This window comes from Coregonus clupeaformis, chromosome 10 (assembly GCF_020615455.1).
Source record: "Coregonus clupeaformis isolate EN_2021a chromosome 10, ASM2061545v1, whole genome shotgun sequence".
Lineage (NCBI taxonomy): Eukaryota > Metazoa > Chordata > Actinopteri > Salmoniformes > Salmonidae > Coregonus > Coregonus clupeaformis.
In genome coordinates, this window is record NC_059201.1 from 61120726 (window position 1) to 61264904 (window position 144179).

The 144179-nt window shown below is 43.0% G+C and overlaps 1 protein-coding gene across 2 annotated transcripts; it reads left to right on the forward strand.

Annotated features, from left to right (window-relative positions):
- The first annotated feature begins 10979 nt into the window (after nucleotides 1-10979).
- On the forward strand, nucleotides 10980-116856 carry mmp24 (matrix metallopeptidase 24). 2 transcript variants are annotated; one of them, XM_041888849.2, is made up of 9 exons: nucleotides 10980-11248; nucleotides 36396-36544; nucleotides 38896-39012; nucleotides 66363-66667; nucleotides 69000-69161; nucleotides 85375-85589; nucleotides 106597-106735; nucleotides 112436-112702; nucleotides 115261-116856. In XM_041888849.2, the coding sequence occupies exons 1-9, from the start codon at nucleotides 11123-11125 to the stop codon at nucleotides 115596-115598; spliced, it is 1818 nt and encodes a 605-aa protein (XP_041744783.1). In that variant the 5' UTR covers nucleotides 10980-11122; the 3' UTR covers nucleotides 115599-116856. The 2 variants fall into 2 exon arrangements, with proteins under 2 accessions (XP_041744783.1, XP_041744784.1); XM_041888850.2 differs by having other exon boundaries at nucleotides 85387-85589.
- The last annotated feature ends 27323 nt before the right edge of the window (nucleotides 116857-144179 follow it).

Genomic DNA, 144179 nt, shown 5'->3' on the forward strand with positions numbered 1-144179 from the left:
AGTGCTTAATTTGAGAATAGGATCGGAGCACAGGATCTGGCACCTCTCCGTTTTGGACTGTTTAGTTCCGGAACCTATTTGGCCGGATCCAGTACCTCTACATGAGAAAATAAATCGCTGTTTGCAATGTAAAAATTATAATAAAGGCGATCAGATTTCCTTTGAGTTGCCTCCTCATTAATTCTCCTGCCCCCTAAAAAAACGTAATGTGAAAAACATAGATTTTCAGCCCACGCCTGTAGCTTGTGGCCATCCCTGAATTGTATTTCCAAAGTTTACTATATCTGATGAATGTACATTTGGTTGTGAATTTTATATTGAGTGATAACTCACCTTTGTTTACAGGTAATGTAGTACTAGGCCTTTCTTCAGTAAACTTTAAGGTGCATTTTCATATAATAGTTAATGGTTCCAGGAGCTTGCTCGATTGTCTTAAGAGAGATCAGCAGATTTTTTTTCTCCAGTTTACTCCATACTGTCTTAAATGGGTTTCTGGTTTTTCGCTTCCCTCTAGAAAATCAGTTGTTAATATTAAATACACAATACTATATATATATAATATATAATAATATACTAACTACTACATTATTTCTGTTGCCATTTGTCATTATTGTTAACTTTTACTTCACTTTTATTGTTAAAACTAACTAATTATAAACTGGGTGGTTCGAGCCCTGAATGCTGATTGGCTGAAAGCCGTGGTATACCACGGGTATGACAAATTATGTAGGTAACCAGTTTATAATGGCAATAAGGCACCTCTGGGGTTTGTGGTATATGGCCAATATACCAAGGCTAAGGGCGGCGAGTTGCATTGTGCCTAAGAACAGCCCTTCACCGTGGTATATTGGCCATATACCACAAATTAATGTAGGAGAATATAACACATTAGATCTGGTCAAAGATAATACAAACAAAAAAACGTGTTTTCTATATATTTTGTTGTTCCATCATCTTTGAAACGCAAGAGAAAGGCCACAATATAATATTGCAGTTTAGGCGCAATTTAGATTTTGGCCATTACATGGAAACAGTGTGTGTGCAAGGTTTCAGATTGATCTAGTGAAGCATTGCAATACTGAACTATTTTGTATCAAGTCTGCCCAAATGTGCCGAATTGGTCAATTGATACATTTTCAAGTACATAACTATAGAGAACATACAAAAATTATAAGGTACAGTGGGGGAAAAAAGTATTTAGTCAGCCACCAATTGTGCAAGTTCTCCCACTTAAAAAGATGAGAGAGGCCTGTAATTTTCATCATAGGTACATGTCAACTATGACAGACAAAATGAGAAAAAAAAATCCAGAAAATCACATTGTAGGATTTTTAATGAATTTATTTGCAAATTATAGGGGAAAATAAGTATTTGGTCAATAACAAAAGTTTCTCAATACTTTGTTATATACCCTTTGTTGGCAATGACACAGGTCAAACGTTTTCTGTAAGTCTTCACAAGGTTTTCACACACAGATCTCCTCTAGAGCAGTGATGTTTTGGGGCTGGGCAACACGGACTTTCAACTCCCTCCAAATATTTTCTATGGGGTTGAGATCTGGAGACTGGCTAGGCCACTCCAGGACCTTGAAATGCTTCTTACGAAGCCACTCCTTCGTTGCCAGGGCGGTGTGTTTGGGATCATTGTCATGCTGAAAGACCCAGCCACGTTTCATCTTCAATGCCCTTGCTGATGGAAGGAGGTTTTCACTCAAAATCTCACGATACATGGCCCCATTCATTCTTTCCTTTACATGGATCAGTCATCCTGGTCCCTTTGCAGAAAAACAGCCCCAAAGCATGATGTTTCCACCCCCATGCTTCACAGTAGGTATGGTGTTCTTTGGATGCAACTCAGCATTCTTTGTCCTCCAAACAGGACGAGTAGAGTTTTTACCAAAAAGTTATATTTTGGTTACATCTGACCATATGACATTCTCCCAATCCTCTTCTTGATCATCCAAATGCTCTCTAGCAAACTTCAGACGGGCCTGGACATGTACTGGCTTAAGCAGGGGGACACGTTTGGCACTGCAGGATTTGAGTCCCTGGCGGCGTAGTGTGTTACTGATGGTAGGCTTTGTTACTTTGGTCCCAGCTCTCTGCAGGTCATTCACTAGGTCCCCCCGTGTGGTTCTGGGATTTTTGCTCACCGTTCTTGTGATCATTTTGACCCCACGGGGTGAGATCTTGCGTGGAGCCCCAGATCGAGGGAGATTATCAGTGGTCTTGTATGTCTTCCATTTCCTAATAATTGCTCCCACAGTTGATTTCTTCAAACCAAGCTGCTTACCTATTGCAGATTCAGTCTTCCCAGCCTGGTGCAGGTCTAGAATTTTGTTTCTGGTGTCCTTTGACAGCTCTTTGGTCTTGGCCATAGTGGAGTTTGGAGTGTGACTGTTTGAGGTTGTGGACAGGTGTCTTTTATACTGATAACAAGTTCAAACAGGTGCCATTAATACAGGTAACGGGTGGAGGACAGAGGAGCCTCTTAAAGAAGAAGTTACAGGTCTGTGAGAGCCAGAAATCTTGCTTGTTTGTAGGTGACCAAATACTTATTTTCCACCATAATTTGCAAATAAATTCATAAAAAATCCTACAATGTGATTTTCTGGAAAAGAAATTCTAAATTTGTCTGTCATAGTTGACGTGTACCTATGATGAAAATTACAGGCCTCTCTCATCTTTTTAAGTGGGAGAACATGCACAATTGGTGGCTGACTAAATACTTTTTTTCCCCACTGTAATACAAAATGTAAGTTTACACACTCCCGGGAATGTCATACATGATGGATCATTAGCTTATACACTAACTTTCACACATCTAGATGGCCGGGCGGGGTGGGTGTGGAGCAAGAGACAGCAGGGGTTCAAACTGTAGAACCCAGTTCCTACATTTGAATATAAAAATGGTGCACCTGTGTAATGATCATGCTGTCCAAGATGGCGTAGTAGTGCAGTTGTGTTTTTATCGTATGTCTGTAAATAGCCTGTAAATACCCTATTTTTCATACATATTTCCCTATCAGACTTTTCATCCTTCTACAAGATATACTTTCCTGCAACCCGCCTCACTCAATGTGGAACGGATTCTATTATTGACTTACCTTTATCTAGAATCTAGAATCTCCAGTTGAAACTAGCTAGCCAGCTAACTAGCTACTTGCTATTAGCCACAGCTAGCGGTGTTTCACCCAGAACATTGGATTTTTTTCCGCGGGATTAATTTTAATCACTGGACATTGATCACCGGATATTCGGCCAGTCTGCACAGCGCGTTATCGACCCAGAACATATCAGTTTTTCCGCCGGAATCACTGAATCACTGGACCTTTAACTCCGGATTCATCGCTACCAGCTGGCTACAACAAAACGGACGCTGTGGTCTGGCTAATCATCCTGAGCTAGGCCCATCTCCCGGCTATCTACCTCTCTGTCAACCGGACGGGACCACCTAGTGTTGACACGGAGCCCCGCCGATCCTACACGACTGGTCTGCCGACGAAATCGTCTGATGTGGTTACGACGTTAACCACGAAGATTCCATCCATCTGCTAGCCCTGGCCCGCTAGCACACGCTAGCCGTGGCCTCTTACTCACTAAACTGAACTAGCTACTGAACTAGCTACTTGCTATTAGCCACAGCTAGCGGTGTTTCACCCAGAACATTGGATTTTTTTTCTGCGGGATTAATTTTAATCACTGGACATTGATCACCGGATATTCGGCCAGTCTGCACAGCGCGTTATCGACCCAGAACATATCAGTTTTTCCGCCGGAATCACTGAATCACTGGACCTTTAACTCCGGATTCATCGCTACCAGCTGGCTACAACAAAACGGACGCTGTGGTCTGGCTAATCATCCTGAGCTAGGCCCATCTCCCGGCTATCTACCTCTCTGTCAACCGGACGGGACCACCTAGTGTTGACACGGAGCCCCGCCGATCCTACACGACTGGTCTGCCGACGAAATCGTCTGATGTGGTTACGACGTTAACCACGAAGATTCCATCCATCTGCTAGCCCTGGCCCGCTAGCACACGCTAGCCGTGGCCTCTTACTCACTAGTGCTTCACCACCGGACCTTATGATAACTCAGCTATACAGCTGATATCTGCTGGACTGTTCCTTTTTACGGTACTACATCCTGTTTATGTTTAGCCTCAGCCCAAACATGGTTAGTTTATTGTTGTTTTGGTTATTTCTAATTGTACTATATCACTGTAGACCCCCCAGCCTAGCTAAACCTGCCTTAGATAGCTCCTTTGCCCCTCCCCCTATACACGCAGAGACCGACTCAATTGATGCCTCCAGCGATGCTATCTCTTTCATTGTTACCCAACGCTTAGGTTTACCTCCACTTTACTCATATCCTTCCATATCCTTGTCTGTACATAATGCCCTGAATCTTTTCTATAACACCCGGAAATCTGCCCCCTTTATTCTATGTACCCAACGCAATAGAAGACCAGTTCTTAAAGCCTTTAGCCGTATCCTTATTCTAGTCCTCCTCTGTTCCTCTGGTGATGTAGAGGCTAACCCAGGCCCTGCAGCCCTCAGTATCACTCCTACTCCCCAGGCGCGATCATTTGATGACTTCTGTAATCGCAAAAGTCTTGGTTTCTTGCACATAAATATCAGAAGTCTACTTCCTAAGTTTGAGTTATTCACTGCGTTAGCACACTCTGCCAACCCTGATGTTCTAGCAGTGTCTGAATCCTGGCTCAGGAAGGCCACCAAAAATTCTGAAATTTCCATCCCCAACTATAACATTTTCCGTCTAGATAGAACTGCCAAAGGGGGTGGAGTTGCAATCTACTGTAGAGATAGCCTGCAGAGCTCTATCATACTATCCAGGTCTGTGCCCAAACAGTTTGAGCTTCTACTTCTAAAAATCCACCTTTCCAGAAATAAGTCTCTCACTGTTGCCGCTTGCTACAGACCCCCCTCAGCCCCCAGCTGTGCCCTGGACACCATATGTGAATTGATTGCCCCCATTTATCCTCAGAGTTTGTACTGCTTGGTGACCTAAATTGGGATATGCTTAATACCCCAGCCATCCTACAATCCAAGCTAGATGCCCTCAACCTCACGCAAATTATCAACGAACCTACCAGGTACAACCCTAAATCCGTAAACATGGGTACCCTCATAGATATCATCCTGACTAACATACCCTCTAAATACACCTCAGCTGTCTTCAACCAGGATCTCAGTGATCACTGCCTTATTGCCTGCGTCCGTAACGGGTCCGCGGTCAAACGACCACCCCTCATCACTGTCAAACGCTCCCTAAAACACTTTAGCGAGGAGGCCTTCCTAATTGACCTGGCCCAGGTATCCTGGATGGATATAGATCTCATTCCGTCAGTAGAGGATGCCTGGTTGTTCCTTAAAAGTAATTTCCTCTCAATCTTAAATAAACATGCCCCATTCAAAAATACAGAACTAAGAACCGATATAGCCCCTGGTTCTCCTCAGACTTGACTGCCCTTGACCAGCACAAAAACATCCTGTGGCGTACAGCATTAGCATCAAATAGCCCCCGCGATATGCAACTTTTCAGGGAAGTTAGGAACCAATATACACAAGCAGTCAGGAAAGCAAAGGCTAACTTTTTCAAACAGAAATTTGCATCCTGTAGCACTAACTCCAAAAAGTTTTGGGACACTGTAAAGTCCATGGAGAATAAGAGCACTTCCTCCCAGCTGCCCACTGCACTGAGGCTAGGAAACACTATCACCACCGATAAATCTACAATAATCGAGAATTTCAACAAGCATTTTGCTACAGCTGGCCATGCTTTCCATCTGGCTACCACTAACCCGGCCACCAACTTTGCACCCTCTGCTGCAACTTGCCCATTCCCCCCGCTTCTCCTTCACACAAATTCAGACAGCTGATGTTTTGAAAGCGCTGCAAAATCTGGACCCCTACAAATCAGCTGGGCTAGACAATCTGGACCCTTTCTTTCTAAAACTAGCCGCCGAAATTGTCGCAACCCCTATTACTAGTCTGTTCATCCTCTCTTTCATAACGTCTGAGATCCCCAGAGATTGGAAAGCTGCCGCGGTCATCCCCTTCTTCAAAGGGGGTGACACTCTAGATCCAAACTGCTACAGACCTATATCCATCCTGCCCTGCCTTTCGAAAGTATTCGAAAGCCAAGTTAACAAAACAGATCATCGACCATTTCGAATACCACCGTACCTTCTCCGCTATGCAATCCGGTTTCCGAGCTGGTCACGGGTGCACTTCAGCCACGCTCAAGGTCCTAAACGATATTATAACCGCGATTGATAATAGACAGTACTGTGCAGCCGTCTTCATCGACCTGGCCAAGGCTTTCGACTCTGTCAACCACCGCATTCTTATTGGCAGACTAAATAGCCTTGGTTTCTCAAATGACTGCCTCGCCTTTTTCACCAACTACTTCTCAGATAGAGTTCAGTGTGTCAAATCGGAGGGCCTGTTGTCTGGACCTATGGCAGTCTCTATGGGGGTGCCACAGGGTTCAATTCTTGGGCCGACACTTTTCTCCGTGTATATCAATGATGTCGCTCTTGCTGCTGGTGACTCTCAGATCCACCTCTATGCAGACGACACCATTTTGTATACATCTGGCCCTTCATTGGACACTGTGTTAACAAACCTCCAAACGAGCTTCAATGCCATACAACAATCCTTCAGTAGCCTTCAACTGCTCTTAAACACTAGTAAAACTAAATGCATGCTTTTCAATCGAACGCTGCTGGCACCCGCCCACCCGACTAGAATCACCACTCTCGACGGGTCTGACCTAGAGTATGTGGACAACTACAAATACCTAGGTGTCTGGTTAGACTGTAAACTCAACTTCCAGACTCACATAAAGAATCTCCAATCCAAAGTTAAATCTAGAATCGGCTTCCTATTTCGCAACAAAGCCTCCTTCACTCATGCTGCCAAACATGCCCTCGTAAAACTGACTATCCTACCGATCCTTGACTTCGGCGATGTCATTTACAAAATAGCCTCCAACACTCTACTCAGCAAATTGGATGTAGTCTATCACAGTGCCATCCGTTTTGTCTCCAAAGCCCCATACACTACCCACCACTGTGACCTGTACGCTCTTGTTGGCTGGTCCTCACTACATGTTCGTCGTCAAACCCACTGGCTCCAGGCCATCTATAAATCACTGCTAGGCAAATCCCCGCCTTATCTTAGCTCATTGGTCACCATAGCAGCACCCACCCGTAGTCTGCGCTCCAGCAGGTATATCTCACTGGTCATTCCCAAAGCCAACACCTCCTTTGGCCGCCATTCCTTCCAGTTCTCTGCTGCCAATGACTGGAACGAATTGCAAAAATCTCTGAAGCTGGAGACTCTTATCTCCCTCAATAACTTTAAGCATCAGTTGTCAGAGCACCTTACCGATCACTGCACCTGTACACAGCCCATCTGAAATTAGCCCACCCAACTACCTCATCCCTATATTGTTATTTATTTTGCTCTTTTGCACCCCCAGTATCTCTATTTGCACATAATCTCTTGCACATCTAGCATTCCAGTGTTAATACTATTGTAATTATTCTGCACTATAGCCTATTTATTGCCTTACCTCCATAACTTGCTACATTTGCACACACTGTATATATATTTTCTGTTGTATTTCTGACTTTGTTTTTTACCCCATATGTAACTCTGTGTTGTTTTTATTGCACTACTTTGCTTTATCTTGGCCAGGTCGCAGTTGTAAATGAGAACCTGTTCTCAACTGGCTTACCTGGTTAAATAAATGTGAAATAAAAAATAAATAAATAAATAATCAGCTTCTTGATATGACACACCTGTCAGGTGGATGGATTATCTTGGCAAAGGAGAAAGGCTCACTAAAATGGATGTAAACAAATTTGTGCACACAATTTGAGAGAAATTAGCTTTTTGTGTGTATTGTAAATGTCTGTGATCTTTTATTTCAGCTCATGAAACATGGGACCAACACTTTACATGTTGCGTGTATATTTTTGTTCAGTGTATATATCATTTGGCTGTATGTATTTTTAGACCGAAGCCTATTGTAAATGTGCATTATATTTGTGTCACCATCTTTTGTTGCAAAAATAAATCAAGTACAAACTTTAAGGGACATTATTTTACTGTGCTGTCCATTGATCAGCACAGCAATTGATAAAACAGGACCATGTTTGAAACACAAGTGGTTCTGAGCTGGCAATGAGCACTCGGCAGGCAGGCTGTCCTCCAACGTGATGGCGCAGTGCAGACAGAACATGCCTTCCATCCGATCCTGCAACCTCTGCTACAAGTAGGCCATATGGTTGTATGATTTAGCTTGCTCTGGACTCCAGAGATGTGACTTGATGTATACCTACAGTACCAGTCAAATGTTTGGACACACCTACTCATTCGAGGGTTTTTCTTTATTTTTACTATTTTCAACATTGTAGAATAATAGTTAAGACATCAAAACTATGAAATAACACATATGGAATCATGTAGTAACCAAAAAAGTGTTAAACAAATTAAAACACATTTTATATTTGAGATTCTTCAAATAGCCACCCTTTGCCTTGATGACAGCTTTGTACGTTGATGTTTTACATGTGTCACGGAACATAGCTAGCTTAATGTAAGGTTTTTGTCGACGTCTGGCTACCTAACGTTAACATCGTTAGCTAGCTAGGTAGCTATGTCAGTGCCTGTAGAAAGCTAGCTAAGGCTGATATTTGACTGGTGTCGGACACTTTCATGTTGCTTCCATTCAGCCACGAGCAATAGTGAGGTCGGGCACTGATGTTGGGCGACTAGGCCTGGCTTGCAGTCGGCGTTCCAATTCATCCCAAAGGTGTTTAATGGGGTTGAGGTCACACCGATCTCGACAAATGTTAATGTGCTTTCTGAATTGTCTGGAATTGACCCCAACCCTGATACTCATACTTGTCAGTAGGCAGAATTAAATGTATGATTTAATTATTCTTGTGCCAATTTCATTGATGTACAAAAGGATATGCATTACAGCTTATATTTTGCCATTGAACGTGCTACCTTTCAATCTACCCTTCTAATCTAAATTATAAATAAATTCATAGATTTGTTTGTGTCTACCTGTTTTCCAGATTGCTCCAGATTTTGATTTACTCAACTTTGGATGTTCAACAAAGCTCACCGAAAAATAGTTTTCACTGAGAAGATACTGCGTCAGGCCCGCAAGGATATTCATGCTGAGAACCTGCTATCAGAGCTGGAGGCAGATGTGATTACTGCAGGTACATATTGAAATATGTACCTGCTAAACCTTATGACAGATAAAAAAGGGTGACGTGGCCCGATGGTGCTGCCAATGCTGCTCCCACCACCAATGTACCGAGTTAGGAGGAAGAATGTCCGCTCAACCATCCATTGACTTGCAGCCTGTAAGTATAGATCTGAAATATTATGTATGTCTTAAACTGTAAACCACGGACAAAGTGGCAGAGACTACATTGACTCATTGTGGAACAGTGCATACAGTGCAACAGGAAATACTGTAGATGCATAATACATGCTATCATGGCCAACTTCAAATACCGACATCAATGTGAAAGTAACCACAGTATAAAACAGCTGACTGCGAATGCAAACTATGCCAGATAAATCCTACACATGCATTGAAATAAAAGGCATACATCAAAGGAATTACTTAGGCCTATAATCGACAAGGACGCATAAAGATAAAACAAACTCGACCAAGGAATGAAGAAAAATCTACACATTAAGGCTGCTCCCGTGATTCAGCACCGCTGAATGGACAGTGCCTCGGTACAGGTAGGCATAGTGGAGCTTCGTGGGGTGTGGCTGAATGGACAGCGTCTATGTCTAGTAGCCAGCTAGAATTAGGCTATTCAGTTTGTGGGCAGTTAGACATTTTCTGGGCACAGTTGAGTAGCCTACAATGCTATATGAAATTCATAACTGGCACGCAGATCTTTAGAAATTGTAGGATCCATTGTAAATTGTCACTCCTATGAAAAAGGTTGCAGACCCCTGCTATAGGCTAAGTGAAGTCACCCTTGTGGAAAGGCACATACAGTGTTCTATGACAGTGTCATTGTCTCAGGTGCTTCACACCAAAATTGTTGATCTGCATTCAGAGATGTTCCTTATAATGTGGGCGCCCAATTCATTTTTGTTTTGCCTGTCTGCATTATTCGCTAGGGAAGGGAAACATTCTGTGAATATTGAAACATTGCATCAACAAGGTGTTTAGGAGAATATTGAAACATTGTATCAACAAGACTGCTCTGAGAATATTAATATTGCAACCTAATAGACAACTGGCATTACAAAAATTACATTTTTCTTCAAGCAATTATTAATTTGGGAAACAATTATTGCACTAAAGATCCTTTTTTTATTCCGATTTTTCAGGCTTCCTGCGGCTATTGGTGAGTCAGTGAAAGTGGAAAGCTTTTCTAGGACTATAATTTCCTCCTCATATTGTACAATATGTGTCTCCACACACCTAAGCCTAGGCTATTGTTGGATTCAAGAGGTCGTTTTTATTGATCTTGCATTCTCAGTTTGTCAGTGTCAAAGTAGCCTGTCATTTCGATCATTTGTGCGGTATTAAAAAATATTCTGCTAAAGTTTCCAGTCATATAAAATGATGTAGAATTGCATGAAATGTGATTATAAAAGGCCAGATTCTTCCCGGACCCAAGTACACTTTTTTTCTCCCATTTGTGCAACTTCAGTAAGCACCTCTACTCCAATGTTCTATGTCACTACCCAAATGCGATGATATGCATGCACTGCTTTATTTTTAGTTATTTTTATCCATTCCGGTACCTCAGAGTCCCCCAGGTCACCCCCCTCTCGCGCTCACATTTTGTTGTGGCACCTCCCGGTTTACAACTTAAGCATTGGAGTGCAGGCAGAAATACCTTCCGTTTTGTGTGACGCTTTAAGAACAGAGTCTGCGCAATGAGAGCCCGAGTATAGCAGTTGGTCTGCGTTGAAATTCAACCAGAGAAAGAAATATAGGTAAAAGGATCATCATTTTCCCCGGGAATGAAGCACAGACACAGGACATAAGACTGGAACTCAAACGCGGACTGAGGGGGGAATTTGGGGACAGTCATGGCGGGGCTTGGAGTGAAGAGGAAGAAAGCGGGGCTCCCTGGTTTTTGCTGGAAAACCTGCTACTTTCATATTTTATTCTGGATTGTCTCGGTCTGTGGTGAAGAGAAGACGTTCATCGTTGAGGTAGGTCAGATGCACAAATAGGGATGCAATTGATTTATTCTATACAGCATCCTTACCGAAACGGACGGGGCAAAAGCGCACAGCACTGTATTGCGCTTCTTTATAGCGCAGGTGGAAATAAAATATAATCGTGCGTTTGAATGTTTTTGTGCGTATTGTTTAGGAATAGCTTATCCGAACTGTTAGACCACAATAACAGTTCTATAAAAAGAAAATTAGCCAAATAAATAAACCACATAAACAAGATGTCAGGCAGCTCTACCATTTTATTTATTGATATTTTAGTGGCATTAGCCTATGTATCACCTCACCTCAAAATATCTATATATTAACCTAGATCTACATTTTCAACTCATCTACACATTTCCACTTTAATGCATGTTGGAGAAAACATTGAAAGCTGTTCTCCATCGAATGTATTGTTTATGAACATAGCTGCCTTGACGATCATTACGTTTAATTTTCGAATGAGATTTTTATAACCTTTCTAGTCGCATATTCATCCACTAGTGGTAGCCTATTATATGGATTGCAATGACAAACGACATACAGAGAGACTGATTGTATGTTTTGCTTGTATTGAAGAGGAGATTCATTGCGCCACAGCACATGTAGCAAATTCCAATTCGGTATCACTGTCTATGTAATGTCACCTAGCAAACATATGATTTCCCATATTTGGAGCTGATTGAAACATGGCTAATGTTAAAATCAAGGTTACGTGGGTCAATGCTAAACACAACAGTCAACATTCATATTTGATATGCGCAATGAGTTGAAGCACAAGCTACAAAAACATTGGCCCTTTCACAGTGTTCCCAGTTATCTAAAACACTGTTATTATCATAAGGTATTTTGTCAATAACAGCAGATCAACAATATGCAAATAAAATAGGTCCTTCCACACTGGAAAAAAAAAAACCTCCTATGCTTTGCTTTCATGTGTGCAGAACAAAGAATCCTGAATTTGTTCATGATTCCAAATATAGCTTCCTCCATAATTTATCGTAATAGCAGGGAGTTGTATGCGAGTAGAGAGGGCACTGGTGGCATATAGAGTTGGATATGAAAGTGTGCTGTGTTTTGAATAAGCTGTTTGCAGTGAAAGTCTTGCTTGCCAATTGCTTGTAATGTAACGATCTCATGATGATACCTACACACACAAAGATAGTTATTTATAGGTGTTGGACAAAGCATGGCTGGTGAGTGTGGACAGTAGGATGAAGACAACAAATAAAGAAACGGGAACATGAAAAACAAATAGTAACTGAATGGATGGGCTTTTGATTATTTGTGTCAGTCCTTCTGCCTTGTTGCTTTGTTTGTTCTTTCATTCAGCTCAAAGGAAGTTGATGTCGTAAACTGTTTGGTCAACATGTTTTGTTTTTGTTCTTTCTCAATAAAATAGCCCTATGTGGACTATTGGGTGGAGCCTTATAACATGATGTGTTTTCTTGAATTGTTGAATGAATCTGATGTGTCACATTCTACGATCTTTGAGTGAGCTTTAAATCAATTGGATGAATCCTCATTTACATTATTTTTTATTATGTATGAATGAATAGACCATCATGAAGAGTCCATCATTTAGCATAATCCTCACTCAATCCTTTTCTGTGACATCACATGCGTACCTGAGATTATTGTATTGTGGCTGAACTTTCGCCTGGTGGCTCAGTCTGGTTCTCCTTTGTTAGGCATGACAATGACAAAGGAGTTGGCTAAAGGAGAAACACATCTGGCTACCAGGCTAGATAAAGCTGCTGTTATAGCCTACTGAATTTAGCCTACTGATAATCATGGAGGACCCTTTTAAACAAACATTAAACCCTCTCATTAGGCTCCCTTAGAAGGCTATAGACATTTCAAGATTGATTATAGAATTCATGACCATTGGCCAGACTATAGCTAATTATGAATGCAAATAAACAATTTAGAGATATGTTGTCAGTCACCATTGATAGCCTACAATGGACTCTCTAGTATGCTTCCTCTCTCTCTCTCTCTCTCTCTCTCTCTCTCTCTCTCTCTCTCTCTCTCTCTCTCTCTCTCTCTCTCTCTCTCTCTCTCTCTCTCTCTCTCTCTCTCTCTGCCTCTCTCTCTCTCTCTCTCTCTGCCTCACACACATACACACACACACATCATTATTTCTATTTTATGCTCAGAGAATGCATGTATTCTTAATCATATTTATATATTTCAGTGTTTCTCTTGAGGATACTGTACTGCTAACAATAGGCCTATTTGTTCAGCCGTATTCCTATCGGACACCGCCATCTCGTTCTAATTAAAGAGAATTGATTGACCAGTGTTTGCTTAATTACAAATTGACATTGGCTGATTGATGAGAGGTGACTTGACACTGTCAAGATTCAGAGGGGGCTTTTACTGACATTAACCTGAAACCTGCCTCCTGACCCAAACCAAACAAGAGGGAGACAAAACAGCTGAGGGAAAGGATAGGACTTGGTTGGTTACTAAGTTCAGCAAGCTAAATTTACATCACTCACATTCACACTGAATTCACAAGATGTTGCACAGCTCCAGTCATGCAGATTTTTGGGTTCTCCCTGGTACAGTAATTGATCAGTGAATGTCACTGATGCCCTGAGTGCACACATCGAATAAAAGACAAGAATAAAAACAAGTCGACTCGGGAGTTATGCAACCTGCATCAAGGGCATAGCGCTTGACTCAATCATTTCAGTCATGTGTTTAAGATGTAATATCCACTGATGATGACAGAAGCTTTTATGCTTGCAATATCATTTCAACACTTTGTGCTCAATAGAATTATGTGGTGTACTGTAGCTTGCTAGCTGCTCTGGATTGGATCTAATACGTTGTCTTCTTGAATGCATGTCAGGCAATTTGGAAATCAGCCAGTGAGGTTATGATATAACAAGGGTTTCATGGTAGTTTGGTAAGATTAGACTGAAAACTGGGTTGTTGAGAATCCAGTGATACTGCAACGAGTTGTGTAATATTTAAACACTTGGCCTATATAGCCACAGTACAGTAACTGTAAGATATTTATTTCCGCTGTCTATTTGAGGATGATTTGCCCACCAACCAAACTGGAAATCTCAAGAGCTGAACACTTTATAATAAATGTCAGCTAGATGTACAGTTTTTTCCCCCATCAACCAAACTGGAAATCTCAAGATCTGAACACTTTAAAAGAAATGTCAGCTAGATATACCATTTCCCCCCCTATATTAATACAGTCTAAAACTGCAGTATGTTACTAGTCTTTGTCTTCAAAGTAGTCTTTACCTCCGTTTTTAGAGGGCCGTGTTAGTATGTTTGATATTTTGTCTGCTTTGTGTTACGCTTTAATAAGATCCTTTGCATGTGCACAAACCATAGGCTGCTGCCAGTTTTGGAAAGATGGCACATCTTTGGAGAATGTTCCTCCCCAAATAGTATAAAGAAGGTTGTTTCAAGATATCAAATCTATGTGAATTCACTCATTTCATTACCTTGTATCGCTGTCATCTACAACGCAGTTTTGCACAGTTTATTGGAATCAAGATACCACCACAACCATTCGACTGTTAGTCATTCTCCCATTGTTTACGTGCCAAAAGGCAATTTTAAAAAATGCCACTGATCTTGCCAACAAATACAAGATTTTACGACTAGCCCAAATGCTGCTCTATCATGAACATCATAATCAATCGCTACAGTCAGTGGTAATACTTAATGATCTAACTATTATCACTAAAATAAATTGAACACCCTCCCCCTTCATAGAAATAACTCAAAAATAATGTTTACGACCACAAATTAGAATAACTGTAGCGACCCTGTGTTTATGAATGTGGATAACGACTTTGCCACTTCAGCATGCTTTTGTGGCACGGTCGATGCCATGCAGGGCTACGGGCCAGAAGGTTCGCCGACCACCACGGACGAGCTCACTCTCCCTGCCTGTTTCATTACACTACGATGAGAGCCGGCTGCAGACAATGATCAGCTAGGGGGAAATCACATTTTCAACATTTTGATGCCATATTTATAATCATATGAAATATATGCAATGAATTTTCCACCAACAGGTTTCTGTGCCAATGCACCACACAACCAATAAACAAAGCATACCGACTTCAGGCACTTAAATATTATGGTTTGCGTTTTCAACACCACAATAATTAGACTATATCAATCTCGACAAACAGAAGATACATCCCTCCGTACCTTGTAGGCTTACCCAGTATCGAAGGATTGGCTTGACGATCTCCGAATATCATTAAACTTTTTGGTGTTTTGTAACAGATGTCTCTTTCCATTCATCAATTGGCAGCTGCACAGTTTGAATTGATTGATTGATTTTATTTGTCAGTAAAAACAATACAGATATACATACATTTTTTAAAAGTGACATATTGCACAGTAAAGTCAGGGACTTATTTCCATTGTGATCCCTATTTTTTTACAAAAATACATACCGTACATACATATAGGCCTACAATTACATATATGCAGACGTTACAGAGATAGAGACGAAAAAATGCTCAACCTCCAGATGAGTATGAGGGGGGAGTTTAAGTACAGTTCTTATAAGCTTGTTTGGCTGGTAGCTTATTCTTTTGAATTGGGGCTGCTGGTGAACCATGATGTGCAGGCATAATCAAAGTGACATTGAACTAGCGCACTTGCCAGAGTCTTTAGGAAGTCTATAGCTACAGTGCCTTGCAAAAGTTTTCATCCCCCTTGGCGTTTTTCCTATTTTGTTATATTACAACCTGTAATTTAAATTGATTTTTATTTGGATTTCATGTAATGTACATTGGTGAAGTGAAATGAAAAAAAATACTTGTTTAAAGAAATTCGTAAAAATAAATAACGGAAAAGTGGTGCGTGCATATGTATTCACCCCCTTTGCTATGAAGCCCCTAAATTAGATCTGGTGCAACCAATTACCTTCAGAAGTCACATAATTAGCTAAATAAAGTCCACCTGTGTGGAATCTAAGTGTCACATGATCTCAGTATATATACACCTGTTCTGAAAGGCCCCAGAGTCTGCAACACCACTAAGCAAGGGGCACCACCAAGCAAGAGGCACCATGAAGACCAAGTAGCTCTCCAAACAGGTCAGGGACAAAATTGTGGAGGAGTACAGATCAGGGTTGGGTTATAAAAAAAAACATCCAAAACTCTGAACATCTCATGGAGCACCATTAAATCCATTATGGCACCACAACAAACCTGCCAAGAGTGGGCCGCCCACCAAAACTCACAGACCAGTCAAGGAGGGCATTAATCAGAGAGGCAACAAAGAGACCAAAGATAACCCTGAAGGAGCTGCAAAGCTCCACAGCGGAGATTGGAGTATCTGTCATTAGGACCACTTTAAGCCATACACTCCACAGAGCTGGGCTTTACTGAAGAGTGGCCAGAAAAAAGCCATTGCTTAAAGAAAAATATAAGCAAACACGCTCTGTGTTCGCCAAACGGCATGTGCGAGACTCCCCAAACATATTGAAGAAGGTACTCTGGTCAGATGAGACTAAAATTGAGCTTTTTGGCCATCAAGGAAAACGCTATGTCTGGCACAAACCCAACACCTCTCATCACCCCGAGAACACCATCCCCACAGTGAAGCATGGTGGTGGCAACATCATGCTGTAGGGATGTTTTTCATCGGCAGGGATTGGGAAACTGGTCAGAATTGAAGGAATGATGGATGGCGCTAAATACAGGGACATTCTTGAGGGAAACCTGTTTCAGTCTTCCAGAGATTTGAGTCCTGCTGAAAGGTTCACCTTCCAGCAGGACAATGACCCTAAGCATACTGCTAAAGCAACACTCAAGTGGTTTAAGGGGAAACATTTAAATGTCTTGGAATGGCCTAGTCAAACCCCAGACCTCAATCCAATTGAGAATCTGTAGTATGACTTAAAGATTGCTGTACACCAGATTGCTGTACCCATCCAACTTGAAGGAGCTGGAGCAGTTTTGCCTTGAAGAATGGGCAAAAATCCCATTGGCTAGATGTGCCAAGCTTACCCCAAGAGACTTGCAGCTGTAATTGCTGCAAAAGGTGGCTCTACAAAGTATTGACTTTGGGGGGGTAAATAGTTATGCACGCTCAGGTTTTCTGTTTTTTTGTCTTATTTCTTGTTTGATTCACAATAAAAAATGTTTTGCATCTTCAAAGTGGTAGGCATGTAGTGTAAATCAAATGATACAAACCCCCCCAAAATCCATTTTAATTCCAGGTTGTAAGGCAACAAAATAGGAAAAATGCCAAGGGGGGTGAATACTTTCGCAAGCCAGAGTAGGTTTCCATCCAATTGGCGACAGATTGTCATGTGAATATTCTAAAATTGTAATAAAAACACTATGCTATTTCAGAGTTTCCTTTAGGAAAATTTGGTACCGGACAACATGACAGGGAAGATTTTATTGTACCGGACATTTGAGAAATGCAATGCCCATATGCATTCAGATCCAACCTGGCACAGCCAGCACCATCAATAAAAGAGGGATGTTGGCCAAATGAGCCACATTTACATGTCCTTAAAAACAGCCTATAACAAATTACAAAAAACACAATTCCTTGTGTTTCGATGTGTAGCATATGCAAAACTTTATAGCCTAGTTTTAAATAGGTTTTTAGGCTACTTTCCTAAAACAATAATTGTCCACCTCACGGTTCAGCTGTCAGAGATTTGAGCAGTAAATGTATCAGGGCATCGCATGCATAGGCCTATAGGCTTAGGTGTCCACTGTATGATATTAATATTTTAATAAATATGTACAGTACCAGTCAAAAGTTTGGACAGACCTACTCATTCAAGGGTTTTTATTTATTTTTACTATTTTCTACTTTGTAGAATAATAACTATTAAATAACACATTGGAATAGTGTTTTAACCAGAAAAGTGTTAAACAAATCAAATCTATTTTATATTTTTCAATGTAGCCACACTTTACCTTGATGAAAGCTTTGCACACTCTTGGCATTCTCTCAACCAGCTTCATGAGGAATGCTTTTCCAACAGTCTTGAAGGAGTTCCCACATATGCTGAGCACATGTTGGCTGCTTTTCCTTCACTCTGCGGTCCGACTCATCCCAAACCATCTCAATTGGGTTGAGGTCCGGTGATTGTGGAGTTCAGGTCATCTGATGCAGCACTCCATCACTCTCCTTCTTGGTCAAATAGCCCTTACACAGCCTGGAGGTGTGTTTTGGGTCATTGTTCTGTTGAAAAACAAATGATAGTCCCACTAAGCACAAACCAGATCGGATGTCGTATCGCTGCAGAATGCTGAGGTAGCCATGCTGGTTAAGTGTGCCTTGAATTCTAAATAAATCACAGACAGTTTCACCAACAAAGCACCCCCACACCATCACACCTCCTCCTCCATGCTTCACGGTGGGAACCACACATGCAGAGATAATCCGTTCACCTACTCTGTGTCTCACAAAGACACGGCGGTTGGAACCAAAAATCTCACATTTGGACTCATTAGACCAAAGGACAGATTTCCACCAGACTAATGTCCATTGGTCGTGTTTCTTGGCCCAAGCAAGTCTCTTCTTTTTATTGGTGTCCTTTAGTAGTGGTTTCTTTGCAGCAATTCGACCATGAAGGCCTGATTCACGCAGTCTCCTCTGAACAGTTGATGTTGAGATGTGTTTGTTACTTGAACTTTGTGACGCAGATATTTGGGCTGCAATCTGAGGTGCAGTTAACTCTAATGAACTTATCTTCTGTAGCAGAGGTAACTCTGGGTCTTCTTTTCCTTTGGCGGTCCTCATGAGAGCCAGTTTCATCATAGAGCTTGATGGTTTTTGCAACTGCACTGAAGAAACTTTCGAAGTTCTGGAAATGTTCCAGATTGACTGACCTTCATGTCTTAAAGCAATGATGGACTGTCGTTTCTCTTTGCTTATTTGAGCTGTTCTTGCCATAATATGGACCTGGTCTTTTACCAAATAGGGCTATCTTCTGTATACCACCCCTACCTTGTCACAACACAACTGATTGGCTCGAACGCAGGAAAGAAATTCCACAAATTAACTTTTAAAGTAATTCAAATGTCACTTCACTTTAAATTAAGTTGCTTGCTCCTGGGTAAGTACAGAGTCCTGGAATTACAGAGTTTGTTGTTAAAGATTGTTACATTGTAAGTACAATGTAACTAGAAGGGTTATACCTAATGTTCTCATATCTCCAAATTTCTCCTACAAAGGTTGTTATATTGTAACTACATAATAATTATAAAGGTTATACCCTACTGGGTTTCACTTTACATTAAGTTGCTTGCTCCTGGGTAGGTACATGATAAATACAAGTATATTCTATGTAACTACATTGTTCTTACATTACACTTGATTCGGTATAGCCTTTGAGCCAGGTCATAACATAGAAATAAACAAATAGAAAATGACCGGTAGTTAATGACAGGGTGTGCTTTGTTACAATTGTTGTCACCAGGTCCTAGCCTATTTATCAACCCTGGTATTACATGTGGATTCGATGGTAGTGGCACCTTGTGTAAGGTCATATGGTGTAAGGTCATATTTTGGTCTGAGTTATTAACATGGAATTGACAGGTGACTTTCAAGTGTGTAATTACAAAACATTAGTTACATAGTGGAACAAGAGAATGTGTAATAACATCAGTAGTTACCAGGCACATGCACAGATAGGGGTCTACCTGTGCCCGAACACCTGCACCTTTGCCCTCCACTTGCCAAGTGCCCTTTTGGGTGGTGGTATAATATTTGTTCGTATACAGTTTTTGTCGTTGTTGTTCTGAACCCACTGCCACTAAGTCATCGTGTCGTCATTACATTTGCCACCCCAACCCCCACCCCTACCCCTACCCCTACCCCTACCTCGTCTGTTGGTCTGCCCTGTACGGAGCTCACATGCGCCCAGTTGTGCCTTTTTTCCAGTCTGCCTTGTATGGAGATTGCTTGCGCCCGGTATCCAAACATGTATGGCGAGATGCGGTCACTGGTCGAGTGTGTGTAGCACGTTACCTAGTTTAAATATCAACAGTACTGCCACAGCAGCATACCATTTGATTAAAACTTGATAACACTTGATTTACATCATCATCAATATTCGTTCTGGTTGGCTGATAGCCTACCCGCACACTCTTTCATGCCACTTCGATACAGCTACGACCGGAAGTGATTTTCGTAGCAGGTTTGGAGTGCATTTTCGCTAAACCTTTCCCAACCTTAACCTAATTCTCCTAACCTGCTACGTTAATTATCCTAACCTCCTGAGTATGTTCTCCTAACCTGCTACAAAATGTCACTTCTGGTCGTAGCAGTTTAGAAGTGGCATGAAAATAGTGTTTCTCTACGCGCAGCAGCACTTAATGTATTTCCTTGTATAATCATAGCCGCGGGAAGGTGCTAGAGCACCCCTGATAAATTGAAATACATTTACCAAAGTTATAGAGTTACTGCTGTCTGTTCAGAAAGAAATGAAATCATTCAGAACAGCCTACTACACCATGAGTTGGCCTATAATTTAGCCACAGTGGATCAATAGCTTCATTTTTTTCCTAGCCTAGCTGTGGATTGTGTGTAGCCCAATAACAAGGCATAGACTACAGTCGGGAATGCACATCAAATCTGTCACTGAACAGCATGAAGACAAAACCGGCCTTTCACAATATTTCTAATACAATCGCGGAAAGGTTGGAAAGCAAATGGCTCTTGCTGAAAAGAGAAGACTCAAATCAGTCGGCTGTAGGCTACCAAAATATTTTATGAACTTCCAAATAGGCCTATTGAGCGAACGTTGTTTTACAAAGTAAAACAAGAGAGAGGTAGGCTTTTGGCACGAGGAGCTGCGCCTCATTGGGTAAATCAGAGAAACGGGAAAGCTTTTTAAGGACTATAGTTTCCACACACCTAGGCCTAGGCTATTGATGTATTCAAGACAAGGTTGTTTTTATTGATTTCAGTTTGTCAGTGTTACATTAGCCTGTCATTTCGATCATTTGTGCAGAATTAAAAAAGATTCTGCCAAAGTCTCCAGTCATGTAAAATTACGTAGAATTGCATGAAATGTGTTTACAGTATAAAAGGCTAAATCTTTACCAGACCCATGGCTACAAAAATAATTCCCCATGTGTGCAAATTCTCTAAACGCCTCTAACGTTACTCTACTGCTCTATGCCACTAAGCAAATGTGATTATATGCATGCAAGATTTTATTATAAAGGTGGATTTTCTTTTTCATGCGTTCTGGTACCTAAGAGCTCCCCGGGTCACCCCCCTTTCACACTCACTTTTTGTTCCGGCACCTCCCGATTTACAAATTAAGCACTGAACACAGTTATTGACCATATACTAACATATCCACACAAGCCACTAGCCAGCTAGCCATATATCATGAGTTAGAAGATTATGAATATTAGGCTATATTAAGATAAATCACAATCAGTAAAAAATTATCGAGCTAGCTAACTGATTGTCACGATCGTTCATGAACGGGAACAGACCAAGGCGCAGCGTGATATGCGTACATGTTTATTTTAATGAATAAACAACTGACAAAACAATAAACAAATGAAACGTGAAGTCCATGGTAGAACACAAAACATACCTACACGGAACAAGATCCCACAACCCACTAGTGCCAATAGGCTGCCTAAGTATGGTTCCCAATCAGAGACAACGAGCTACAGCTGCCTCTGATTGGGAACCACCCCAGCCAACATAGAAATACACATATTAGATCTAAACATAGAAAATACAACATAGAAAATCACACCCTGACTCAACAAATAAGAGTCCCCAGAGTCAGGGCGTGACAGTACCCCGCCCCCAAAGGTGCGGACTCCGACCGCGCAACATAAACATAAAAGGGTAGGGGCCGGGTGGGCATTCCGCCTCGTAGGCAGGGAACAGGCTGGGCCGGACTGGCGACGCGCACCACTGGCTTGGTGCGAGGGGCAGGAACAGGCCGGGCCGGACTGGAGCGGAGAGCTGGCACAACCCGTCCTGGCTGGCTGCCCACTTTCGCACTACACGTGCGGGGCGCTGGCACAGGACGCACTGGGCTGTGCACGCGCACTGGCGATACAGCTTGTAGGACTGGCGCAGGATATGCGGGACCGAGGAGGCGTACTGGAGACCAGGAGCGTTGAGCCGGCACACCCCGTCCTGGCTGGATGCCCATCTTCGCACGGCATGTGCGTGGTGCAAGCACAGGACGTACAGGACTGTGCCGGCGCACTGGCGACACAGTACGTAGCTCCGCATAACATGGAGCTTGCCCAGTCATATGCCTTTTCGCGTGAGTACGGGGAGTTGGCTCTGCTCTAATCCTAGGCTCCGCCAACCACCCTCTTAGCCCCCCCAACATTTTTTATTGGGGCTGTCTCTCGGGCTTCTTCCTCGATCGGCTTCCTCTGTGCTGCCGTTGCTCCTCTCCTGCCTGGGCATCTACCTTTGCCCATCGCCCTTTCCCCGCAAATATCTCCTCCCATGACCACCATTTGCCCACCTGTGACATGGCAATTCGCTCTTCCTGGGCACGCTGCTTGGTCCTCGTTTGGTGGGATCTTCTGTCACGATCGTTCATGAACGGGTCAGACCAAGGTGCAGCGTGATATGCATACATGTTTATTTTAATGAATAAACAACTGACAAAACAATAAACAAACGAAACGTGAAGTCCAAGGTAGAACACAAAACATACCTACACGGAACAAGATCCCACAACCCACTAGTGCCAATAGGCTGCCTAAGTATGGTCCCCAATCAGAGACAATGAGCTACAGCAACCTCTGATTAGGAACCACCCCGGCCAACATAGAAATACACATAATAGATCTAAACATAGAAAATACAACATAGAAAATCACACCCTGACTCAACAAATAAGAGTCCCCAGAGTCAGGGCGTGACACTGATCAGCAGATAGCCTTCCCTCTTTTCCCGATGACAATCATGTCTTTAGGAGACACTTTAAAGCTGCAATATGTACTCTGAACAAAAATATAAACACAACATGTAGAGTGTTGTTCCCATGTTTCATGAGCTGAAATAAAAGATCCCAGAAATGTTCCATACGCACAAAAAGCTTATTTCTCTCCAATTTTGTGCACATATTTGTTTACATCCCTGTTAGTGAGCATTTCTCCTTTCCAAGATAATCCATCCACCTGACAGGTGTGGCATATCAAGAAGCTGATTAAACAGCAAGATCATTACACAGGTGTACCTTGTGCTGGGGACAATAAAAGGCCACTCTAAAACGTGCAGTTTTGTCACATAATAAAATGCCACAGATGTCTCAGGTTTTGAGGGAGCGTGCAATTATTATTATTTTTTCTTTTTTTCACCTTTATTTAACCAGGCAAGTCAGTTGAGAACAAGTTCTCATTTACAACTGCGACCTGGCCAAGATAAAGCAAAGCAGTGCAATAAAAACAACAACACAGAGTTACATATGGGGTAAAACAAAACATAAAGTCAAAATACAACAGAAAATATTTATACAGTGTGTGCAAATGTAGCAAGTTATGGAGGTAAGGCAATAAATCCCGACTGCAATTGGCATGCTGACTGAAGGAATTAACTCCAGAGCTGTTGCTAGAGAATTGAATGTTCATTTCTCTACAATAAGCCGCCTCAATGTCGTTTTAGAGAATTTGGCAGTACGTCCAACCCAGTGGGGGCTCCTCAGAGGAGGAAGGGGAGGACATCCTCCTCAGTGAATTTCATAAAAATGTAAATAGTGAAACATTAAAAAAACATATATTTTGTCGATAAAACTATACTAAATATATTCACATGTCACCAAATAATAGATTAAAACACACTGTTTTCCAATGAATGTCTACAGTAGCCTCAACAGCACTCTGTAGGGTAGCACCATGGTGTATCCGGAGGACAGCTAGTTTCCGTCCTCCTCTGGGTACATTGACTTCAAAACAAAACCAAGTAGGCTCATGGTTCTCACCTCCTTCCATAGACTTACACAGTAATTATGACAACTTCTGGAGGATGTCCTCCAACCTATCAGAGTTCTTGCAGCATGAGCTGACATGTTGTCCACCCAATCAAATGATCAGAGAATTAATCTAGTACTGAAAGCATAAGCTACAGCTAGCTAGCATAACATGTGGTGAGTAGTTGACTCAAAAAGAGAGAAAGATAATAGTTGAACAGTTTTGAACAATTAATGTATTTAAAAATGAAGGAGAAGCGCGCGCGAGAGAGAAATATATTTCATTGTATTTTTTTCACTTTCACTTAGCTAGCGAATACAGCTAGCTAGTTTAGCCTACTCAAACACCTGGCTCGAACAAAGAGGGATGCTATGTTAGCTTGCTGGCTATGACTATCCAACACTGGAACTCTTCTAAGTCAAGGTAAGCTTTTAGTTTTATTAATTTATTGCCACCGGGGCCTGCCAGTGTAACTGCTAACCTGCTTGATGACTGTACTGCAAGATTATAGCGGGTTTACTAACGCGTTAGTTGTTGTAGCTATGTTGACTAGCTTTGATGTTAGCTAATATACTTACAATGATGTAGCCTGTGTGTAGTGGTTGGCGGTTATAATATGAAGGTTTGGGTTGGAAATGTTTTTTCGCCTGGTCACAGACAGCTGATGTGTTGTGCACTGAAGTCCACAAGGGAAGGGAAAAGGTGAGAGGAGGAGAGTGCGTAGATGCAAGAAGGAATTCTACAACGAGCAAAATGATCATGCTGTTTCTATGTGGCTGCTACGAAAGTGAACTGTTTTTGCGTGTGATCAGGGGTGTATTCATTCCGCCGATTCTGTTGAAAAGTGTTTCTTAAACGGAAGCAAACGGAACGAAACGGGGATAAACATATCTGAATTTGTCCAATAGAAACTCTCGTTTACAACTGTTGGACTAATGATTACACCCTAGATCAGCTAGATGCAGGCAAGAGTGTGCAAAGCGGTATTGAATCTGTCACCTTGATTACTCCAATTTTTCCTCTCGTCCTGTGCGTGTGAACTTTCATTCATAGGCTGGGTTGTAGCAACCTCATGATAGATATTCGAGTATCATGTAGTAGCCTAAACCTATCGATGTTACATTGAGCTGGGTGAATGGAAAATGAATGACAGTCATCCAATATGCTGTAATAGAAATAGGGCCATGCTAATTTAAAAAAAATACGTCCTCCCTCATCTTAAACGTCACTGACCGCCACTGGTCCAACCAGCCTCACAACCGCAGACCATGTGTAACCATGCCAGCCTAGGACCTCCATATCCGGCTTCTTCACCTGTGAGATTGTCTGAGACCAGCCACCCAGACAGCTGATGAAACTGTGGGTTTGCACAACCGAATAATTTCTGCACAAACTGACAAAAACTGTCTCAGAGAAGCTCATGTGCGTGCTCGTCGTCCTCACCAGGGTCTTGACCTGACTGCAGTTCGGCGTCGTAACTGACTTTAGTGGGCAAATGCTCACCATTGATGGCCACTGGAATGCTGGAGAAGTGTGCTCTTCACAGATGAATCCCGGTTTCAACTGTACCGGGCAGATGGCGTTGTGTGGGCGAGCGGTTTGCTGATGTCAATGTTGTGAACAGAGTGCCCCATGGTGGCGGTGGGGTTATGGTATGGGCAGCCATAAGCTACAGACAACAAACACAATTTCATTTCAGCGATGGCAATTGAATGCACAGAGAAACCATGATGAGATCCTGAGGCCCATTGTCGTGCCATTCATCCACCGCCATCACCTCATGTTTTAGCATGGCCCCATGTCGCAAGGATATGTACAAAATTCTTGGAAGCTGAAAATGTCCCAGTTCTTCCATGGCCTGCAAACTCACCAGACATGTCACCCATTGAGCATGTTTGGGATGCTCTGGATCTACTTGTACGACAGCGTGTTCCAGTTACATTTACATTTTTGTCATTTAGCAGATGCTCTTATCCAGAGCGACTTACAGTTAGTGAGTGCATACATCATTTTATTTTTTTTATTTTTATTTTTTCATGCTGGGAATCAAACCCACAACCCTTGCGTTGCAAACGCCATGCTCTACCAACTGAGCTACATCCCTGCCGGCCATTCCCTCCCCTACCCTGGACGACACTGGGCCAATTGTGCGCCACCCCATGGGTCTCCCGGTCGCGGCCGGCTACGACAGAGCCTGGATTCGAACCAGGATATCTAGTGGCACAGCTAGCACTGCGATGCAGTGCCTTAGACCACTGCGCCACTCGGGAGACAGTTCCCACCAATATGACTAAAATGTAATGTAAATGTAATATTCAGCAACTTCGACACAGCCATTGAAGAGCAGTGGGACAACATTCCACAGGCCACAATCAACAGCCTGATCAACTCTATGCGAAGGAGATGTGTCACGCTGCATGAGGCAAATGGTTGTCACCAGATACTGACTGGCTTTCAGGTTTTCTGGTAGTTAAACATGTGGAATAACCTTCAGCAAGTGAATGTGTAGTTATACATTCCTTGTTCCAATTGTGTAATACCTGATTCCACAACAACCCTATTACCATGTAATTACATAGTAAAATGTATGTAACTACTATGTTGTTAACACAGTTATTACTGTGTTAGTTGCATAATAATAAGGGTAACTTAATGTAAAGTGTTACCTTATTTCATAATCCCAAAATGAACCTCCACAGCACCACATGGGCTTCATAGATACTACTGATTCTACTTTATTGTAGCAAATATATATATTTTTTTTTTCTATGACATAATGGTAATGAAGAACAATTGAATATATGTTATTCACTTCATATGGTCAGGTCAGGTTTGGATAACATATCAGCTTTTAATTGTGAGTGAGAGTTGTACCTATTTCTCATCTCTTCTAACCTTCCACCCACTAATGATGAGTTACTGATGTTGTTATTGTTGCTGCTGTTGAGAATTGGTCTCACCCCTCTTACTGTAGCTGGCTTCCTTTGTTTGCTGTACCATGTGATTTTTTTTCCTTCAGCTCTAGCAGACTGCACTCCCCTCCCCCATCATCTTCACTCTCCTTCCCTCTCATCTCATCTCTCTCTCACTCTCGCTCTCTCGCTCCCTCTTGGATGGTTTGCTCTCGTATTCCGTCCCTCATCACTGCTCTGCTGCTCATGCCTTTTTCCGGGCTCCCTCCCCCACACACAAGCTCTGTGTGTGTGTGTGTGCGCGTGTGCGTGTGTGTTAAGAAGGGAGACATGTCATTGCCGGGCATTGGGGTAGGGTAGGGTGGGGTTGGTCTTACATCTAGGGCTATGAATGAAGACCCTGAAAATAAAATAACGGTCATAACTGTATGTCTAGTGCCTTCAGAAAGCATTCACACACCTTGACTTTTTCCACATTTTGTTGTGCTACAACCTGAATTTAAAATGGATTAAATTGAGATTGTGTGTCACTGGTCTACACACAATACCCCATAATGTCAAAGTGGAATTATGTTTTTCAACATTTTTACAAATTAATTAAAAAGTCTTCAGAAATGTCTTCAGTCAAAAAGTATTCAACCCCTTTTATATGGCAAGCCTTAATACGTTCAGGAGTAAAGATTTGCTTAACAAGTCATATAATAAGTTGCATGGACTCACTTTGTGTGCAATACTAGCGTTTAACATGATTTCTGAATGACTACATCATCTCTTTACCCCACACATACAATTATCTGTAAGGTCCCTCAGTCGAGGTAGATGGGTAAAAATAAAAAAAAGCTGATATTGAATATCCTTTTGTGCATGCTGAAGTTATTAATTACACTTTCATTTCAGTCATTTAGCAGGAAACCGCTCATGGATTTCACCATGGAAGGAAGCCTGTACAGAATACAAATATTCCAAAACATGCAACAAGGCACTAAAGTAATACTGCAAAATATGTGGCAAAGCAATTAACATTTTGTCCTGATTACAAAGTGTTACGTTTGGGACAAATCCAATACAAAACATTACTGAGTACCACTCTCCATATTTTCAAGCATAGTGGTGGCTGCTTGTAATCGTTAAGGACTGGGGAGTTTTTCAGGATAAAAAAGAAACAGAATGGAGCTAAGCACAGGCATAATCCTGGGGGGAAAATTGGTTCAGTCTGCTTTCCACCAGAAATTGTGTAACGTATACTCAGGGAGTCAGGAAGCAGGTACAGAAGGTGAGTTTAATAATAAGACAAATGAAGATAAACAAAACAGGAGTAGCGTACTGAACGTAAACAAAACCAATACAGCCTGAAGACTAGCTGATGTCCTGAAAGAGCTGCTAAATCTAGACCCCTACAAATCAGCTGGGCTAGACAATCTTGACCCTTTCTTTCTAAAATTAGCTGCCGAAATTGTCGCAACCCCTATTACTAGCCTGTTCAACCTCTCTTTCGTATCGTCTGAGATCCCCAGAGATTGGAAAGCTGCCGTGGTCATCCCCCTCTTCAAAGGGAGTGACACTCTAGATCCAAACTGTTACAGACCTATATCCATCCTGGCCTGCCTTGACTCTGTCAATCACCGCATTCTTATTGGCAGACTAAATAGCCTTGGTTTCTCAAATGACTGCCTCGCCTGGTTCACCAACTACTTCTCAGATAGAGTTCAATGTGTCAAATCGGAGGGCCTGTTGTCTGGACCTCTGGCAGTCTCTATGAGGGTGCCACAGGGTTCCATTCTCGGGCTGACTCTATTCTCTGTGTATATCAATGATGTCGCTCTTGCTGCTGGTGACTCTCAGATCCACCTCTATGCAGACGACACCATTTTGTATACATCTGGCCCTTCATTGGACACTGTGTTAACAAACCTCCAAACGAGCTTCAATGCCATACAACACTCCTTCCGTGGCCTCCAACTGCTCTTAAACGCTAGTAAAACTAAATGCATGCTCTTCAATCGAACGCTGCTTGCACCTGCCTGCCCCACTAGAATCACTACTCTCGGCGGGTCTGACTTAGAATATCTAGAATCGGCTTCCTATTTCGCAAGAAAGCCTCCTTCACTCATGCTGCTAAACATGCCCTCGTAAAACTGACTATCCTACCGATCCTTGACTTCGGCGATGTAATTTACAAAATAGTTTCCAACACTGTACTCAGCAAATTGGATGTAGTCTATCACAGTGCCATCTGTTTTGTCACCGAATCCAGGATGGCACGGACCGAGTACGCCGGTGCCCCCTCGATGTCGAGTGGGGGTGGAGGAACCTCCCGCACCTCAGACTCCTGGAGCGGACCAGCTACCACCGGCCTGAGGAGAGACATATGGAACGAGGGGTTAATACGGTAATCAGGAGGGAGCTGTAACCTATAACATACCTTGTTCAATCTCCTCAGGACTTTAAATGGCCCCACAAACCGCCGACCCAGCTTCCGGCAGGGCAGGCGAAGGGGCAGGTTTCGGGTCGAGAGCCTCACTACGGTGGCAGTCGGCGCTCGCCTTCTGTCACCTGATAGCCCCATTGCAGGCGTACATGGGCAGCGTTTCAGGTCTCCTCCGAGCGCCAAAACCATTCATCCACCGCAGGTGCCTCGATCTGGCTCTGATGCCATGGTGCCAGGACCGGCTGATAACCTAGTACACACTGAAATGGAGACAGGTCAGTAGAGGAGTGGCGGAGGGAGTTTTGGGCCATCTCTGCCCAGGGGATGTACACCGACCAATCCCCCGGCCGGTCCTGGCAATATGACCTCAGAAACCTACCCACATTCTGGTTTACTCTCTCCACCTGCCCATTACTCTCGGGGTGAAACCCTGAGGTCAGGCTGATTGAGACCCCCAGATGGTCCATGAACGCCCTCCAGACCCTTGATGTGAATTGGGGACCCCGATCAGACACTATATCCTCAGGTACCCCGTAGTGCCGGAAGACGTGTGTAAACAGGGCCTCAGCAGTCTGTAGGGCCGTAGGGAGACCAGGCAAAGGAATGATATAGCAGGACTTAGAAAACCGATCCACAGCGACTAAGATCATAGTATTCCTCTGTGACGGAGGGAGGTCCGTAACAAAATCCACCGATAGGTGTGACCATGGCCGTTGTGGAACGGGTAGAGGTTGTCATTTCCCTCTGGGCAGGTGTCTAGGTGCCTTGCACTGGGCGCACACCGAGCAGGAGGTAACATAAACCCTCACGTCCTTAGCTAAAGTAGGCCACCAGTACTTCCCACTAAGACAGCGCACTGTCCGAACGATGCCAGGATGACCAGAAGAGGGTGACGTATGAGCCCAATAGATCAATCGATTGCGGACATCAGACAGAACGTACACACGACCCACTGGACACTGGGGGGAGAGGGCTCCGTGCGTAACGCCCGCTCGATGTCCGCGTCAACCTCCCATACCACCGGTGCCACCAGACAAGAAGCCGGAAGTATGGGAGTGGGCTCCCTGGACCGCTCCTCTGTGTCATACAGTCGGGACAAAGCATCTGCCTTAGCATTCTGGGAACCTGGTCTGTAAGAGAGGGTGAAATCAAAATGTGTGAAAAACATGGCCCACCTTGCCTGGCGAGGGTTCAGTCTCCTCGCCGCCCAGAAGTACTCCAGATTGTGGTGGTCAGTCCAAATGAGAAAAGGGTGTTTTGCCACCTCAAGCCAATGTCTCCACGCCGTCAGAGCCTTAACAACAGCTAACAGCTCCCGGTCTCCCACATCATAGTTTCCCCTCGGCTGAATTCGTGACATTGCACATAATCTTCTGCACATCTATCACTCCAGTGTTAATACTAAATTGTAATTATTTTGCACTATGGCCTATTTATTGCCTTACCTCCATAACTTACTACATTTGCACACACTGTATATAGATTTTCTATTGTGTTATTGACTGTATGTTTTGTTTTATCCCATGTGTAACTCTGTGTTGTTGTTATTTTTATCGCACTGCTTTGCTTTATGTTGGCCAGGTCGCAGTTGTAAATGAGAACTTGTTCTCAACTGGCTTACCTGGTTAAATAAAGGTTAAATAAAAATTAAAAACTAAAAAAATTGAAAGAAAATCATTAGGCCCTAATCTATAAAATGCACATGCCTGGGAATACATATGCATCTGTTGGTCACAGATACTGTACCTTAAACAAAAAGGTAGGGGCATGGATCAGAAAACCAGTGAGTATCTGGTGTGACCACCATTTGCCTCATGCAGCGTGACACATCACCTTCGCATAGAGTTGATCAGGCTGTTGATTGTGGCCTGCGGAATGTTGTCCCACTCCTCTTCAATGGCTGTGCGAAGTTGCTGGATATTAGTGGGAACTCGAACACGCTGTCGTACACGTTGATCCAGAGCATCCAAACATGCTCAATCGGTGACATGTCTGGTGAGTATGCAGGCCATGGAAGAACTGGGCCATTTTCAGCTTCCAGGAATTGTGTACAGATCCTTGCGACATGGGGCTGTGAATTATCATGCTGAAACATGAGGTGATGGCGGCAGATAAATGGCAAGACAATGGGCTTCAGGATCTCATCACGGGATGTCTGTGCATTCAAATTGCCACCAATAAAATGCAATTGTGTTCATTGTCTGTAGCTTATGCTTGCCTGCCCATACCATAACCCCACCGCAAACCGCTCGCCATCTGCCCAGTACAGTTGAAAACGGGATTCATCTGTGAAGAGCACACGTCTCCAGCGTGCCAGTGGCTATCGAAGGTGAACATTTGCCCACTGAAGTTGGCTACGATGCCAAACTGCAGTCAGGTCAAGATTTGTCAAGGGTTTGTGCAGAAATTCTTCGGTTGTACAAACCCATAGTTTCATCAGCTGTCCGGGTGGCTTGTCTCAGACAATCCTCCTGGTGAAGAAGCCGGATGTGTAGGTCCTGGGTTGGCGTGGTTACACTTCGTCTGCTGTTGTGAGGCCTGTTGGACGTACTACCAAATTCTCTAAAACGACATTGAAGGCTGCTTATGGTAGAGAAATTAACATTAAATTATCTGGCAACAGCTCCGGTGGACATTCCTGCAGTCAGCATACCAATTGCACGCTCCCTCAAAACTTGAGGCATCTGTGGCATTGTGTTGTGTGACAGAACTGCACATTTTAGAGTGGCCTTTTATTGCCCCCAGCACTAGGTGCACCTGTGTAATGATCATGCTGTTTAATCAGCTTCTTGATATGCCACACCTGTCAGGTGGATGGATTATCTTGGTATAGGAGAAATGCTCACTAACAGGGATGTAAACAAATTTGTGCACAACATTTTAGCGAAATAAGCTTTTTGTGCGTATGGAACATTTCTGGGATCTTTTATTTCAGCTCATGAAACATGGGACCAACACTTTACATGTTGCGTTTATATATTTTTTCAGTGTATATATTATAGTAATATTTATTTTAAAAAAATGTGTGGAACAAACAGCTGACTGAAGACAGGATGACCGGGCATTCGTGCGGTTGAGTCCGTTTCTGCGGTAACATGGACTTATAACGTGATGAAACTTTGTTGCTCCTTGTTGACAGTTGCCTTCGTTGCGCCCCCCCTCCCTGCAGCAGAAGCACACATAGAAATAGAATGAATAGCACGGGCTTGGAACCTCTAACCCTGGCAATTTGACAGGTACACTCATGGGTACACTTGCAATGGCTGCCTGGTATTGTGATGCAATCATTTCCATGGTAATGTAGAATGTTCATTCGAATTATGTTAACTGATATGGCTCATGCAATATAATTTATTTTTTTGTAATGTCAGTTGAGTTGAATCAAGAAATCACAGCACATATTGATGGGTACACTTCCTGCTTTTACTTCGTCCTTTACTTCCTGCTTTTACTTCCGGTTTTGCTCCTCACAATGGCCGCCAGTCCACCTATTATGCTATCATTGATATGAATGGGGACACCTATTCTATTCATTCTATTTCAATGGCAGCACATGCAGTCAAGAGCGGAGTAGAGGAGAAAATTTGTGTCTTTATTTTAAAAAATGGTATTCAAACTGTTATTACGGTGACCGCACTCACAGCCCTATTTACATCATCCATACCTTGGCACTTATTGATCCCCTCTCTGCCCTGCACACGACTGTGTGTGTGGGCTCCCTTTTTGCTGTGAAGTAAGAGACAGCAGATGTGAAGTCATGGTGCTGTGGCCATCGATCTCCACATCCCTCGTCTCGCATGACATTCCATGCTCAGTGCTCATATCAGACCAATGATCACCCACCCTGCGTGTTTGGCCCAATGATCTTCCAACTGCCCTCCACACAGATGGACACACCTTAGATACAGCCCGATCCTGCTCAACCAAACATGAAATCAATTGTCAGCATGGGAAATCATTGACCTGCTTTGTTTTTGCGTCTTAGGCCCAAATTGATGATGCATCAGCAGCTCCATATTCAATCTCCTCTAACTCACTCTCCATTCATTTCATTGACTGCACACTTCAAATGACTGTCGAGAATCAGATACATTAGGGGTAGTGTTTTTTATAACGAAACAGCAATATGATATGGATGCATAGGAGACGTGTAGGAATGTGCCGTGCTTGCATTCCTGGCATGATATAGTTGTTGTTGTTGTTGTTGTGGTGGTGGTGCCTAGGTGGGTGTGTGATGCTGCTGTTCTGTCTGAATGAAGCCAAGTAGAAATGTGGGGGAAAGAGGACCTGCTGTGAATGTAATTAGACGAGAGGGAGGCAAAGACTCACAGCCTCTTCTACTTGGTCAGGGACCAGACAGACCACCATGTTGGAGAGAATAGTCTTTACTTTCTTTGTGTTGTGTTGTTACTAGCCCTTTTCGAATACCTCAGAAATGCACAATTCCTTTCTAATTTCCTTGAGATAATCACAGATCTATTAGTGGTTACCAACCTATTATTTTCACCAATCCAACCAATTCAGATCTATGATTACTGCAAGGGAGGGAGGAAGGAAGGATGCATTTCAAACAGGGCCATAGTGTTTCTGGGGAAGTAGCCTAGCTGGAAATGTCCTAAGGTCAACTGTGGTGTAGCAAGCCTGGATAAGGATTGTGAGGGAGTTAAATCCCAGTTTACGGCCCATAATTTGAGTTATTGTTTATTTTCTCCAGGGCTTTCTTATAATCAAATTGAGAAGGAATTGTAGTTATGTTGCATAGACTTCAATATCATTACCCTCAATCTAATGTACAATCTACATTTTCATTCATGGTTGATAAGGTCCCATATAGCTCAGTTGGTAGAGCATGGCGCTTGCAACGCCAGGGTCGTGGGTTCGATTCCCACGGGGGGCCAGTATGAAAAATGTATGCACTCGCTAACTGTAAGTTGCTCTGGATAAGCGCGTCTGCTAAATGACTCAAATGTAAATAAGGGAATTCTTTCTGCAAGAATGAGAAAATACTGTATGCCAACTCTTTCAAATAAAACCACAACCCTCTTGAGCAAATATTCAATAATTTATTTGTTAATCTGCTACTATCCCATATTTTCCTCTATTTTTCACACTATATTGCAGAACTACATAATGAAGTGGCCTGTCTTACTACCTGCTCATATTCAGTCAACATTTCAATTGTTAAGCGAGTGAAGCATGTGGCTATTTGTATTTTTACTGTGGAAACAATAAGCCCACTGAAGCCTGTCCAAATGACTTACTGTCTGTTTTGCTTGATATGGGGGATAAGGAACCCATTGTCTTGGTTTGTGGTGGCTTCATGCTACTGACTTTGCCTGTGTGTTGAGCTTTAATGATGCTGTATAACAGACACTGGTGAATTATTTAATTTGAGTCATTTCCCCCGAGCAGCAAGCAGCTGCTTCAGTTGAAAGTGTTCTACATGCACATACACACAGGCACGTGCGCAGCAAGCACACACGTACACACACAAACACACACCTACACACATGCACGCACAGTATTCGGAGGCTTTAAGACTCCATTATCAGGGGGAGGTTGTAGTACATTTGCTCTGGACCGGCTAAATGAGACCCAAGATAAAAGCAAGGTTTTGTTCCTAAGTGCAAAACACAGCAATTGAAATGAAATCCTATTAAACATTTTCATTGTAATTGATGTAATTGATCTTGTGTGTTACCAGACCATACTTTCAGTTTTATAATTTACAGTAAACCGATATGATTGTGCATAAATCACTAATAAAGTGTCTTAAAAAAACACCCTCAAAATCTAGACACCCAGCACCTCTCTTCTCACTTGACCGAATATTTACCAAAGATTGATAGCTGTCAAGGGTGCAAAGGTCAAAATGGGCCCCCATTAAAATGAATGGAGCTAGATGAAAACAAAACAATTTGATAACAGACAAAATTCAGTGTAGAAAACAAATGCATTATAAATCATCGGGGTGCTAAGCCTAGTTCATTTTAAGCCTCTAAGGCTTGCATCCCTTGTGTTGTGTTCTATATCAGCTACCTTGCAGTGTTGTTATTGGTGCAGTGGTCTAAGGCTGTGCAACCAGAGATCCTGGTTCGAATCCATGCTCTATCATAGCCGGCCGCGACCGGGAGACCCATGGGGCGGCGCACAATTGGCCCAGCGTCGTCCAGGGTAGGGGAGGGAATGGCCGGCAGGGATGTAGCTTAGTTGGTAGAGCATGGTGTTTGCAACGCCAGGGTTGTGGGTTCGATTCCCACGGGGGGCCAGTATGAAAAATAAAAAAATTATGTATGCACTCACTAACTGTAAGTCGCTCTGGATAAGAACGTCTGCTAAATGACTAAAATGTAAATGTGCTGGATCCCCTACAGAAAGCACAGATCAGATCAAATTTGATTTGTCACATGTGCCGAATACAACAGGTGAACAGTGAAATGCTTACTTACAAAGCCATTCACCAACAATGCAGTTTTAAGAAAAATAAGTGTTAAGTAAAAAATGGATAAGTAAAACATGAAAAAAGAGCAGCAGTAAAATAACAGTAGCGAGGCTATATACAGGGGGTACTGGTACAGAGTCAATGTGCAGGGGCACTGGTTAGTCGAGGATATTTAGGTAATATTTACATGTAGGTATAGTTAAATTGACTATGCATAGATAATAAACAGAGAGTGGCAGCAGCGTAAAAGAGGGGGTGACCAAAATGAGCTCAATTGAGGAGGGCCTTTTATACTGTGGCATGCAGTTAAAGGGGACCCTGCTTCCGCGTCTGCTCTTCCCGACCGCCACCGGAGAGATGAAAGAGGGACACCCGAGAGGGCTGTCAGTTTAAGTGCAGTGATTTTGTTCTTTTTCCTCCACAGACATGGCTGAAGAACTATGGCTACCTGCTCCCCCATGACATCCGAACATCAGACCTGCGGTCGGAGAAAGCCATGCAATCGGCGGTCGCTGCCATGCAGCGGTTCTATGGCATCCCAGTGACTGGGATCCTGGATCAAACCACCATAGAGTGAGTGTCGTTGTCACTTTCTCATTAGCTTTAAAGGGGTAATTTACCTAAAAATCAGATCCTCCTACACAAACGAGACGTGATGTTTTTGTAGTTTTTTTTTGCCATAATTATGCATTGTCCTAGTACACTTTTTGAAATACTTTCTGACTTGCCATGCTGTCTGTATTTTGGACCTATTCAGTACAGGGCCATGGCGATAGACCCATTTCACTGTTTGGATCAATAAAGTGTGTAATGAGAATGAGACCCAATCTAATATAGATGCTGGCTTTGTTTTATGACTAAAATATTAGAAAATTAGTGCTAAATATGATAAGAAAACCTTGCCTGGCTACCCAGACTCCTTGCTCCGGCTAAACGCTACATCAGCCCACGGAAGTTAGTTTATTCTCTGCATCGAGTCTGGATCTGAGTACTTCCCCGACTTTTCACCGAATGCAAACACATTCGGGGCCGTCTTCAAAATCCCTCATTGGCATTGATACTCTGATTGGTTAGAGACAATCCAATCGCTGATGACTGTTTTGTGAAACGCCACTTTGTGAAACGCCACCAGAAACGACTTCAATGATGGCAGTCTTTTTTATGGGGGGGGTAGAATGATTACTGTTATACTATTCCAGGTATTCCTTAAAGAGGTAGGGTTTCAAGTGTCTCCGGAAGGTGGTCAGTGACTCCGCTGTCCTGGCGTCGTGGGGGAGCTTGTTCCACCATTGGGGTGCCAGAGCAGCGAATAGCTTTGACTGGGCTGAGCGGAAACTGTGCTTCCATAGAGGTAGGGGGGCTAGCAGGACAGAGGTGGATGAACGTAGTGCCCTCGTTTGGGTGTAGGGTCTGATCAGAGCCTGAAGGTAAGGAGGTGCCATTCCCCTCACAACTCCGTAGGCAAGCACCATGGTTTTGTAGTAGATGCAGGCTTCAACTGGAAACCAGTGGAGTGTGCGGAGGAGCGGGGTGACATGAGAGAACTTGGGAAGGTTGAACACCAGACGGGCTGCAGTGTTCTGGATAAGTTGTAGGGGTTTAATGGCACAGGCAGGGAGCCCAGCCAACAGCAAGTTGCAGTAATCCAGACGTGAGATGATCCTCCCATCTGCAGATCCTCTCAAGCTCTGTCAGGTTGGACTGGGAGCGTTGCTCCACAGCTATTTTCATGTCTCTACAGAAATGTTTGATCTGGTTCAAGTCCGGGCTCTGGCTGGGCCACTCAAGGACATTCAGAGACTTGTCCTGAAGCCACTCCTGTGTTGTATTGGCTGTGTGCTTAGGGTCGTTGTCCTGTTGGAAGGTGAATCTTCACCACAGTCTGAGGTCATGAGGCTCTGGAGCAGGTTTTCATCAAGGATCTCTCTGTACTTTGCTCAGTTCATTTTTGCCTCGATCCTGACTAGTCTCCCAGTCCCTGCCACTGAAAAACATCCCCACAGCATGGTTGCCAGCACGTGCTTCACCGTAGGGATGGTGCTAGGTTTCCTCCAGACGGGACGCTTGGCATTCAGGCCAAAGAGTTCAGTCTTGGTTTCATCAGACCAGAGAATCTTTAGGTGCCTTTTGGCTGCGGGCTGTCATGTGCCTTTTACAGAGGAGTGGCTTTCGTCTGGCCTCTCTACCATAAAGGCCTGATTGTTGGAGTGCTGCAGAGATGTTTGTCCTTCTGGAAGGTTCTCCCATCTCCACAGAGGATCTCTAGAGCTCTGTCAGATTGACCATCGGGTTCTTGGTCACCTCCCTGACCAAGGCCCTTCTCCCCCGATTGCTCAGTTTGGCCGGGCGGTCAGCTCTAGGAAGAGTCTTGGTGGTTCCAAACTTCTTCCATTTAAGAATGATGGAGGCCACTGTGTTCTTGGGGACCTTCAATGCTGCAGACATTTTTTGGTACCCTTTCCGAGATCTGTGCCTCGACACAGTCCCGTCTCTGAGATTTACGGACAATTCCTTCGACCTCATGGCTTGGTTTTTGCTCTGACATCCAAATCATGTCCAATCAATTGAATTTACCACAGGTGGACTCCAATCAAGTTGTAGAAACATCTCAAGGATGATCAATGGAAACAGGATGCACTAGAGCTCAATTTCGAGTCTCATAGCAAAGGGTCTGAATACTTATTTACATAAGGTATTTCTGTTTTTTTATTTTTAATACATTTGCAAACATTTTTGTCATTATGGGGTATTGTGTGCAGATTGCTGAGGGAAAATTTTTATTTAATCCATTTTAGAATAAGTCTAACGTAACAAAATGTGGAAAAAGTAAAGGGGAATACTTTCCTAAGGCACTGTACACGTTATACTTTAGGTGTGGTTCCATCTGTGATTATGTATTTTGGATTGTGTCCCATTCTCTAAAGGTGGATGAGGAAACCTCGATGCGGCGTTCCCGACCACCCCCACATCAGCCGACGGAGGCGGAATAAACGCTATGCCCTGACGGGACAGAAATGGAGAGACAGAAAGATCTCTTACAGGTAAAGTAAATGTTTCTATTATTCTGAATAGAAATATTAACACAACATGCAACAATTTCAGTGGTTTTACTGAGTTACAGTTCATATAAGGAAATCAGTCAAGTGAAATAAATAAATTAGGCTCTAATCTATGGATTTCACATGACTGGGCAGGGGCGTAGCCATGAGTGGGCCTGGGAGGGCATAGGCCCGCCCACTGGGGAGGCAGTTTTTCCCCACATAAGTGCTATATTACAGACAAAAATACTCCTCAGTTTCATCAGCTGTCCGGGTGGCTGGTCTCAGACGATACCACAGGTGAAGAAGCCGGATGTGGAGGTCCTGGGCTGGCGTGGTTACACGTGGTCTGCGGTTGTGAGGCCGGTTGGACATACTGCCAAATTCTCTAAAACGACGTTGGATGCAGCTTATGTTAGAGAAATTAACATTAAATTATTTGGCAACAGCTCTGGTGGACATTCCTGCAGTCAGCATGCCAATTGCATGCTACTTCAAAACTTGAGACATCTGTGGCATTGTGTTGTGTGACAAAACTGCACATTTTAGAGTGGCCTTTTATTGTCCCCAGCACAAGGTGCACCTGTGTAATGATCATGCTCTTTAATCAGCTTCTTGATATGCCACACCTGTCAGGTGGATGGATTATTTTGGCAAAGGGGTATTTGCTCACTAACAGTGATGTAAACACATTTTTTAAAGAAAAATAAGCTTCTTGTGCATATGGAACATTTCTGGGATCTTATATTTTTGTTCAGTATATATACACTACATGACCAAAAGTATGTGGACAGCTGCTCGTCGAACATCTCATTCCAAACTCATGGGCATTAACCTCTACAGGATCGGTGTCCCTGGCGTTGTAAACAACAGCCAACTTTCCGGGACATAGTCATGTCTTATATGGGCAGAAAGCTTAAATTCTTCTTAATCTAACTGCAGTGTCCAATTTACAGTAGCTATTACAGCAAAAAAAAATGCCATGCTATTGTTTGAGGAGAGTGCAAACCAACAAAACACTTTTGTCACGGCAACTGGTTTGATACATTCACCTCTGAAGGTACATAATGTACTTACATTCAGTAATCTTGCTCTGATTTGTCATCCTGATGGTCCCAGAAATAAAATGTAGCATAGTTTTGTTTGATCAAAATTAATTTTTATATTCAAATGTAGGAACTGGGTTTGACAGTTTGACCCCCTGCTGTCTCTGGCTACTGGCAGACTTCATACAAAATATTGTGTAGTGATGTAATCCTTCACTGGATCAGTCTGGAACTTTGCACACACAATGCTGCCATCTTGTGGACCACATCTGAATTACACCTAGATTCCTACATCACTGTCTGGCCTTTCTCTTGCATTTCAAAGATGATATTGTCTTTCACCAGATCTAATGTGTTATATTCTCCTAGATTAATTTTACATTTCCACAAACTGCAAAGTGTTTCCTTTCAAATGATATCAAGAAAATGCATATCCTTGCTTCAAGTCCTGAGCTACAGGCAGTTAGATTTGGGTTTGTCATTTTAGGCGAAAATGGAAAAAAAGGGTCCGATGGTCCCCCCTTTGCTGCTATAACAGCCTCCACTGTTCTGGGATGGCTTTCCACTAGATGTTGGAAAATTGCTGTGGGGACTTGCTTCCATTCAGCCACAACAGCGTTAGTGAGGTCGGGCACTGATGTTGGGCGATTAGGCCTGGCTCGCAGTCGGCATTCCAATTAATCCCAAAGGTGTTCGATGGGGTAAAGGTCAGGGCTCTGTGCAGGCCAGTCAAGTAATTCCACACCGATCTCGACAAACCATTTCTGTATGGACCTCGCTTTCAAGCTGAAACAAGAACAGGCCTTCCCCAAACTGTTGCCATAAAGTTGGGAAGTGCAGAATCGTCTAGAATGTCATTGTATGCTGTAGCGTTAAGATTTCCCTTCACTAGAACTAAGGGGCCTAGCCCGAACCATGAAAACAGCCCAGACCATTATTCCTCTTAAAAACAAACTTTACACTTGGCACTATGCGTTGGGGCAGGTAGCGTTCTCCTGGCATCCGCCAAGCCCAGATTTGTCCGTCGGACTGCCAGATGGTGAAGCGTGATTCATCACTCCAGAGAATGCTTTTCCACTGCTCCAGAGTCCAATGGCGGCGAGCTTTACACCACTCCAGCCGACGCTTGGCATTGCACATGGTGACCTTAGGCTTATGTGCGGCTGCTCAGCCATGGAAACCCATTTCATGAAGCTCCCGACGAACAGTTCTTGTGCTGACGTTGCTTCCAGAGGTAGTTTGGAATTAGGTAGGGAGCATTGCAACCAAGGACAGAAGATTTTTATGCGCTACGCGCTTCAGCACCCATTCTGTGAGCTTGTGTGGCCTACCACTTCGCGGCTGAGCCATGTTGCTCCTAAACTTTTCCACTTCACAATAACAGCACTTATAGTTGACCGGGGTAGCTCTAGCAGGCCAGGAATATGACGAACTGACTTGTTGGAAAGGTGGCATCCTATGACGGTGCCACATTGAAAGTACCTGAGCTCTTCAGTAAGGCCATTCTACTACCAATGTTTGTCTATGGAGTTTGCATGTCTGTATGCTTGATTTTATACACCTGTCAGCAACGGGTGTGGCTGAAATAGCCGAATCCACTAATTTGAGGTGGTGTCCACATACTTCTGTATATATATATACACACAAAACTCAGCAAAAAAAGAAACGTCCTCTCACTGTCAACTGCGTTTATTTTCAGTAAACTTAACATGTGTAAATATTGGTATGAACATAACAAGATTCAACAACTGAGACATAAACTGAACAAGTTCCACAAACATGTAACTAACAGAAATGGAATAATGTGTCCCTGAACAAAGGGGGATGAAAATCAAAAGTAACAGTCAGTATCTGGGGTGGCCACCAGCTGCATTAAGTACTGCAGTGCATCTCCTCCTCATGGACTGCACCATATTTGCCAGTTCTTGTTGTGAGATGTTACCCCACTCTTCCACCAAGGCACCTGCAAGTTCCCAGAAATGTCTGGGGGGAATGGCCCTAGCCCTCACCCTCCGATCCAACAGGTCCCAAACATGCTCAATGGGATTGAGATCTGGGCTCTTCACTGGCCATGGCAGAACACTGACATTCCTGTCTTGCAGGAAATCACGCACACAACAAGCAGTATGGCTGGTGGCATTGTCATGCTGGAGGGTCATGTCAGGATGAGCCTGCAGGAAGGGTACCACATGAGGGAGGAGGATGTCTTCCCTGTAATGCACAGCATTGAGATTGCCTGCAATGACAACAAGCTCAGTCCGATGATGCTGTGACACACCGCCCCAGACCATGATGGACCCTCCCCCTCCAAGTCTATCCTGCTCCAGAGTACAAGCCTCGGTGTAACGCTCAATCCTTCGACGATAAACGCGAATCCGACCATCACCCCTTGTGAGACAAAACCGCGACTCGTCAGCGAAGAGCACTTTTTTCCAGTCCTGTCTAGTCCAGCAACGGTGGGTTTGTGCCCATAGGCGACGTTGTTGCCGGTGATGTCTGGTGAGGACCTGCCTTACAACAGGCCTACAAGCCCTCAGTCTAGCCTCTCTCAGCCTATTGTGGACAGTCTGAGCACTGATGGAGGGATTGTGCGTTCCTGGTGTAACTCTGGCAGTTGTTGTTGCCATCCTGTACCTGTCCCGCAGGTGTGATGTTTGAATGTACCGATCCTGTGCAGGTGTTGGTACACATGGTATGCCACTGCAAGGATGATCAGCTGTCCATCCTGTCTCCCTGTAGCGCTGTCTTAGGCGTCTCACAGTACGGACATTGCAATGTATTGCCCTGGCCACATCTGCAGTCCTCATGCCTCCTTGCAGCATGCCAAAGGCATGTTCACGCAGATGACCAGGGACCCTGGGCATCTTTCTTTTGGTGTTTTTCAGAGTCAGTAGAAAGGCCTCTTTAGTGTTCTAAGTTTTCATAACTGTGACCTTAATTGCCTACCATCTGTAAGCAGTTAGTGTCTTAACGACCGTTCCACAGGTGAATGTTCATTAATTGTTTATGGTTCATTGAACAAGCATGGGAACAGTGTTTAAACCCTTTACAATGAAGATCTGTGAAGTTATTTGGATTTTTACGAATGATCTTTGAAAGACAGGGTCCTTAAAAAGGGATGTTTCTTTTTTTGCTGAGTTTATTTATATATATACTACCAGTCAAAAGTTTGGACACACCTACTCATTCAAGGGTTTTTCTTTATTTTAAAAAATTGTTTATATTCTAGAATAATAGTGAAGACATCAAAACTATGAAATACCACATATGGAATCATGTAGTAACCAAAAAAGTGTTAAACAAATCAAAATATATTTTATATTTGAGATTCTTCAAATAGCCACACTTTGCCCCTTGTCAGCTTCATGAGGTAGTCACCTGGAATGACTTCTTAAAAGTTTGTGGAATTGATTTCCTTCTTAATGAGTTTGAGCCAATCAGTTGTGTTGTGACAAGGTAATGGGGTATACAGAAGATATCTCTATTTGGTAAAAGACCAAGTCCATATTATGGCAAGAACAGCTCAAATAAGCAGAGAGAAACGACAGTCCATCATGACTTTAAGACATGAAGGTCAGTCAATGCCGAACATTTCAAGACCTTCGAAAGTTTCTTCCAGTGCAGTCGCTAAAACCATCAAGTGCTATGATGAAACTGGCTCTCGTGAGGACCGCCACAGTAATGGAAGACCCAGAGTTACCTCTGCTGCAGAGGATAAGTTCATTAGAGTTACCAGACTCAGAAATTGCAGGCCAAATAAATGCTTCACAGAGTTCAAGTAACAGACACATCTCAACATCAACTGTTCAGAGGGGACTGTGTGAATCAGGCCTTCATGGTTGAATTGTTGCAAAGAAACCACTACTAAAGGACACCAATAAGAAGAAGATACTTTCTTGGGCCAAGAAACACGAACAATGGACATTAGACTGGTGGAAATGTGACCTTTGGTCTGGAGTCCAAATGTGAGATTTTTGGTTCAAACCGCCGTGTCTTTGTGAAGACAGCTTTGCACACTCTTGGCATTCTCTCAACCAGCTTCACCTGGAATTCCCACATATGCTGAGCACTTGTTGGTTGCTTTTCCTTCACTACGCCGTCCGACTCATCCCAAACCATCTCAATTGGGTTGAGTCCAGGGGATTGTGGAGGCCAGGTCATCTGATGCAGTACTCCATCACTCTCCTTCTTGGTAAAATAGCCCTTACACAGCCTGGAGGTGTGTTGGGTCATTGTCCTGTTGAAAAACAAATGATAGTCCCACTAAGCCCAAACCAGATGGGATGATGTATCACTGCAGAATGCTGTGGTAGACATGCTGGTTAAGTGTGCCTTGAATTCTAAATAAATCACAGACAGTGTCACTAGCAAAGCACCCCCACACCATACCACCTCCTCCTCCATGCTTTACACCGTAAAGGTTGTGGAGAAGTACAGATCAGGGTTGGGTTACAAAAAATATCAGGAACTTTGAACATCCCACGGAGCACCATTTAAATCCATTATAAAAAATGTAAAGAATATGGCACCACAACAAACCTGCCAAGAGAGGGCCGCCCACCAAAACTCACGGACCAGGCAAGGAGGGCATTAATCAGAGAGGCAACAAAGAGACCAAAGATAACCCTGAAGGAGCTGCAAAGCTCCACAGCGGAGATTGGAGCATCTGTCCATCGGACCACTTTAAGCCGTACACTTGACAGAGCTGGGCTTTACGGAAGAGTGGGCAGAAAAAAGCCATTGCTTAAAGAAAAAAATAAGCAACCACGTTTGGTGTTCGCCAAAAGGCATGTGGGAGACTCCCCAAACATATGGAAGAAGGTACTCTCGTCAGATGAGACTAAAATTGAGCTTTTTGGCCATCAAGGAAAACATTATGTCTGGCGCAAACCCAACACTTCTCATCACCCCGAGAACACCATCCCCACAGTGAAGCATGGTGGTGGCAGCATCATGCTGTGGGGATGTTTTTCCATTGGCAGGGACTGGGAAACAGGTCAGAATTGAAGGAATGATGGATGACGCTAAATACAGGGAAGTTCTTGAGGGAAACCTGTTTCAGTCTTCCAGAGATTTGAGACTGGGACGGAGGTTCACCTTCCAGCAGGACAATGACCCTAAGAATACTGCTAAAGCAACACTCGAGTGGTTTAAAGGGAAACATTTAAATGTCTTGGAATGGCCTAGTCAAAGCCCAGACCTCAATCCAATTGAGAATCTGTGGTATGACTTAAAGATTGCTGTACACCAGTGGAACCCATCCAACTTAAAAGGAGCTGGAGCAGTTTTGCCTTGAAGAATGGGAAAAAATCCCAGTGGCTAGATGTACCAAGCTTATAGAGACATACCCCAAGAGACTTGCAGCTGTAATTGCTGCAAAAGGTGGCTCTACAAAGTATTGACTTTGGGGGGGTGAATAGTTATGCATGCTCAAGTTCAGTTTTTTTGTCTTATTTCTTGTTTGTTTCACAATAACATATTTTGCATCTTCAAAGTGGCAGGTATATATATATATATATATATATATATATATATATATATATATATATATATATATATATATACACACACACACACACTGTACATAGGGCAAGGGTCATTATTCGTTTTTGGACCAAAGGTTGCTCAGATGCCCGTGATCCATTTGTTGTCCCTGGGTGATGGGCTCCAAGATGGATGGGTATGATGGACTGAGATCTGTGTTTGCTGGCCTCCTATGGTTCGTTCATGGAATACATGTATTTTTTACTATAAGCGTATGCTACCTTATTTAGCATTCTAGTCAGGACCTGCTCCTGTGTTTCTGATTAAATCTGGCAAGAATATTAAACGTATCTGCTCCATAAGGAAGATGCTGCCGCTGAGACACCTAGACATCCCATTTACCGGACCCACCATTACTGTACATTTCTACTCATCTATTTATTAATCTATTGTCTGTTGTTTTTCCAGATCAACCTTGCGGCCTACACATTATTTTTGCTATATTTTCAGTACAGCTTATGCAATCCAGCAACACTTGCTGAAATTCTTCCTGAAGACAGGGATATAAACAAATATTGTCTTGTGGAGTAGAACAGGAGAGATGGGGAAATACATTTTTACTGCACCTTTAAATGTGTTTTCTTGACTGGCTGCGCTCTATATTTAGTCTGTCTGGGCAAGTGAATCTGATTTGATCTTTGAGGACTGTCACCCAGCATCAGAGTGATAGTAAGAAGGTCAGGCTCACTGTCATTCCTCCAGCTTCTCCACTGTTATTTCACTATTAGTCTTTTTCTTCGGAGGACAACAATAAACTTTGTTTTTACAGCTTTTTCTTTTGTTGTTACATGTACATTCTGCACACATTTTACATACATGACACTTAATTTTTTTACAGTAGCAAGAATAAAGTAATTTAATATACAGTTGAAGTCGGAAGTTTACATACACATGGTTGGCGTCATTAAAACTCGTTTTTCAACCACTCCACACATTTCTTGTTAACAAACTATAGTTTTGGCAAGTCAGTTAGGACATCTACTTTCTGCATGACACTAGTAACTTTTCCAACAATTGTTTACAGACAGATTATTTCACTGTATCACAATTCCAGTGGGTCAGAAGTTTACATACACCAAGTTGACTGTGCCTATAAACAGCTTGGAAAATTCCAGAAAATGATGTCATGGCTTTAGAAGCTTCTGATAGGCTAATTGACATCATTTACATTTTAGTCATTTAGCAGACGCTCTTATCCAGAGCAACTTACAGTTAGTGAGTGCATAAATTTTTCATACTGGCCCCCCGTGGGAATCGAACCCACAACCCTGGCGTTGCAAGCGCAATGCTCTACCAACTGAGCTACAAGAGGCCCCATTTGATTCAATTGGAGGTGTACCTGTGGATGTATTTCAAGGCCTACCTTCAAATTCAGTGCTTCTTTGCTTGACATCATGGGAAAATCAAAAGAAATCAGCCAAGACCTCAGGAAAGAAAATGTAGACCTCCACAAGTCTGGTTCATCCTTGGGAGCAATTTCCAAATGCCTGAAGGTACCACGTTCATCTGTACAAACAATAGTACGCAAGTATAAACACCATGGGACCATGCAGCCGTCATACCGCTCAGGAAGGAGACGCGTTCTGTCTCCTAGAGATGAACGTACTTTGGTGCGAAAAGTGCAAATCAATCCCAGAAAAACAGCAAAGGACCTTGTGAAGATGCTGGAGGAAACAGGTACAAAAGTATCTATATCCATAGTAAAATGAGTCCTATATCGACATAACCTGAAAGGTCGCTCAGCAAGGAAGAAGCCACTGCTCCAAAACCGCCATAAAAAAGCCAGACTACGGTTTGCAATTGCAATGGGGACAAAGACCGTACTTTTTGGAGAAATGTCCTCTGGTCTGATGAAACAAAAATAGAACTGTTTGGCCATAATGACCATTATGTTTGGAGGAAAAAGGGGGTATCTTGCAAGCCGAAGAACACCATCCCAACCGTGAAGCACTGGGGTGGCAGCATCATGCTGTGGGGGTGCTTTGCTGCAGGAGGGACTGGTGCCCTTCACAAAAGAGATGGCATCATGAGGAAGGAAAATGATGTGGATATATTGAAGCAACATCTCAAGACATCAGTCAGGAAGTTAAAGCTTGGTCGCAAATGGGTCTTCCAAATGGACAATGACCCCAAGCATACTTCCAAAGTTGTGGCAAAATGGCTTAAGGACAACAAAGTCAAGGTATTGGAGTGGCCATCACAAAGCCCTGACCTCAATCCTATAGAAAATGTCTGGGCAGAACTGAAAAAGTGTGTGCGAGCAAGGAGGCCTACAAACCTGACTCCGTTACACCAGCTCTGTCAGGAGGAATAGGCCAAAATTCACCCAACTTATTGCGGGAAGCTTGTGGAAGGCTACCCGAAACGTTTGACCCAAGTTAAACAATTTAAAGGCAATGCTACCAAATACTAATTGAGTGTATGTAAACTTCTGACCCACTGGGAATGAGCTGAAATAAATACTTCTCTCTACAATTATTCTGACATTTCACATTCTTAAAATAAAAGTGACCTAATAAGTGACCTAAAACAGGGAATTTTTACTAGGATTAAATGTCAGGAATTGTGAAAAACTGAGTTTAAATGTATTTGGCTAAGGTGTATGTAAACTTCCGACTTCAACTGTAGATAGATAGTACTTATACATTGTGTGTTCAGTCATAACTAATATAGAACATTTGCTTTTAACTATTAGTCTTTGTTAAAAGCTAAATTATGAGTAAGTCAAGTGAGCTTAATTTCATTATGTTAAGGCATGTGGAACAATGGTATTGCACGTCGTTAAGGCCTATATTCTTTAGATTTTCTTCACTTGAGAAATGTAGATTTCCTTAACACTCGGAGCGCCAGAATTCCATGTCTACTAGAATGGCCATTAATGACCGTTGATATTTCAGTTGTGTAAATATTCCCTCAAATATAATAAATTGCTAAATGAATGCATTTGTTATGTTAAAATTTGCCATAAGAAACCAAATGTAAATTGTAATGAGTCAGACAATTTATTGATTGATCCAGATGCGCATATACTGTAAATACTAAAATAAGACAATACTGTATTTTCTGACTGTACAATTTGATTTGAAATTCATTTTATTTTGTTGTTTTAAAAACACAAAGTTGAAACATGGGAATAAACGGTTTCATGTCATTGTAACAGGTGTCAAATGTAAAATGAAAATACATGGATAATTTCCATAGTGGTCAATCTGACCATCACCAGGGACAAAAATATAATTCATTAAAATGCTGCAAATTAGCTGATATATAAAGCAATCATAGCAATACAACTCAGTTGAACAAAATTAACATTCTTTTTTTTACATTTTATTATGTTGGGCTCAAACATTTGAACTGGATGGCTAATTATTGGCTAAACTTTGTGCACGCAATGCACCCTGGCTCATACCGTTTAGTCTCTATAGCCTACTCACAGTTAACACAAGTAAATCACTAACTTCGTTGTGCATTTCCCACACACAACCTTCTGGCAAGTGTTACAAGTCGTGTGTTTTGTTCTGTTTGCAATGCCTGCGCACTTGGAACTGCCTCCGCTTCTGCTCTGGTCGCGTATCCTCCGGATGCTGCAGCCGTTTATGCCATCCAGGTCAAAGATGTTGTAGAACACTGCCACTGGCCATCTTCGAGTACCGCCTTGGACACCGTACTTGCACGCCATTTGGTCCAGCACATCCAAGCCAAGTTTATTAGTCGACTGCACTGGAATACAATACAGTACACCATACGCTACAATTATATTATTACTTGCAAGTTATAGGCTACACAAAACAGTGCCAGTGTAAACAAAGAATCAATGTAAACACAGCAAGAAAAAAAAGATATACCTTTGTTGCATTGTAGTGGGTAATCGTCTCATGCTTCGCCTTTTGGCAACAGTTGGGTGCATCGTGCTGATGAGGCAGACGTTCTTTCATTGCTTACCCTGGTAAATTGTTAGCATGGCATTCTCACATTTCAGCACCTGTGTGCTGAACAGCTCCGCCTGCTCCTTAGCAGAGGGGGGGACAGCTTCTGTCTTGCCTTGTTTACTGTGCCCACCAGGCTGGTGTTTTTGGAGAGCAGTGCTTTCGCGATGTCAAGTGAGGTGAAGTTGTCCGCAGTGATGTTTCTTCCCTTCCCCAGGTAAGGATCAACCACCTTCAGCACCATCTTTGACCAGGTCTCCGCATCTCATGCTTTCTCAGCTATGACACGCCATTCAACATGTACTTGCTCTTCACATCCGCAGCCAGCCAAAACTTTATACCAAACTTGTCTGGTTTGTTCGCCATGTACGGAGTAAAGCGGCAGCATGCTTTTGTGGGGAACAGTTGCTCATCCACAGTGATGTCGGTACCGGGCTTGTAGCAGGCGATGCTGTTCTCAACGAATTTCACCCACACCTCGGAAACCAGGGCAAATGTGTCTTCTTGGAGATGTCTGCCTCGGGTCTCTCGCTTGTCAAAATGCAGTTACCTCATGATCTCCCTGAATCGATTCCGGGACATGGTCTCTTTGAAGAATGCGTAGCCCCAGTCAGCCAACCAGAAGCTCTCCAAATCCAAACTCTTTGCGCCTTGTACACCACAGATATACAAAATCGCAACGAAGGCTTTTAGTTTGACAACAGACATATCCCACAAACTGTCCTCCTTTACTCTGTGTGCCTCAGCCATGTGGTTCAGCATCCCATTATCAAATACACACAGGAAGGCGGTGAGTTTATCATCGATATTGCAATTGGCGTGCGCTGTGGGTCCTGCAGCTTTAGTCATGACATTCTTTCCTTGTCGTCTTCCTACATTTTCGCCTGGCTGTACAAGCTTCCAGACTGTTCTGTCATTTCCCAATTCCTGTTCTTAGGTGGCGGTGGATTTGGCACGACAGGATCTATAAAAAATATATATAATTTAAGCTTAGTTGGCCTGTTTGTAAAAAAAATACAAATAAAACATTTCATCAGACGACCAAGTATACCCTAACGTAGAATAATAATAAAAGACAACACTAAAATACAAAAAGACAACAACTCACAATATTGGCCTACAAAGTGTGTCCTTTTTGGAGAGAATTGCCTACCTCGGTGCATTCAGCATGTAAACACTTCTTACAAAAACAAGTAGTGATGAAGTCAATCTCTCCTCCACTTTGAGCCATGAGAGATTTACATGCATATTATTAATGAACATTTAATGGCCAGCCGTGCTGCCCTGTTCTGAGCCAATTGTAATTTTCTGAGGTCCCTCTTTGTGGCACCTGACCACACGACTGAACAGTAGTCCAGGTGCGACAAAACTAGAGCCTGTAGGACCTGCCTTGTTCATAGTGTTGTTGAAAGGGCAGAGCAGCACTTTTATTATGGACAGACCTCTCCCCATCTTAGCTACTTTTGTATCAATATGGTTGGACCATGACAGTTTATAATCCAGGTTTACTCCAAGCAGTTGAGTCACCTCAACTTGCTCAATTTCCACATTATTTATTAAAATATTTAGTTTAGGCAGAGCAGCACTTTATTATGGATAGACTTCTCCACATTGTATCTACTGTTGTATCAACATGTTTTGACCATGACAGTTTACAATTCAGGGTTACTCCAAGCAGTTTAGTCACCTCAACATGCTCAATTTCCACATTATTTATTACAAGATTTAGTGAAGGTTTAGTGCATGATTTGTCCCAAATACAATGCTTTTAGTTTTTGAAATATTTAGGACTAACTTATTCCTTGCCACCCATTCTGAAACTAACTACAGCTCTTTGTTAACCTCTTAAGGATCGGACCCTTTTTTTCAATTTTCGCCTAAAATTACATACCCAAATCTAACTGCCTGTAGCTCAGGACCTGAAGCAAGGATATGCATATTCTTGATACCATTTTAAATGAAACACTGAAGTTTGTGGAAATGTGAAATTAATGTAGGAGAATATAACACATTAGATCTGGTAAAAGATAATACAAACAAAAAAACATGTTTTCTATTTATTTTTTTGTTCCATAATCTTTGAAATGCAAGAGAAAAGTCACAATATAATATTGCAGTTCAGACACAATTTAGATTTTGGCCACTAGATGGCAGCATTGTGTGCAAAGTTTCAGATTGATCCAGTGAGGCAATACTGGACTATTTTGTATCAAGTCCGCCCAAATGTGCCGAATTGGTCAATTGATACATTGTCAAGTACATAACTATAGAGAACATACAAAAATGATATGGTAATACAAAATGTAAGTTTACACACTCCCAGGAATGTCATACATGTGTTAGACAGGTAACTCTTTATCCACAATATAGCAGGGGGTGTAAAGTCATAACATACATTTTTCCGTAAGCAGACTATGATCGATAATGTCAAAAGCCGCACTGAAGTCTAACAAAACAGCTCCCACAATCTTTTTATCATCAATATCTCTCAGCCAATCAGTCATTTGTGTAAGTGCCGTGCATGTTGAATGTCCTTACATATAAGCGTGCTGAAAGTCTGTTGGCAATTTGTTTACAGTAAATAGCATTGTATCTGCTCAAACACCATTTTTCCAAAACTTTACTAAGGGTTGGTAACAGGCTGATAACTGGCTCAAATAGCCGCCCAAAGGGGGCTTTACTATTGTTGGGTAGCGGAATGACTTTTGCTTCCCTCCTGAGGGCACACACTTTCTAGTAGGCTTAAATTGAAGATATGGCAAATAGGAGTGTCAATATCGTCCGCTATTATACTCAGTCATTTTACATCCAAGTTGTCAGACCCCGGTGGCTTGTCATTGTTGATAGACAACAATCATTTTTTCACTTCTTCCACACTCACTTTACGGAATTCAAATGTATCATGCTTGTCTTTCATAGTTTTACATCTGCTAATAATAATAATAATAATAATAATAATAATAATAATATCCTAATAATAGAAACAATAAGGCCTACAACAACCAGTGTAAGCCGATAAATGCCAATAATAGGCTAATTATAGACAGTAATAGCAGTGACTGACCAACAATGATAATAATAATGATAATAATAATAATAATGATAATAATAATAATAATAATAATAATAATAATAATAATAATAATCTCATAATAATAATATTTAAAAAAGGAAAATAATAACGATCGTTTTTTATTCTGTTGCAGTTTTTACTATTTTATTCTGTTGCACCTAAATTAGGTGTAGCATCCCGGAGTCGCCTCTTCACTGTTGAGACTGGTGTTTTGCGGGTACTATTTAATGAAGCTGCCAGTTGAGGACCTGTGAGGCGTCTGTTTCTCAAACTAGACACTAATGTTTTTGTCCTCTTGCTTAGTTGTGCACCGGGGCCTCCCACTCCTCTTTCTATTCTGCTTAGAGCCAGTTTGACCTGTTCTGTGAAGGGAGTAGTACACAGCGTTGTACGAGATCTTCAGTTTCTTGGCAATTTCTCACATGGAATAGCCTTCATTTCTCAGAACTAGAATAGACTGACGAGTTTCAGAAGAAAGTTCTGTTTCTGGACATTTTGATCCTGTAATCGAACCCACAATTGCTGATGCTCCAGATACTCAACTAGTCTCAAGAAGGCCAGTTTTATTGCTTCTTTAAAATCAGCACAACAGTTTTCAGCTGGGCTAACATAATTGCAAAAGGGGTTTTCTAATGATCAATTAGCCTTTTAAAATGATAAACTTGGATTAGCAAACAAAACGTGACATTGGAACACAGGACTGATGGTTGCTGATAATGGGCCTCTGTACGCCTATGTAGATATTCCATAAAAAATCTGCCATTTCCAGCTACAATAGCCATTTCCAACATTAACAATGTCTACACTGTATTTCTGATCAATTTGTTGTTATTTTAAAATGGACAAAAAAATTGCTTTTCTTTCAAAAACAAGGGCATTTCTAAGTGACCCCAAACTTTTGAACGGTAGTGTACAGATGAAATTAGTAAAAAAATATGTAAAAATTACTAAAGTAACCAGTGTTCCATTATTCAAGTGACCAGTGATTCCATATCTATGTACATAGGGCAGCAGTCTTTAAGGTGCAGGGTTGAGTAACCGGGTGGAGGCCGGCAAGTGATGGCTATTTAACAGTCTGATATCCTTGAGATTGAAAAACAGCTTCTGTCTCTCGGTCCCAGCTTTGATGCACCTGTACTGACCTCGCCTTCTGTATGACAGCAGGGTGAACAGGCCATGGCTCGGGTGGTTGATGTCCTTGATTATCTTGTTGGCCTTCCTGTGACGTCGGGTGCTATGGGTGTCATGGAGGGCAGACAGTGTGCCCTTGGTGATGCGTTGGGCAGACCGCAACACCCTCTGGAGAGCCCTGTGGTTGCGGGCGGTGCAGTTGCCGTACCAGGTGGTGATACAGCCCGACAGAATGCTCTCAATGGTGCATCTGTAAAAGTTTGTGAGGGTCTTAGGGGCCAAGCCTAATTTCTTCAGCCTCCTGAGGTTGAAGAGGCGCTGTTGCGCCTTCTTCCCCACACTGTGACCAATTCAGATTGTCAGTGATGTGTACGCCGAGGAACTTAAAGCTTTTTACCTTCTCCACTGTGGCCTCGTCGATGTGGATGGGGGCATGCTCCCTCTGCTGTCTCCTGAAGTCCACGATCAGCTCCTTCATTTTGTTGACGTTGAGGTTATTTTCCTGGCACCACTCCGCCAGGGCCCTCATCTCCTCCCTGTAGGCTGTCTCGTCATTGTTGGTAATCAGGCCTACCACTGTTGTGTCGTCTGCAAACTTAATGATTGATTTGGAGGTGTGCTTGGCCATGCAGTCATGGGTAAACAAAGTACAGGAGGGAGCTGAGCATGCGTTGAGGATCAGCGTAGTGGAGGTGTTCTTTCCTACCTTCACCACCTGGGGACGGTCCGTCAGGAAGTCCAGGACCCAGTTGCACAGGGTGGGGTTCAGACCTAGGGTCCCGAGCTTAATGATGAGGTTGGAGAATAGTATGGTGTTGAAGGCTGAGCTGTAGTCAATAAAACATAATTCTTACATAGGTATTCCCCTTGTCCAGATGGAATAGGGCAGTGTGCAGTGTGATGGCGATTGCATCGTCTGTGGATCTATTGGGGCGGTTTGTAAATTGAAGTGGGTCTAGGGTGTCAGGTAAGGTGGAGGTGATATGATCCTTAACTAGCCTCTCAAAGCACTTCATTATGACATTAGTGAGTGCTACGGAGCGATAGTCATTTAGTTCAGTTAACTTTGCTTTCTTGGATACAGGGACAATGGTGACATCTTGAAGCAAGTGGGGACAGCAGACTGGGATAGGGAGAGATTGAATATGTCCGTAAACACTCCAGCCAGCTGGTTTGCACATCCTTTGAGGACGCGGCTAGGGATGCCGTCTGGGCCGGCAGCCTTTGAGGGTTAACACTCTTAAATGTCTTACTCACGTTGGCCACGGAGAACGAGAGCCCACAGTCCTCGGTAGCAGCCTGCGTTGGTGGCACTGTGTTATCCTCAAAGCGGGTGTAGGTGTTTAGCTTGTCCGGGAGCAAGACATCGGTGTCCGCGACATGGCTGGTTTTGCCTTTGTAATCCGTGTTTGTCTGGAGTCCCTGCCACATACGTCTTGTGTCTGAGCCGTTGAATTGCGACTCCACTGTCTCTATACTGATGTTTTACCTGTTTGATTGCCTTACGGAGGGCATAACTGCACTGTTTGTATTCAACTAAATTCCCAGTCACCTTGCTGTGGTTAAATGCGGTGGTTTGTGCTTTAAGTTTTGCACGAATGCTGCCATCTATCCACGGTTTTTGGTTTGGGTAGGTTTTAATAGTCAGTGGGAACAACATCCCCTATACACTTCCTGATGAACTCAGTCACTGTGTCAGTTTATATGGCAATGTTATTCTCAGAGGCAACCCGAACATATCCCAGTCCACCTGATCAAAACAATCTTGAAGCATTGATTCCAATTGGTCAGACCATTATTGAATAGACCTTAGCACGGGTGCTTCCTGTTTGAGTTTCTGCCTATAGGAAGGGAGGAGCAGAATGGAGTCGTGATCTGATTTGCCGAAGGGAGGGTGGTGGAGGGCCTTGTATCCATCCCGGAAGGAAGAGTAACAATGGTTGAGAGTTTTTGAAGCGTGAGTACTACAGGCAATGTGTTGTTTTAACTTTGGTAGCGTTTTCCTCATATTTTCTTTGTTAAAGTCCCCAGCTACAATAAATGCGGCCTCAGGATGTGTGGTTTCCAGTTTGCACAAGGTCCCGTGTAGTTCCTTGAGGGCCGTCGTGGTATCGTCTTGAGGGGGAATATACACGGCTGTGACTATATCCGAGGAGAATTCTCTTGGGAGGTAATACGGTAGGGCATTTGATTGTGAGGTATTTTAGGTCGGGTGAACAAAATGACTCGAGTTCCTGTACGTTATCACAATCACACCATGAGTAGTTAATCATGAAACATACATCACCGTCTTTCGTCTTCCCGGTGAGTTCTTTATTCCTGTCTGCGCGATGTACTGAGAACCCAGCTGGCTGTATAGACAGGGACAGTATATCCGGAGAGAGCCATGATTCTATGAAAGAGTATGTTACAGTCCCTGATGTCTTTCTGGAAGGAGATCCTCGCCCTTAGCTCATCTACAGTTGTGGTCAAAAGTTGACCAGTATTGGTCTTCACAAAGTTTGCTGCTTCAGTGTTTTTAGATATTTTTGTCAGATGTTACTATGGTATACTGAAGTATAATTACAAGCATTCCATAAGTGTCAAAGGCTTTTATTAACAATTACATTAAGTTTATGCAAAGCGTCAATATTTACAGTGTTTGACCTTCTTTTTCAAGACCTCTGCAATCCGCCCTGGCATGCTGTCAATTAACTTCTGGGTCACATCCTGACTGATGGCAGCCCATTCTTGTATAATCAATGCTTGGTGTTTGTCAGAATTTGTGGGTTTTTGTTTGTCCACCCGCCTCTTGAGGATCGACCACAAGTTCTCAATGGGATTAAGGTCTGGGGAATTTCCTGGCCATGGACCCAAAATGTCGATGTTTTGTTCCCCGAGCCACTTAGTTATCACTTCTTCCTTATGGCAAGGTGCTCCATCATGCTGGAAAAGGCATTGGTCGTCACCAAACTGTTCTTGGATGGTTGGGAGAAGTTGCTCTCAGAGGATGTGTTGGTACCATTCTTTATTCATGGCTGTGTTCTTAGGCAAAATTGAGAGTGAGCCCACTCCCTTGGCTGAGAAGCAACTCCACACATGAATGGTCTCAGGATGCTTTACTGTTGGCATAACACAGGACTGATGGTAGCGCTCACCTTGACTTCTCCGGAGAAGGTGTTTTCCGGATGCCCCAAACAATCGGAAAGGGGATTCAGAGAAAATGACTTTACCCCAGTCCTTAGCCGTCCAATCCCTGTACCTTTTGCATAATATCAGTCTGTCCCTGTTGTTTTTCCTGGAGAGAAGTGGCTTCTTTGATGATCTGAAAAATGGTTGATTTAGGTGCACTCTTACTAGCAGCAATATCCTTGCCTGTGAAGCCCTTTTTGTGCAAAGCAATGATGACGGCACGTGTTTCCTTGCAGGTAACCATGGTTAACAGAGGAAGAACAATAATATCAAGCACCACCCTCCTTTTAAAGCTTCCAGTCTGTTATTCTAACTCAATCAGCATGACAGAGTGATCTCCAGTCTTGTCCTCGTCAACACTCTCACCTGTGTTAACGGGAAAATCACTGACATTATTGCAGCTGGGCCTTTTGTGGCAGGGCTGAAATGCAGTGTTAAAGTTTTTTGGGGATTAAGTTCATTTTCATGGCAAAGTGGGACTTTGCAATTAATTGCAATTCATCTGATCTCTCATTACATTCTGGAGTATATGCAAATTGCCATCATCAAACTAAGGCAGCAGACTTTGTGAAAATTAGTATTTGTGTCATTCTCAAAACTTTTGACCACAACTGTACTTTATTGTCCAGGGACTGAACTTTAGAGAGTAATATACTGGGAAGCGGTGGATGGTGTCCGCTGGCGGTGTCTTGGAGCAGCCTCTGGGATAAGTTCAGTTGCCTTGGGCGGAACGAACAAAGGATCCAATTCGGGAAAGACGTATTTCTGGTCGGAATGCTGGTGAGTTACCGCCGCTCCGATATCCAAAAGTTATTTCCGGCTTTACTTAATAACACAAATAACATTCTGGGCTTATAACGTAAGAAATAACACACAAAAAACAAAATACTGCAAAGTTGCTTAGGAGCAGAGCTGCCATGTCGGTCGGCGCCTGTCAGTCGGAAGAGCTCTCCCACACCCATTAGACATTACTCCCTGCATCAGATTCAATGCCTCACTCTCCCTCCTCCAGATCCTGGAGCATGACTAAAGCCTGTGCGGTGTTCAGCTACTCCTTTCCTGACATAGCTAGCCACTATTTCGTTTTGATCAGAGTAGCCATCTGTTCATTTTTTATTTTATAATTGTTATAGGCCTATTGTATTCTGTTGTGTTTCTATTATATTATGTTCCAATTCTATTTCTATTTGCCATTGTATTCTATTTATTCGGTATTCTTCAATCTAAAGGTTACTTTCCATTGTGCTCATTTGAAAGCAAGTAAACAACAATAGTTCCTAAGTAACATCCAACTCGGGAAACACAAGACGGGAAAAATAACAAAGGAATAGCAACACATACAATAGTTTTGTGGAAGCCTACAGTGGGTAACAGTGGCAGTCGGTGCCATTTAAGATGAGGGAGGATTATTTTATTTTTTTATGAGCATGGCCTTATTTCTATTACAGCATATTGGATGGCTGTCATTCATATTCCATTCCCCCAGCTCAAAGTAACATTGTGTCACGATCATTGAGAGACGGGTCAGACCAAGGTACAGCGTGGTATGCGTACATGTTTATTAAGACAACTAAACACTTGACAAAATAACAAAACAACGAAACATGAAGCTCAAACAGTGGCTACACACAACAAGACAAACACGAGTCAAGATAATAATAATAAATAATAATAATATGCCATTTAGCAGACGCTTTTATCCAAAGCGACTTACAGTCATGCGTGCATACATTTTTGTGTATGGGTGGTCCCGGGGATCGAACCCACTACCTTGGCGTTACAAGCGCCGTGCTCTACCAGCTGAGCTACAGAGGACCACAATCCCACAACTAAGGTAGGCAACCAGGCTACCTAAGTATGATCCCCAATCAGAGACAACGAGCGACAGCTGCCTCTGATTGGGAATCACACCCGGCCAAACATAGAAATATCAAACTAGATCTAAAAAATAGAAAAACAATAACATACATCTCAACAGAAACTCACACCCTGACCCAACCAACAAGAGTTCTCTAGATCAGGGTGTGACACATTGATAGGTTTAGGCTACTACATGATACTCTAATTTTCTTTTTACCCATCATGAGGTTGCTACAACCTAGCCTATGAATGAAAGTTTACAATGTAGGTGCACAGGTCGAGAGAATCTTCAGTAATCAACGTGACAGACAGTGACACATTCAATACCGCCTTGCACACTCGTCTGCATCTAGCTGATCTAGGGTGTAATCATTAGTCCAACAGTTGCAAATTAGAGTTTATTGGACAAATTCAGATATGTTTATCGTTCGGTTTGCTTCCGTTTAAGAACCTTTTTTCAACTGAATGGGGGAATGAATACACCTCTGATCACACGCAAACACAGTTTACTTTCATATCAGTCATTTAAAAACAGCATGATCACTTCCAAATATGTTTTTACAAAGTATTGACTCAGGAGTGTGAATACTTATGTAAATTGAATATTAGAGTGTGGAAAGCTGTCATCAAGTCAAAGGGTGGCTACTTTGTAGAATCTCAAATGTAAAATATATTCTGATTTGTTTAACACTTTTTTGGTTACTACATGATTCCATATGTGGTATTTCATAGTTTTGATGTCTTCACTATTATTCTAAAATGTAGAAAATGGTAAAAAAAAGAAAAACCCTGGAATGAGTAGGTGTCCAAACTTTTGACTGATATATATATATATATATATATATATATATATATAAATTATTATTATTACGTGACCGCGGTCATTTGGCTGGACAATTACCGTCATCCAAAATTCCATTACCTTCACAGCCCTCATCACCAGGAGGTAAATTGGTTAATAGACCATTAACAAACCTCTCTGCCAATAATAGCTAGTTTTCAGTTTTCCCCTCCCACTCAGACCACTCCCAGACAGTCCTAGCAAAATTATTGCTTGAGAAATTGTTTTTGGCTAAAAAGCTGTTGTTTGTCCTAGGCCCCCCCATTTGGGAGCCAGGCCCAGCCAATCAGAAAAGGTTTTCCCCACAATAGGGCTTTATTACAGAAATAAATGCTCCTCAGCACCCCCTCAGACGATCCCACAGGTGAAGAAGCCAGATGGAGGTCCTGGGCAGCCATGGTTACAAGTGGTTGTGAGGCCAGTTAGATTTACTGCTAAATTCTCTAAAACGATGTTGGCAGTGGCTTATGGCAGAGAAATGAGCATTCAATTCTCTGGCAACAGCGTTGTTGGACATTCCTGCAGTGAGCATGGCAATTGCACGCTCCCTCAACTTGAGGCATGTATGGCATTGTGTTGTGACAAAACTGCACATTTTAGAGTGGCCTTTTATTGTCTAGAATGGCATTGTATGTTGTTCTTCCACACCGATCTCGTCAAACCATTTGTGTATGGACCTCTGTGCACGGGGGCATTGTCATGCTGAAACAGGAAAGGGCCTTCCACAAACTGTTGCCACAAAGAAGGAAGCACAGAATTGTCTAGAATGGCATTGTATGTTGTAGCGTTAAGATTTCCCTTCACTGGAACTAAGGGGCCAAACCATGAAAAACAGCCCCAGACAATTATTCCTCCTCCACCAAACTTTACAGTTGGCACTATGCATTGGGGCAGGTAGCGTTCTCCTGGCATCCACCAAACCCAGATTCGTCCGTCGGACTGCCAGATGATGAAGCGTGATTCATCACTCCAGAGAACGCGTTTCCACTGCTCCAGAGTCCAATGGTGGCGAGCTTTACGCCACTCCAGCCGACGCTTGGCATTGCGCATGGTGATCTTAGGCTTGTGTGCGGCTGCTCGGCCATAGAAACCCATTTCATGAAGCTCCCGACGAACAGTTATTGTGCTGACGTTGCTTCCAGAGGCAGTTTGGAACTCGGTAGTGAGTGTTGCAACCGAGGACAGACGATTTTTACACGCCGCATTCTTTAGCACTCAGCGCCATTCTGTGAGCTTGTGAGGCCTAACACTTTGCGGCTGAGCGGTTGTTGCTCCTAGACGTTTCCACTTCACAATAACAGCACTTACAGTTGACCGGGGCAGCTCTAGCAGGGCAGAATTTTGACGAACTGACTTGTTGGAAAGGTGGCATCCTATAACGGTGCCACGTTGAAAGTCACTGAGCTCTTCAGTAAGGCCATTCTACTGACAATGTTTGTCTATGGAGATTGCATGGCTTTGTGCTCGATTTTATGTAACGGGTGTGGCTGAAATAGCCGAATCCACTAATTTGAAGGGGTGTCATACTTTTGTGTGTATATATATATATATATATAGTTATTTAGGAGAAGTCAGGGACAGGTGGGTTCAAGATTTTTATTGAAATAAAGTTATTAAAATTACAAAATGTTAAACTGTCAGATTGACCGTCTTGTGGTTCTAGTGTTAATTAGTTTTTGGTCATGTCCTCCCATTGCTCTCATGAATACAGATTACAGACTAGAATCACTCACTTTATCCAATGTTGCATAGTTTGAAGTGGAGATTTATCTTGCTTGCCAACCACAATGTATTACAAAAGGGACCATCTGCTTACCACGGTCATAGCTAAATTGGCTGCATCTGCATTTTTCACATTTCAGATCATTTATGCAGATAAACTATTACACAGCAGATGAGGCATCGTGTTCATATAATGTGCATGTTTTATTAATTGTATGGGTTTTGTATGCAAAAATAAGGCAGTTGGTCACTGCATTTGTCTCATATTGGGTTACAGATCCAGCAATCTGCTCTCGATCATCTTCTACTTGGTTATACGTTATAAGATTAAGCAAATTGTTGTCACTCTTAACTAGTTTATTACAGAGCACACAATCAGCTGTGTTACAGTTGCTGGAATAAGCTTGTGATGTGTATGTTTTGCTAACTCTCTAGTATCCTTCTTTAAAATATTAATATTGTGATATTCATTCACTCCTGAACCCCAAATTAGCTTATTTGGTAACCCCGTGCTGAGTAAGTATTGGACAGAACACACGCTGGGTTATTTTGACCCAGCCAGTTGAGTTGTGTGAATAACGCAACATGTTGGGTTGTTTGGAGTACCCAAACATGGGTTAATTTAACCATCAGTTGTTTTTTTTGGTTGACCCAGCAGCTGGGTATTTTTTATGTAATCCCAATATTGGGATATGCATTGGCTCTTGAGAAACTCATACACTTGTGTAAGCCTCATTAAAGCTTCAAAAGTCAGTTTTCAACCTTAACATGTATTAACACTACAACAGAACAGATGAACCGGAATTACATTTACTCTCAAGGGTGGCCCAAAATAACTCTGAAAGCCATGCCCCTACTAAGACACACCTCTAGTCTTCATATCTGAATAACCCAGCATCAATAACCCCACAGTTTTTAAAGAAAACAACCCAACTAAGTGACCGAACGCCTGCAACCCAGCAGTTGAGTCAACCAAACAACACAGCATTTTTTAGAGTGTATGGCATCCTTTTTAAAGGCAGCCACACCATACTCTAAAAAATGCTGGGTTGTTTGGATGACCCAACTGCCGGGTTGCAGGCACTGGGTCACTTAGTTGGGTTGCTTACTTTAAAAAGGGCAAGGTTTGGTTGTTGATGCTGGCTTATTGAGATATGACCCAGTGGGTCAGATCAGATGACTGGAGGTGTGGCTTAGCAAAGGTGTGGCTTTCATAGTTATTTTTGGCTACCCGTGAGAGTAAATATCATTCCAGTTGATTTGTTCTGTTGTATTGTTATCACATGGTATGGTTGAACACTGACTATTGTGTAGCTTTAATGAGGCTTGCACAAGTGTTCTTTAAAAGCCTGTGCTAATCCAATGTTGGCATAGTTACCACTTTGTTACAATATGTACATAACAATGTTAGGAATATTAGATAATGTAAAAAAAAAAAATTAAAGGAAGATAAAAATGTGCATTGTACAAACTTAACATGATGAACAGGGATGACATTTACTCACGGTTGGCCAATAATAACTATCTGAAAGCCAAGGCCCTTTTTTTAAAACAAGATATTGAGACCTAGGTCGCTTTTACAAATGCGCCCTGTATATACACACACACACACACACACACACACACACACACACACACACACACACACACACACACACACACACACACACACACACACACACACACACACACACACACACACACACACACACACACACACACACACACACACACACACACACACACACACACACACACACACACACACACACACATCATAAATGAACACAACCAAACTGTGTTTTTGTATTTTAATGAATGAATGAATGAATGAATGAATGAATGAATGAATGAATGTATGTATACTACCGTTCAAAAGTTTGGGGTCACTTAGAAATGTCCTTGTTTTCGAAATAAAAGCAATTTTTGTCCATTAAAATAACATCAAATTGATCAGAAATACAGCATAGACATAGTTAATGTTGTCAATTGCTATTGTACCTGGAAACGGCTGAAACAGGCGTACAGAGGCCCATTATCAGCAACTATCAGTCCGGTGTTCCAATGGTACGTTGTGTTTGCTAATCTAAGTGTATCATTTAAAAAAGGCTAATTGATCATTAGAAAACCCTTTTGCAATTATGTTAGCACAGCTGAAAACTGTTGTGCTGATTAAAGAAGCAATAAACTTGAGACTAGTTGAATATCTGGAGCATCAGCAATTGTGGGTTCGATTACAGGCTCAAAATGGCCAGAAACAAATAACTTTCTTCTGAAACTCGTCAGTCTATTCTTGTTCTGAGAAATGAAGGCTATTCTATGCGAGAAATTGCCAAGAAACTGAAGATCTCGTACAACGCTGTGTACTACTCCCTTCACCGAACAGCTCAAACTGGCTCTAACCAGAATATAAAGAGGAGTGGGAGGCCCCGGTGCACAACTGAGCAAGAGGACAAATACATTAGTTTGTCTAGTTTGAGAAACAGACGCCTCACAGGTCCTCAACTGGAAGCTTCATTAAATAGTACCCTCAAAACACCAGTCTCAACATCAACAGTGAAGAGGCGACTCCGGGATGCTGACCTTCTAGGCAGAGTTGCAAAGAAAAAGCCATATCTCAGACTGGCCAATAAAAAGAAAAAAGGTTAAGATGGGCAAAAGGACAGACACTGGACAGAGGAAGATGGGGAAAAAAGTGTTATGGACAGACGAATCGAAGTTTGAGGTGTTCGGATCACAAAGAAGAACATTTGTGAGACGCAGACCAAATGAAAAGATGCTGGAGGAGTGCTTGATGCCATCTGTCAAGCATGGTGGAGGCAATGTGATGGTCTGGGGGTGCTTTGGTGGTGGTAAAGTGGGAGATTTGTACAGGGTAAAAGGGATCTTGAAGAAGGAAGGCTATCACTCCATTTTGCAACGCCATGCCATACCCTTTGGACGGCGCTTGATTGGAGTCAATTTCCTCCTACAACAGGATAATGACCCAAAACACAGCTCCAAAACTATGCAATAACTATTTAGGGAAGAAGCAGTCAGCTGGTATTCTTTCTATAATGGAGGGGCCAGCACAGTCACCGGATCTCAACCCTATTGAGCTCTGGAGGGAGCAGCTTGACCGTATGGTACATAAGTGCCCATCAAGCCAATCCAACTTGTGGGAGGTGCTTCAGAAAGCATGGGGTGAAATCTCTTCAGATCACCTCAACAAATTAAAAAACTGAACATTAAGAACTTTGAAAGTTTCTTCAAGTGCAGTCGCAAAAACCATCAAGCGCTATGAAGAAACTGGCGCTCATGATGACCACCACAGGAATCAAAGACCCAGAGTTACCTCTGCTGCAGAGGATAAGTTCATTAGATTTAGCAGCCTCAGAAATTGCAGCCCAAATAAATGCATCACAGAGTTCAAGTAACAGACACATCTTAACATCAACTATTCAGAGGGGACTGTGAATCAGGCCTTCATGGTTGAATTGCTGCAAAGAAACCAATACTAAAGGACACCAATAATAAGAAGAGACCTGCTTGGGCCAAGAAACACGAGCAATGGACATTAGACTGGTGGAAATGAGTCCAAATTTGAGATTTTTGGTTCCAACCGCCATATCTTTGTGAGACACATTGTGGGTTAACGGATGATCTCCACATGTGTATTTCCCACCGTAAAGCATGGAGGAGGTGTTATGGTGTGCTTTGCTGGTGACAGTCTGATTTATTTAGAATTCAAGGCACACTTAACCAGCATGGCTACTGCAGCATTCTGCAGCGATACGCCATCCCATCTGGTTTGGGCTTAGTGGCACTATCATTTGTTTTTCAACAGGACAATGACCCAACACCTCCAGGCTGTGTAAGGGCGATTTTACCAAGAAAGAGAGTGATGAGTGCTGCATCAGATGACCTGGCCTCCACAATCCCCCGACCTCAACCCAATTGAGATGGTTTGGGATGAGTCGGACGACAGAGTGAAGGAAAAGCAGCCAACAAATCCTCAGCATATGTGGGAACTCCTTCAAGACTGTTGGAAAAGCATTTCAGGTGAATCTGGTTGAGAGAATGCCAAGAGTGTGCAGAGCTGTCGTCAAGGCAAAGGGTGGCTATTTGAAGAATCTCAGATATATTTTGATTTGTTTAATACTTTTTTGTTTACTACCTGATTCCATATGTGTTATTTCATAGTTTTGATGTCTTCACTATTATTCTACAATGTTCAAAATAGTAAAATAAAGAAAAACCTGTGAATGAGTAGGTGTCCAAACCTTTGACTGGTAGTGACATTAAAACACATTAATGGGAAGCACTAATAAAACATTACAAATCACCCAGAATTAGTTGCATTCCTCCACAATCAGTCCCCAATCAATACTTTAAAATCCCTGAACACATTGATACCTGCCATTGGTCAGTTCCGGTGTTATGAGACGGATGTTTTCAACACAGATGATTTGTTTACATAGCAGGTTAGGATAACTAATGTGACAGGTTAGGATAATTAACGTGGCAGGTTAGGTGAATTAGCGTGGTAGGTTAGGAGACTGAGGTTAAGGTTAGGAAAAGGGCTAGCTACAATGCTACAGTTGTGCCCGACATGATAGAAACGGCCACCGACCAATGACAAACATCAATAAGTGTAACATCCCCCCCCCAAAAAAAAATTCAATAAAAAAAATCAATAGGTGTTCATATCAAGAAACGCCAGATATCAGAAAATGCCCCTAATTGCGTTCTGCAATTACAGCCTTCTCAGCTGCTGGGTCAATCCAGCATGAAAGTGAACAAAAACCCAGCTGATGGTTAAATTAACCCACGTTTGAGTAATCCCAACAATCCAACAAGGTGGGTTATTCATGCAACCCAACTGGCTGTGTCAAAATAACCCAGCGTGTGTTCTGTCCAATATTTACCTAGCGCTGGGTTACCAAATAACCCAATTGGCACTTACTCTTCCTTCTCTTTTTCCTACTACCATACTGCATACAGTACTCCATACTCCTGTATTACCATACTTCCCCTTTTCCCATTCTTCTTTACTGTAGCATACACAACTTTACCCCTAAAGTGGGGGAGAAGGACACGCAGAGAGCCATACGGCAGGCCTTTGACGTGTGGCAGACGGTGACCCCACTCACTTTCCAGGAGGTGGCCTACTCCGAGATCAAGAACGAGGGGAAGGAGGCCGACATCATGATCTTTTTCGCCTCTGGTTTCCATGGTGATAGCTCGCCCTTTGATGGGGAGGGGGGGTTCCTGGCCCACGCCTACTTCCCGGGCCCTGGGATCGGAGGGGACACTCACTTTGATTCGGACGAGCCCTGGACACTAGGCAACGCTAATCATGACGGTAAGTAATACTGACTACTTTGGCTTGTTCAGGTGTAGTGTTGAACCATCAGGTTTGAATGGATTATTAAATGTTGAATGGGTTTTACAAACTGGTTTATGCCACCGTAGCGCTTTTTTCAAAGTGCTCCTGATTCTATATACACACACTGAACAAAAATATAAACGCAACATGTAAAGTGTTGGTCCCATGTTTCATGTGCTGAAATATAAGATCCCAGACATTTTCCATAAGCACAAAAAACGTATTTCTCTCAAATTGTGCACAGATGTGTTTACATCCCTGTTAGTGAGAATTTCTCCTTTGCCAAGATTATCCATCCACCTTACAGATGTGGCATATCAAGAAGCTGATTAAACAGCATGATGATTACACAGGTGCACCTTGTGCTGGGGACACTTAAAGGCCACTCTAAAATGTGCAGTTTTGTCACAATGCCACATGTCTCAAGTTTTGAGAGAGCATGCAATTGGCATGCTGACTGCAGGAATGTCCACCAGAGCTGTTGCCAGAGAAGTTAATGTTCATTTCTCTACCATAAGTTGCCTCCAACATCGTTTTAGAGAACTTGGCAATACGGTCAATTGTGGTCACAGATACAGGCTGGTTTTCTGATCCACGCCCCTACCTTCTTTTTAAGGTATATTTGACCAACAGATGCATACCGGTGTTCCCAGTCATGTGAAATCCATAGATAAAGGGCCTAATGAGTTTATTTCATTTACATTTTAGTCATTTAGCAGACGCTCTTATCCAGAGCGACTTACAGTTAGTGGATACATATTTTTTTTATACTGGCCCCCCGTGGGAATCAAACCCACAACCCTGGCGTTGCAAACGCCATGCTCTATCAACTGAGCTACATCCCTGCCGGCCATTCCCTCCCCTACCCTGGACGACGCTGGGCCAATTGTGCGCCGCCCATGAGTCTCCCGGTCGCGGCCGGCTGCGACAGAGCCTGGATTCGAATCAGGATCTCTAGTGGCACAGTTAGCACTGCGATGCAGTGCCTTAGACCACTGCGCCACTCAGTTGGGTTGCATGAATAACCCACCTTGTTGGATTGTTGGGATTACTCAAACGTGGGTTAATTTAACCATCAGCTGGGTTTTTATTCAATTTCAATTGAATGATTTCCATATATGAACTGTAACTCAGTGAAATTGTTGCATGTTGCGTTTATATTTTTGTTCAGGTTATTGGTTAACAAGTGTTGGCCTACTCAAAAGCTACCAAAGTATAGTGAATATCAGGATGAAGAAAACCTCTTTCATTGGCTGATGGTCATTGCTGAACGATTCAGTGATCAATGATCAATAGTTGAATACCAGTGACCTCTTGATCAGCTGAAAGACCTAGAGTGCTGAGTGAGCAGCAGGAAAAAGGCCAAGTGTGTGTGTGTGTGTGTGTGTGCCATCACACTGGACCATATGAACAAGTAAGGGGGATACTCTAGGCTCATCATTCAAAAGAGCAGTGTCCAAAATGTATCAGTGAAACCATGCTGCAAAAATACATAGGAAGTACGAATTGACTCCCAATGATTGAATGAAGAAGTAGGCCTACATCAAATATTAAGGCATGGGAATGGAAGGATGACATAACATTAAGAGCAAAAGCAGACAGCATAGGTCCGTAAGGAATTCAGTGCATGAAGCTGAAGATGAAAAGACATTCAGCTATTCTTGGTAGCCCAATGCACGTTTGCTTGAAAAATCTGTATTTTGTTCTTAAAACCAATGCATCCTTTATTTCAAGCAAACGTCCATTGTGCTACCAAGAGATGCTGAATACCTTTTCATCTTCATTTTTTCCACTGTTCAAGTGCCTTGGTTTGAAGGGGAGGTAACAATAGGAGTTTTTATTTTACTCTGCACTCTACTTGAAGCTCAAGACAGCACAGGTATCAACAGGGGTATTACGCTGTCCAGAACGTCAATCTCAACGCGACTGCCCAATGAAATAAAAGGACAATGTCAAATAATTAGGTTCAAATAGTCAAATTATCACGGTGATGAAAATATGAATACCGCTCCCACTCTGAAGTTGAGATATTATTAAGCGTTTTAAATTAAGCATTCGGATCTATTTACAAGGGGAGATGTCTAACGAACAAATTTCCACAGTATCTCTGTGACGCTGACATTTGCTTACACACTTTACACTCTCACAGATTAAAAAAACCCAAAAAAACACATTTAGTCTAATTCACGTGGTAAAACCTTTGCAGCATGGTTTCACTGATACATTTTCGACTCTGCTATTTTGAATGAAGAGCCTACAGTATCCCCCCTACTTGTTCATATGGTCCAGTGCAATGTTTTTTCTCCAGGTAATGACCTTTTCTTGGTGGCGGTACATGAGCTTGGGCACGCCTTGGGGCTGGAGCATTCGAATGACCCCAGTGCCATAATGGCTCCCTTCTACCAGTACATGGAGACACACAACTTCAAACTGCCCCTCGATGACCTCCAGGGCATCCAGAAAATATACGGTACGTTGTCACTTATATATTTTTCACTACTTAGCCAAGCTAAGCTAGTGCACTGGGCCTTTACCAGTCATGTATTAACGGTTCGATATAACCGTCTGTAGCGTGCGAAAAACAAAAATCTAGCGCCACGCAGGAATTGTGAATTAGGAGGTGGGGAGCCCTCCTTTTTAGTGACCATTTGAAACCAAAAGCGGTTTTATTTCTATTAAAATATAGGTTGAGATAGCTGTAAGCCTAATTGTTATTTTTGTTTATGTAGGCCTATTGGTATGAAAATAAACTGAACTTGCTATTTAGAGCGTTTCCCAAAATTACATGTCTTGTTTTTGTCTTCAAAGACAATAACAATTGTAGGCTATAACAAATGTGCATTGTCATGCAGTGACAGAATGATAATTGAGATAATGCAAATAATTACCTAGTTGGACTAACTTCTTTAACTTCTTGCTGTAGGGCTACATCATCATCCTCTGCCTGCATCCCTACCTGTAGCCTAACTGCCTCTGATAGAGTGAGAGGTGGAAATGCATTATACCAGTCTTGCTTGTCCATCTTCCTGAATTAAAATTAGATATTCTAACAGATCAATCTTGCTGGCAAAACGTCATTAAAAATGGCTAAATTGGCCTCCCGAGTGGTGCAGCGGTCTAAGGCACTGCATCGCAGTGCTAGAGGCATCACTACAGAACCAGGTTCGATCCCAGGCTGTATCACAACCGGCCGTGTTCGGGAGTCCCATAGGGCGGCGCACAATTGGACCAGCATCATCCGGGTTAGGGGAGGGTTTGGCCGGGGGTGGCTTTACTTGGCTCATTGCGCTCTAGTGACTCCTTGTGGCGGGCCAGGTGCCTGCAGGCTGACCTCGGTCGTCAGTTGAAATGGTGTTTCCTCTGACACATTGGTACAGCTGGCGTGGTTTGGCGGGTCATGTTTCGGAGGATGCATGACCCCGTTGTGGAGTTGCAGCGATGAGACAAGATTGAAATCAGAGAGAAAAGGGGGTGAAAGTTATACTTTTGAATCATCTGTCCATAGAACGTTCTTCCAAGAGTCTTGATGATCATCCAGGTGCTTTTTGGCAAACTTGAGTCAACTCTTTGAACGAGATGGGTCCCATTATGCCTGGCGAAAACCAAACACTGCATTCCACAGTAAGAACGTCATACCAAAGGTCAAGCATGGTGGTGGTGGTGTGATGGTTTGGGGATGAAACATTTGCACGGGCCGCCTCCGTGTTGGCTACTAGGTTGCAATATTAATATATGACCGACCGGCTCGATTCAGTCTTATGTAGCAACATTTGAAATTGTGTTTTTTACATTGGATAAAATTAGAGACTCAGAGCTAGAAAATTGTATATCATACACTGCAGTTGAGGAACAAATGGGAAAGTAATTCTGCTTTGAAAGTTTACTTTATGGTAGAAAGTTAAACTTTTGAGAAAATGGTTTGGCATACCTACTGGAGAGCTCTTCTTTGTCTACACCCATTCAGAATCTTTCACAGCCTTTTAAGCCCCACCCATCTCTTTAAGGATTCACATGTGAGGCCATGTGCTATACAGAGTGAGTATGGTAGTGTAGTAAACAACCAAAGATTTCAAAGGCTGGTCTATCGACTTATCTGTAGACAGTTGTCACAGTGACATCATGAACATGCTATTGTCGTCCGACATCAAACTTGTCATTGTCGTTATGAAAAAGTATAAACACAAAAAAATGACAGGCTGCATGACATCAGCAGCCTGGTGGTTCAGAATAGCATATATGGTGTGTTTTAGCACCAATAAACCCATTAGTTTAAAAATGAATTTAGTAGATGTCAATCTAGCAAAACAGGAAATGAAAACAATGTTTTGGTTCGTGTCTAGCTTGTTAACAAGCTAGCTAATATTAAGTTAGCTGGCTAGCCAGTTCAAATAATGACCATATCATACAGCAGACAAAGTCTTAACTTTAGCTAATTTGTATTAGATTTTACAGGAAAATAAACTCACAACAAGATAATTATTTACAGGTTAATGGTGAGCTAATTACAGAAAATAGCTTACAGTTGTGAGTGTGACGAAATTAAAGCAGGGCATTCCACCTGAGAATTTTAGAACTTGGACACTGTCTCGTTGGCCTAACGTTATACCCTAATTTGATTTTGGTGCAGGTCATGTTGTTCTTCACATTACAGTCTCTGCTAAACAAACACTATATCAAATCAAATCAAAGCTTATTTGTCACATGCACAGGATACAGAAGGTGGAAACGGTACAGTGAAGTGGTTACTTGCATAGTGGAGTCTTTGTTTAGACATGTAGCTAGCTAGCTAAACAATGAACCATAATCCCAACTCATGTTACTACCCTGCATGAATCTGCTGGTAGCTAAAGCTAACCAACTAACTAGGTTCAATGTTAGCTAGCTAGCTAACATTAGGCTATAACTAGCAATGCAAATGGCTCTGAGATACAAATAATATTACTACACAGATCATACACGTAATGTTAGCTAGCAAGCCAGCCAGCCAGCTAACATTAGCTAGCTAGCTAGCTAACAGTATGCTTTAACTTGCAAAGAAAACAACTTTGACAAAAACAAATTATAATATAGTTTGAAGATATAATCCGGAGACAGGTGTTTTATACAACAGCCTCTTCTGGGTGTTCTCTTTTCGATTACCTCCACATTGTTTGCAATCAAAACGCCAGAATTGGATCTCCTTAGCTATCATACTTCCACCAGGCATTCCACGGATTTCAAAACTCTGTCCTCCAGAAAGTGAAGAGCATTAGCAACACTTTCAAAAAATATGCGTTAGAAAGGATTACCGACACACACACTGAGCAGCTCATGTTATAGACAGAAGCGTGCTACATGGCAGATCAATCCGAACACATCTCCCGGCATGTCCAGCCCATTCATTATCTCAGTCAATCATGGCTAGCGGGAAGGTTCCCGTTTTTTTCCGTGACTAAACCAACAAGGCTTGTAATTTAACATGTGTTTTTCGTATTTACAGATGGCATACAACTTTGTTATTAAGGCACATGAAAGTTCATGTTCCAGAAGGTATTTCTGGCAAAAAAGTGCCTCTCCTGTGAAGTAGTGACATACGCCTAGTTTCCTAAAATGAGTCAAAATGTTTCAATATTCTCTGGGCCGCCTCGTTCGTTGATACAATGTTTCAATATTCTCAGAAACACCTTGTTGATGCAATGCTTCAATAGTCACAGAATGTTTCCCTTCCCTAGCGAATAATGCAGACAGGCAAATACAAAAATGAATTGGGCGCCCACATAAGGAACATCTCTGAATGCAGAGCAACAATTTTGGTGGGACACGGCCGAGACAATGACACTGTTTGCCGTTCCACAAGGGTGACTTCATATAGCCTATAGCAGGGGGTCTGCAACCTTTTTCATAGGAGTGACAATTTACAATTGATCCTACAATTTCTAAAGATCTGCGTGCCAGTTATGAATTTCATATAAGCATTGTAGGCTACTCAACTGTGCCCAGAAAATGTCTAGCCTAATTCTAGCTGGCTACTAGACATAGACGCTGTCCATTCAGCCACACCCCACAAAGCTCCACTATGCCTACCTGTACCGAGGCACTGTCCATTCAGCGGTGCTGAATCACGGGCGCGCCTTAATGTGTAGATTTTTCTTCATTCCTTGGTTGAGTTTGTTTTATCTTTATGCGTCCTTGTCGATTATAGGCCTAAGTAATTCCTTTGACGTATGCCTTTTATTTCAATGCATGTGTAGGATTTATCTGGCATAGTTTGCATTCGCAGTCAGCTGTTTTATGCTCTAGTTACTTTCACATTACATTTAACATTTTAGTCATTTAGCAGACGCTCTTATCCAGAGCGACTTACAGTTAGTGCATACATTATTTTGTTATTTTTTTCATACCCCCCGTGGGAATCGAACCCACAACCCTGGCGTTGCAAACGCCATGCTCTACCAACTGAGCTACATCCCTGCCGGCCATGCCCTCCCCTACCCTGGACGACGCTGGGCCAATTGTGCGCCGCCCCATGGGTCTCCCGGTCGCGGCCGACTACGACAGAGCCTGGATTCGAACCAGGATCTCTAGTGGCACATTACAGTCGGTATTTGACATTGATGTCGGTATTTGAAGTGGGCCTTGATAGCATGTATTATGAATCTATTTCCTGTTGCACTGTATGCACTGTTCCACAATGAGTCAATGTAGCTTATGTATGATGAGGTTGAGTAGTAAGTACATTGTACACGTCATTCTACAGACCTTTAAACCTAATATTGAGGTGATAATGTCTGGGGGACATTTGTTTTTGCTGTTCTCCAAATTGCATTAGAGTTAAAAGGTACAGTAAATGAGCTTCAACTGGTAGGTGTATTTCTACACACCCCACTTTCCATACTCTAGGTTTAGCTGAACTGACACCACTGTTTTTTGGGGCTATTTTCTTCTAAACCATAGGTCTATTTACTAGAAACACATGAACAACATTGACAGAAAAAATATGAATACAACAAAGTCATTTAGGTATAAATTACCAACGTTTCCATACATTTCCAAAATTACCTGTTAATTAAACATTTCAGAAAATGCTGGTACATTTAGTAAATTACTGGGAGTTTCGCAACCCTAGAACTGACATTCTGTACATTACCTTGGAGATAATGAATGACGCAGCGGGACGAGGCGGAGCCAAGTCCCTTTGCAGAGTTTATTTTCCCAAGGTAATGTACGGAATGGAGTCATTTATACCGCCTATACCACAATTGCCAAAGAAAACAATACTAAAGCACACATTTACCTGTACAAATACATGTAATGCTCTGCCATATACACTGCTCAAAAAAATAAAGGGAACACTTAAACAACACAATGTAACTCCAAGTCAATCACACTTCTGTGAAATCAAACTGTCCACTTAGGAAGCAACACTGATTGACAATAAATTTCACATGCTGTTGTGCAAATGGAATAGAAAACAGGTGGAAATTATAGGCAATTAGCAAGACACCCCCAATAAAGGACTGGTTTTGCAGGTGGTGACCACAGACCACTTCTCAGTTCCTATGCTTCCTGGCTGATGTTTTGGTCACTTTTGAATTCTGGCGGTGCTTTCACTCTAGTGGTAGCATGCGACAGAGTCTACAACCCACACAAGTGGCTCAGGTAGTGCAGCTCATCCAGGATGGCACATCAATGCGAGCTGTGGCAAGAAGGTTTGCTGTGTCTGTCAGCGTAGTGTCCAGAGCATGGAGACAGGCCAGTACATCAGGAGATGTGGAGGAGGCCGTAGGAGGGCAACAACCCAGCAACAGGACTGCTACCTCCGCCTTTGTGCAAGGAGGAGCAGGAGGAGCACTGCAAAATGACTTCCAGCAGGCCACAAATATGCATGTGTCTGCTCAAACGGTCAGAAACAGACTCCATGAGGGTGGTATGAGGGCCCGACGTCCACAGGTGGGGGTTGTGCTTACAGCCCAACACCGTGCAGGACATTTGGCATTTGCCAGAGAACACCAAGATTGGCAAATTCGCCACTGGCGCCCTGTGCTCTTCACAGATGAAAGCAGGTTCACACTGAGCACATGTGACAGAGTCTGGAGACGCTGTGGAGAACGTTCTGCTGCCTGCAACATCCTCCAGCATGACTAGTTTGGCGGTGGGTCAGTCATGGTGTGGGGTGGCATTTCTTTGGGGGTCCGCACAGCCCTCCATGTGCTCGCCAGAGGTAGCCTGACTGCCATTAGGTACCGAGATGAGATCCTCAGACCCCTTGTGAGACCATATGCTGGTGCGGTTGGCCCTGGGTTCCTCCTAATGCAAGACAATGCTAGACCTCATGTGGCTGGAGTGTGTCAGCAGTTCCCCAGACCTGAATCCAATTGAGCACATCTGGGACATCATGTCTCGCTCCATCCACCAACGCCACATTGCACCACAGACTGTCCAGGAGTTGGCGGATGCTTTAGTCCAGGTCTGGGAGGAGATCCCTCAGGAGACCATCCGCCACCTCATCAGGAGCATGCCCAGGCGTTGTAGGGAGGTCATACAGGCACGTGGAGGCCACACACACACACACACACACACACACTACTGAGCCTCATTTTGACTTGTTTTAAGGACATTACATCAAAGTTGGATCAGCCTGTAGTGTGGTTTTCCACTTTAATTTTGAGGGTGACTCCAAATCCAGATCTCCATGGGTTGATAAATTTGATTTCCATTGATAATTTTTGTGTGATTTTGTTGTCAGCACATTCAACTATGTAAAGAAAAAAGTATTTAATAAGATTATTTCATTCATTCAGATCTAGGATGTGTTATTTTAGTGTTCCCTTTATGTTTTTGAGCAGTGTATATAGATATAAAAAAGATTTTTTATATACTTTCATTTTCATACGCAAATTCATACTTTCTCATCTTCTCATTCATTCGTTCAATTAGTTCTATATTTATGGACGCAACCCAGTTGTTCGTACTATATGTTTCGTTGCCTTACTCGATTGCAACATTCTTATCCCTTGCTTGCTAGCTAACCAACTAGCTACGGCTAACACCGCGACATTCATTTGGATACATTAAATCAATGAAATGTGTTTATAAAGCCCTTTTTACGTCAGCAGATGTCAAAAAGAGCTTATACAGAAACACAGCCTAAAAACCCAAAGAGCAAGCAATGCAGATGTAGAATCCATAGCAATAAGTTGATGATGCCCAATTTTTCCTGGCATAGCTAGAAAAGTTTGCCTTCTCGTCAACACTAAACACTGTTCATTACGAGGAGATTTTGGTCAAAAAACACAGTCATTGCAAGTAAATCATTTCTGTAATGTTACTGAATATGTTAAAATGTTGTTGTAGTTAAGGATACACTGGTCTTCAAAATATTTGTAATTACAACAAGATATCTTATGATAGCTTTATCTCTGGATAGTGCCAATACATTAGAGATATTCACAGTAACTTGATGCCAACTTACAGTAAATGTCTATAACGTCAAAGTAATGAAACAGTCCAATACTGTAAAACTGTCTAGTATACCAAGTTATTTTTACAGTATTTTACAAGGGAATTACAAGGGATTGGAGCGAGTAGGTTGGCTGCTAGGCCTTTGCATATTACAGCATGTTAATGAATACCAGGTGTTTTATATCACTTGCAATTCTAGAGGCCTCCAAACTGGCTGTGATTACATGGGCAAAACAGATCAAATGGACATGGTTAAATATTCAACCATTAAAAGGTTTAACACCTGCTGCCACTCTGATCTGTCTCCTATATAGTCCCGTGTGGCTCAGTTGGTAGAGCATGGCGCTTTTAATGCCAGGGTTGTATGTAAGTATGAAAATGTATGCACTGACTACCGTAAGTCGCTCTGGATAAGAGTGTCTGCTAAAATGTATATAAATGAAATTGTTAGGGAACTACTACCACAAACAGTGCCTTTGGAAAGTATTCAGATCCCTTGACTTTTTCCCCTCATCAATCTACACAATACCCCATAATGATAAAGGAAAAACAGGTTTAGAAATGTTTCATTTATTTAGCGTGGTCTGAGCGTGGTCCTCTGTAGCGTGGTCCTCTGTAGCTCAGCTGGTAGAGCACGGCACTTGTAACGCCAGGGTAGTGGGTTCGATCCCCGGGACCACCCATACACAAAAAAAAAATGTATGCACGCATGACTGTAAGTCGCTTTGGATAAAAAGCGTCTGCTAAATGGCATATTATTTATATTATTATTATATTATTTGTAATAAATTAGCAAATATCACATTTACATAAGTATTCAGACCCTTTACTCAGTACTTTGTTGAACAACCTTTGGCAGCGATTACAGCCAAGTCTTCTTGGGTATGACGCTACAAGCTTGGCACACCTGTATTTCGTGAGTTTCTCCCATTCTTCTCTGCAGATCCACTCAAGCTCGGTCAGGTTGGATGGGGAGCATCGCTACACAGCTATTTTCAGGTCTCTTCAGAGATGTTCGATCAGGTTAAAGTCTGGGCTCTGTCTGGGCCGCTCAAGGACATTCAGAGACTTGTCCCGAAGCTACTCCTGCGTTGTCTTGGCTGTGTGCTTGGGGTCGTTGTCCTGTTTTTTTTGTTTGTTATTTTTTTTTTTTGGGGGGGGGGGTGGATCAGCTTTATATTGCAGATAGAAGATACAATCTATCAATGTAATTGTCTGCATCACTTCCAATCCCCCATGTTTTTTATATATATACTCCCCTTTATTACTTTTCAACCCCGCCATCCTTTCCCTACTTGGAGTAAATTAGTGAACAACAATGCCCAGGCCTCTACTTCCGATCTACAGTGGGGAGAACAAGTATTTGATACACTGCCGATTTTGCAGGTTTTCCTACTTACAAAGCATGTAGAGGTCTGTAATTTTTATCATAGGTACACTTCAACTGTGAGAGACGGAATCCAGAAAATCACATTGTATGATTTTTAAGTAATTAATTTGCATTTTATTGCATGACATAAGTATTTGATACATCAGAAAAGCAGAACTTAATATTTGGTACAGAAACCTTTGTTTGCAATTACAGAGATCATACGTTTCCTGTAGGTCTTGACCAGGTTTGCACACACTGCAGCAGGGATTTTGGCCCACTCCTCCATACAGACCTTCTCCAGATCCTTCAGGTTTCGGGGCTGTCGCTGGGCAATACAGACTTTCAGCTCCCTCCAAAGATTTTCTATTGGGTTCAGGTCTGGAGACTGGCTAGGCCACTCCAGGACCTTGAGATGCTTCTTACGGAGCCACTCCTTAGTTGCAATGGCTGTGTGTGTCGGGTCGTTATCATGCTGGAAGACCCAGCCACGACCCATCTTTAATGTTCTTACTAAGAGAAGGAGGTTGTTGGCCAAGATCTCATGATACATGGCCCCATCCATTCTCCCCTCAATACGGTGCAGTCATCCTGTCCCCTTTGCAGAAAAGCATCCCCAAATAATGATGTTTCCACCTCCATGCTTCACGGTTGGGATGGTGTTCTTGGGGTTGTACTCATCCTTCTTCTTCCTCCAAACACGGCGAGTGGAGTTTAGACCAAAAAGCTATATTTTTGTCTCATCAGACCACATGACCTTCTCCCATTCCTCCTCTGGATCATCCAGATGGTCATTGGCAAACTTCAGACGGGCCTGGACATGCGCTGGCTTGAGCAGGGGGACCTTGCGTGCGCTGCAGGATTTTAATCCATGACGGCGTAGTGTGTTACTAATGGTTTTCTTTGAGACTGTGGTCCCAGCTCTCTTCAGGTCATTGACCAGGTCCTGCTGTGTAGTTCTGGGCTGATCCCTTACCTTCCTCATGATCATTGATGCCCCACGAGGTGAGATCTTGCATGGAGCCCCAGACCGAGGGTGATTGACCGTCATCTTGAACTTCTTCCATTTTCTAATAATTGCGCCAACAGTTGTTGCCGTCTCACCAAGCTGCTTGCCTATTGTCCTGTAGCCCATCCCAGCCTTGTGCAGGTCTACAATTTTATCCCTGATGTCCTTACACAGCTCTCTGGTCTTGGCCATTGTGGAGAGGTTGGAGTCTGTTTGATTGAGTGTGTGGACAGGTGTCTTTTATACAGGTAACGAGTTCAAACAGGTGCAGTTAATACAGGTAATGAGTGGAGAACAGGAGGGCTTCTTAAAGAAAAACTAACAGGTCTGTGAGAGCTGGAATTCTTACTGGTTGGTAGGTGATCAAATACTTATGTCATGCAATAAAATGCTAATTAATTACATATAAATCATACAATGTGATTTTCTGGATTTTTGTTTTACATTCCGTCTCTCACAGTTGAAGTGTACCTATGATAAAAATTACAGACCACTACATGCTTTGTAAGTAGGAAAACCTGCAAAATCGGCAGTGTATCAAATACTTGTTCTCCCCACTGTATACTTACTATCTACACCTTATGGACAGAGTTAATTTTACAATAATTCTATTATATATATATATATATAATGTATTTATTTTTTGCTCCTGAACTTCTACTCTCAACCTCTCCGATCATTTTCATGATGTCCATCCGGTTTGCTTCTATATGCCATATCTTTCTAACTGTGCTCTTTCCCAAAAGCTCCCAACATACAACCTATATACTTATTATGGACACAGTATGCTTACATTATTAGCTATCTTTGTTATTATTTGTTGTTATTTGTTATTTGTCCCATCCTTCAACTCTATTCAATACCTCCCATCTATCTCTTAACACCATCCATATAGGATTTCTATTTGCCATATATATTTCAACAGTACTGTGATGTTTTACAACAGTTCTGAACCTTTCTATTCTCATTGCTTCTACAGATTGTGAATTAAAAATAAACATTTTTGCTAAAAGTATTATTATATTATTGATTGATTGACTATGACTTTTCAGATCACCCAGTAATGCTATCTGCAAGGTTAGCTCCAGGTAAATATTGCAATCCTTTAGCCATTCCTGGACCTGTGTCCAATAACAAGCTACAAATGGACAGAACCAAAACAAATGATCTAATGATTCTGTCTCTTCACAGCAAAATCTGCAGAGCTGGGAAGATTGTATCCCCCATATAAATAACATTCTATTGGTAGCAAGAATTTTATATAATGATTTAAATTGAAAGATTCTAATTTTTGAATCCGGTGTTGTTTTGCGTGTCAGTTCATAAACACTATGCCATGGGATCGGTACGTCAAAGATCTCTTCCCAACTATTTTGCAATCTATATGGGACGGCTGTCAATCCTTTGGTCCTTAAGTGAAACTGATATACTTTTTTAGTTATCACAGTTTTCCTTAACCAATTATGTTCTTTAATGCAAGGCCGACAGACAAGTTCCTTACTTTCTCCCCCTTCCACTTTCCTCTTCCACTTTTGCGGTAAGGCTGCAATTATTTGGTTGTAATTTTGGGTAGAGCAGACATTTCCATATGTTTTTGTTAGCTGCATGTGCGACATATCTCCACCAGTCCTACCGATGATATCATTTACGAAGATTATACCTTTTTTAAACATTCTGTCAAAAAATAAAGGTTTTTTGTCAATTAGTATATTTGAATTTAACCACAATATTTGTTGCATTATTTGTTCTGTCGTTTCTGGAGGATTAAATTGAAATTGCAACCAACTTTCTATGGCTTGTTTTAGAAATAGTGATATTTGGGAGATGATTTCCTTTTCAAGTAACTGCAAATGAGTTGTTGTAATCTGAATAAAGGGAAAAAGGCCTTTCTTGAACATTGGGTGAGACAATCTTACTAATTTGCTTGGGAACCAGTTCGGGTTTAAGTATAACTTTTGTATGACTGAAGCTTTTAGTGATAGGTCTAATGCTTTAATATTTAATAATTTCTGTCCTCCGAATTCATATTCATTATATAAATATGCCCTTTTAATTTTGTCTGGCTTGCCGTTCCAAATAAAATTGAATATTTTTTTCTCATATAATTTAAAAAACTGTTTGCTAGGCGTAGGCAAGACCATAAGCAAATAGGTAAACTGAGATAATACTAAAGAGTTAATCAGGGTGATTTTTCCACAAATTGACAGGTATTTTCCTTTCCATGGTAGTAAGATCTTATCTATTTTTGCTAACTTTCTATTAAAATGTATTGAAGTGAGATCATTTATTTCCTTTGGGATATGTATTCCGAGTATATCCACATCACCATCAGACCATTTTATTGGTAAACTACATGGTAATGTAAAAATTGTATTTTCTAGTGATCCAATACGGAATATAGTACATTTGTCATAATTTGGTTGTAATCCAGAGAGGTTAGAAAATGTATCTAGATCCTCTATGAGGCTGTGGAGGGATTCTAGTTGTGGATTTAAAAGAAAACATGAATCATCAGCGTACAATGACACCTTTGTTTTTAAGCCCTGTATTTCTAATCCTCTGATATTATTATTGGATCTGATTTTAATAGCTAACATCTCGATGGCCACAATAAATAGATATGCCGATAGTGGACAACCTTGTTTCACTCCTCTTGACAGTTTTTTGTTTCACTCCTCTTGACAGTTTAAAACTTTCTGAGAAATAGCCATTATTTACTATTTTACACCTAGGGGTACTATACATGATTTTGACCCATTTTATAAGAGATTCTCCAAAATTGAAATGCTCCAGGCATTTATATATAAACCCCAGTCTAATTTTATCAAATGCCTTTTCGAAGTCTGCTATGAATAGCAGGCATGGTTTCCCATATTTTCCATAGTGTTCTATTGTTTCCAATACTTGCCTTATATTATCTCCAATGTATCTTCAATGTAAAAAACCTGTCTGATTAGAATGAATAATATCCGACAATACCTTTTTAATTCTATGCGCTATACATTTTGCTAGGATTTTTGCATCTTCTTGAGTGTCAGATAATCTACCATTTACATAGGAGTGGTTAAAACATGCTAATAACGGTCCTCTTAGTATATCAAAAAAGGTTTGGTATACCTCGACTGGTATGCCATCCAACCCTGGAGTTTTCCCAGACTTAAAGTCTTTAACTGCATCCAGAAGTTCATCCTCTGTAATTTCACCTTCACATGAGTCTTTCTGTGTGGCTGTTAATTTGACATTATCAATAGAAAATAAATCTCTACAATTAGCTTCAGTTAGAGGAGATGTAGGCGACTGAAAAGAAAACATATGCTTAAAGTACTTTGTTTCTTCCTTCAAAATATCATTTGGTGAATTATGGGTGACTCCGTCAATTGTAACCAGTTTCATTAAGTTATTTTTGGTAGCATTCCTATGTTGAAGATTAGAAAAGAATTTTGTGCATTTTCCCCCATATTCCATCCAGTTTGCTTTATTTTTATAATATATTACACTTGATCTTTCTTGAATAAGTTTCTCCATTTCTTTTTGTTTTTCCTCTAATTTATTCTGAGCCTCTATGTTACAGTTTTTATTGCCATCTATCTGTTCTGTTAGACTTTCTATTTCCTTTCTTAGTATAAACTCTTTTGACCTAAATTGCTTTTGTTTTCGAGATGAGTACTGAATTGCATGGCCTCTAAAGGCACATTTAAAGGTGTCCCATACAATAAGGGGATTCGCTGTACCTATGTTATGTTGGAAAAAGTCAGTTATAAATTCCTTTGTTCTAATTATAAATAAATTATCATCCAATAGGCTTTGATTAAATTTCCAATATCCTCACCCACGTGGAAATTCAGTAAGAGTAATGTATATGCCTATTATATGATGGTCCGACCGCATTCTGTCCCCTATCAACACTTTTTAAACTTTTGGTGCCAATGAGAATGAGATAAGAAAGAAGTCAAGACGACTAGCTTGATTCAGTCTCCGCCATGTATATCTCACTAGATCAGTATATTTAAGCCTCCATATATCTACTAATTCTAATGTATCCATGACATTCACAATTTCCTTAAGAGCATGTGGGTGATTGTTTGTGGTGTGATTTCCTTTACGGTCCATTGAGCTATTTAAAACAGTATTATAATCCCCCACCATAACAATATTGTCTTGAATTGCTTGCAGGCTTGATAATAAATTATATATATATATATATATATATATATATATATATATATATATATATATATATATATAGTCAAATAATTGTGGATCATCATTATTTGGTCCGTAAAGGTTAATGAGCCATATCTGTTTATGGTCCAATAACATATTTAAAATAATCCATCTACCTTGCATATCTATTTTGACAATTTGCACATTCGGATCGAAATTACTATTAATTAATATCATCACCCCTTTTGAATTTCTTTGCCCATGGGAGAAGTATATTCCCCCCCCCCCCCATTATTTTTTCCACGCTACTTCATCTCGAATTGTTGAATGAGTTTCCTGTATACAATAGATATTATATTCCTTCTCTTTGAGCCATGTAAATATTGTTCTTCTTTTGTTATTATCAGCTAAGCCATTACAATTATAACTGGCTATACTTATTTCAGCATAATGAGATACAAGTTTCAAGTCTATTTATCATTATATATATATATATATATATATATATATATATATATATATATATATATATATATATATATATATATATATATATGTTTGTAAATTTACCAATAAAAAATATGGTCGTTGTCCTGTTAGAAGGTGAACCTTCGCCCCAGTCTGAGGTCCTGAGCGCTCTGGAGCAGGTTTTCATCAAGGATCTCTGTACTTTGCTCCGTTAATCTTTGCCTCGATCCTGACTAGTCTCCCAGTCCCTGCTGCTGAAAAACGTCACCACAGCATGATGCTGCCACCACCATGCTTCACCATAGGGATGGTGCCAGGTTTCCTCCAGACGTGATGCTTGGCATTCAGGCCAAAGAGTTCAATCTTGGTTTCATCAGACCAGAGAATCTTGTTTCTCATGGTCTGAGTCTCTTTAGGTGCCTTTTGGCAAACTCAAAGCAGGCTGTCATGTGCCTTTTACTGAGGAGTGGCTTCCGTCTGGCCACTTTACCATAAAGGCCTGATTGGTGGAGTGCTGCAGAGATGGTTGTCCTTCTGGAAGGTTCTCCCATCTCCACAGAGGAACTCTGGAGCTCTGTCAGAGTAACCATTGGGTTCTTGGTCACCTCCCTGACCAAGGCCCTTCTACCCCAACTGCTCAGTTTGGCCGGGCGGCCAGCTCTAGGAAGAGTCTTGGTGGTTTAAAAACTTCTTCCATTTAAGAATGATGGAGGCCACAGTGTTCTATGCTGCAGAAATTCTGGAGAAGGTCTGTATGGAGGAGGGGCCAAAATCCCTGCTGCAGTGTGTGCAAACCTGGTCAAGACCTATAGGAAATGTATGATCTCTGTAATTGCAAACAAAGGTTTCTGTACCAAATATTAAGTTCTGCTTTTCTGATGTATCAAATACTTATGTCATGCAATAAAATGCAAATTAATTACTTAAAAATCATACAATGTGATTTTCAGGATTTTTGTTTTAGATTCCGTCTCTCACAGTTGAAGTGTACCTATGATAAAAAATTACAGACCTCTACATGCTTTGTAAGTAGGAAAACCTGCAAAATCGGCAGTGTGTCAAATACTTGTTCTCCCCACTGTACATGTACATATTACCTCAATTACCTCGACTAACCAGTACCCCCTGCATATAGCCTCGCTACTGTTATTTTTTCTGTTATTTTAATGCTTTTACTTAACACTTATTTTTCTTAAAACTACATTGTTGGTTAAGGGCTTGTAAGTAAGCATTTCACTGTAAGGTCTACACCTGTTATTTATGTTGCTCATTTGCACCCCAGTATCTCTATTTGCACATCTATCATTCCAGTGTTAATACTAATTGTAATTATTTTTGCACTATGGCCTATTTATTGCCTTAACTCCATAACTTGCTACATTTGCACACATTGTATAGATATATATATATATATATATTCTATTTTGTTTTACCACATATGTAACTCTGTTGTTGTTTTTAATCGCACTGCTTTGCTTTATCTTGGCCAGGTCGCAGTTGTAAATGAGAACTTGTTCTCAACTGGCTTACCTGGTTAAATAAAGGTTACATTTTTAAAAAAAAATGTGTATGTGACAAATACAATTTCATTTGATTTGTATCCCTTAAATTGGTACATGACTCTCACTAACGGGTGCAACAAATATAGCCTCTTACAAGACACACCTCAAAATATGTTAATGGTTCAGAAATAACATTACCAGGCACCCACTAGTGTGAATTCTGTAAAACCCATTTACTGTATTTTACTGTGCATTCTACCATGTTTTACTGTTGAAATTACAGAAACATCTTACAATTGAATAGCATATGTACATGTAAACGTGAAACAACGCAACATTAAACATTTCGTCCCTTGGGCCAATTAGTGATAAAAATTCAAGCTCAAAAACGCGACAGGATATATGCTTGTTCAAAGTTAAGAATTACAATTGATTACTATAGCGCCTCCATTGGGCCAAATCAGTAATTTTTGTACATGCCGGATCTCTATGGCAAGATGCATAATTCACCTAAGTTTAGTCAGAGTCGGGCCAGTGGTGTCTGAGATATCGCGTGTGACTAATGTACATACAGACAGACAGATCCATAGTCCTCCGTCTGATTTCATTGTGGGGGACAACAAAATGGTGCTAATATACTGTTAATACAGCAGGACCTAGACGAATTTAGCTCTAGGAATGACGAGAGCTTTTTGAAAGCCTGTTCTTATGAGCGTGCCTCTGTGTGCAGGTGTCCCTACAGCCATGCTGGAGCCTACACGGCCGCTGCCCACCTTGCCCGCTCGCCGAACCCACCCCACCTCGGAGAGGAAACACGACCGTCAGTCCCGCCCGCCACGTCCACCCTCCGATGACAGGCCCTATTTCCCCAATGGCAAACCCAACATCTGTGATGGCAACTTCAACACCGTGGCCTTCTTCAGACGCGAGATGTTTGTCTTTAAGGTGAGACCAATGATTTTACATTTTTAGTCATTTAGCAGACGCTCTTATCCAGAGTGACTTACAGATAGTGAGTGCATACATTTTCATACTGACCCCCCCCCCCATGGGAAACGAACCCACAACCCTGGCGTTGCAAGCGTCATGCTCTACCAACTGAGCTACAGGGGACTACGTATATAAACCCTGGATTGCTGATGCTATGTATTGGCCAATGAGACATTGAATCCAACGGTTGACCATATTGGCACTCCTCAGAAAAGCAGTCCTCCATAGAAATGAATGGAATTCTACAGTATTTCATTTAAATGTGTCAAGGACAAAATTACATGTTTTTATATAATTCTCATTTTGATGTTTAGCTCACATAATATCATTTAAAAGTATGCATTAAGGTGTCTGTAATAAAATGAATATGGCAAAAACAAAATGTAGACATTTGTAAATGCAGCTTCCAAAATATTTTTTACACTGCCGGGGGAGTGCCAAGATGGAGGCACGCTGACTTCAAAACAGTGCCCCCTGTGAGTCATCTAGTGTATGTATAAATCATTGGGTGAGACTGCCTTTATAAGGCGAACTTTACAAAGTGTAACATTAAGTCTGTGTAGTGTGGGACAATCCTTTTATAATTTGGGGTGGCAGGTAGCCTAGTGGTTAGAGTGTTGGGATAGTAAGCGAAGGTTGATTGTTTAAATCCCCAAGAGTGGAATTATCTGCCGTTCTTCCCTTGAGCAAGGCAGTTAACCCCCACAACAACTGCTCCCTGGGTGCCGATGATGTCGATTAAGGCAACCCCCCTCGCACCTCTCTGATTCAGAGGGGTTGGGTTAAATGCGGAAGACACATTTCGTTCCCGACTCATCGCTCTCACCATCAATGGCAAAATGTGTCAGTGCCATTTTTCTCCAAGAGTGGTTAAATATCTAACCCATTCAATTTGTTCTTCATTTCATGTGCCTTGGTTGGTAGTATAGGGTTTTCTTTTACCGGACTCACATAAGATGGACAACACCACCATATTGAATCTTCTGTTTGACTTAAGGGTTTCAGCAATGCTGAAGAGCTTCTCACACTGTAGGGAGCGCTTCGATTTTGCAAGGGTACCAACAACGTGCCAAAGCATTGGTTCTCTGGTTATTATTAATACATCTAGTATGAGTTTGGATTCTAGTATTTCTGTCGTATTTAGGTGTATAACCTTGCTCTTCAGATCACTTTTTACAGTAACAAGCTTAATCAGTAGCCTGTTTCGCACTCAATTGGCCTCCCCCCCCAATCACCAAGTTAGTCACCAGATAATGTGCTTTAACAAAACATATTTTTTTTAAAGACAAGTATCAATGCAAGTTTATTTCATCCTGAGCAGTGTGTAGACAAACCTAGTTTGATGGATTTGATCTTTGCCTAAATGTCTTAAAAAGGTCACTCCTCCGCTATCTGATGAATGTTAACACACATCAATAAACCCTGGCCTTTATTGATACAAACTGTATATTCCTGTTTAGGAGCTCCTTTTTGGAGGCTTGTTTAAGGTGTATGAATGCACACACAGTAAGTTTACTTACTACAGCATAGGTTGTTACATGTTCAGTGTTCATAAACAAATCAATAGAAAATGTAACCATTTACATGAATTGAATAATTATTAGTAACCCCTGCCCCTTTGATCACAATGGAATATTTAGTCACATTTGGATGATAGTTGACTTATACCAGAATAACCATAATGGTAAAACCGCTAAGTAAGTACCGTACTATGTAGTAATGACACTACTATTGACTAACACAGTTAACACTGATTAAGCCTATGGGAATCCTGGATTAAATAGCATGCGCAATGGAGAATCTGTAAGTGCTTTTCGCAATAACTATTATACACTAATATGTTTCTGTAATTTCAACAGTAAAACACAGTAGAATGCACAGTAAAATACCTTAAAATGTGTTTTAGAACATTAATTATGGTGCATTGTGGGGAAATGTTGTGGGCTGGGAAGGAGTCTCTAGTACATTAACATATTTTAAGAAGTGTCTTGTAAGAGGCTATATTTGTTGCACCTGTGACTGAGAATGCTCTACCCCCACAGAATACAGTAATATACTGTATTTTAGGAATTCTATAAACCTTGTCCTGAAAATCTACAACAACTTACTGGCCAATTGCTGCCAGTAATTTACTGTAATTCAAAAAACAGTACCATACTGCATTTTTGGAGCACTACAAATCTTTTGAACACTAGCGGGTGCATGACGTTGTTTCTGACTAACATACACTACATAGCCAAAAGGATGTGGACACCCCTTCAAATTAGTGGAGTCGGCCATTTCACCTACACCCGTTCCTGAGAGGTGTATAAAATCGAGCACACAACCATGCAATCTCCATAGACAATCATTGGCTGTAGAATGGCCCGTACTGAAGAGCTCAGTGACTTTCAACGTGGCACCATCATAGGATGCCACCTTTCCAACAAGTCAGTTCGTCAAATGTATGCCCTGTTAGAGCTGCCCCGGTCAACTATAAGTGCTGTTAACCTCCCGAGTGGCGCAGTGGTCTAAGGCACTGCATCGCAGTGCTAGTCTGTGCCACTAGAGATCCTGGTTCGAATCCAGGCTCTGTCGTAGCCGGCCGCGACCGGGAGACCCATGGGGCGGCGCACAATTGGCCCAGCGTCGTCCAGGGTAGGGGAGGGAATGGCCGGCAGGGATGTAGCTCAGTTGGTAGAGCATGGCGTTTGCAACGCCAGGGTTGTGGGTTCGATTCCCACGGGGGGCCAGTATGAAAAATAAAAAATTTATAATGTATGCACTCACTAACTGTAAGTCGCTCTGGATAAGAGCGTCTGCTAAATGACTAAAATGTAAATGTAAAATGTTATTGTGAAGTGGAAACGTCTAGGAGCTACAACTGCTCAGCCGCGAAGTGGTAGGCCGCACAAGCTCACAGAACGGGACCGCAGAGTGCTGAAGCACGTAAAAATCATCTGTCCTCGGTTGCAACACTCACTACCGAGTTCCAAAGTACCTCTGGAAGCAACGTCAGCACAAGAACGGTTCGTCGGGAGCTTCATGAAATGGGTTTCCATGGCCGAGCAGCCGCACACAAGTCTAAGATCAACATGAGCAATGCCAAGCGTCGACAGGAGTGGTGTAAAGCTCACCACCATAGGACTCTGGAGCAGTGGAAACACGTTCTCTGGAGTGATGAATCACGCTTCAGCATCTGGCAGTCCAACGGACGAATTTGGGTTTGGCAGATGCCAGGAGAACGCTACCTACCCGAATGCATAGTGCCAACTGTAAAGTTTGGTGGAGGAGGAATAATGGTGATGAGCTGTTTTTCATGGTTCAGGCTAGGCCCCTTAGTTCCAGTGAAGGGAAATCTTAACGCTACAGCATGCAATGCCATTCTAGATGATTCTGTGCTTCTAACGTTGTGGCAACAGTTTGGGGAAGGCCCGTTCCTGTTTCAGCATGACAATGCCCTCGTGCACAAAGCGAGGTCCATACAGAAATGGTTTGTCGAGATCGGTGTGGAAGAACTTAACTGGCCTGCACAGAGCACGGACCTCAACCCCATTGAACACCTTTGTCCCCACAGCAATGTTCCAACATTTAGCCTTCCTAGAAGAGTGGAGGCTGTTATAGCAGCAAAGGGGGGACCAATTCCATATTAATGCGTATGATTTTGGAATTAGATGTTCGACGAGCAGGTGTCCACATACTTTTGACTATGTAGTGTATTTTGAGGTGTGTCTTGTAAAAGGCTATATTTGTTGACCGGTTAGTGAGAATGCTGTACGAGTTTAACTCATATTTATTTTAACAGGGAATTGATATTGAGACCTAGGTCTCTTTTACAAATGCGTTGAGTGTGTGTGTGTGTGTGTGTAATATAGAGATATACACACACATTATACCCAACATAATACAGTTGAAGTCGGAGGTTTACATACACTTAGGTTGGAGTCATTAAAACCTGTTTTTCAACCACTACACACATTTTATGTTAACAAACTCTAGTTTTGGCAAGTCGGTTAGGACATCTACTTTGTGCATGACAAGTACTTTTTCCAACAATTGTTTACAGACAGATTATTTCACTGTATCACAATTCCAGTGGGTCAGAAGTTTACATACACCAAGTTGACTGTGCCTTTAAAGAGCTTGGGAAATTCCAGAAAATGATGTCATGGCTTTAGAAGCTTCTGATAGGCTAATTGACATAATTTGAGTCAATTGGAGGTGTACCTGTGGATGTATTTCAAGGCCAACCTTCAAACTCAGTGCCTCTTTGATTGACATCATGGGAAAATCAAAAGAAATCAGCCAAGACCTCAGAAAAATAATTGTAGACATCGACAAGTCTGGTTCATCCTTGGGAGCAATTTCCAAACGCCTGAAGGTACCACGTTCATCTGTACAAACAATAGTACACAAGTATAAACCCCATGTGACCACGCAGCCGTCATACCGCTCAGGAAGGAGACGCGTTCTGTCTCCTAGAGATGAACGTACTTTGGTGCGAAAAGTGCAAATCAATCCCAGAACAACAGCAAAGGACCTTGTGAAGATTCTGGAGGAAACAGTTACAAAAGTATCTATATCCACAGTAAAACGAGTCCTATATCGACATAACCTGAAAGACCGCTCAGCAAGGAAGAAGCCACTGCTCCAAAACCACCATAAAAAAGCCAGACTACGGTTTGCAACTGCACATGGGGACAAAGATCGTACTTTTAGGAGAAATGTCCTCTGGTCTGATGAAACAAAAATATAACTGTTTGACCATCGTTATGTTTGGAGGAAAAAGGGGGTGCTTGCAAGCTGAATAACCCCATCCCAACAGTGAAGCACGGGGGTGGTAGCATCATGCTGTGGGGGTGCTTTGCTGCAGGAGGGACTGGTGCAATTCACAATTAGTATTTGGTAGCATTGCCTTAAAATTGTTTAACTTGGGTCAAACGTTTCGGCTAGTCTTCCACAACAAGTTGGGTGAATTTTGGCCCATTCCTCCTGACAGAGCTGGTGTAACTGAGTCAGTTTTGTAGGCCTCCTTGCTCGCACACGCTTTTTCAGTTCTGCCCACAAATTTTCTATAGGATTGAGGTCAGGGATTTGTGATGGCCACTCCAATACCTTGACTGTTGTCCTTAAGTCCATTTGGAAGACCCATTTGCGACCAAGTTTTAACTTCTTGACTGATGTCTTGAGATGTTGCTTCAATAAAGCCACATAATTTTCTTTCCTCATGATGCCATCTATTTTGTGAAGTGCACCAGTCCCTCCTGCAGCAAAGCACCCCCACAGCATGATGCTGCCACCCCCGTGCTTCACGGTTGGGATGGTGTTCTTCAGCTTGCAAGCACCCCCTTTTTCCTCCAAATATAACGACAGTCATTATGGCCAAACAGATCCATTTTTGTTTCTGTCTAAACAATTGTTGGAAAAATTACATGTCATGAACAAAGTAGATGTCCTAACCGACTTGCCAAAATTATAGGTTGTTAATAAGAAATTCACACACATACCTCTGATTATTCAGCAAGTTTCCCCCATCAGCATCCAGCCCGATATCATTGTGAATAGGCATAGAGGTTCTTACAAAGAGATAGCCCGCTGAAATAAAATGGTGATTAAATGCATCCATGATTTTTATTATTTTTATTTCACCTTTATTTAACCAGGTAAGCCAGTTGAGAACAAGTTCTCATTTAAAGTGCGACCTGGCCAAGAAAAATTAAAGCAGTGCAATAAAAACAGAGTTACATATGGGGTAAAACAAAACATAAAGTCAAAAATACAACATGTAGCAAGTTATGGAGGTAAGGCAATAAATAGGCCATAGTGCAAAATAATTACAATTAGTATTAACACTGCAATGATAGATGTGCAAGAGATGATGTGCAAATAGAGATACTGGGGTGCAAATGAGCAAAATAAATAACAATATGGGGATGAGGTAGTTGGGTGGGCTAATTTCAGATGGGCTGTGTACAGGTGCAGTGATCGGTAAGGTGCTCTGACAACTGATGCTTAAAGTTAGTGAGGGAGATAAGAGTCTCCAGCTTCAGAGATTTTTGCAGTTCGTTCCAGTCATTGGCAGCAGAGAACTGGAAGGAATGGCGGCCAAAGGAGGTGTTGGCTTTGGGGATGACCAGTGAGATATACCTGCTGGAGCGCATACTACGGGTGGATGTTGCTATGATGACCATTGAGTTAAGATAAGGCGGGGATTTGCCTAGCAGTGATTTATAGATGGCCTGGAGCCAGTGGGTTTGGCGACAAATATGTAGTGAAGACCAGCCAACAAGAGCGTACAGGTCACAGTGGTGGGTAGTATATGGGGCTTTGGTGACAAAACGGATGGCACTGTGATAGACTACATCCAATTTGCTGAGTAGACTGTTGGAGGCTATTTTGTAAATGACATCGCCGAAGTCAAGGATCGGTAGGATAGTCAGTTTTACGAGGGCATGTTTGGCAGCATGAGTGAAGGAGGCTTTGTTGCGAAATAGGAAGCCGATTCTAGATTTAACTTTGGATTGGAGATTCTTAATGTGAGTCTGGAAGGAGAGTTTACAGTCTAACCAGACACCTAGGTATTTGTAGTTGTCCACATACTCTAGGTCAGACCCGTCGAGAGTAGTGATTCTAGTCGGGTGGGCGGGTGCAAGCAGCGTTCGATTGAAGAGCATGCATTTAGTTTTACTTGTGTTTAAGAGCAGTTGGAGGCTACGGAAGGAGTGTTGTATGGCATTGAAGCTCGTTTGGAGGTTTGTTAACACAGTGTCCAATGAAGGGCCAGATGTATACAAAATGGTGTCGTCTGCGTAGAGGTGGATCTGAGAGTCACAAGCAGCAAGAGCGACATCATTGATACACAGAGAAAAGAGTCAGCCCGAGAATTGAACCCTGTGGCCCCCCCCATAGAGACTGCCATAGGTCCAGACAACAGGCCCTCCGATTTGACACATTGAACTCTATTTGAGAAGTAGTTGGTGAACCAGTCGAGGCAGTCATTTAAGAAACCAAGGCTATTTAGTCTGCCAATAAGAATGCGGTGGTTGACAGAGTCGAAAGCCTTGGCCAGGTCGATGAAGACGGCTGCACAGTACTGTCTATTATCGATCGCGGTTATAATATCATTTAGGACCTTGAGCGTGGCTGAGGTGCACCCATGACCAGCTCGGAAACCAGATTGCATAGCGGAGAAGGTACGGTGGGATTCGAAATGGTCGGTGATGTGTTTGTTAACTTGGCTTTCAAATACTTTCCAAAGGCAGGGCAGGATGGATATAGGTCTGTAACAGTTTGGATCTAGAGTGTCACCCCCTTTGAAGAGGGGGATGACCGCGGCAGCTTTCCAATCTCTGGGGATCTCAGACGTTACGAAAGAGAGGTTAAACAGGCTAGTAAAGGGGTTGCGACAATTTCGGCGGCTAACTTTAGAAAGAAAGGGTCCAGATTGTCTAGCCCAGATGATTTGTAGGGGTCCAGATTTTGCAGCTCTTTCAGAACATCAGCTGTCTAAATTTGTGTGAAGGAGAAGCCGGGGGGCATGGGCATGTTGCAGCGGAGGGTGCAGAGCTGGTGGCCGGGGTAGTGGTAGCCAGGTGGAAAGCATGGCCAGCCATAGCAAAATGCTTGTTGAAATTCTCGTTTATTGTAGATATATCGGTGGTGATAGTGTTTCCTAGCCTCAGTGCAGTGGGCAGCTGGGAGGAGGTGCTCTTATTCTCCATGGACTTTAGTGTCCCAAAACTTTTTGGAGTTAGTGCTACAGGATGCAAATTTCTGTTTGAAAAAGCTAGCCTTTGCTTTCCTAACTGCTTGTGTATATTGGTTCCTAACTTCCCTGAAAAGTTGCATATCGCGGGGGCTATTCAATGCTAATGCAGTACGCCACAGGATGTTTTTGTGCTGGTCAAGGGCAGTCAAGTCTGAGGAGAACCAGGGGCTATATCTGTTCTTGGTTCTGAATCTTTTGAATGGGGCATGCTTATTTAAGATGGAGAGGAAAGCACTTTTAAAGAACAACCAGGAATCCTCTACTGACGGAATGAGATCGATATCCATCCAGGATACCTGGGCCAGGTCAATTAGGAAGGCCTGCTCGCTAAAGTGTTTTAGGGAGCATTTGACAGTGATGAAGGGTGGTCGTTTGACCGCGGACCCGTTACGGACGCAGGCAATAAGGCAGTGATCGCTGAGATCCTGGTTGAAGACAGCGGAGGTGTATTTAGAGGGTAAGTTAGTCAGGATGATATCTATGAGGGTGCCATGATTACGGATTTAGGGTTGTACCTTGTAGGTTCCTTGATCATTTGTGTGAGATGAGGGCATCTAGTTTGGATTGTAGGATGGCCGGGGTGTTACGCATATCCCAGTTTAGGTCACCAAGCAGTACGAACTGAGGATAGATGGGAGGCAATCAATTCACATATGGTGTCCAGGGCACAGCTGGGGGCTGAGGGGGGGGGCTGTAGCAAGCGGCAACAGTGAGAGACTGATTTCAGGAAAGGTGGATTTTTAGAAGTAGGAGCTCAAACTGATTGGGCACAGACCTGGATAGTATGATAGAGCTCTGCAGGCTATCTAGACGGAAAATGTTGTAGTTGGGGATGGACATTTCTGGTGGCCTTCCTAAGCCAGGATTCAGACACTGCTAGAACATCAGGGTTGGCGGAGTGTGCTAACGCAGTGAATAACTCAAACTTAGGGAGGAGGGTTCTGATGTTAACATGCAAAAAGCCAAGGCTTTTACGGTTATAGAAGTCAACAAATGATAGCGCCTGGGGAGTAGGAGTGATACTGGGGCTGCAGGGCCTTGGTTAGCCTCTACATCACCAGAGGAACAGAGGAGGACTAGAATAAGGATACGGCTAAAGGCTTTAAGAACTGGTCTTCTAGTGCGTTGGGTACAGAGAATAAAAGGGGCAGATTTCCGGGCATTGTAGAATAGATTCAGGGCATTATGTACAGACAAGGATATGGAAGGATATGAGTACAGTGGAGGTAAACCTAAGCGTTGGGTAACAATAAAAGAGATAGCATCACTGGAGGCACCGATTGAGCCGGTCTCCGCGTGTATGGGGGGTGGAACAAAGGAGCCATTTGAGGCAGTTTGAGAGGGACTTGGGGCTCTATAGTGAAATGGTATAATAAGAACTAACTGGAACAGCAATAGGCAAGCCATATTGACATGGGAGAGAGGCATAAAGCAATCACACGTGTAATTCGAGAGAGCTAAGACAACTGGTAATGGTGATGAAAGTTTGGGCTGAGGCTAAAACAGGACAGGATACTGTGTAAAGAAACAGTCCAGCAGGCATCAGCTGTGCAGTTGAATGATCATAAGGTCCAGTGAACAGCAATATGTGAGTCCGAGAGCAGTTCGAATTGGTGCTACAGCACAGGCGAGCAAGAAGCACGGCTGTTGAATTGCGTGTGCTAGCGGGCCGGGGCTAGCAGATGGATCTTTGTGGTCGTCACAACGGGAAGCCTGTTGAAACCACAGACGATTACATAGGCAGACCAGCCGTGATGGATTGGCGGGGCTCCGTGTCGACACTAGGAGGTCCTGTCCGGTTGACAGAGAGGTAGATAGCCAGGAGATGGGCCTGACTCGAGGCTAGCTCAAGGCTGATTAGCTAACCACAACATCTATTTCGGTTGCAGCTAGCTAGTTGTGATGAGCCGGTGTTAAAGGTCCAGTGATTCAGAGATTCCGGCAGAAAATCCGATATGGTCTGGGTCGATAACGCGCTGTGCAGACTGGCCGATAATAGTCCAGGCTAGTGCTGGCTGGTAGGTAGTGCAGGCCACGGACAATGGTGAAAAAACCCGCTAACGGTGGCTAATAGCAAGTCGCTAGTTAGCTGGCTACTCCCGTCCGGTAGACAGAGAGGTAGATAGCCGGGATATGGGCCTGGCTCAAGGCTAGCTTAAGGCTAACTGGTGCTTGCTTGGGGGGCAGTGGTGATTAGCCAACAGCAACATCGATTCGGTTGCGGCTAGCTGGATGCGATCCGGTGTTAAGGTCCAGTGATTCAGTTATTCTGGCAGAAAATCCGATGTTCTGGGTGAAAACCACTAACGGTGGCTAATAGCAAGTAGCTAGTTAGCTGGCTAGCTAGTTTCAACTGGAGATTCTAGATAAAAGGTAAGTAAATAATAGAATCCGTTCCACATTGAGTGAGGCGGGTTGCAGGAAAGTATATTTAGTAGAAGGATGAAAAGTGTGATAGGAAAATATATACGAAAAAGGCTATTTACATGGACACACTAGAGTACACGACCGCACTGCTACGCCATCTTGGATGCATAATGGCATCTTTTTCCGTAATGAGGCCAGTGTCTGAAATAATTTGTTCTGGCAGAGAGGAGGAAGTAGAACCCTTCAGGGATTTGACAGTTTTCCAGAATTTCCCATTACAATCCAAAAGAGCAGTTACATAATAACCAGGTTTAGCCTTTCTGATTTGTCTTACACAATGACACCTCAGTTGCTTAAAAGCTTGCCAGTCCAGGCCTAAGCCTGTGTTCCTGGCCTTGACCCAAGCATCATGTTATTATTTTTTGATCATCGCTGCATCTCCCCAACAGGCTCAGGAGAGGCAAAGGTCGAGTCACACGTCCTCCGAAACATGACCAACCAAACCACGCTTCTTAACACCCGCCTGCTTAACCCGAAAGCCAGCTGCACCAATGTGTCATAGGAAACACTGTTCAACTGACAACTGAAGTCAGCCTGCAGGCGCCTGGCCCACCACAATGAGTCGCTAGAGCGCGATGAGCCAAGTAAAGCCCCCTGGCCAAACCCTCCCCTAACCAGGACAGCGCTGGGCCAATTGTGCACCGCCCTATGGGACTGCCAGTCACGGCCGGTTGTGACAGACTGGGATCGAACCTGGGTCTGTAGTGAAGCCTCAAGCACTGTGATGCAGTGCCTTAGTCCGGTGTGCCACTCGGGAGGCCACAGCATCTCTTTTTTGAATGACTTCTGATAATTCCAGAGTGTACCAGGCATTCTACCTTCAACCCTTAATTGTTTGAAGTGAGCATGATTATCCACAATAGTATTGAAGACATCTCCAAAAAGGCCCAAAGCTAAATCAGGTTCAGTGATAGCTGAAATACAATCAAGGTCACTAAAGTACATAGGGGACAGATCAGAGTGGCAGCAAGTCTCAAACCTTTAATGGTTGAGTGGTTTGCTCTGTAGTCACTGTCAGTTTAGAAGCCTTTGTTAAGCTATATAAAAACACCAAATATCAGTTGGTCTGTTGTAATATATAATTACATATTCACTATTAGCAATTGCTGAATAGTTTTTCAATATAATTCAACAATAAAGTACTGTATTGATCCTTCACTGTATATTTCAATGATGGTGGATTGTGGAAAAATATTGTGGGAGGGGAAAGAATTGCTGTCTCAACATATTTTAAGGCATGCCTTGTAAGTGAATATATTTGTCCAATATGGTCTGATTGCAACCCGCTTCCTCCAGGCAACACCAGGGATGACCCGCCCAGGGAAACCCCATCCCCTCTTTTAGTCACTCCTGGCTACTTTCTTGTTCTAGCAGGTTAGGATAATTAACATAGCAGGTTAGGATAATAAATGTGGCAAGTTAGGAGAACTAACATAGCAGGCTAGGATAATTACTCTAGCGGATTAGGATAATTAACATGGCAGGTTAGGAGAACTAACATAGCAGGTTAGGAGAACTAACGTAGAAGATTAAGCTAATAAACATGGCAGGTTAGGAGAACAAACGTAGCAGGTTAGGAAAAGGGTTAGGGCAGGGCTCTCCAATGCGGTTCTTGGAGAGCTACCCTCTTGTAGGTTTTTGATCCAACATCAGTTGTAACTAACCTGATTCAATTTATCAACCAGCTGATTATTAGAATCAGGTGCGCTAGATTAAGGTTTCAGCGAAAACCAACAGGACGGTAGTTCTCCAGGAACAGGGTAGGAGAGCCCTGGGTTAAGGTTAGGCTTAGCCAAAATGCTACAAGGAAGTAGCCAAGAGCCAATAGAAGAGGGGGTGGAATTTCCCCGAGCGGTTCTTCCCTGGAAGTTTCTTCCCTGGCCTTGGCCAGGACACGGTTGCAGTCAGACCCCGTTAGTGAGAGTCCTGTACCAATTTAAGTGATAGGGAACTACCAACATATAGCCTAACAATTAAATATATATAGGGGAAAGATCAGAATGGCAGCAGGTTATAAAGCTTCAGTATGTAACTTTTTAGCCGACCTGACCAAATTCACATAGAAATGTCAGTTATAGATCCCTCATTCTTGTTGAAAGCAAGTCTAAGAAGCGGTAGATATGTTCTATGTGAGCTATTGCTATGCTTCCAGTTCTTAAGTTCAGTTTTTGCGCATTTTACTTTCGGTTTTGTACATCAGCTTCAAACAGTTAAAAATACAATAATTTGGGTTATGGAAAATATTTCACAGCGGTGTAGATTGTACAATGATTCTATACACTATAATTTCTTGTTTTGTCACAAACTGAAATTAGGCTAACTATTATAGTTTTGCAACCAGGAAATAGTGGAGCGATTTCTGCATGGTACACCTTTAAAGGGCGACTGCACTTCCTGAATCGGCTTTGTTTTGAAGATTGCTCATTAAGAAATGCTAGCGGCCATGACTGAAGCCAAACTAGAGTTGTCTTGGGGGTGTGCTTTGTTGTGGGTGTGTTATGTTCGCATATCGTACCCTGGCAGGTACTGTTTGGCTCTCCTTAATCACCTCAGCAACAACATAGCCACTGCTTCAAAATAGTCACTTCCTTAAAATAGTCTAAGGAAGGGCTCTCCAACCCTGTTCCTGAAGTTCATCATCTGCAAGCTGTCAAACTATCATAAATAAAACATGAGCTACACGCTGTTTACCAGTGCCCAAAATCTCTTGCTAGCTAGCTAAGTTCCAACTCTGTTTGTCAATTAAGCTAGCAAGTAGTAGCTAGCAGGCACATTGAGCAGCCAGGCCACAATCAGCTTATCAAGTCACTGGCAAGTGGTGGTTTATAATTCTCACTATCTATTACAACTTTCTCACGATCCATTACCAGAGTGTGCGTCTGTCTGGCAGTGTTTCATAGGGAATCATTTTACAAAACAGGTCGTGGTGGGGACACAAGATGCTCGCGAATGGGTTTTGGAATATTGACAAGTTGCAGTTGGGATACAAGTGTGCTCTGATTGTCTCAATTCTCATTTTGTCCCAAAAAGTGGCAGACTTGAGTGATTGACACTAACACATCAGCAAGTGGCCACTCCATAAAGGGCTTAGGGACAAGGGTTATTTCAACATTACATAAGACAACAAGTCGCCAATGTTAACAAGTCTGAGGCGCTGCATAATGGTTGTCTGTCTCACTGTCTGGAGGTTCTGGCTGCTATGATTGCATAGAGTCTGCGCAGCTGTTAGCGCTCAATCAGCACAGCTGCTTCTCTCATGCTAGTGGGCACTGGGCAAGTGGGCATGATCGTAATCCATACCCTACCCTCCAGTAAGTTGTGACGAACTCACTTACAAAACTCGGTTTTGGACGAGACTGTCTTTATGACCAAAATTATCCTATTTACACATTGTAGTCAATTTTAACACTAGAATTAATGTTTTACTAATATCGATGCCACGTAGGCCATTTAAAACCAGAGAAGTTGGTTCTAAGGGCTCACACACATCGCACCGAGTGTGGATCTAGCATTTGTCTACAGATCATGTTTTAAGGACCACCGGCTGTAGACTGCTGACATTTTTCACCTTCTACATGTAAAATCAGTGCACAAATTACATTGAGGTGCTAAGATATAGTCAGAGATACATAAGACATCTTGTTGTAATTAAAATTATTTTGAAGACCAGTTTATCCTTAACTACAACATATTCAGTAACAGTTACAGAAATGTTTTACTTCCCACGGGGGGCCAGTATGAAAAATGTAAGCACTCACTAATTGGAAGTCGCTCTGGATAAGGGCGTCTGCTAAATGATTCAAATGTAAAAAATGTACTTAAAAAAAAATAGTATTACTGTGATATGTTTTTTTTATCAACCTTGGTTGAACGCACCGACTAAGTTGCCGAGGACAATAACACCCGCTAAAATGACCAAAATATAAATGTTAAAATGGCAACTTGCAAAGAACACTGGATGTCACTGGATAATTATATAATAATAAAAATAATAAGGTGGGCCCAATGCGCTCTAACCACTACGCTACCTGCCACCCCAAGTGTCACGTTCGTTTAAGGACGGGTCAGACCAAGGCGCAGCGTGAAATGCGTACATGTTTATTACAACGATAAACACACTAACAAAACAACAAACCAACGAAACGTGAAGTCCTAAGGCTAAACACAAAACAAGCCTACTCACGGAACAAGATCCCACAACTAGTGATTGCCAATAGGCTGCCTAAGTATGATCCCCAATCAGAGACAACGAGCGACAGCTGCCTCTGATTGGGAATCACACCCGGCCAAACACAGAAACACACAACATAGAAAATACAACATAGAAATCCATACCCTGACTCAACATACAAGAGTCCCATGAGTCAGGGCATGACAGTACACCCCCCCCCCCCTCCGGAGTGGAGCTGCTGACCGGAGCTGGACTGGGCACCGGTGGAATGGACTGCTCTAGCTCCGGAGTGGAGCAGCTGACCGGAGCTGGACTGGACCCCGGTGGAGCGGACTGCTCTAGCGCAGGAGTGGAGCAGCTGACCGGAGCTGGATCAGGCACCGGTGGCGCGGACTACTCTGGCTCCGGATTGGAGCTGCTGACCGGTGCTGGACCAGGCACCGGTGGAACGGGCACGGGCCGGACTAGGAACACGCACCACTGGCTTGTTGCGAGGAGCAGGAACGGGCCGGGCCGGACTGGCGACACGCACCACTGGCTTGGTACGGGGAGCAGGCACGGGCCGTACCGGACTGGGAACACGCACCACTGGCTTGGTGCGGGGAGCAGGAACGGGCCGGGCCGGACTGGCGACACGCACCACTGGCTTGGTGCGGGGAGCAGGAACGGGCCTGGCCGGACTGGCGACACGCACCACTGGCTTGGTGCGGGGAGCAGGAACGGGCCGTACCGGACTGGCGACACGCACCACTGGCTTGGTGCGAGACGCAGGCACGAGGTGTACCGGACTGAGAACTGACGTTAGAGCTCTCCGACTGTACCAGTCTTTCACTCTCCGCGCCCAGTCCTCCTCCCGTGAGGACTCCTCCCCGACCACCCTTTTAGCCCCCCCCCCAATTTTTTTTTATTGGGGCTGTCTCTCGGGCTTCTTCCTCGGCCGGTGCCTTCTGCGTTGCCGTTGCTCCTCTCTAAACTGGGCCTCCACTGTCTCCTCCCAAGGACGGCGATCCATCCCAGCCTGAATCTCCTCCCATGTCCAGGATCCCTTTCCGTCCTGGATCTCCTCCCATGTCCAGGCTGTCTGCTCCTGGGCACGCTGCTTGGTCTGTGTATGGTGGGATCTTCTGTCACGTTCGTTTAAGGACTGGTCAGACCAAGGCGCAGCGTGAAATGCGTACATGTTTATTACAACGATAAACACACTAACAAAACAACAAACCAACGAAACGTGAAGTCCTAAGGCTAAACACAAAACAAGCCTACTCACGGAACAAGATCCCACAACTAGTGATTGCCAATAGGCTGCCTAAGTATGATCCCCAATCAGAGACAACAAGCGACAGCTGCCTCTGATTGGGAATCACACCCGGCCAAACATAGAAACACACAACATAGAATGCCAACATAGAAAATACAACATAGAAATCCACACCCTGACTCAACATACAAGAGTCCCATGAGTCAGGGTGTGACACCAAGTAATATGCTGTAATTGGTACTGTAAATTAGATTACAGTAACTGACTTGGTACCGTAACATGGATTACAGTAGCTGTACTGTAAAATAAATTACAGTAACTTACTGGTCAATTGCAGCCAGTAAGTTATTGTACATTTTACAGGAAATGTTATAGTGTAGGGTTGCAAAACTTCTGGTAACTTACCAAAGTTACCATACTTTTCAGAAATGTTGGTAATTAACAGGTAATTTTGGAAATCTTATAGTTATAGTTCAATTCATATTTTTTCTTAATCTTTATATCTGTGTCCATGTTGTCCATGTGTTTAGTAAATAGACCATATGGTTTAGGAGAAAATAGCCTAGTTAATAAAAAATAAAAAAATCTAATCAACAATGACGTAATTTGAAGTAAAATTTGCAACTTCCAACTACTTACGTTTTTCACAAATGCCACCATTTCGGCCCCACAATATTTACAGCAAAGATACACTGAGCTCGAGTTCAAGTGTTAAGCAGAGGAAGGCTGTGTAGGTTTTGGTTCTACAAGGCTGCATCCATCAATAACATTCAATAATAATCAATTGCAACACCACCTCTCTCGGAGCCCTCCACCTCCAAGTGCACGTGGCAAACACTTTATTGTTACATAGTTTTCGGTAGTCGTGGGAAAGACGTATCATTAAAACATTTGTAAACAACTGCTTGCAGTTCTGAGCCAACCTGGATACTAAGGAGATCCTGAGGGAAATCGACGAGTCAACAGCTTTATGCTATGGAGGAACAACATACTCCATCGTGGAATGATCCGGCTACCTCACAAAATAACTCTAACCCTACAAAAAAAAAGAAAGACAGATTCATCTACAGACACGGACGATTTACTTACCGTTGAAGTAGAGGCTAGTGCTCTTGCTGGAATCCATGCAACAGGGCTGAGGGGGAGTTTGGAGTTTAGCCAGAGTGAAATTCTCACGCTCCAAGGAGAGAACAAGGCAAGGTAAAAACCCTCGATTCCAACATGGATTGTCTACTCAGGGAAAACAGGGTGATGAGGGAGTCGCTACTAGACATACAAACCCGTAGCATGCGTGAAAATCTAATATTCCAGAGGGGGCGATCAGAGAGTTCATGCAATCCGCCTTGAAACTTCCTCTAGAGACTAAACAAGGTGGCTTTCCACCGAGGGTCCCCGACCTATCATCGCAAAATTTGAACACTACCAACAAAAGGAGCTGATCAAAAGCAGGGGAAGGGAACTTAAAGGGACCAAATTCGGTCTCAATGACCAATTTCCCCAGGAGATAAACGAATGTCGCAAGAGGCTGTATCCTGTACAGAGGCAAAACAGGAACTTTAGAAAAGACAGGAGCAAGGGGAAAACCGCTGGTAGGCATGACGAACAAAACAAACTGGCAACAGCCAAACAGAGAACACAGGTATAAATACACTAGAGATAATGGGGGAAATGGGCGACACCTGGAGGGGGGTGGAGACAATCACAAAGACAGGTGAAACAGATCAGGGTGTGACATGTCCAGAGTGCATAAAAGGAGATTACCGTGACTCAACGGTCACGTGGAATTTTACTGCGGTCATGACTCATGACTTCCAGGATGGCGGTAATACGGTCACCGCAATAGCCCCATGCCTGGCACCTACTACCATACCCTGTTCAAAGGCACTTCAATCTTTTGTCTTGCCCACTCAACCTCTGAATGGCACACATACACAATCCATGTCTCAGTTGTCTCAAGGCTTAAAAATTATTCTTTAACATGTTTCCTCGCCTTCATCTACACTGATTGAAGTGGATTTAACAAGTGACATCAATAAGGGATAATAGCTTTCACCTGAACTCACCTGGTCAGTCTATGTCATGGAAAGAGCAGGTGTCCTTAATGTTTTGTACACTTAGTGTATATTGACAGAGTATATTGACAAAATAAAACATGTATAAATAAAAATGACTATATTCTATGCTGAAACCATGTTATTAAACAGCAACTATATTCACTAAATTGATACAGTGCCTTCAGAAAGTATTCACTTATCTAAGTATTGATTAGATAAGTATTCAACCCCCTGAGTCAATACATGTTAGAATCACCTTTGGCAGCGATTACAGCTGAGTCTTTCTGGGTAAGTCTCTAAGACTTTTAAATTTGGCCATTATTATGTTAAAAATTCTTCAAACTCTGTGAAATTGGTTGTTGATCATTGCTAGACAACCATTTTCATGTCTTGCCATAGATTTTCAAGCAGATTTAAGTCAAAAATGTAACTTGGCCACACATCTCAAGTGTTTTAGGTTATTGTCCTGCTGAAAGATGAATTAATCTCCCAGTGGAACGCAGACTAAACCAGGTTTTCCTCTAGGATTTTGCCTGTGCTTAGCTCCATTCCATTTCTTTTTTATCCTGAAAAACTCCCAAGTCTTTAACGATAACAAGTATACCCAAGATCACAAATATTTGTATTCTGTACAGGCCTCCTTCTTTTCACTCTGTCAATTAGGTTAGTATTGTGGAGTAACTACAATGTTGTCGTTTCCTTCCTCTCCGGCAACTGAGTTAGGAAGGACACCTGTATCTTTGCAGTGACTGGGTGTATTGATACACCATCATCCAAAGTGTTATTAATAACTTCACCATGCTCAAAGGGATATTCAATTTCTGCTTTTTTATTTCTACCCATCTACCAATAAGTGCCCTTCTTTGCGAGGCATTGGAAAGCCTCCCTGGTCTTTGTCGTTGAATCTGTCTTTGAAATTCACTGCTTGACTGAGGGACCTTACAGATAATTGTATGTGTGGGGATGAGGTAGTAATTCAAAAATCATGTTAACACTATTATTGCACACAGACAGAGTCCATGCAACTTATTATGTGACTTGTTAAGCAAATGTTTACTCCTGAACTTATTTAGGCTCGCCATAACAAATGGGTTGAATACTTATTGACTGAAGACATTTCAGCTTTTCATTTTTAATTGATTATTAAACATTTAGAAAAACATAAATCCACTTTGACATTATGGGGTATTGTGTGTAGGCCAATGACAAAACATCTACATTTAATCCATTTTAAATTGAAGGTGTAACAACAAAATGTGGAAAAAGTCAAGGGGTGTGAATACTTTCTGAAGGCACTCTATTTAGGATCATATTTTACAGCTTTGTGATTTTATTTTTTATATTAAAAACGTATTTTATTATTTTATATATTTTTAATGTACCTATAATCCTTGAAAGTGTCCAAAATTCTGGTACCAGTAATACTCCCTTCCTTTGCAACCCTAGTATTATAGCATGGATTGTGATGAGTAGTTGATAGAGTATTACACAATTGCACATAATCTACTTGGTTCATAAATTATTTAATTATACAGTGCCTTCAGAAAGTATTCAGACCCCTTTACTTTTTCCACATTTTGTTACATTACAGACTTATTCTAAAATTGATTAAATTGTTTATTTTTCCCTCATCAATCTACACACAATACCCCATTATGACAAAGCAAAAACAAGTATTTGACATTTCTGCTAATTTATAAAACATAAAAAACTGAAATATTACATTTACATACGTATTCAGACCCTATACTCAGTACTTTGTTGAAGCACCTTTGGCAGCAATTAGAGCATCGATACTTCTTCGGTATGATGCTACTAGCTTGGCACACCTGTATTTGGGGAGTTTCTCCCATTCTTCTCTGCAGATCCTCTCAAGCTCTGTCAGGTTGGATGGGGAGCGCTGCACAGCTATTTTCAGGTCTCTCCAGAGATGTTCGATCGGGTTCAAGTCCGGGCTCTGTCTGGGCCACTCAAGGGCATTCAGAGACTTGTCCAGAAGCCACTCCTGCGTTGTCTTGGCTGTGTGCTTAGGGTCGTTGTCCTGTTGGAAGGTGAACCTTCGCCCCAGTCTGAGGTCCTGAGCGCTCTGGAAAAGGTTTTCATCAAGGATCTCTCTGTACTTTGCTCCGTTCATCTTTGCCTCGATCCTGACTAGTCTCCCAGTCCCTGCCGCTGAAATACATCCCCACAGCATGATGCTGCCACCACCATGCTTCAGAGTAGGGATGGTGCCAGGTTTCCTCCAGACGTGACACTTGACATTCAGGCCAAAGAGTTCAATCTTGGTTTCATCAGACCAGAGAATCTTGTTTCTCATGGTCTGAGTCTTTAGGTGCCTTTTGGCAAACTCCAAGCGGGCTGTCATGTGCCTTTAACTGAGGAGTGGCTTCCGTCTAGCCATTCTACCATAAAGGCCTGATTGGTGGAGTGCTGCAGAGACGGTTGTCCTTCTGGAAGGTTCTCCCATCTCCACAAAGGAACTCTAGAGTTATGTCAGAGTGTTCTTGGTCAACTCCCTGACCAAGGCCCTTCTCCCCCGATTGCTCAGTTTGGCCGGGTGGCCAGCTCTAGTAAGAGTCTTGGTGGTTCCAAACTTCTTCCATTTAAGAATGATGTAGGCAACTTGGGAATCTTCAGTGCTGCAGAATTTTTTTGGTACCCTTCCCCAGATCTGTGCCTCAACACAATCCTGTCTCGGAGCTCTACGGACAATTCCTTCGACCTCATGGCTTGGTTTTTGCTCTGACATGCACTGTCAACTGTGGGACCTTATATAGACAGGTGTGTGCCTTTCCCAATCACGTCCAATCAATTGAATTTACCACATGTAGACTCCAATCAAGTTGTAGAAACATCTTAAGGATGATCAATGGAAACAGGATGCACCTGAGCTCAATTTCGAGTCTCATTGCAAAGGGTCTGAATACTTATGTAAAAATTGTATTTCTGGTTTTTATTTTTAATATATTTGCAAAAATGTCAAAAAACGTGTTTTCACTTTGTCATTATGGGGTATTGTGTGTAGAATTTTATTTTTTAAATCCATTTTAGAATAAGGCTGTAACGTAACAAAATGTGGAAAAAGTCAAGAGGTCTGAATACTTTCCGAAGGCACTGTAGTTACCCTGCTATAAGGCCTCTGCTCTGCGACTCAGTTGTGGCTGTTTGAGGGGTAAGTGTGGGTATTTGCATGTGGGTAGCAGTCAGTGGGGAGTTTGCTGGGCCGTGCCCTATATTTACTGGAGCCAAATGATAATGAGCTGTGATTGATGTGAGCTCTCTCCTCTCTTTTTTCTTCTCTTTAGGACCGATGGTTCTGGCGACTGCGGAACAACAAGGTGCAGGAGGGCTACCCGATGCAGATTGAGCAGTTCTGGAAAGGTCTACCGCCCCGTATCGACGCCGCCTACGAGAGATCAGACGGCAAATTTGTGTTCTTTAAGGGTATTTCAACTCCCTTCTCCTTTTCAAATGTGATATAGCCCTTTTCGCACTGCTCAGTGTTATTGTTAGCTAAGTCATGTTCGCTTTAGGTGAATACATCTGGATTACAGAGACATAGCAACTATAAAACCCCAATCTTTAACACTGTCCTTGAATGCTGCTTAACTTTTCAAGCCCTGAACATGCAGATGCCCAATAGTTGAGGATTCCCAATAGTTACCTTCCTCAGAAAGGAGGTTTTAAGAACTTCATGTGGCTTTTTTTAACCTTTATTTAACCAGGTAAGCCAGTTGAGAACAAGTTCTCATTTACAACTGCGACCTGGCCAAGATAAAGCAAAGCAGTGCGATAAAAACAACAACACAGAGTTACATATGGGGTAAACAAAACATAAAGTCAAAAATACAACAGAAAATATATATACAGTTATGGAGGTAAGGCAATAAATAAGCCATAGTGCAAAATAGTTACAATTTCGTATTAACACTGGAATGATAGATGTGTAAGAGATGATGTGCAAATAGAGATACTGGGGTGCAAATGAGCAAAATAAATAACAATATGGGGATGAGGTAGTTGGGTGGGCTAATTTCAGAATGGCTGTGTACAGGTGCAGTGATCGGTAAGCTGCTCTGACAACTGACGCTTAAAGTTAGTGAGGGAGTCTCCAGCTTCAGAGATTTTTGCAGTTCGTTCCAGTCATTGGCAGCAGAGAACTGGAAGGAATAGCAGCCAAAGGAGGTGTTGGCTTTGGGGATGACCAGTGAGATATACCTGCTGGAGCGTAGACTACGGGTGGGTGTTGCTATGGTGACCAGTGAGCTAAGATAAATACAGGGATTTGACTAGCAGTGATTTATAGATGACCTGGAGCCAGTGGGTTTGGCAACGAATATGTAGTGAGGGCCAGCCAACAAGAGCGTACAGGTCACAATGGTGGGTAGTATATGGGGCTTTGGTGACAAAACGGATGGCACTGTGATAGACTACATCCAATTTGCTGAGTAGAGTGTTGGAGGCTATTTTGTAAATGACATCGCCGAAGTCAAGGATCGGTAGGATAGTCAGTTTTACGAGGGCATGTTTGGCAGCATGAGTGAAGGAGGCTTTGTTGCGAAATAGGAAGCCGATTCTAGATCTAACTTTTGATTGGAGATGCTTAATGTGCGTCTGGAAGGAGAGTTTACAGTCTAACCAGACACCTAGGTATTTGTAGTTGTCCACATACTCTAGGTCACACCCGCCGAGAGTAGTGATTCTAGTCGGGTGGGAGGGTGCAAGCAGCGTTCGGTTGAAGAGCATGCATTTAGTTTTACTAGTGTTTAAGAGCAGTTGGAGGCTACGGAAGGAGTGTTGTATGGCGTTGAAGCTCGTTTGGAGGTTTTTTAACACGGTGTCCAATAAAGGGCCAGAAGTATACAAAATGGTGTCGTCCGCATAGAGGTGGATCCGAGCGTCACCAGCAGCAAGAGCGACATCATTGATATACACAGAGAATAGAGTCTGCCCGAGAATTGAACCCTGTGGCACCCCCATAGAGACGGCCAAAGGTCCAGACAACAGGCCCTCCGATTTGACACATTGAACTCTATCTGAGAAGTAGTTGGTGAACCAGGCGAGACAGTCATTAGAGAAACCAAGGCTATTTAGTCTTCCAATAAGAATGAGGTGGTTGACAGAGTCGAAAGCCTTGGCCAGGTCGATGATGACGGCTGCGCAGTACTGTCTTTTATTGATCACGGTGATAATATCGTTTAGGTCTTAAGCGTGGCTTAGGTGCGCCCATGACCAGCTCGGAAACCGGATTGCATAGCGGAGAAGGTACGGTGGGATTCGAAATGGTCGGTGATCTGTTTGTTAAATTGGCTTTCAAATACTTTTAAAAGGCAGGGCAGGATGGATATAGGTCTGTAACAGTTTGGATCTAGAGTGTCACCCCCTTTGAAGAGGGGGATGACCGCGGCAGCTTTCCAATCTCTGGGGATCTCAGACGTTACGAAAGAGAGGTTGAACAGGCTAGTAATAGGGGTTGCGACAATTTCGGTGGCTAATTTTAGAAAGAAAGGGTCCAGATTGTCTAGCCCAGCTGATTTTTAGGGGTCCAGATATTTCAGCTCTTTCAGAACATCAGCTGTCTGAATTTGTGTGAAGGAGAAGTGGGAGGGGGGGGCATGGGCAAATTGCAGCGGAGGGTGCAGAGCTGGTGGCCGGGGTAGTGGTAGCCAGGTGGAAAGCATGGCCAGCCATAGCAAAATGCTTGTTGAAATTCTCGTTTATTGTAAATATATCGGTGGTGATAGTGTTTCCTAGCCTCAGTGCAGTGGGCAGCTGGGAGGAGGTGCTCTTATTCTCCATGGACTTTACAGTGTCCCAAAACTTTTTGGAGTTAGTGCTACAGGATGCACATTTCTGTTTGAAAAAGCTAGCCTTTGCTTTCCTAACTGTTTGTGTATATTGGTTCCTAACTTCCCTGAAAAGTTGCATATCGCGGGGGCTATTCGATGCTAATGCAGTACGCCACAGGATGTTTTTGTGCTGGTCAAGGGCAGTCAAGTCTGAGGAGAAGCAGGGGCTATATCTGTTCTTAGTTTTAATTTTTTTGAATGGGGCATGTTTATTTAAGATTGAGAGGAAAGCACTTTAAAGAACAACCAGGCATCCTCTACTGACGGAATGAGATCGATATCCATCCAGGATACCTGGGCCAGGTCAATTAGGAAGGCCTGCTCGCTAAAGTGTTTTAGGGAGCGTTTGAAAGTGATGAGGGGTGGTTGTTTGACCGCGGACCCGTTACGGACACAGGCAATAAGGCAGTGATCGCTGAGATCCTGGATTCAGACACTGCTAGAACATCAGGGTTGGCGGAGTGTGCTAACGCAGTGAATAACTCAAACTTAGGGAGGAGGGTTCTGATGTTAACATGCAAAAAACCAATGCTTTTACGGTTACAGAAGTCAACAAATGATAGCTCCTGGGGAGTAGAAGTGATACTGGGGGCTGCAGGGCCTGGGTTAACCTCTACATCACCAGAGGAACAGAGGAGGACTAGAATAAGGATACGGCCAAAGGCTTTAAGAACTGGTCTTCTAGTGCGTTGGGTACAGAGAATAAAGGGGGCAGATTTCCGGGCGTTGTAGAAAAGATTCAGGGCATTATATACAGACAAGGATATGGAAGGATATGAGTACAGTGGAGGTAAACCTAAGCGTTGGGTAACAATGAAAGAGATAGCATCACTGGAGGCACCGATTGAGCCGGTCTCCGCGTGTATGGGGTGTGGAACAAAGGAGCTATTTGAGGCAGTTTGAGAGGGACTTGGGGCTCTACAGTGAAATTGTATAATAAGAACTAACTGGAACAGCAATAGGCAAGGCATATTGACATGGGAGAGAGGCATAAAGCAATCACAGGTGTTATTCGAGAGAGCTAAGACAACAACTGGTAATGGCGATGAAAGTTTGGGCTGAGGCTAAACAGATAAACAGGACAGGGTACCGTGTAAAGGAACAGTCCAGCAGGCATCAGCTGTGCAGCTGAGTGATCATAAGGTCCAGTGAACAGCAATATGTGAGTCTGAGAGCAGTTCTAATTCGTGCTACAGCACAGGCTAGCAGGAAGCATGGCTGTTGTTTGCGTGTGCTAGCGGGCCGGGGCTAGCAGATGGATCTTCGTGGTCATCGCAACGGGAAGCCTGTTGAAACCACAGACGATTATGTCGGCAGACCAGTCGTGATGGATCGGCGGGGCTCCGTGTCGACTCTAGGAGGTCCCGTCCGGTTGACAGAGAGGTAGATAGCCGGGAGATGGGCCTGACTCGAGGCTAGCTCAAGGCTGATTAGCCAACAACAACATCCATTTGGTTGCAGCTAGCTAGTTGCGATTATTCGGTGTTAAAGGTTCAGTGATTCAGTGATTCCGGCAGAAAAACCGATATGTTCTGGTTCGATAACGTACTGTGCAGACAGTGCAGACTGGCCGATAATAGTCCAGGCTAGAGCTGGCTGGTAGGTAGTGCAGGCCACGGACAATGGTGTAAAACCGCTAACGGTGGCTAATAGCAAGTAGCTAGTTAGCTGGCTACTCCCGTCCGGTAGACAGAGAGGTAGATTGCCGGGATATGGGCCTGGCTCGAGGCTAGCTCAAGGCTAACTGGTGCTTGCTTCGAGGGCAGTGGTGATTAGCCAACAGCAACATCCATTCGGTTGCGGCTAGCTAGTTGCGTGTTAATGTCCAGTGATTCAGTTATTCCGGCAGAAAATCCGATGTTCTGGGTGAAAACCGCTAACGGTGGCTAATAGCAAGTAGCTAGTTAGCTGGCTAGCTAGTTTCAACTGGAGATTCTAGAAAAAATTGAATAAAGCATAATATAATCCATTCCACATTGAGTTAGGCGGGTTGCAGGAAAGTATATATAGTAGAAGGATGAAAAGTGTGATAGGGAAATATGTACGAAAAATACAAAAATATACACTGACACACACAGAGTACACGACCGCACTGCTACGCCATCTTGGATTCTGAAGTTTTAATAGAAATTAAATGAAAAACAAGTAATCTGTTCTGTTTTTTTCAACTACAATAAATACAGTACATGTAAAATGTAATGATATCATAAAATCGCCATCATAAAAAAAGAAAATGCATTGCTGTTGAACCAGCCTTTGTTATCGTATGCCTAGGGTAATGGTAGCCTACGGTAGGCTTGGGTTTTAAAAATATGAAACGGAAAAAACAAACAATTGTTACAGGAAAATAACTTCTAAATATGAGGTTCATCGGTATTCACTGAGGTTATCATCTCTCGTTTCATGATGGGCATGGACACATGTAGCCTACATCATGGAGGGGGTTTTATGCACGTCCAAAGCATGGCTAAAATAATGTAACGTCAGCTCACTGTTTTGCTCCTCTAAAACTTTATATTTTAAGAAAGCTTTGGTGATTTAAGATTTATTTCCAAGCGGTCTCATGAGCCAAACACTTTATCGACGGTCTTGACTAGCCTACTTGATGACATTGGGCAGAACAAAAAGAAAACAGTCTTCATTGAGAGGAGGGGAGGCTATGCTTGGTTTTTAATCAAATAAAACGAAATGGGGAAAAAACATTTGTGTTTTATGTTTCTAAATACGAAGTACACAGGCACCAAATCACATCTTGTTCCATGCGCATATGGGCAGTGCGCGTCATGGCTGGATAGGCTACGTTCCCTACCAGCGCTACCTGAAATTAGCACTTTGGAGCATGTTTTTAAGGACATGCCTCAAATATTTCCATCCCTTCCATCTGAGTGCAAGCATGCTTATGTTAGACAGGTAAATTGCTAAACCTGGCGTTAGGGCTGGAACATGCCAATGCGGCAGTTTTTACATGCTGAAATTGCAAACTAACGTGCGTTTGACACTAGTGCCGGCTTAACGGCAGCCAAAAATAGAGCCCTATATCTGACATGGTACAGGTGTCTTCTTTTTTTTAAGCCCATAACCATATGTGTGAGGTGTATACTTTTGTTTCAAAGTAGTTTTGTTTAAGACTACCAAGAAACACTGTGTGACCCTGATTTAGCCCACTGTAGTAAAAGGTTAAAAAAGGTTTTACAACGGAAAATGAAAATAGTTTCAGAGATAATCTCCCCGTTTCAGTCGGTTTTCCTCTGTTTGGTGCCTAATGAACATGACCCTGTTGTTGTTTACCCCACAGGTGACAAGTACTGGGTGTTCAAAGAAGTGACTGCTGAGCCCGGGTACCCCCACAGTCTGGTGGAGCTGGGTAACTGTCTCCCTAAGGACGGCATTGACACAGCACTGCGCTGGGAGCCCGTGGGCAAAACCTACTTCTTCAAAGGGGACCAGTACTGGCGCTACAACGAGGAGAAACGCACAGTCGACCCGGGCTACCCCAAACCCATCACTGTGTGGAAGGGCATCCCCGAGGCGCCGCAGGGAGCCTTTGTCAGCAGGGAGGGCTGTGAGTATAATTCTCCACAGACCATGTGGCTACCGCCTTGAAGGGATGCAGAGGAACAGGGGTTTGGGTTAATTCCATCTCAATACCGTCAATTCGGGAAGTAATTTGAAATTCCAATTTCTGTTTACTTTATTAATTAACTACATTTGGTACTGTAATTGCCATTACTGTAACAAAGCACTTGAACTGTTATCTGCTGTAATTGCAATAGTACCATTAACAGTAGTCATATCTACACATAGAATCAATAACTGAAGTCTTATGATACCAACATTGCACTTTTATTTTAGTCTTATCAGAAGGCCCTGTTTACACCTTGCACTAACATGTGGGTTTCGTGATCCAATCACTATCGGATCAAGGTCTGCCATGTTTACACATGGTATTAAAATGTATCTTATCTGTCCACTGTGTCCACATTGTTTTCCTGCTGACCAGATATCCTGGTGCCTCCCTTCAGGCATATTATTTAACAGATATATTTTCAGAATAATATGAATGTATTTATTTTAAGACAATTATTGATGCCATAAGTCAATCATTGATGCCTGTCAATGATTTTAGAGGCTGGTATAATGATGATTTTAATGGTTTGACAATCCAGATCTGGGTCCCTGACTACCTCTGGAGTAAAGTACCAATGGATAGTCGGCCTACTAAAGATGTATACAGGAGGTACATATTATGCGAGATCGAGCTCAAATGTGTTGCGCTGACTGACAGTCTTGGTCATTAGTATTGACAACACATTCGTAACAACACAGCAGAAAATAGCTGAAGTTCATCATGTACATACTAAAACATTAGGATTCTTTAAGGGCTCTTTGTGAAGGGTGATGGTTCTATGTGGAACCATACTGAAAAAAAGTATTATTTCCTCTTTTAGTGATAATTAAAATGTAGGGGCGACAGCTCATTAGAATATTTTGGGGTATGGTTTGTTCACAGCTCTTTTTGTGTAACCGTGAGTGAGAGTGTCATTCCAGTTTATTCAATCTGTTGTGTTATGCTAGTACATCTTATATATGTCTATGGCCAGTGACAGTCTCTTGTGAAAGACTCATGTATGTCCTTGTGTCAATTTAGAACTGTTGACTCAGTAGTTCTCAATTCTCTCCTCAGGGAAACCAAGCTGTTCCAAAGCTAGCACATTTGATTCAACTTGTTAATAAGCACAATAATCAAAACGATGGTATTTTAACAATATAATTTGGCTATTAAACCAAAATAAAAACATGTATGGTTCTACAAAGAACCTTTGAGATTGAGAATGGTTCTATAAAGAACCTTTCTCCATAAAGGTTCTATAAAGAACCATCAAAAGTGTTCTATATAGCCCCAAAAAGGGTTGTAACCATAGCAGAACCCTTTTTTGGTGCTATATAGAAGCTTTTTTTAATGGTTCTTTATAGCACCATACATGTTCCATTTAGAACCTTATGAGCATGGTTCTTTATAGAACCTTCAAAAAAAGGCTCCATATAGCACCAAAAAGGGTTCCACTATCGTTTCAACCCAAAGAACCCTTATTTGGCACTTTATAGAACCATTTGTTTTTAGTGTGTATTTATGAAGTCTCAGCAGCTTGTGTGAGTCAGAATTGCTCGCCGTTCTCTGAGATGCTGTCGGCTAATATTAACCCATCAGTGAGAGCCATGTCAGCCATGTCAACATCAGATAAGTGTCCCTTCTGGCCAGAGGGCTGTCACTGAACTGTTGGCCGTCTGTGTCCGAGGTCTGTTTGTGCCATGAGTGTGGTGGAAGTGGCGGTGTCAGTCAGGGTCAGAGGGTTAACCCAACCGGGGACCTCAGCCCACCGCTCATTTGTGCTGCTCTAGCTAAAATACGCTGCACTGCCCCGGCACCTCCCGGGAGACTTCCTCTGGAAGGAACTCTCATCACTTTTTGCGAGTCATGTCACAACCTCCTAAAACACATTAAACAGAGGACTTGAGAACATCAGAGGTGGAAATTAGAGGGGGTCGCATGGTCCATTTGGCTAGTCCGTCCACTAGACTCTAGCTCAGCCATTTTCTTAAGGGATCTGGAGGTGCTGTTTGGGAGGCAGCAGAAGGGAGCACTTCAACAATCAGTAGCCACCAGGGTTTCTGTCGTCCTCTGATTGCCAGACATTCTCAATCAGCATGCCTTGTCTCCCAGGCATTGCGTAGTACAGAGAACTACCCCTCCAAAACAAACAGGGCATTTAGAGCGTTATGGTTTGGAGACTGCATTTTCGGTTGTAGAGCTTTGATAGCATACCGTTATGATATGACAAATGGTAGATAATCAGGTACAGTGTTTATTTGGACAGGGGAATGTTTGAGTAGCCTGACTACCAAATCACATCGCTCCGGGCCAAACGCCATGCCCACTAGCGTTTATTCTCCACAATGGAATGTGTGGAGAATGTATGAAGTGATTGATAGAGCAGCGGAGTTAAATTCAGGATGAGTTGTCAGGCAAAATGTTTGAGGTGTTTGACTTGTACAGTTTGCAAACCTATCTATGTTAGATACAAATGAATTTGTACTTTCGCACTCTTTTTCCCTCTTTAGTTTATACCTATTTCTACAAAGGCAAGGACTACTGGAAGTTTGACAACCAGAAGCTGACCGTTGAGCCCGGCTACCCCAAGTCTATTGTCAATGACTGGATGGGCTGCCACCAATCAGACATGGAGAAGAACAAGGACCGGCAGCTTCCCCACGATGACGTGGACATCATGGTGACCATCAACGACGTGCACAGCACTGTCAACGCCATCGCTGTGGTGATTCCCTGCATCCTGTCGCTGTGCATCCTGGTCCTGGTCTACACCATCTTCCAGTTCAAAAACAAAGGGGTGCAACAGAACGTCACCTACTACAAACATCCTGTCCAGGAGTGGGTATGACAGGCTTAGGCTGCGCGCCGCCGCTTACGATACGAAACTGCGCTGAGAGGGCTACAAAAAATCTGAGCACCATGTGACCAGTGCCTGTCTTGCACAAACCCTTTGCGAGAAAGGAAGGAGGGGGATTAAGTAACTCCCTTTTGTCCCCTGGCAAGGACCCTTAGATGAACATCGGCAAAATTGAGTATGTTGAATATTAGCATGAGGCGACGCATAGGACGCTGGGAGAGCAGAGCCAATCCGATTGCTCTGCCTTTTGCACCTCTTGTCTATATGTTGTCCATTCTTATCTGGCTGTTTCAGTGGGGGTTGTCACACATACTTTACCTCGATGGGACTCCCATACACTCTTTCTCAGGGGGAGAGAGGGGGGGGGGGGAGCCAACCCCTCACATAGCCAGGTACCAGCAATCTGTCGGAGTCCAATATCAACTTGTACATGAACTTCAAGTATTGTCAAGTCAAACAAGATATTTAAAGAAAAAATGTAAACTTTAACAAAAAATGTAGGTAGAAAGGCCATAGAAAAGAATACCAAGGATTTCTGTGGATCATTTAATATTTTCAGTTAGAGAGCTTTGAGTTATCAAGAGGATAAATTTTGTCTGTACATCGCAAATGACAAATGTCTTCATACCCAGACCTCTGCCTCTAGCGATCGACTCACCTAAGCTAGAGGACTGAGACTATACGTATGTCCACTGAAGGACCACCGCTATACCAACATCCCCCAGCACAGACTCCCTGCTCCTCTGTCTGGACCGAGGGGCGTAGGGGAAAGCTAGTTAAGTTAGCGTTTAAAGACATTGGTCACAGTTATGTTTTGTTTTTTTACATGCCCGAAGGCGTGGAGGAGTACCTATGGCCGTTTCAATAGGCTCAGCACGTCAGACCAACATTGACTAGGCACAATGAACTGCTGTTGAGGCAGCCTGAATTCCACTCCGTACCCCTCTTCATTCCTCCTCATTTCTCTCACTTTCTCTCTTCCTGTGTTGCTCTTTGTTTGTATCCTCCTTAATGACAGTGAAGCATTTTTTCTTCTTTTGGCTCTATACTCCAAAAGTTTGGATTTGAAATCAAACAATGACTATGAGTTTAAAGTCCAGACTGACAGCTTTAATTTGAGGATATTGTCATCCATATCAGGTGAACTGTTAAGAACTTACAGCACTTCTTGTACATAAAGTGGCTTGCGAAAGTATTCAAACCTCTTGGAATTTTTCCTATTTTGTTGCCTTACAACCAACATTTTTTATTGTGACACAAACAAGAAATAAGACAAAAAAAAACAGAAAACTTGAGCGTGCATAACTATTCACCCCCCTCGCCCCACAAAGTCAATACTTTGTAGAGCCACATTTTGCAGCAATTACAGCTGCAAGTCTTTTAGGGTATGTCTCTATAAGCTTGGCACATCTAGCCACTGGGATGTTTTCCCATTCTTCAAGGCAAAACTGCTCCAGCTCCTTCAAGTTGGATGGGTTCCACTGGTGTACAGCAATTTTTAAGTCATACCACAGATGTTCAATTGGATTGAGGTCTGGGCTTTGACTAGGCCATTCCAAGACATTTAAGTGTTTCCCCTTTAACCACTCGAGTGTTGCTTTAGCAGTACGCTTAGGGTCATTGTCCTGCTGGAAGGTGAACCTCCGTACCAGTCTCAAATCTCTGGAAGACTGAAACAGGTTTCCCTCAAGAAATCCCCTGTATTTAGCGCCATCCATCATTCCTTCAATTCTGACCAGTTTCCCAGTCCCTGCTGATGAAAAACATCCCCACAGCATGATGCTGCCACCACCATGCTTCACTGTGGGGATGGTGTTCTCGGGGTGATGAGAGGTGTTGGGTTTGCGCCAGACATAGCGTTTTTCTTGATGGTCAAAAAGCTCAATTTTAGTCTCATCTGACCAGAGTACCTTCTTCCATATGTTTGGGGAGTCTCCCACATGACTTTTGGCGAAAACCAAACGGGTTTGCTTATTTTTTTCTTTAAGCAATGGCTTTTTTCTGGCAACTCTTCCGTAAAGCCCAGCTCTGTGGAGTGTACGGCTTAAAGTGGTCCGATGGACAGATGCTCCAATCTCCGCTGTGGAGCTTTGCAGCTCCTACAGGGTTATCTTTGGTCTCTTTGTTGCCTCTCTGATTAATGCCCTCCTTGCCTGGTCCGTGAGTTTTGGTGGGCGGCCCTCTCTTGGCAGGTTTGTTGTGGTGCCATATTCTTTCCATTTTGTAATAATGGATTTAATGGTGCTCCGTGGGATGTTCAAAGTTCCTGATATTCCTGATAGAAAAATCAATTTATATTACAGGTTGTAATGCAACAAAATAGGAAAAACGCCTTATATGTGTATTAAAGTAGTAAAACATTTAGTATTTGGTCCCATATTCATAGCACGCAATGGCTACATCAAGCTTGTGACTCTACAAATTTGTTGGATGCATTTGCTGTTTCTTTTGGTTGTGTTTTAGATTATTTTGTGCCCAATAGAAATAAATGGTAAATAATGTATTGTGTCATTTTGGAGTCCATTTTAATGTAAATAAGAATATAATATATTTCTAGAAAGTTACAGCGCACAAATATCATACCCCCCTAAAAAATGCTAACCTCTCCTGTTATTGTAATGGTGAGAGGTTAGCATGTCTTGGGGGGTTATGATATTTGTGCGTCTGTAACTTTCTAACTTTTCAGTATTCACGTTTCATACCCTCAAATTAAAGATGACAGTCTGCACTTTAACCTCATAGTCATTGTTTGATTTCAAATCCAAACTTTTGGAGTTCTAGACAAAAGAAAAAAAATGCTTCACTGTCCCAATCATTACGGAGGGCACTGTATCTAACAACCTACATTTCATTGAAATGCTGTCCTCATGATCATGATCTATTTTACAATTTTGTTTTTAACCTCGCCTTCAATAGGAAAACATGTAAATGGGAAAGTGATGTTTAAAAGAAAGATCCAGGTAGAGTCTTTCTGCACTGGGGTGCATTGGTACACTGATAAAAACAAATACACAGATGATGACCCATGATGACCCATGATAAAAGCAAAGTTATTTAATATGTTCCATTTCCCTGTATTTTTATTCTCAACTGCTTTGCTACATCATGTATTCATCTCACCCAGATAATAATGTCAATGTAGTTACCAAGACTGAAACCAGATACAGATGTAGGATCTTAATCTGATCTTTTGTTGCAGAGAATTTTCCTGTACAGCAGGAAATGCAAACTTGCGGTTTACTTGAGGTTTAAAAAGGCCTCTAAAGTTAGTAATTTCTAGAAATGTCAGACTTGATTTGCCCTAACGAAAAATGTATCAACACCTACAAAAATGTCCATTAATTATAATCCACATCATTTACATTTCCCATTGCTGCAGGATTATGTTCCTGCTGTAGCAAACTGGCTCAAATTAAGATCCAACATCTGTATAGTCCTTGATACTGTATTTTCTGACTTAACATTGACCCCAATGGGGTTTGGGTACCATCCAGAACTCACACATAAAACATTTAGTCTTTTTATTTTTTAATAACTTTTAAATGTTTTTTATTTGTGTTTAACTTATTATTAGCGAATATCCCTCTCTGGTTGTATGTATCCTATCGAGCTAGCCTATTCTAAAATTCATATATGTTTTTTTGCATTCACAAATATAAGGAGGCTTGATTGTGAGGGGTTAAGTGCCTTGCATAAGGGCACAACGTAAGGCAATGGCATCTAGGATTTGATACCAGCAACCCTCTGGTTGCCAGCTCCCTTCCCGCCAGATTTTTCCCGTTGGACCCAAGATTCCAAATGGCAACCCTCCGGTTGCTGGCTCGCCTCTCTAACCGCTAGGTTACCTGCAACCAGAGCGGGACTTCCATTTCTTCTCCTAATGGTTCTTAATAGTGTGATAATCACTGGCAAAGTGTTGTTACAATCTTAAGTGTAGATTGGTTGTTGCTAAAAAGTTAATTCAACAACCTCTTTTAAACTGTTAATGTTCTTTTCCTAATAATTTGACATGCTTTTTTATCATGCCTATTAAGTACTTCTATTAGTTTATCTGTGATGTTACTAACTCCTGCGAGATTCTTCTCAGTTCTGTGTCTCTCGATCCCCGTCTCTCTCTCTCACACACACACACAGAGACTCAAATGCACATATGTCATGTAAACATTTGGATATTACACAATTATTGTTGGTAAGTGGAGTTGAATAGGTAAATGGCCTGATGTTTTGTATAAAGCTTTCTGAAGTGGTGTGTTATTATGGTGAGAATTTGAAATTCTGACAGTTTTCTGAAAGAAACTTTATCTTTTGGGTTTTTGCAACCACTGGAATCATTATCAGAATTCTGATAACATGTACTATGAAATTACATTGAAAGTAACTTGCATAGATTTTTTTTAAAGGATATTCTCATTATCCAATTTTTTAAATCTCAGATGTGCATACTGATAATGTTACTTACATTATTACATTTTAGTAGACGCTCTTATCCAGAGCGACTTACAGTTAGTGAGTGCATACATTTTTCATACTGGCCCCCCGTGGGAATCGAACCCACAACCCTGGCGTTGCAAGCACCATGCTCTACCAACTGAGCTACAGGAGGGCCTTCTATAACACTGCTTACCCCTTGTCATAATGTAGTACTACTAACAAAGAAATTACATCTACGGTTTTATTCATACAACTGTAAATTGGGGTGAGCTTATATACTGCAGATATGGCTGCGTTGACAAAGTGCCAAATCGCTTTCTCTCCTTCCATCATTTCAAAGCAAAATATATCCCATTCCCAATCATTCATCAGCAAAACCATCAGCTTAACAAAACTATCAGTTATGTGGCTTTTGTGTAACATCCCCCAAGGTCTCTGAGAAGAGTCTGAGAATGGGTCTATACTACCTATTCAGCTCTGCCACCATTGACCCCCTCTCTGTATCCTTTATGCTCCTAGTCAAGAGCTCTCTAGTTCTGTGTTGCACTGAATGTGTGAGCAATATGTACTAAGACACACCACAGCCCTCCCAGTCTGGTCTTTTGCTCTGTCTTGGAGGACTTGAATGTTCATCAGAAAAATCTCCAGTAGGCAAAGATAATTTTGTTTTGTGAGGAATCTGTGACTTGAAAAAATGTATTTACTGTAGGCTACCTTACTTTATGTCTACATCCCTAATCTGCTCTAGTCTTCCAAAATGCTCCCCACCATGAGATCTTTACTGAAATAGTGTATATGTCTGACCATGTCAGTGTCTGCCTTAATAGCCTCTGCTGGTACTTCTGGAAGTTGTGCCTTGTCAAACTTTGCGGTGGCTTGCTCAATTAATGTGCTTTTTTAGTTGATGAACATATACCTCTTGAAGGTTTCTTTCAAGGAGATAACATCCGACTTAACATTTGTATGTTTTCTTTTGTATAACTTATTTTTCAAGGTGTATTTCCCTCCAATATTTCTCACACTAGAAAATGCACTTAGTTGAAGGTATTTCTTCTCTCTATTTTCTTTTCTTATTCTGTCATTTTCTGTTTTCGTTTTGAGCAGTTTAGCTAGTGGCAGAGACATGGCACTGAATCAGAACAGACTTATCAGTGTGTTTGCCATATTTTAATGACTCCATTTTACGATCTCTAGATAAATCATTGGGCAGACTTTTGGTAACATTTTTGGAGTGGCTTTATGCATCTATTTTCAGGCTACAGAGAGCCACAAAAGGAATAGTGAAATAGTGATGTTCAATTTCTCCCTCAACGTCAGAACATAACTTCTGACTTCTAAACTCTGTATGTCTTTATAGGCAAACATTGTATGGAGTGAAGTATCCAATACAACGAAACAAGGTTTATTAGCTAGTGTTATGGGCGGGATCTGAAACCAACGTCTTAACTGATAGCTACTGGATCAATTTACATTTTGGAGTATTTGATGCAGATTACAAAAATCTGATTCTGACAAAATAACCCATTAAAACATCCACTCAATGTATGTGGAACATGCTCATATGAGTAGGGAACCTATGAGTACAATCATGCTTATCTAATAAGACCATGTTCTTGGTATTACTCAACTCACATCTCAACTAAAGATGATGGCAGATGAATGGGAAAGGTTCAGGGTATTAGCCAGGCATTGTTCATTAGATTAACATTTTCCAGGCAAAGCCATTTTCAATCTGCATGGTTATCATGTTGTTAAATCCTGTTGTGGAAGGGGGAGCCAAATACATCTCATTCACCATATGCTTCACGTTACGAAAAGGACATTTCATATTGGAGGTCACATGAAATTGTTCCAAAGTAAGTTGAATTTGTTCATTGATTTCATTTTTTTACATTTTAGCAGACGCTCTTATCCAGAGCGACTTACAGTTAGTGAGTGCATACATTTTCATACTGGCCCCCATGGGAAATGAACCCACAACCCTGGCGTTGCAAGCGCCATGCTCTACCAACTGAGCTACACGGGGCATCACAATGCTTGAGTGTACCCACAGAGTAGTCAAGGCAAAACTGTGTAATGTATATATTTACTGAAATGTAAAATCAGATCTGACATGTCCAAAAGAGTACCAATAAACCACAACATATGAATCGGGCATGGTTATGTTTGAGAAGATGTAGGGGTACTTGAGATTCATTATAATGACATTCACTTACAATTGTTTATTGAACACATGAAGGCAAAATGTACATGACTTTTATTCTAAGGTGGACTTCCCACTTTTCTTTTCCTCTTATTTATTGAAATGGTTTCTACTCTTCTAGGGGGGCGACGAGTCCTCTTGAATTTGCCTCTGTTAAGGATATGCTGGTGGCTTTAGACAACAGTGAGTTGCCTTTCACTTCCCTGTTGTTGCCTTTTGTTTCTAATGTTCTTTTTCATAAAGTAATAATTGGTTAAAACATAAAGGTCCAGATGTTTAAAATTATTACATATATTGAAATTCTTTGGATACTACTGATCAATGGAGATTCTAACAGATACAGCTTTAAGAGAACATTTATTCATTGGTGTTTCTTATAAAATTTTCTGTACATACGCTTTGATTTGTTTTTGTTTGTTGATTAATTAATTTGTTAAAACAACTTGGTAAATTGCAACATTTTGTGGTGGAATCTTGTTTAATTTACAATCAGATAATACACTATACAAAAGTATGTGGACACCCCTTCAAATTAGTGGATTCGGCTATTTCAGCCACATCCGTTGGTGACAGGTGTATAAAATCACACAGCCATGCGATCTCCATAGACAAACACTGGCAGTAGAATGGCCTTACTGAAGAGCTCAGTGACTTTCAACATGGCACCGTCATAGGATGCCACCTTTCCAACATGTCAGTTCGTCAAATTTCTGCCCTGCTTTAGCTGCCCCGGTCAACTGTAAGTGATGTTATTGTGAAGTGGAAACGTCTAGGAACAACAACACCTCAGCCGCGAAGTGGTAAGCCACACAAGCTCGGAGAAAGGGGCCGCTGAGTGCTGAAGCGTGTAGCGCGTACAAATCGTCTGTCCTCAGTTGCAACACTCACTACTGATTGGCCGAGCAGCCGCACACAAGCATAGGATCACCATGCGCAATGCCAAGCGTCGGCTAGAGTGGTGTAAAGCTCACCGCCATTGGACTCTGGAGCAGTGGAAACGCGTTCTCTGGAGTGATCAATCACGCTTCACTATCTGGCAGTCCGACAGACGAATCTGGATTTGGCGGATGCCAGGAGAACGCTACCTGCCCGAATGCATAGTGCCAACTGTAAAGTTTGGTGGAGGAGGAATAATGGTCTGGGGCTGTTTTTCATAGTTCGGGCTAGGCCCCTTAGTTCCAGTTAACACTACAGCATACAATGATATTCTAGACGATTCTGTGCTTCCAACTTTGTGGCAACAGTTTGGGGAAGGCCCTTTCCTGTTTCAGCATGACAATGCCCCTGTGCACAAAGCGAGGTCCATACAGAAATTGTTTGTCGAGATCAGTGTGGAACAACTTGACTGGCCTGCACAGAGCCTATCCTCAACCCCATTGAACACCTTTGGGATAAATTGAAACGCCGACTGAGAGCCAGGCCTAATCCCCCAACATGAGTGCCCGACCTCACTAATGCTCTTGTGGCTGAATGGAAGCAAGTCCCCGCAGCAATGTTCCAACATCTAGTGGAAAGCCTTCCCAGAAGAGTGGAGGCTGTTATAGCAGCAAAGGGGGGACCAACTCCATATTAATGCCCATGATTTTGGAATGAGATGGTCGATGAGCAGGTGTCCACATACTTTTGATAATGTAGTGTATCAGTTCATGTAAATATACAGACAGATCTAAGCGTCTTTCTCTTTCTTGAAGCTTATAATTTGCACAAAATCGATTACCATTTTCAAGAAGATGCTTCAATGAAATTGGCTTGGTTAATGTTTATGTCTAAAGATATTATTGAAGCTTTATTTAAAAAGAAATATCATTTTAATTTTCAACAGATTGGATCAAATCTTTTTATGTTCAGTTTCATTTAACAGTTCCATCTAACAATATCACCATGCTCTATTAACAAAGAAATGTCAATAAAAGAAAGTGAAAGCAAGCCTTCTTGTGTGCAATTGTCTTCCGTCATTACTGTTATCATTACCACTTGGTGAATGAGATCATGAAGCGCATGTTGTCCACTCCTCTGCTGCCCATCTGACACTGGCGAAGCTCGGCTGAGGCCTCTGGCCGGGGGACTGTATCTATTGTTCTGGAGGAGGCCTCGGTGGGTGACTCCTTAGGTTGGCTCGAAGTGATCTCACTGTCTTCTTCATGCTATGTTGTCTTCTAATAGCTCTGCCCCCATGGTGGCAGGTAGCTTAGTGGTTAAGAGCGTTGTGCCAGTAACCGAAGGGTCGCTGGTTTTAATCCCCGAGCTGACTAGGTGAAAAATCTGTCGATGTGCCCTTGAGCAAGGCACTTAACCCTAATTGCTCCTGTAAGTCGCTCTTGCTCCTGTAAGTCGCTCTGGATAAGAGCTTCTGCTAAATATGTAAAATGTAAATGTCAGACCACTTCACCTAGTACACTGTCAGATCCTGCCCATACCTGGTAAAATAATATTTCAAATCCCATCACCAATTATCCTCCAATAGCAGTCAGTGCGTCCACACCTGGTATCAAAATGCGTCCTGTGACACATTTTTGGGGATGTTTCCTTAAATGCATCCACGTTGTGGATTTTCCATTTACAAATCAACAAGTTAATTTGGATTGCACAACACTGACACAATTTGTTTTAGATTATGACTAGTACAGTCTTATCTGGTCATAATCTAAGCCGAATGTCATGCCCAATGTCACTGGCTGGAACCAAAATGTAATCATGGGCTTAAAAACAAAGGTGTCATTGTACGCTGATGATTCATGTTTTCTTTTAAATCCACAACTAGAATCCCTCCACAGCCTCATAGAGGATCTAGATACATTTTCTAACCTCTCTGGATTACAACCAAATTATGACAAATGTACTATATTCCGTATTGGATCACTAGAAAATACAATTTTTACATTACCATGTAGTTTACCAATAAAATGGTCTGATGGTGATGTGGATATACTCGGAATATATATCCCAAAGGAAATAAATGATCTCACTTCAATACATTTTAATAGAAAGTTAGCAAAAATAGATAAGATCTTACTACCATGGAAAGGAAAATACCTGTCAATTTGTGGGAAAATCACCCTGATTAACTCTTTAGTATTATCCCAGTTTACCTATTTGCTTATGGTCTTGCCTACGCCTAGCGAACAGTTTTTTTAATTATATGAGAAAAAAATATTACAGGAGCAATTAGGGTTAAGTGCCTTGCTCAAGGGCACATTTACGTCATTTAGCAGACGCTCTTATCCAGTTTTTTTTTGGGGGGGGGGGGGGTAGAAGGATTACTTTATCCTATCCCAGGTGTTCCTTAAAGAGGTGGGGTTTCAAATGTCTCCGGAAGGTGGTGAGTGACTCCGCTGTCCTGGCGTCGTGAGGGAGCTTGTTCCACCATTGGGGTGCCAGAGCAGCGAACAGTTTTGACTGGGCTGAGCGGGAACTATGCTTCCACAGAGGAAGGGGAGCCAGCAGGCCAGAGGTGGATGAACGCAATGCTCTCGTTTGGGTGTAGGGACTGATCAGAGCCCGAAGGTACAGAGGTGCCGTTCCCCTCACTGCTCCATAGGCAAGCACCATGGTCTTGTAACGGATGCGAGCTTCAACTGGAAGCCAGTGGAGTGTGCGGAGGAGGGGGGTGACGTGAGAGAACTTGGGAAGGTTGAACACCAGACGGGCTGCGGCATTCTGGATGAGTTGTAGGGGTTTAATAGCACAGGCAGGGAGGCCAGCCAACAGTGAGTTGCAGTAATCCAGACGGGGAGATGACAAGTGCCTGGATTAGGACCTGTGCCGCTTCCTGTGTAAGGCAGGGTCGTACTCTCCGAATGTTGTAGAGCATGAACCTGCAGGAGCGGGTCACCGCCTTGATGTTAGCGGAGAACGACAGGGTGTTGTCCAGGGTCACGCCAAGGCTCTTCGCACTCTGGGAGGAGGACACAACGGAGTTGTCAACCGTGATGGCGAGATCATGGAACGGGCAGTCCTTCCCCGGGAGGAAGAGCAGCTCCGTCTTGCCAGGGGTTCAGCTTGAGGTGGTGATCCGTCATCCATACTGATATGTCTGCCAGACATGCAGAGATGCGATTCGCCACCTGGTTATCAGAAGGGGGAAAGGAGAAGATTAGTTGTGTATCGTCAGCGTAGCAATGATAGGAGAGGCCATGTGAGGATATGACAGAGCCAAGTGACTTGGTGTATAGGGAGAAAAGGAGAGGGCCTAGAACTGAGCCCTGGGGGACACCAGTGGTGAGAGCACGTGGTGCGGAGACAGCTTCTCGCCACGCCACTTGGTAGGAGCGACCGGTCAGGTAGGACGCAATCCAGGAGTGAGCCGCGCCGGAGATGCCCAGCTCGGAGAGGGTGGAGAGGGAGGATCTGATGGTTCACAGTATCAAAGGCAGCAGACAGGTCTAGAAGGACAAGAGCAGAGGAGAGAGAGTTAGCTTTAGCAGTGCGGAGAGCCTCCGTGACACAGAGAAGAGCAGTCTCAGTTGAATGACCAGTCCTGAAACCTGACTGGTTTGGATCAAGAAGGTCATTCTGAGAGAGATAGCAAGAGAGTTGGCTAAAGACGGCACGCTCAATAGTTTTGGAAAGAAAAGAAAGAAGGGATACTGGTCTGTAGTTGTTGACATCAGTGGGATCGAGTGTTGGTTTTTTGAGAAGGGGAGCAACTCTCGCTCTCTTGAAGACGGAAGGGACATGGCCAGCGGTCAAGGATGAGTTGATCAGCGAGGTGAGGTAGGGGAGAAGGTCACCGGAGATGGTCTGGAGAAGAGAGGAGGGGATGGGGTCAAGCGGGCAGGTTGTTGGGCGGCCTGCAGTCACAAGTCGCAGGATTTTATCTGGAGAGAGAGGGGAGAAAGAAGTCAAAGCATAGGGTAGGGCAGTGTGAGTAGGACCAGCAGTGTCATTAGACTTAACAAACGAGGATCGGATGTCGTCAACCTTCTTTTCAAAGTGGTTGACGAAGTCATCCACAGAGAGAGAGGGGGTTCAGGAGGGAGGAAAATGTGGCAAAGAGCTTCCCTAGGGTTAGAGGCAGATGCTTGGAATTTAGAGTGGTAGAAAGTGGCCTTAGCAGCAGAAACAGATGAAGAAAATGTAGAGAGGAGGGAGTGAAAAGATGCCAGGTCGGCAGGGAGTTTAGTTTTCTTCCATTTCCGCTCCGCTGCCCGGAGCTCTGTTCTGTGAGCTCGCAATGAGTCATCAAGCCACGGAGCTGTAGGGGAGGACCGAGCCGGCCGGGAGGATAGGGGACACAGAGAGTCAAAGGATGCAGAAAGGGAGGAGAGGAGGGTTGAGGAGGCAGAATCAGGAGATTGGAGGGAGAAGGATTGAGCAGAGGGAAGAGCTCTAAAGGTGGAAGTTGGGAGAGTTTTTGTTCGGGTGGTTCAGTGAAACAATTTTAGTTTCTGAGGTAGAAGTTTTTGGTGAGGGAGGCCCTGCTCTCTCCTCTCCCAGATGCTTAGCTCATTTCATTCCGATCTCCTCTGCATTTTTGTAGCCATTTGCTACAGCCTGTCAACTATGCCTCTGCCTATCCCTGTTCTCTCCTCTCTGCACAGGCTACACAAACGCACCACACCGCGTGGCTGCTGCCTCTCTAACCTGGTGGTCCCTGCACGCACCCCACACCTGGAGTTCCAGGTCTCAGGCAGCCTCTGGAACTGCCGTTCTGCTGCCAACAAAGCTGACTTCATCCCAGCCTATGCCAACCTCCAGTCCCTCGACTTCCTGGCGCTGACGGAAACATGGATTACCACTGAAAACACTGCTACTCCTACTGCTCTCTCCTCGTCTGACCATGTGTTCTCGCATACCCCGAGAGCATCTGGTCAGAGGGGTGGTGGTACAGGAATCCTCATCTCTCCCAAGTGGACATTCTCAATTGTTCCCCTAACCCATCTGTCTATCTCCTCATTTGAATTCCATGCTGTCACAGTCACTAGCCCATTTAAGCTTAATATCCTTGTCATCTATCGCCCTCCAGGTTCCCTTGGAGAGTTCATCAATGAGCTTGACGCCTTGATAAGTTCCTTTCCTGAGGATGGCTCACCCCTCACAGTTTTGGGGGATTTCAACCTCCCTATGTCCACATTTGACTCATTTCTCTCTGCCTCCTTCTTTCCACTCCTCTCCTCTTTTGACCTCACCCTCTCACCGTCCCCCCCTACTCACAAGGCAGGCAATACGCTTGACCTCATCTTCACTAGATGCTGCTCCTCTACTAATCTCACTGCAACTCCCCTCCATGTCTCCGACCACTACTTTGTTTCCTTTTCTCTCTCGCTCTCCTCCCACACTACTCACTCTGCCCCTACACAGATGGTAATGCGCCGGAAGAAAACTAAACTTCCTGCCGACCTGGCATCTTTTCACTCCCTCCTCTCTACATTTTCTTCATCTGTTTCTGCTGCTAAGGCCACCTTCTACCACTCTAAATTCCAAGCATCTGCCTCTAACCCTAGGAAGCTCTTTGCCACATTATCCTCCCTCCTGAATCCCCCCCTCCTCTCTCTCTGTGGATGACTTCGTCAACCACTTTGAAAAGAAGGTTGACGACATCCGATCCTCGTTTGTTAAGTCTAATGACACTGCTGGTCCTGCTCACACTGCCCTACCCTATGCTTTGACTTCTTTCTCCCCTCTCTCTCCAGATAAAATCCTGCGACTTGTGACTGCAGGCCGCCCAACAACCTGCCCGCTTGACCCCATCCCCTCCTCTCTTCTCCAGACCATCTCCGGTGACCTTCTCCCCTACCTCACCTCGCTGATCAACTCATCCTTGACCGCTGGCCATGTCCCTTCCGTCTTCAAGAGAGCGAGAGTTGCTCCCCTTCTCAAAAAACCAACACTCGACCCCACTGATGTCAACAACTACAGACCAGTATCCCTTCTTTCTTTTCTTTCCAAAACTATTGAGCGTGCCGTCTTTAGCCAACTCTCTTGCTATCTCTCTCAGAATGACCTTCTTGATCCAAACCAATCAGGTTTCAGGACTGGTCATTCAACTGAGACTGCTCTTCTCTGTGTCACGGAGGCTCTCCGCACTGCTAAAGCTAACTCTCTCTCCTCTGCTCTTGTCCTTCTAGACCTGTCTGCTGCCTTTGATACTGTGAACCATCAGATCCTCCTCTCCACCCTCTCCGAGCTGGGCATCTCCGGCGCGGCTCACTCCTGGATTGCGTCCTACCTGACCGGTCGCTCCTACCAAGTGGCGTGGCGAGAAGCTGTCTCCGCACCACGTGCTCTCACCACTGGTGTCCCCCAGGGCTCAGTTCTAGGCCCTCTCCTTTTCTCCCTATACACCAAGTCACTTGGCTCTGTCATATCCTCACACGGCCTCTCCTATCATTGCTACGCTGACGATACACAACTAATCTTCTCCTTTCCCCCTTCTGATAACCAGGTTGCGAATCGCATCTCTGCATGTCTGGCAGACATATCAGTATGGATGACGGATCACCACCTCAAGCTGAACCCTGGCAAGACGGAGCTGCTCTTTCTCCCGGGGAAGGACTGCCCGTTCCATGATCTCGCCATCACGGTTGACAACTCCGTTGTGTCCTCCTCCCAGAGTGCGAAGAGCCTTGGCGTGACCCTGGACAACACCCTGTCGTTCTCCGCTAACATCAAGGCGGTGACCCGCTCCTGCAGGTTCATGCTCTACAACATTCGGAGAGTACGACCCTGCCTCACACAGGAAGCGGCACAGGTCCTAATCCAGGCACTTGTCATCTCCCGTCTGGATTACTGCAACTCGCTGTTGGCTGGCCTCCCTGCATGTGCCATTAAACCCCTACAACTCATCCAGAATGCCGCAGCCCGTCTGGTGTTCAACCTTCCCAAGTTCTCTCACGTCACCCCCCTCCTCGCACACTCCACTGGCTTCCAGTTGAAGCTCGCATCCGTTACAAGACCATGGTGCTTGCCTTTGGAGCAGCGAGGGGAACGGCACCTCTGTACCTTCGGGCTCTGATCAGTCCCTACACCCAAACGAGGGCATTGCGTTCATCCACCTCTGGCCTGCTGGCTCCCTTCCTCTGCGGAAGCATAGTTCCCGCTCAGCCCAGTCAAAACTGTTCGCTGCTCTGGCACCCCAATGGTGGAACAAGCTCCCTCACGATGCCAGGACAGCGGAGTCACTCACCACCTTCCGGAGACATTTGAAACCCCACCTCTTTAAGGAATACCTGGGATAGGATAAAGCAATCCTTCTACCCCCCCACACACACAGCGGAGTCGCTCACCACCTTCCGGAGACATTTGAAACCCCACCTCTTTAAGGAATACCTGGGATAGGATAAAGTAATCCTTCTACCCCCCCCCCAAAAAAAAATTTGTAAAGTGGTTATCCCACTGGCTATAGGGTGAATGCATCAATTTGTGAGTCGCTCTGGACTAGAGCGTCTGCTAAATGACGTAAATGTGCCCTTGAGCAAGGCACTTAACCCTAATTGCTCCTGTAAGTCGCTCTGGATAAGAGCGTCTGCTAAATGACTTAAATGTAAATGTAAATGAAGAGATGATAGGATGGAAGAGGAGAGAGTAGTGGGAGAGAGAGAGCGAAGGTTGCGGCGGCGCATTACCATCTGTGTAGGGGCAGAGTGAGTAGTGTTGGAGGAGAGCGAGAGAGAAAAGGAAACAAAGTAGTGGTCGGAGACATGGAGGGGAGTTGCAGTGAGATTAGTAGAAGAGCAGCATCTAGTAAAGATGAGGTCAAGCGTATTGCCTGCCTTGTGAGTAGGGGGGGACGGTGAGAGGGTGAGGTCAAAAGAGGAGAGGAGTGGAAAGAAGGAGGCAGAGAGAAATTAGTCAAATGTGGACATAGGGAGGTTGAAATCCCCCAAAACTGTGAGGGGTGAGCCATCCTCAGGAAAGGAACTTATCAAGGCGTCAAGCTCATTGATGAACTCTCCAAGGGAACCTGGAGGGCGATAGATGACAAGGATATTAAGCTTAAATGGGCTAGTGACTGTGACAGCATGGAATTCAAATGAGGAGATAGACAGGTGGGTTAGGGGGAAAAATTGAGAATGTCCACTTGGGAGAGATGAGGATTCCTGTGCCACCACCCCTCTGACCAGATGCTCTCGGGTATGCGAGAACACATGGTCAGACGAGGAGAGAGCAGTAGGAGTAGCAGTGTTTTCAGTGGTAATCCATGTTTCCGTCAGCGCCAGGAAGTCGAGGGACTGGAGGTTAGCATAGGCTGGGATGAAGTCAGCTTTGTTGGCAGCAGAACGGCAGTTCCAGAGGCTGCCTGAGACCTGGAACTCCAGGTGTGGGGTGCGTGCAGGGACCACCAGGTTAGAGAGGCAGCAGCCACGCGGTGTGAGGCGTTTGTGTAGCCTGTGCAGAGAGGAGAGAACAGGGATAGGCAGAGGCATAGTTGACAGGCTGTAGCAAATGGCTACAATAATGCAGAGGAGATCGGAATGAAATGAACTAAACATCTGGGAGAGGAGAGAGCAGGGCCTCCCTCACCAAAACTTCCACCTCAGAAACTATAATTGTTTCACTGAACCACCCGAACAAAAACTCTCCCAACTTCCACCTTTAGAAATCAGAATTGTTGTGAACCACAGCGGTTCAATGTTTAAAGGAATAGACTCAACCCACTTTATTCAGCTAGCTAACTATGACACCATAGCTAACTAGCATGCTAGCATCCAATAACACACAGTTTAGCACCAACACTTGGTCACAACAAACCACCAATAGTGTGTTAACACACTAAGCAGATAATTTGTGTCCGTGTCTAGTTCCTTTCATAACGCAGCAATAATTAAACGTTGGCTAGCTTAGCACAAATATATTGTATTTAGCTGCCACAGTACAGCACACAATGGCTACTGTGTTGACTCTGTTCGAAAAAACGGCTAGCTAGCTAGCTTCGTGCTACACCCGGCACCGCCGAAGACAATGCCAACCTACAGTAACTACCCACAACAGCCCACGATGCCTAACTATGACACCATAGCTAACTAGCATGCTAGCATCCAATAACACACAGTTTAGCACCAATACTTGGTTACAACAAACTACCAATAGTGTGTTAACACACTAAACAGATCATTCGTGTCCGTGTCTAGTTCCTTTCATAACGCAGCAATAATTAAACGTTGGCTAGCTAGCACAAGTATATTGTATTTAGCTACTACAGTACAGTTAGCTGGTCGTGTTGGCTAGCTAGCAATGGCTACTGTGTTGACTTTGTTTGAAGAACGGCTAGCTAGCTAGCTTCGTGCTACACCCGGCACCGCCGAAAAACAATGCCAACCTACAGTAACTACCCACAACAGCCCACGATACCTAACTATGACGCCATAGCTAACTAGCATGCTAGCATCCAATAACACACAGTTTAGCACCAATACTTGGTTACAACAAACTACCAATAGTGTGTTAACACACTAAACAGATAATTCGTGTCCGTGTCTAGTTCCTTTCATAACGCAGCAAAAATTAAACGTTGGCTAGCTAGCACATTAACATTGGAAACAACTCTCCACCGTTGCTAAACGTTACCAGTAGCTACCCGCTAGCTAGCTAGCCTCGTGCTTCGCCGGGCTCCGCCGTAAACAATACTTACCTACAATAATTACCTACAGAAACCTACAATAACTACCTAAATAACTACCTAAATAAACTACCTACAATACCTAACTACAACTACCTACCTACGATCTAAATACATGGTTTAAGCTTTACTCAACACCATATAAGAAGCCAAGCTTACCTCCTGCTAGAGAAAACACAACCTCTCCCGACTCACTGTAGGTGGGTAGGTGGTGGGCTAGAGATCAGGAGGATGATGCCCAATGTGAACCCTGCCTGCAAGGCCTGCAAGGAGGACAGAAATTATTAAATATTAAAGCATTAGACCTATCCCTAAAAGCTTCAGTCATACAAAAGTTATACTTAAATCCGAACTGGTTCTCAAGCAAATTAGTAAGATTGTCTCACCCAATGTTCAAGAAAGGCCTTTTTCCCTTTATTCAGATTACAACCTCTCACTTTCAGTTATTTGAAAAGGAAATAATCTCCCAAATATCACTATTTCTAAAACAAGCCATAGAAAGTTGGTTGCAATTTCAATTTAATCCTCCAGAAACGACAGAACAAATAATGCAACAAATATTGTGGTTAAATTCAAATATACTAATTGACAAAAAAACTTTATTTTTTGACAGAAGGTTTAAAAAAGGTATAATCTTCGTAAATGATATCATCGGTAGGACTGGTGGAGTTATGTCGCACATGCAGCTAACAAAAACATATGGAAATGTCTGCTCTACCCAAAATTACAACCAAATAATTGCAGCCTTACCGCAAAAGTGGAAGTGGAAAGTGGAAGGGGGAGAAAGTAAGGAACTTGTCTGTCAGCCTTGCATTAAAGAACATAATTGGTTAAGGAAAACTGTGATAACTAAAAAAGTATATCAGTTTCACTTAAGGACCAAAGGATTGACAGCCGTCCCATATAGATTGCAAAATAGTTGGGAAGAGATCTTTGACGTACCGATCCCATGGCATAGTGTTTATGAACTGACACGCAAAACGACACCGGATTCAAAAATGTGAATCTTTCAATTTAAATTATTATATAAAATTCTTGCTACCAATAGAATGTTATTTATATGGGGGATACAATCTTCCCAGCTCTGCAGATTTTGCTGTGAAGAGACAGAATCATTAGATCATTTGTTTTGGTTCTGTCCATTTGTAGCTTGTTTTTGGACACAGGTCCAGGAATGGCTAAAGGATTGCAATATTTACCTGGAACTAACCTTGCAGATAGCATTACTGGTTGATCTGAAAAGTCATAGTCAATCAATCAATAATATAATAATACTTTTAGCAAAAATGTTTATTTTTAATTCACAATCTGTAGAAGCAATGAGAATAGAAAGGTTCAGAACTGTTGTAAAACATCACAGTACTGTTGAAATATATATGGCAAATAGAAATCCTATATGGATTGTGTTAAGAGATAGATGGGAGGTATTGAATAGAGTTGAAGGATGGGACTAATAACAAATAACAACAAATAATAACAAAGATAGCTAATAATGTAAGCATACTGTGTCCATAATAAGTATATACAGTGGGGGAAAAAAGTATTTAGTCAGCCACCAATTGTGCAAGTTCTCCCACTTAAAAAGATGAGAGAGGCCTGTAATTTTCATCATAGGTACACGTCAACTATGACAGACAAATTGAGAGAAAAAAAATCCAGAAAATCGCATTGTAGGATTTTTAATGAATTTATATGCAAATTATGGTGGAAAATAAGTATTTGGTCACCTACAAACAAGCAAGATTTCTGGCTCTCACAGACCTGTAACTTCTTCTTTAAGAGGCTCCTCTGTCCTCCACTCGTTACCTGTATTAATGGCACCTGTTTGAACTTGTTATCAGTATAAAAGACACCTGTCCACAACCTCAAACAGTCACACTCCAAACTCCACTATGGCCAAGACCAAAGAGAAGAAACAAAATTGTAGACCTGCACCAGGCTGGGAAGACTGAATCTGCAATAGGTAAGCAGCTTGGTTTGAAGAAATCAACTGTGGGAGCAATTATTAGGAAATGGAAGACATACAAGACCACTGATAATCTCCCTCGATCTGGGGCTCCACGCAAGATCTCACCCCGTGGGGTCAAAATGATCACAAGAACGGTGAGCAAAAATCCCAGAACCACACGGGGGGACCTAGTGAATGACCTGCAGAGAGCTGGGACCAAAGTAACAAAGCCTACCATCAGTAACACACTACGCCGCCAGGGACTCAAATCCTGCAGCGCCAGATGTGTCCCCCCTGCTTAAGCCAGTACATGTCCAGGCCCGTCTGAAGTTTGCTAGAGTGCATTTGGATGATCCAGAAGAGGATTGGGAGAATGTCATATGGTCAGATGAAACCAAAATAGAACTTTTGGTAAAACCTCAACTCGTCGTGTTTGGAGGACAAAGAATGCTGAGTTGCATCCAAAGAACACCATACCTACTGTGAAGCATGGGGGTGGAAACATCATGCTTTGGGGCTGTTTTTCTGCAAAGGGACCAGGACGACTGATCCGTGTAAAGGAAAGAATGAATGGGGCCATGTATCGTGAGATTTTGAGTGAAAACCTCCTTCCATCAGCAAGGGCATTGAAGATGAAACGTGGCTGGGTCTTTCAGCATGACAATGATCCCAAACACACCGCCCGAGCAACGAAGGAGTGGCTTCGTAAGAAGCATTTCAAGGTCCTGGAGTGGCCTAGCCAGTCTCCAGATCTCAACCCCATAGAAAATCTTTGGAGGGAGTTGAAAGTCCGTGTTGCCCAGCGACAGCCCCAAAAACATCACTGCTCTAGAGGAGATCTGCATGGAGGAATGGGCCAAAATACCAGCAACATTGTGTGAAAACCTTGTGAAGACTTACAGAAAACGTTTGACCTGTGTCATTGCCAACAAAGGGTATATAACAAAGTATTGAGAAACTTTTGTTATTGACCAAATACTTATTTTCCACCATAATTTGCAAATAAATTCATTAAAACAGCAGGTCCGGGACAAGGTAGCCCTGTCCGGTGAACAGGTCAGGGATCCATAGCCACAGGCAGAAAAGTTGAAACTGGAGCAGCAGCATGACAAGGTGCTGTAGCACATCTGGTGAACAGGTCAGGGTTCCATAGCCACAGGCAAAACAGCAGAAACTGGATCAGCATCACGACCAGGTAGTCCTGAGGCATGGTCCTAGGGCTCATGTCTTTCGGGAGGAGAGAGAGCGAGAGAGAGAGATGGGAGAATTAGAGGTAGCGTACTTAAGTTCACACAGGACACCAGATAAGACAGGGGGTGGGGGGACACTGGCCCTGTCTGAAGATACCCCCAGACAGGACCAACTAGGCAGGATATAACCCCACCCACTTTGCCAAAGCACAGCCCCCACACCACTAGAGGGATTCCGACCAGAAATACGACTTCCCCGAATCGGATCCTTTGTTCGTACCCCCAAGGCAATTGAACTTATCCCAGAGGCTGCTCCAAGATGCGGCCGGCAGAGAAGAGGTGTTCGGAGTGGACTTCTAGTCCGACTCAGGAGGCGTGCACACCATCCACCGCTTCCGAGTATATTACTCGCTAATGTTCAGTCCCTGGATAATAAAATAGACAAGCTCAGGGCGAGGATCTCCTTCTAGAGAGACATCAGGAACTGTAATATACTCTGTTTCACGGAATCATGTCTCTCTCCGGATATACTGTCCCCGTCCATACAGCCAGCTGGGTTCTCAGTACATCGCGCAGACAGGAATAAAGAACTCTCCGGGAAGAAGAAAGGTGTGTTTCATGATTAACTACTCATGGTGTGATTGTGATGTACAGGAACTCAAGTCCTTTTGTTCACCCAACCTAGAATACCTCACAAACAAATGCTAACCAAGAGAATTCTCTTCGGTTATAGTCACAACTGTGTATATTCCCCCTCAAGCCGATACCACGGCGGCCCTGAAGGAACTACACTGGACCTTGTGCAAACTGGAAACAACATATCCTGAGGCTGCATTTATTGTAGCTGGGGACTTTAACAAAGCCAATTTGAGGAAAACGCTACCGAAGTTAAAACAACACATTGCCTGTAGTATTCGCGCTTCAAAAACTCTCGACCATTGTTACTCCCCCTTCCGGGATGGCTTCAAGGCCCACCCCCACCCTCCCTTCCTATAGGCAGAAACTCAAACAGGAAGTACCCGTGCTAAGGTCTATTCAACGCTGGTCTGACCAATCGGAATCCATGCTTTAAGATTGTTTTGATCACGAGGACTGGGATATGTTCTGGGTTGCCTCAGAATAACATTGACGTATACACTGACACGGTGACTGAGTTCATCAGAAAGTGTCTAGGGGATGTTGTTCCAACTGTGACTATTAAAACCTATCCTAACCAAAAACCATGGATAGATGGCAGCATTTGCGCAAAACTGAAAGTGCGAACCACTGCATTTAACCACGGCAAGGTGACTGAGAATATGGTTGAATAAAATCATTGCAGTTATGCCTTCCGTAAGGCAATCAAACAGGCAAAACGTCAGTACAGAGACAAAGTGGAGTCGCAAATCAACGGCTCAGACACGAGACATAAGTGGCAGGGACTCCAGATAATCACGGATTACAAAAGGAAAACCAGCCACGTCGCAGACACCGACGTCTTGCTCTCGGACAAGCTAAACACCTTCGCCCACTTTGAGGATAACACAGTGCCACCAACGTGGCCCGCTCCCGAGGACTGTGGGCTCTCATTCTCCGTAGCCAACGTAGTAAGACGTTTAAGCATGTTAACCCTCGCAAGGCTGCCAGCCCAGACGGCATCCCTAGCCGCATCCACAGAGCATGCGCAGACCAGCTGACTGGTGTGTTTATGGACATATTCAATCTCTCCCTATCCCAGTCTGCTTTCCCCACTTGCTTCATGATGTCTACCATTGTTCCTGTACACAAGAAAGCAAAGGTAACTGAACTAAATGACTATCGCCCCGTAGCACTCACTTCTGTCATCATGAAGGGCTTTGAATAGCTAGTTAAGGATCATATCACCTCTACCTTACCTGACACCCTAGACCCCCTTCAATTTGCTTACCGCCCAAATAGATCCACAGACGATGCAATCGCCATCGCACTGCACACTGCCCTATCCCATCTGGACAAGAGGAATACCTATGTAAGAATGCTGTACATTGACTACAGCTCAGCCTTCAACACCATAGTACCCTCCAAGCTCATCATTAAGCTCGGGCCCTAGGTCTGAACCCCGCCCTGTGCAACTGGGTCCTGGACTTCCTAATGTCACAGGAAGGCCAAAAAGATCATCAAGGACATCAACCACCCAAGCCACGGCCTGTTCACCCCGCTATCATCCAGAAGGCGAGGTCAGTACATGTGCATCAAAGCTGGGACTGAGAGACTGAAAAACAGCTTCTATCTCAAGGCCATCAGACTGTTAAATATCCATCACTAGCCGGCCTCCACCCAGTACCCTACCCTGCACCTTAGAGGTTGCTGCCCTATGTACATTGACATGGAATCACTGGTCACTTTAATAATGGAACACTGGTCACTTTAATAATGTTTACATACTGTTTTATTCATTTCATATATATATACTGTATTCTAGTCAATGCCACGCCAACATTGCTCATCCTAATATTTATATATTTCTTAATTCCATTGTTTTACTTTTAGTTTTGTGTGAATTGTTGTGAATTGTTAGATACTACTGCACTGTTGGAGCTAGGAACACAAGCATTTCACTACACCCACAATAACATCTGCTAAATATGTGAATGCGACCAATAAAATTTGATTTGATCAAGATTAATTGTCAGATCAAACAGCAGATCTTTGTTTCTTGGGACCTAGAACTATAATCTCTGTTTTGTCAGAGTGTAAAAGTAAAACATTTGCCGCCATCCACTTCCTTTTATCTGAAACACAGGCTTCCAGGGTAGGCAATTTTGGGGCTTCACCATGTTTCATCGAAATATACAGCTGTGTGTCGTCCGCATAGCAATGAAAGTTGACATTGTGTTTCCGAATGACATCACCAAAGAGGTAAAATATATAGTGAAAACAATAGTGGTCCTAAAACAGAACCTTGAGGAACAGCAAAACGTACCATTGATGTCATAGCACAAACCATCCACAGAGATGAACTGATATCTTTCCAACAGATAAGATCTAAACCAGGCAAGAACATGTCCGTCTAGACCAATTAGGGTTTCCAATCTCTCCAAAAGAATGTGGTGATCGGTGGTGTCAAAATCGGCACTAAGGTCTAGGAGCATGAGGACAGCATTGGTCTGACGCCATTATAAGGTCATTTACCACCTTCACGAGGCAGTCTCAGTACTATGATGGGTCTAAAACCAGACTGGAGCGTTTCGATAAGAGCGGCACTACAGTCTGAAGACAGCCATGTTTCAGTGAGAAACATGCAAATCAACTTTGCGCTCAGCAATGATGTCATTCACAAGATACATTTTACTAGTGATTGCTCTAACATTTAAAAGTGCCATATTCAATGAGTGTGGGCCACTGAGCTCTTCAGTAAGGCCATTCTACTGACAATGTCTGTCTATGGAGATTGCATGGCTGTGTGCTCGATTTTATACACCTGTCAGCAACGGGTGTGGCTGAAATAGCCGAATCCACTAATTTGAAGGGGTGTCCACATACTTTTGTATATATAGTGTATTATTGCTTAAATCACTGATCAATCATTTGGAGGAAACTAAGCCACGGTGGTTGACCTAGCATGCCACTTTTTTTCCTTTGGTACTGTTTAGGCCAATACTAGCTCATTTTCCCCCAACATCGGACACCCCCTAACTTCGGACACTCTCTAGCGGTTGGAGGACTAAATCACCTCGAGCTCAACATTTAAATGGACTGAAAAATAACGGTACGTTTTGCGACTAAAGACACCCTTCTAGCTAGCTGACCACCGATTTTCAGTGCAATTTATGTAAGTTAAGTTAGGTTTTGAGAGTTTTCAAAAAAGTTATATATGTACACATTTTGTGGGACACGTTGCATATTGTAAAATTCAACTGCGCGACAGACCACACATCATTTAATATCCAACGTTTTACCTCTGAAATATAGCTAACGGATTTTCTAATATTGCTAGCTTGGTTGCTAAATGTTGATAGAACTGCTAAGACAGCAAAAAGGAAAGAAATTGTAAGTGTTAGATAATACATATCACGAAAACAGCTGAATGTTGTCAAGCTTTACCGTATCAAAATTGGAGTCCTCTGACGGAGGCGTTTTGCACAATCTGCAAAAACGTATTTGGAACTTTGAACCATGAACTTTTTGACGCCCATCACTGTTGGTTATGTTTAATCTTACGGGCGGCAGGTAGCTTAGTGGGTAAGAGCGTTGTGCCAGTAACCGAAAGGTCGCTGGTTCTAATCCCCGAGCCGACTAGGTGAAAAATCTGTCGATGTGCCCTTAAGCAAGGCACTTAACCCTAATTGCTCATGTAAGTCGCTCTGGATAAGAGCGTCTGCTAAATGACTAAAATGTAATGTAAATCTTACAACAGCTACATAGAGGTAGTATTTAGTCAAATGTTACAATGTATGCATCAATATTAAACTAATTGGGACACAAATTTTCATTACAGATAACATCAAACAAAAAACGTGGGTACACTTTCAGTTATTGTGAAAACTTTCATCACCTTTCAATGCCTTAGCTTTGAAATGTAAATGTTTATATATATATTCAGATTGAGTTATCTTTCTAAAATATGTATAGTATGCCAAGTTATTTAGCTACATGTATTTACCACCACAGCATGGAGAAAACCAAGAGGAAGCAGTGGAGTGAGGTGGACATGTTCCATGCCATGGAGGACTGCGGGGCAGGGATGGCTATCCGCCAGGCTGCCAAGGTTAGGCATCTTTTGTTTTTAGGAGATTACCATGTGTATGTGAATTTTATCTGCTAGTAACAGTTTTCTTTTCTTATCTACCAATGTGCATGGTGTACCTCGGCAGACCCTGGTGGACAGGCTGAGCGGCAGGGTGACCAATGGTTGTCGCAGTGGACCACCCACATTGCTTGCACCAGAGGATGAAAATTATCTGGTGCAGTACTGTATCTACTGTGCCAGCCATGGGTTCCCCTTCACCAGACAGAGGCTGATGAAATATGCCGACAAAATACGCAGGTATTTGGTATTCTATGTGTTTATGTATGTAGATTGGTGGACTGACTGTTCTCAATGTGTGTGATGTAAATGTGGATGTGTATGGTGATGCCAAAACAAACATTTTCATCCTGGATGGACAATTATATATTCTATTCTATTGTAGGTTTCGGCACCCAGGGGAAACAATCCCACCACTGGGGAAGAGGTGGTGGGAAATGTTCAGGAGGAGGCACAAGAACCTGAGCATGAGGAGGCCGGACACCCTGGATAGGGGGAGAGCTGAGTGTGCCACACGTCCGACGATGGACACCTTCTTCACTTCTTATGAGAAGTACTTGGAGGAGAGTGGGTTGAGGGAGAAACCCAGACGAATCTATAACTGTTTCCCCGGAGGCCACTACACACTGGGAGCCCCCCCTTGTATGGACGGTCAAGCAGTGGCTACATTGACGGGAACTGTTCAGGAAGTGATTTCAGCACTTCATTAAGCATGCAGTGAAAGAGCGCCCTCTCCTTCTCCTCTTCGATGGGCACAAGAGCCACATGGACCCGGAGGTGCTCGCGGCGGCACTAAGGGAAGGGGTTATACTTCTTTGTCTTCCACCACACTGCACCCATGTCCTGTAGCCGCTGGACGTGGCATACTTTGGCCCTTTAAAGGCTGAGTTCTCCAAGGTAGCTGGAGACCTTAGCCCTTTTGACCACTCCTACATGGTAAACAAATCAGAATTTGCCAGAGTATTCCGCTACCCGTACCAGCGATGCAAGGACATGCGCTATGTGGTGGAAGGGTTTAAAAAGTGTGGCCTCTTCCCTTTTGACCCTTCAGCCAATGAAGGGTCCCGTTTAATGCCGTCTCGGTCCCTACCGGGTCCCACCACCGCCTCTCCTGGAACCAGCAGCACTGTTGTCCATCAGCACCTCCTCCCCAGTGACCACAGGAGGACCCTCAGCCCCATCTCCAGTCCCAGTCCCTGCTCCAGTCCCAGCCCTAGCTCTAGAAGAGCACCCCCTATTAGAGGGAGGGGGGGCTGATAGCAAAGGACCTGGGGCACATCCTTACTGTCCTGAAGTATCGGCTGGACCGATGCAGAAGACTCCCAGTGGTCGCCACATTCCTCACCGGGGAGGAATAAACGCGCCAGTGGCAGGAGAGGGGTGAGAAGGAGAGGGCCGAGGCAGAGTAGAAAGAGCGTCGGGAAGCCCTCAGAACACAGAGGGCACAGGAGAGGGCTGCCATGGATGAGACCATTGACGCCATCGCCTCTGCTGGACCCCCTGCTGGAACCACTCCTGACAGCTGCATCACCACTGCCAGTGCCTCCCAGTGTGCAACACCTGTAGGAGCCGCCGGAGTCCCCAGCTGCAGAAGAAGGGACATGCCTACTCTCCCGGCCACACCATCGTCGGCCCCTCAACCCCACCATTACAAACACCAGCTCCTCCAAGCCATCGTCTGCGGTTTTGTCCACCACCACCACGATGCACACCACCCCCCCTGTCTGTCACCACCCACACGGCCTCCTCTGGACCAACTGCCTTCTCCGTCTCCCCTGGTCACACCACCATAGCAGCCTCATCTGGTGTCCCTGCCCCCTGCAATTTGAATACCGCCACCTCCACAGGTAAACACATGTTAAATTACGAAAAAATGACTGTTTGTTATCTGTTTTATAAAACAGTAATGTCAACAACAACAAAAAATCTCTCTTTACATATCTACAGTCCATAGCACCAGCCGTCAAGTCATCTCCACCTCCTCCAAAACCTCTGCAGCTTCCTCCAGAGGTATTGATGTAAAAAAGTTGAAAAGAGTTTTCATGCAACATGCTCTGTTTAACACTACTTTTTCTCAAACTGTAGCACAGAAAAGGAAGAGAAAAGTCACGTCTGTCACGCCACCCATGGCACCACTCTCAGGTACTTCATAATCTGTTTTTCTCTCTCTCTCTCTCTCAGTTGTATCAATTACTATTGTTGTTGAAGAACTTCAACATTTTGCAAAACCATATGAATCAATTGTTATTCTTATTTTATTTTTTATAAAAGAAGACACCACCTGCTGTGCTCGCTGCGGGGAGCATGATCCGCCTGCAAGCTCCCCTCAGGAGTGTAGATTCGAGGTGCTATGGGTGTGCTGTGACTTCTGCCAGCACTGGTTCCACTGCAGGTGTGTGCAGTGGGATCAAGAGGTAGCGGTGGAGCTGGATTTTTATTGTGATTTTTGTGACAATATAGGGATGGAGGTCGAGATTCAATTGTTTGTTTTGTTTGTGTTCATATGAAATTATTTATTTGTACAAAAAAATAAATGTCTAAAATATAATATATATATTTATTCAACCCATCTTGTGTATTTCTTCCTTTACTTTCCAAGTGCATCTCTGCAACACAAACTCCAACAGTGTTTTCATTGTTTATGTCAATGCACATAACTGAAATTAAAGTTTTATTTGATGTAAATTATTAATACTCATATTTTAGTATTCAACTGTTATCTACTTTCTCAAAACATAAGATTAATCTGGAAAACAAATGATGAGACATTATTTGGTTACAACACTGAATATGTTGGTGAATAACCATTTGTTAAGAGTCCACAGGAGGGCGCACCGGGCTACGCAATGAAAAGTTGACAGGCAAGTAATTCTTTTTTACAGGAAGGCTAGCCAACTAGTCAACTGTCTAGTAAACCACTGAAATGTCAAACTTGCTAATTGCTAACCCGTTAGCTAACATTTTTACGACACCAATAATCACATAACATTGATGGCTTGATCGCAAGATAACACTGTTGAAGGTAATATATTTCTTAAACGCTGTTGAATATGCAGATAATACAGGGTTCCACGCTAAAGGTTATTTACAATACAAGATTACAATAATATAAAGCCAACATATGTAAACATCTATGCGTAAAGATCAACCCAATCCAGACCATGTTGTGCCATTCAAATATGTACTTTGTAGCATACTCTGTAATTTAACCTGTTTCTGTTTTTACTGTGCCATTAGGGCTAAGTCAGTGGCGGCCGCTTTATTAGCTGAATACCCGGGGCGTGAAGTGGTTGGAGTTGTCAACAATGCAGCATGACAGAAATATGATGCCACATTTTTGAACAACTGGTAGTTTCTTTGAGAAGATCTATAAAGCGATCTGTGCATTTGAACAACAGCATAAATACACCCATTTCACTTTTGCATACCAAAAACCGAATGACTGCTGCTGCACATGCGGCCACTGTTTTGAACAGA

Coding starts and splice junctions, on each gene's coding strand:
- mmp24 (XM_041888849.2), top strand. CDS start 11,123: ATGGCGGGGCTTGGAGTGAAGAGGAAGAAAGCGGGGCTCCCTGGTTTT. Junction 66,668..68,999: donor AGGCAACGCTAATCATGACG/GTAAGTAATACT, acceptor TTTTTTCTCCAG/GTAATGACCTTTTCTTGGTG. Junction 106,736..112,435: donor CAAATTTGTGTTCTTTAAGG/GTATTTCAACTC, acceptor TTTACCCCACAG/GTGACAAGTACTGGGTGTTC.